Source organism: Gorilla gorilla, chromosome 5 (assembly GCF_029281585.2).
Source record: "Gorilla gorilla gorilla isolate KB3781 chromosome 5, NHGRI_mGorGor1-v2.1_pri, whole genome shotgun sequence".
In the NCBI taxonomy this organism is placed as follows: Eukaryota; Metazoa; Chordata; class Mammalia; order Primates; family Hominidae; genus Gorilla; species Gorilla gorilla.
In genome coordinates, this window is record NC_073229.2 from 8,087,806 (window position 1) to 8,231,984 (window position 144,179).

The following is a 144,179-nucleotide window of genomic DNA, read 5'->3' on the forward strand; positions in this document are numbered from 1 at the left end:
TGCTATCTGTACAAACATGGAAATATCTGCCCAACTATCTGTATAAACATGGAAATATACGCACCGCTATCTGAATAAACATGGAAATATCCACACCGCTATCTGAATGAACATGGAAATATCTACACCGCTATCTGTATGAACATGGAAATATCTACACCGCTATCTGTACGAACATGCAAATATCTACACAGCTATCTGTATATCAATGGAAATAACTACACTGCTATCTCTATAAACATGGAAATAACTACACTGCTATCTGTATAAACATGGAAATATCTACACCGCCACCTGTATGAACATGGAAATATCTACACTGCCATCCATACGAACATGGAAATATCTACACCGCCATCTGTATGAACATGTAAATATCTACACCGCCCTCTGTATGAACATGGAAATATCTACACGGCTAACTGTATGAACATGGAAATATCTGCACCGCCATCTGTACGAACATGGAAATATCTACACCGCCATTTGTATGTACATGGAAATATCTACACCGCCATCTCTATGAACATGGAAATATCTACACCGCCATCTGTATGAACATGGAAATATCTTCACTCCCATCTGTATGAACATTGATATATCTACACCGGCATCTGGATGAACATGGAAGTATCTACACCGCTATCTGTATGAACATGCAAATATCTGCCCAACTTTCTTTATAAACATGGAAATATCCGCCCCACTATCTGTATAAACACGGAAATATCTACACCGCTGTCTGTATGAACATGGAAATATTTACACCGCTATCTGTATGAACATGCAAATATCTACACAGCTATCTGAATATCAATGGAAATATCTACACTGCTATCTCTATAAACATGGGAATAACTACACTGCTATCAGTATAAACATGGAAATATGTACACCGCCACCTGTATGAACATGGAAATATCTACACTGCCATTCGTACGAACATGGAAATATCTACACCGCCATCTGTAAGAACATGTAAATATCTACATCACCATCTGTATGAACATGGAAATATCTACACCGCTAACTGTATGAACATTGAAATATCTACACCGCTATTGGTATGAACATGGAAATATCTACACCGCTATCTGTATGAGCATGGAAATATCTACACCGCTCTCTGAATATACATGGAAATATCTACACTGATTTCTCTATAAATATGGAAATAACTACAGCGCTATCTCAATAAACTTAGAAATATCTACACCACCATCTGTATGAACATGGAAATATCTACACCGCCACCTGTACAAACATGGACATATCTACAACGCCATCTGTATTAAGATGGAAATATCTACACCGCTATCTGTATAAACATGGAAATATCTGCCCAACTATCTGTATAAACATGGAAATATACGCACCGCTATCTGAATAAACATGGAAATATCCGCACCGCTATCTGTATAAACATGGAAATATCTACACTGCTATCTGCATAAACATGGAAATATCCACACCGCTATCTGTGTAAACATGGAAATGTCTACACCGCCATCTGTGTAAACATGGAAATATCTACACCGCCATCTGTGTAAACATGAAAATATCTACACCGCCATCCCTATAAACATGGAAATATCTACACCGTCCTCTGTATGAACATGGAAATATCTGCACCGCCATCTCTTTAAACGTGGAAATATCTACACCGCTATCTGTATGAACATGTAAATGTCTACACTGCTCTCTGTATAAAATTGAAATTATCTACACCACTATCTCTATAAACATGGAAATAACTACATTGCTACCTCTATAAATATGGAAATATCTACACTGCCATCTCTGTGAACATGGAAATATCTACACCGCCATCTCTATGAACATGGAAATATCCACACCACAATCTGTATGAACATGGAAATATCTACACTGCCATCTGTATGAACATGGAAATATCTACCCCGCTATCTGTATGAACATGGAAATATCTATACCGCTATCTGTATGAACATGCAAATATATACACAGCTATCTGTTTATCAATGGAAGTATCTGCACTGCTATCTCTATAAACATGGAAATAACTACACTGCTATCTGTATAAACATGGAAATATCTACACCGCCACCTGTATGAACATGGAAATACCTACACTGCCACCCGTACGAACATGGAAATATCTACACCGCCATCTGTATGAATATGTAAATATCTACAATGCCATCTGTATGAACATGGAAATACCTACACCGCTGACTGTATGAACCTGGAAATATCTACAACGCTAACTGCATGAACATGGAAATATCTACACCGCTATCTGTATGAACATGGAAATATCTACACCGCTATCTGTATGAACATGGAAATATCTACACCGCTATCTGTATGAACATGGAAATATCTACACCGCTATCTGTATGAACATGCAAATATCTACACAGCTATCTGTATATCAGTGGAAATATCTACCCTGCTATCTCTATAAACATGGAAATAACTACACTGGTATCTGTATAAACAAGGAAATATCTACACCGCCACCTGTATGAACATGGAAATATCTACACTGCCATCCATACGAACATGGAAATACCTACACCGCCATCTGTAAGAACATGTAAATATCTACACCGCCCTCTGTATGAACATGGAAATATCTACACCGCGAACTGTATGAACATGGAAATATCTGCACCGCCATCTGTACGAATATGGACATATCTACACCGCCGTCTGTATTAAGATGGAAATATCTACACTGCTATCTGTAGAAACATGGAAATATCTGCACCACTATCTGTATAAACATGGAAATATCCGCACCGCTATCTGTATGAACATGGAAATATCTACACCGCTATCTGCATAAAAATGGAAATATCCACACCGCTATCTGTGTAAACATGGAAATGTCTACACCGCTATCTGTGTAAACATGGAAATATCTACACCGCCATCTGTGTAAACATGAAAATATCTACACCGCTATCTGTATAAACATGGAAATATCTTCACCGCTATCTCTATAAACATGGAAATATCTACAACGCTGTCTCTATAAACTTGGAAATAACTACACCACTATCTCTATAAACATGGAAATATCTAAACCGCCCTCTCTATAAACATGGAAATATCTACACCACCATCTGTATAAACATGGAAATATCTATACCGCTATCTGCATAAAAATGGAAATATCTACACCGCCATCTCTATGAACGTGGAAATATCTACATCGCCATCTGTACGAACATGGAAATATCTACACCGCTATCTGTATGAACATGGAAATATCTACACCGCTATGTGTATGAACATGAAAATATCTACACAGATATCTGTATATCAATGGAAATATCTACACTGCTATCTCTATAAACATGGAAATAACTACATTGCTATCTGTATAAACATGGAAATATCTACACCGCCATCTCTATGAACATGGAAATATCTACACTGCCATTCGTATGAACACGGAAATATCTACACTGCCATCTCTATGAACATGGAAATATCTACACCGCCATTTGTATGAACATGGAAATATCTACACCGCCATCTGTATGAACATGGAAATACCTTCACCGCCATCAGTATGAACAGGGATATATCTACACCGGCATCTGGATGAACATGGAAATAACTACACCGCTATCTGCATGAACGTGAAAATATCTACACTACTGTCTGCATATACATGGAAATATCTACACAGATTTCTCTATAAATATGGAAATAACTACAGCGCTATCTCTATAAACTTCGAAATATCTAAACCGCCATCTGTATGAACATGGAAATATCTACACCGCCATCTGTATGAACATGGACATACCTACACCGCCATCTGTAATAAGATGGAAATATCTACACCGCTATCTGTATAAACATGGAAATATCTGCACCACTATCTGTATAAACATGGAAATATACGCACCGCTATCTGTATAAACATGGAATTATTTACACCGCTATCTGCATAAACATGGAAATATCCACACCGCTATCTTTGTAAACATGGAATTGTCTACACCGCTATCTGTGTAAACATGGAAATATCTACTCCGCCATCTGTGTAAACATGAAAATATCTACACCGCCATCTCTATAAACATGGAAATATCTACACCGCCATCTGTATGAACATGGAAATATCTACACCGCCATCTCTTTAAACGTGGAAATATCTACACCGCTATCTGTATAAACATGGAAATATCTTCACCGCTATCTGTATAAACATGGAAATATCTATACCGCCATCTCTATAAACATGGAAATATTTACAGCACCATCTGTATAAACATGGAAATATCTATACCGCTATCTGCATAAACATGGAAATATCTACACCGCCATCTCTATGAACATGGAAATATCTACACCGCCATCTGTATGAACATGGAAATATCTACACCGCCATCTGTATGAACATGTAAATATCTACACAGCCATCTGTATGAACATGGAAATATCTACACCGATAACTGTATGAGCATGGAAATATCTACACCACTATCTGTATGAACATGGAAATATCTACACCGTTATCTGTAGGAACATGGAAATATCTACACCTCTATCTGTATGAACATGGAAATATCTACACCGCTATCTGTATGAACATGGAAATATGTACACCGCTATCTGTATGAACTTGCAAATATCTACACAGCTATCTGTATATCAATGGAAATATCCACACTGGTATCTCTATAAACATGGAAATAACTACACTGCTATCTGTATAAACATGGAAATATCTACACCGCCATCTCTATGAACATGGAAATATCTACACCGCCATTTGTATGAACCTGGAAATATCTACACCGCCATCTCTGTGAACATGGAAATATCTACACTGCCATGTGTATGAACATGGAAATACCTACACCGCCATCTCTATGAACATGGAAATATCTTCACCGCCATCTGTATGAACATGGATATATGTACACCGGCATCTGGATGAACGTGGAAATATCTACACCGCTATCTGCATGAACATGGAAATATCTACACAGCTATCTGAATATACATGGAAATATCTACAGAGATTTCTCTATAAATATGGAAATAACTACAGCGCTATCTCTATAAACTTTGAAATATCTAAACCGCCATCTGTATGAACATGAAAATATCTACACCGCCATCTGTACGAACAAGAACATATCTACACCGCCATCTGTATTAAGATGGAAATATCTACACCGCTATCTGAATAAACATGGAAATATCTGCCCAACTATCTGTATAAACATGGAAATATCTACACTGCTATCTGCATAAACATGGAAATATCCACACCGCTATCTGTGTAAACATGGAAATGTCTACACCGCTATCTGTGTAAACATGGAAATATCTACACTGCCATCTGTGTAAACATGAAAATATCTACAACGCCATCCCTATAAACATGGAAATATCTACACCGTCCTCTGTATGAACATGGAAATATCTACACCGCCATCTCTATAAACGTGGAAATATCTACACCACTATCTGTATGAACTTGGAAATATCTACAATGCTCTCTGTACAAAATTGAAATTATCTACACCACTATCTCTATAAACATGGAAATATCTACACTGCTATCTGTTTAAACATGGAAATATCTACACCGCTTTCGGTATAAACATGGAAATATCTTCACCGCTATCTGTATAAACATGGAAATATCTACAACGCTGTCTCTATAAACTTGGAAATAACTACAACACTATCTCTGTAAACATGGAAATATCTAGACCACCATCTCTATAAACATGGAAATATCTACACCACCATCTGTATAAACATGCAAATATCTATACCGCTATCTGCATAAACATGGAAATAACTACACCGCCATATATATGAACATGGAAATATCTACACCGCCATCTGTACGAACATGGAAATACCTATACCGCCATCTCTATGAACATGTAAATATCTACACCGCCATCTGTATGAACATGGAAATATCTACACCGCTAACTGTATGAACATGGAAATATCTACACCGCTATCTGTAGGAACATGGAAATATCTACACCGTTATCTGTATGAACATGGAAATATCTACACCGCTATCTGCATGAACATGGAAATATCTACACCGCTATCTGTATGAACATGGAAATATCTACACCGCTATCTGTATGAACATGCAAATATCTACACAGCTATCTGTATATCAATGGAAATATCTACACTGCTATCTCTATAAACATGGAAATAACTACACTGCTATCTGTATAAACATGGAAATATGTACACCGCCACCTGTATGAACATGGAAATATCTACAGAGCCATCCGTACGAACATGGAAATATCTACACCGCCATCTGTATGAACATGTAAATATCTACACCGCCATCTGTATGAACATGGAAATATCTACACCGCTAAGTGTATGAACATTGAAATATCTACACCGCTATTAGTATGAAGATGGAAATATCTACACCGCTATCTGTATGAACATGGAAATATCCACACCGCTATCTGTATGAACATGGAAATATCTACACCGCTATCTGTATGAACATGGAAATATCTACACCGCTATCTGTATGAACATGGAAATATCTACACCGCTATCTGTATGAACATGCAAATATCTACACATCTATCTGTATATCAATGGAAACATCTACACTGCTATCTCTATAAACATGCAAATAACTACACTGCTATCTGTATAAACATGGAAATATCTACACCGCCATCTCTATGAACATGGAAATACCTACGCCGCCATTTGTATGAACATGGAAATATCTACACCGCCATCTGTATGAACATGGAAATATCTACACCGCTAACTGTATGAACATGGAAATATCTACACCGCTATCTGTATGAACATGGAAATATCTACACCGCTATCTGTACGAACATGCAAATATCTACTCAGCTATCCGTATATCAATGGAAATATCTACACTGCTATCTCTATAAACATGGAAATAACTACACTGCTATCTGTATAAACATGGAAATATCTACACTGTCACCTGTATGAGCATGGAAATATCTACACTGCCATCCATACGAACATGGAAATATCTACACCACCATCTCTATAAACATGGAAATATCTACACCACCATCTGTATAAACATGCAAATATCTATACCGCTATCTGCATAAACATGGAAATAACTACACCACCATATCTATGAACATGGAAATATCTACACCGCCATCTGTACGAACATGGAAATATCTATACCGCTAACTGTATGAACATGGAAATATCTACACCGCTATCTGTAGAAACATGGAAATATCTACACCGTTATCTGTATGAACATGGAAATATCTACACCGCTATCTGCATGAACATGGAAATATCTACACCGCTATCTGTACGAACATGGAAATATCTACACCGCTATCTGTATGAACATGCAAATATCTACACAGCTATCTGTATATCAGTGGAAATATCTACACTGCTATCTCTATAAACATGGAAATAACTACACTGCTATCTGTATAAACATGGAAATATGTACGCCGCCACCTGTATGAACATGGAAATATCTACACTGCCATCCGTACGAACATGGAAATATCTACACCGCCATCTGTATGAACATGTAAATATCTACACCGCCATCTGTATGAACATGGAAATATCTACACCGCTAAGTGTATGAACATTGAAATATCTACACCGCTATGAGTATGAACATGGAAATGTCTACACCGCTATCTGTATGAACATGGAAATATCCACACCGCTATCTGAATGAACATGGAAATATCTACACCGCTATTTTTATGAACATGGAATTATCTACACCGCTATCTGTATGAACATGGAAATATCTACACCGCTATCTGTATGAACATGCAAATATCTACACGTCTATCTGTATATCAATGGAAATATCTACACTGCTATCTCTATAAACATGCAAATAACTACACTGCTATCTGTGTAAACATGGAAATATCTACACCGCCATCTCTGTGAACATGGAAATACCTACGCCGCCATTTGTATGAACATGGAAATATCTACACCGCCATCTGTATGAACATGGAAATATCTACACCGCTAACTGTATGAACATGGAAATATCTACACCGCTATCTGTATGAACATGGAAATATCTACACCGCTATCTGTATGAACATGGAAATATCTACACCGCTATCTGTATGAACATGCAAATATCTACACATCTATCTGTATATCAGTGGAAACATCTACACTGCTATCTCTATAAACATGCAAATAACTACACTGCTATCTGTATAAACATGGAAATATCTACACCGCCACCTCTATGAACATGGAAATACCTACGCCACCATTTGTATGAACATGGAAATATCTACACCGCCATCTGTATGAACATGGAAATATCTACACCGCTAACTGTATGAACATGGAAATATCTACACCGCTATCTGTATGAACATGGAAATATCTACACCGCTATCTGTACGAACATGCAAATATCTACACAGCTATCTGTATATCAATGGAAATATCTACACTGCTATCTCTATAAACATGGAAATAACTACACTGCTATCTGTATAAACATGGAAATATCTACACTGCCACCTGTATGAACATGGAAATATCTACACTGCCATCCATACGAACATGGAAATATCTACACCACCATCTCTATAAACATGGAAATATCTACACCACCATCTGTATAAACATGCAAATATCTATACCGCTATCTGCATAAACATGGAAATAACTACACCACCATATCTATGAACATGGAAATATCTACACCGCCATCTGTACGAACATGGAAATATCTATACCGCCATCTCTATGAACATGTAAATATCTACACCGCCATCTGTATGAACATGGAAAAATCTACACCGCTAACTGTATGAACATGGAAATATCTACACTGCTATCTGTAGAAACATGGAAATATCTACACCGTTATCTGTATGAACATGGAAATATCTACACCGCTATCTGCATGAACATGGAAATATCTACACCGCTATCTGTACGAACATGGAAATATCTACACCGCTATCTGTATGAACATGCAAATATCTACACAGCTATCTGTATATCAATGGAAATATCTACACTGCTATCTCTATAAACATGGAAATAACTACACTGCTATCTGTATAAACATGGAAATATGTACGCCGCCACCTGTATGAACATGGAAATATCTACACTGCCATCCGTACGAACATGGAAATATCTACACCGCCATCTGTATGAACATGTAAATATCTACACCGCCATCTGTATGAACATGGAAATATCTACACCGCTAAGTGCATAAACATTGAAATATCTACACCGCTATTAGTATGAACATGGAAATATCTACACCGCTATCTGTATGAACATGGAAATATCCACACCTCTATCTGAATGAACACGGAAATATCTACACCGCTATCTTTTTGAACATGGAAATATCTACACCGCTATCTGTATGAACATGGAAATATCTACACCGCTATCTGTATGAACATGCAAATATCTACACCGCTATCTGTATATCAATGGAAAAATCTACACTGCTATCTCTATAAACATGCAAATAACTACACTGCTATCTGTGTAAACATGGAAATATCTACACCGCCATCTCTATGAACATGGAAATACCTACGCCGCCATTTGTATGAACATGGAAATATCTACACCGCCATCTGTATGAACATGGAAATATCTACACCGCTAACTGTATGAACATGGAAATATCTACACCGCTATCTGTATGAACATGGAAATATCTACACCGCTATCTGTACGAACATGCAAATATCTACACAGCTATCTGTATATCAATGGAAATAACTACACTACTATCTCTATAAACATGGAAATATCTACACTTCTATCTGTATAAACATGGAAATATCTACACCGCCACCTGTATGAACATGGAAATATCTACACTGCCATCCATACGAATATGGAAATATCTACACCGCCATCTGTATGAACATGAAAATATCTACACCGCCCTCTGTATGAACATGGAAATATCTACACGGCTAACTGTACGAACATGGAAATATCTGCACCGCCATCTGTACGAACATGGAAATATCTACACCGCCATTTGTATGTACATGGAAATATCTACACCGCCATCTCTATGAACATGGAAATATCTACACCGCCATCTGTATGAACATGGAAATATCTTCACTCCCATCTGTATGAACATTGATATATCTACACCGGCATCTGGATGAACATGGAAGTATCTACACCGCTATCTGTATGAACATGCAAATATCTGCCCAACTTTCTTTATAAACATGGAAATATCCGCCCCACTATCTGTATAAACACGGAAATATCTACGCCGCTGTCTGTATGAACATGGAAATATCTACACCGCTATCTGTATGAACATGCAAATATATACACAGCCATCTGTATATCAATGGAAATATCTACACTGCTATCTCTATAAATATGGGAATAACTACACTGCTATCTGTATAAACATGGAAATATGTACACCGCCACCTGTACGAACATGGAAATATCTACACTGCCATTCGTACGAACATGGAAATATCTACACAGCCATCTGTATGAACATGTAAATATCTACACCGCCATCTGTATGAACATGGAAATATCTACACCGCTAACTGTATGAACATTGAAATATCTACACCGCTATTGGTATGAACATGGAAATATCTACACCGCTATCTGTATGAACATGGAAATATCTACACCGCTATCTGAATATACATGGAAATATCTACACAGATTTCTCTATAAATATGGAAATAACTACAGCGATATCTCAATAAACTTCGAAATATCTACACCACCATCTGTATGAACATGGAAATATCTACACCGCCACCTGTACAAACATGGACATATCTACACCGCCATCTGTTTTAAGATGGAAATATCTACACCGCTATCTGAATAAACATGGAAATATCCGCACCGCTATCTGTATAAACATGGAAATATCTACACTGCTATCTGCATAAACATGGAAATATCCACACCGCCATCTGTGTAAACATGGAAATATCTACACCGCCATCTGTGTAAACATGAAAATATCTACACCGCCATCCCTATAAACATGGAAATATCTACACCGTCCTCTGTATGAACATGGAAATATCTGCACCGCCATCTCTATAAACGTGGAAATATCTACACCGCTATCTGTATGAACATGTAAATGTCTACACTGCTCTCTGTATAAAATTGAAATTATCTACACCACTATCTCTATAAACATGGAAATAACTACATTGCTACCTCTATAAATATGGAAATATCTACACTGCCATCTCTGTGAACATGGAAATATCTACACCGCCATCTCTATGAACAAGGAAATATCCACACCGCAATCTGTATGAACATGTAAATATCTACACCGCCAACTGTATGAACATGGAAATATCTACCCCGCTATCTGTATGAACATGGAAATATTTATACCGCTATCTGTATGAACATGCAAATATATACACAGCTATCTGTTTATCAATGGAAGTATCTGCACTGCTATCTCTATAAACATGGAAATAACTACACTGCTATCTGTATAAACATGGAAATATCTACACCGCCACCTGTATGAACATGGAAATACCTACACTGCCACCCGTACGAACATGGAAATATCTACACCGCCATCTGTATGAATATGTAAATATCTACAATGCCATCTGTATGAACATGGAAATACCTACACCGCTGACTGTATGAACATGGAAATATCTACAACGCTAACTGCATGAACATGGAAATATCCACACCGCTATCTGTATGAACATGGAAATAACTACACCGCTATCTGTATGAACATGGAAATATCTACACCGCTATCTGTATGAACATGGAAATATCTACACCGCTATCTGTATGAACATGCAAATATCTACACAGCTATCTGTATATCAGTGGAAATATCTACACTGCTATCTCTATAAACATGGAAATAACTACACTGCTATCTGTATAAACAAGGAAATATCTACACCGCCACCTGTATGAACATGGAAATATCTACACTGCCATCCATACGAACATGGAAATACCTACACCGCCATCTGTAAGAACATGTAAATATCTACACCGCCCTCTGTATGAACATGGAAATATCTACACCGCGAACTGTATGAACATGGAAATATCTACACCGCTATTGGTATGAACATGGAAATATCTACACCGCTATCTGTATGAACATGGAAATATCTACACCGCTATCTGAATATACATGGAAATATCTACACAGATTTCTCTATAAATATGGAAATAACTACAGCGATATCTCAATAAACTTCGAAATATCTACACCACCATCTGTATGAACATGGAAATATCTACACCGCCACCTGTACAAACATGGACATATCTACACCGCCATCTGTTTTAAGATGGAAATATCTACACCGCTATCTGAATAAACATGGAAATATCCGCACCGCTATCTGTATAAACATGGAAATATCTACACTGCTATCTGCATAAACATGGAAATATCCACACCGCCATCTGTGTAAACATGGAAATATCTACACCGCCATCTGTGTAAACATGAAAATATCTACACCGCCATCCCTATAAACATGGAAATATCTACACCGTCCTCTGTATGAACATGGAAATATCTGCACCGCCATCTCTATAAACGTGGAAATATCTACACCGCTATCTGTATGAACATGTAAATGTCTACACTGCTCTCTGTATAAAATTGAAATTATCTACACCACTATCTCTATAAACATGGAAATAACTACATTGCTACCTCTATAAATATGGAAATATCTACACTGCCATCTCTGTGAACATGGAAATATCTACACCGCCATCTCTATGAACAAGGAAATATCCACACCGCAATCTGTATGAACATGTAAATATCTACACCGCCATCTGTATGAACATGGAAATATCTACCCCGCTATCTGTATGAACATGGAAATATTTATACCGCTATCTGTATGAACATGCAAATATATACACAGCTATCTGTTTATCAATGGAAGTATCTGCACTGCTATCTCTATAAACATGGAAATAACTACACTGCTATCTGTATAAACATGGAAATATCTACACCGCCACCTGTATGAACATGGAAATACCTACACTGCCACCCGTACGAACATGGAAATATCTACACCGCCATCTGTATGAATATGTAAATATCTACAATGCCATCTGTATGAACATGGAAATACCTACACCGCTGACTGTATGAACATGGAAATATCTACAACGCTAACTGCATGAACATGGAAATATCCACACCGCTATCTGTATGAACATGGAAATAACTACACCGCTATCTGTATGAACATGGAAATATCTACACCGCTATCTGTATGAACATGGAAATATCTACACCGCTATCTGTATGAACATGCAAATATCTACACAGCTATCTGTATATCAGTGGAAATATCTACACTGCTATCTCTATAAACATGGAAATAACTACACTGCTATCTGTATAAACAAGGAAATATCTACACCGCCACCTGTATGAACATGGAAATATCTACACTGCCATCCATACGAACATGGAAATACCTACACCGCCATCTGTAAGAACATGTAAATATCTACACCGCCCTCTGTATGAACATGGAAATATCTACACCGCGAACTGTATGAACATGGAAATATCTGCACCGCCATCTGTACGAATATGGACATATCTACACCGCTGTCTGTATTAAGATGGAAATATCTACACCGCTATCTGTATAAACATGGAAATATCTGCACCACTATCTGTATAAACATGGAAATATCCGCACCGCCATCTGTACGAATATGGACATATCTACACCGCCGTCTGTATTAAGATGGAAATATCTACACCGCTATCTGCATAAACATGGAAATATCCACACCGCTATCTGGGTAAACATGGAAATGTCTACACCGCTATCTGGGTAAACATGGAAATATCTACACCGCCATCTGTGTAAACATGAAAATATCTACACAGCTATCTGTATAAACATGTAAATATCTTCACCGCTATCTCTATAAACATGGAAATATCTACAACGCTGTCTCTATAAACTTGGAAATAACTACACCACTATCTCTATAAACATGGAAATATCTAGACCGCCATCTCTATAAACATGGAAATATCTACACCACCGTCTGTATAAACATGGAAATATCTATACCGCTATCTGCATAAACATGGAAATATCTACACCGCCATCTCTATGAACGTGGAAATATCTACAACGCCATCTGTACGAACATGGAAATATCTACACCGCTATCTGTATGAACATGGAAATATCTACACCGCTATGCGTATGCACATGAAAATATCTACACAGATATCTGTATATCAATGGAAATATCTACACTGCTATCTCTATAAACATGGAAATAACTACATTGCTATCTGTATAAACATGGAAATATCTACACCGCCATCTCTATGAACATGGAAATATCTACACTGCCATTCGTCTGAACACGGAAATATCTACACTGCCATCTCTATGAACATGGAAATATCTACACCGCCATTTGTATGAACATGGAAATATCTATACCGCCATCTGTATGAACATGGAAATATCTTCACCGCCATCTGTATGAACAGGGATATATCTACACCGGCATCTGGATGAACATGGAAATAACTACACCGCTATCTGCATGAACGTGAAAATATCTACAATACTGTCTGCATATACATGGAAATATCTACACAGATTTCTCTATAAATATGGAAATAACTACAGCGCTATCTCTATAAACTTCGAAATATCTAAACCGCCATCCGTATGAACATGGAAATATCTACACCGCCATCTGTATGAACATGGACATACCTACACCGCCATCTGTAATAAGATGGAAATATCTACACCGCTATCTGTATAAACATGGAAATATCTGCACCACTATCTGTATAAACATGGAAATATACGCACCGCTATCTGCATAAACATGGAATTATTTACACCGCTATCTGCATAAACATGGAAATATCCACACCGCTATCTTTGTAAACATGGAATTGTCTACACCGCTATCTGTGTAAACATGGAAATATCTATATCGCTATCTGCATAAACATGGAAATATCCACACCGCCATCTCTATGAACATGGATATATCTACACCGCCATCTGTATGAACATGGAAATATCTACACCGCCATCTGTATGAAAATGTAAATATCTACACCGCCATCTGTATGAACATTGAAATATCTACACTGCTAACTGTATGAACATGGAAATATCTACACCGCCATCTGTATGAACATGGAAATATCTGCACCGTCATCTGTATGAACATGGAAATATCTACACTGCTATCTATATGAACATGGAAATATCTACACCGATATCTGTACGAACATGGAAATATCTACACCGCTATCTGTATGAACATGGAAATATCTAGACCGCTATCTGTATGAACATGGAAATATCTACACTGCTATCTGTATGAACATGCAAATATCTACACAGCTATCTGTACATCAATGGAAATATCTACACTGCTATCTCTATAAACATGGAAATAACTACACTGCTATCTGCATAAACATGGAAATACCTACAGTGCCATCTCTATGAACATGGAAATATCTACACCGACATTTGTATGAACTCGGAAATATCTACACCGCCATCTCTATGAACATGGAAATACCTACACCGCCATTTGTATGAACATGGAAATATCTACACCGCCATCTGTATGAACATGGAAATAACTTCAAAGCCATCTGTATGAACATGGATATATCTACACCAGCATCTAGATGAACATGGAAATATCTACACCGCTATCTGTATGAACATGGAAATATCTACACCGCTATCTGTATGAACGTGGAAATATCTACAACGCTATCTGAACATGGAAATATCTACACCGCTATCTGTGTAAACATGGAAATAACTACATTGCTATCTGTATAAACATGGAAATATCTATACCCCCATCTCTATGAACATGGAAATATCTACACCACCATTTGTATGAACACGGAAATATCTACACCGAAATCTCTATGAAGTTGGAAATATCTACACCGCCATTTGAATGAACATGGAAATATCTACACCGCCATCTGTATGAACATGGAAATATCTACACCGTTATCTGTATGAACATCGAAATATCTACACCGCTATCAGTATCAACATGGAAATATCTACACCGCTATCTGTACGAACGTGGAAATATCTACACCGCTATCTGTATGAACATGCAAATATCTACAAAGCTATCTGTATATCAATGGAAATATCTACACTGCTATCTCTATAAACATGGAAATAACTACACTGTTATCTGTATAAACATGGAAATATCTACACCGGCACCTGTATGAACATGGAAATAACTACAATGCCATCCGTACGAACATGGAAATATCTACACCGCCATCTGTATGAACCTGTAAATATCTACACCGCCATCTGTATGAACATGGAAATATCTACACCGCTAACTGTATGGACATGGAAATATCCACACCGCTATTGGTATGAACATGGAAATATCTACACCGCTATCTGTATGAACATGGAAATATCTACACCGCTATCTGTATGAACATAGAAATATCTACCCCGGTATTTGTATGAAGATGGAAATATCTACACCGCTATCTGTATGAACATGCAAATATCTACCCAGCTATCTGTATAAAATTGAAATTATCTACACCGCTATCTCTATAAACCTGGAAATAACTACACTGCTATCTGTATAAACATGGAAATATCTACACCGCCATCTCTATGAACATGGAAATATCTACACCGACATCTGTATGAACATGGAAATATCTACACGGCTATCTGTATGAACATGGAAATATCTACACCGCTATCTGTACGAACATGGAAATATCTACACCGGTATCTGTATGAACATGCAAATATCTACACAGCTATCTGTATATCAATGGAAATATCTACAAAGCTGTCTCTATAAACATGGAAATAACTACACTGATATCTGTATAAACATGGAAATATCTACACCGCAACCTGTATGAACATGGAAATATCTACACTGCCATCCGTACGAACATGGAAATATCTACACTGCCATCTGTATGAACATGGAAATATCTACGCCGCCATCTGTATGAACATGGAAATATCTACACCGCTAACTGTATGAACATGGAAATATCTACACCGCAATTGGTATGAACTTGGAAATATCTAGACCGCTATCTGTATGAACATGGACATATCTACACCGCTAACTGTATGAACATGGAAATATCTACACCGCCATCTGTATGAACATGTAAATGTCTACACCGCCATCTGTATGAACATGGAAATATCTACACCGCTATCTCTATGAACATGTAAATATCTACACAGCTATCTGTATATCAATGGAAATATCCACACTGGTATCTCTATAAACATGGAAATAACTACACTGCTATCTGTAGAAACATGGAAATATCTACACGGCCATCTCTATGAACATGGAAATATCTACACCGCCATTAGTATGAACCTGGAAATATCTACACGGCCATCTCTAAGAACATGGAAATATCTACACCGCCATTTGTATGAATATTTAAATACATACACCACCATCTGTATGAACATGGAAATATCTTCACCGCCATCTGTATGAAGATGGATATATGTACACCGGCATCTGGATGAACATGGAAATATCTACACCGCTATCTGCATGAACATGGAAATATCTACACAGCTATCTGCATATACATGAAAATATCTACACAGATTTCTCTATAAATATGGAAATAACTACAGCGCTATCTCTATAAACTTCGAAATATCTACATCGCCATCTGTATGAACATGGAAATATCTACACCGCCATCTGTACGAACATGGGCATATCTACACCTCCATCTGTTTTAAGATGGAAATATCTACACCGATATCTGTATAAACATGGAAATATCTGCACGACTATCTGTATAAACATGGAAATATCTACACCGCTATCTGCATAAACATGGAAATATCCACACCGCTATCTGTGTAAACATAGAAATGTCTACACCGCTATCTGTGTAAACTTGGAAATATCTATACTGCCATCTGTGTAAGCAAGAAAATATCTACAATGCCATCTCTATAAACATGGAAATATCTACACCGCCATCTGTATGAACATGGAAATATCTACACCGCCATCTCTATAAACGTGGAAATATCTACACTGCTATCTGTATGAACTTGGAAATATCTACACTGCTATCTGTATAAAATTGGAATTATCTACCCCACTATGTCTATAAACATGGAAATATCTACCCCGCTATCAGTATAAACATGGAAATATCTACACCGCTATCTGTATGAACATGGAAATATCTACACCGCTCTCTGTATGAACATGGAAATATCTACACCGCTATCTGTACGAACATGGAAATATCTACACCACTATCTGTATGAACTTGCAAATATCTACACAGCAATCTGTATATCAATGGAAATATCTACACAGCTATCTCTATAAACATGGAAATAACTACACTGCTATCTGTATAAACATGGAAATATCTACACTGCCACCTGTATGAACATGGAAATATCCACACCGCTATCTGAATGAACATGGAAATATCTACACCGCTATTTTTATGAACATGGAATTATCTACACCGCTATCTGTATGAACATGGAAATATCTACACCGCTATCTGTATGAACATGCAAATATCTACACGTCTATCTGTATATCAATGGAAATATCTACACTGCTATCTCTATAAACATGCAAATAACTACACTGCTATCTGTGTAAACATGGAAATATCTACACCGCCATCTCTGTGAACATGGAAATACCTACGCCGCCATTTGTATGAACATGGAAATATCTACACCGCCATCTGTATGAACATGGAAATATCTACACCGCTAACTGTATGAACATGGAAATATCTACACCGCTATCTGTATGAACATGGAAATATCTACACCGCTATCTGTATGAACATGGAAATATCTACACCGCTATCTGTATGAACATGCAAATATCTACACATCTATCTGTATATCAGTGGAAACATCTACACTGCTATCTCTATAAACATGCAAATAACTACACTGCTATCTGTATAAACATGGAAATATCTACACCGCCACCTCTATGAACATGGAAATACCTACGCCACCATTTGTATGAACATGGAAATATCTACACCGCCATCTGTATGAACATGGAAATATCTACACCGCTAACTGTATGAACATGGAAATATCTACACCGCTATCTGTATGAACATGGAAATATCTACACCGCTATCTGTACGAACATGCAAATATCTACACAGCTATCTGTATATCAATGGAAATATCTACACTGCTATCTCTATAAACATGGAAATAACTACACTGCTATCTGTATAAACATGGAAATATCTACACTGCCACCTGTATGAACATGGAAATATCTACACTGCCATCCATACGAACATGGAAATATCTACACCACCATCTCTATAAACATGGAAATATCTACACCACCATCTGTATAAACATGCAAATATCTATACCGCTATCTGCATAAACATGGAAATAACTACACCACCATATCTATGAACATGGAAATATCTACACCGCCATCTGTACGAACATGGAAATATCTATACCGCCATCTCTATGAACATGTAAATATCTACACCGCCATCTGTATGAACATGGAAAAATCTACACCGCTAACTGTATGAACATGGAAATATCTACACTGCTATCTGTAGAAACATGGAAATATCTACACCGTTATCTGTATGAACATGGAAATATCTACACCGCTATCTGCATGAACATGGAAATATCTACACCGCTATCTGTACGAACATGGAAATATCTACACCGCTATCTGTATGAACATGCAAATATCTACACAGCTATCTGTATATCAATGGAAATATCTACACTGCTATCTCTATAAACATGGAAATAACTACACTGCTATCTGTATAAACATGGAAATATGTACGCCGCCACCTGTATGAACATGGAAATATCTACACTGCCATCCGTACGAACATGGAAATATCTACACCGCCATCTGTATGAACATGTAAATATCTACACCGCCATCTGTATGAACATGGAAATATCTACACCGCTAAGTGCATAAACATTGAAATATCTACACCGCTATTAGTATGAACATGGAAATATCTACACCGCTATCTGTATGAACATGGAAATATCCACACCTCTATCTGAATGAACACGGAAATATCTACACCGCTATCTTTTTGAACATGGAAATATCTACACCGCTATCTGTATGAACATGGAAATATCTACACCGCTATCTGTATGAACATGCAAATATCTACACCGCTATCTGTATATCAATGGAAAAATCTACACTGCTATCTCTATAAACATGCAAATAACTACACTGCTATCTGTGTAAACATGGAAATATCTACACCGCCATCTCTATGAACATGGAAATACCTACGCCGCCATTTGTATGAACATGGAAATATCTACACCGCCATCTGTATGAACATGGAAATATCTACACCGCTAACTGTATGAACATGGAAATATCTACACCGCTATCTGTATGAACATGGAAATATCTACACCGCTATCTGTACGAACATGCAAATATCTACACAGCTATCTGTATATCAATGGAAATAACTACACTACTATCTCTATAAACATGGAAATATCTACACTTCTATCTGTATAAACATGGAAATATCTACACCGCCACCTGTATGAACATGGAAATATCTACACTGCCATCCATACGAATATGGAAATATCTACACCGCCATCTGTATGAACATGAAAATATCTACACCGCCCTCTGTATGAACATGGAAATATCTACACGGCTAACTGTACGAACATGGAAATATCTGCACCGCCATCTGTACGAACATGGAAATATCTACACCGCCATTTGTATGTACATGGAAATATCTACACCGCCATCTCTATGAACATGGAAATATCTACACCGCCATCTGTATGAACATGGAAATATCTTCACTCCCATCTGTATGAACATTGATATATCTACACCGGCATCTGGATGAACATGGAAGTATCTACACCGCTATCTGTATGAACATGCAAATATCTGCCCAACTTTCTTTATAAACATGGAAATATCCGCCCCACTATCTGTATAAACACGGAAATATCTACGCCGCTGTCTGTATGAACATGGAAATATCTACACCGCTATCTGTATGAACATGCAAATATATACACAGCCATCTGTATATCAATGGAAATATCTACACTGCTATCTCTATAAATATGGGAATAACTACACTGCTATCTGTATAAACATGGAAATATGTACACCGCCACCTGTACGAACATGGAAATATCTACACTGCCATTCGTACGAACATGGAAATATCTACACAGCCATCTGTATGAACATGTAAATATCTACACCGCCATCTGTATGAACATGGAAATATCTACACCGCTAACTGTATGAACATTGAAATATCTACACCGCTATTGGTATGAACATGGAAATATCTACACCGCTATCTGTATGAACATGGAAATATCTACACCGCTATCTGAATATACATGGAAATATCTACACAGATTTCTCTATAAATATGGAAATAACTACAGCGATATCTCAATAAACTTCGAAATATCTACACCACCATCTGTATGAACATGGAAATATCTACACCGCCACCTGTACAAACATGGACATATCTACACCGCCATCTGTTTTAAGATGGAAATATCTACACCGCTATCTGAATAAACATGGAAATATCCGCACCGCTATCTGTATAAACATGGAAATATCTACACTGCTATCTGCATAAACATGGAAATATCCACACCGCCATCTGTGTAAACATGGAAATATCTACACCGCCATCTGTGTAAACATGAAAATATCTACACCGCCATCCCTATAAACATGGAAATATCTACACCGTCCTCTGTATGAACATGGAAATATCTGCACCGCCATCTCTATAAACGTGGAAATATCTACACCGCTATCTGTATGAACATGTAAATGTCTACACTGCTCTCTGTATAAAATTGAAATTATCTACACCACTATCTCTATAAACATGGAAATAACTACATTGCTACCTCTATAAATATGGAAATATCTACACTGCCATCTCTGTGAACATGGAAATATCTACACCGCCATCTCTATGAACAAGGAAATATCCACACCGCAATCTGTATGAACATGTAAATATCTACACCGCCAACTGTATGAACATGGAAATATCTACCCCGCTATCTGTATGAACATGGAAATATTTATACCGCTATCTGTATGAACATGCAAATATATACACAGCTATCTGTTTATCAATGGAAGTATCTGCACTGCTATCTCTATAAACATGGAAATAACTACACTGCTATCTGTATAAACATGGAAATATCTACACCGCCACCTGTATGAACATGGAAATACCTACACTGCCACCCGTACGAACATGGAAATATCTACACCGCCATCTGTATGAATATGTAAATATCTACAATGCCATCTGTATGAACATGGAAATACCTACACCGCTGACTGTATGAACATGGAAATATCTACAACGCTAACTGCATGAACATGGAAATATCCACACCGCTATCTGTATGAACATGGAAATAACTACACCGCTATCTGTATGAACATGGAAATATCTACACCGCTATCTGTATGAACATGGAAATATCTACACCGCTATCTGTATGAACATGCAAATATCTACACAGCTATCTGTATATCAGTGGAAATATCTACACTGCTATCTCTATAAACATGGAAATAACTACACTGCTATCTGTATAAACAAGGAAATATCTACACCGCCACCTGTATGAACATGGAAATATCTACACTGCCATCCATACGAACATGGAAATACCTACACCGCCATCTGTAAGAACATGTAAATATCTACACCGCCCTCTGTATGAACATGGAAATATCTACACCGCGAACTGTATGAACATGGAAATATCTACACCGCTATTGGTATGAACATGGAAATATCTACACCGCTATCTGTATGAACATGGAAATATCTACACCGCTATCTGAATATACATGGAAATATCTACACAGATTTCTCTATAAATATGGAAATAACTACAGCGATATCTCAATAAACTTCGAAATATCTACACCACCATCTGTATGAACATGGAAATATCTACACCGCCACCTGTACAAACATGGACATATCTACACCGCCATCTGTTTTAAGATGGAAATATCTACACCGCTATCTGAATAAACATGGAAATATCCGCACCGCTATCTGTATAAACATGGAAATATCTACACTGCTATCTGCATAAACATGGAAATATCCACACCGCCATCTGTGTAAACATGGAAATATCTACACCGCCATCTGTGTAAACATGAAAATATCTACACCGCCATCCCTATAAACATGGAAATATCTACACCGTCCTCTGTATGAACATGGAAATATCTGCACCGCCATCTCTATAAACGTGGAAATATCTACACCGCTATCTGTATGAACATGTAAATGTCTACACTGCTCTCTGTATAAAATTGAAATTATCTACACCACTATCTCTATAAACATGGAAATAACTACATTGCTACCTCTATAAATATGGAAATATCTACACTGCCATCTCTGTGAACATGGAAATATCTACACCGCCATCTCTATGAACAAGGAAATATCCACACCGCAATCTGTATGAACATGTAAATATCTACACCGCCATCTGTATGAACATGGAAATATCTACCCCGCTATCTGTATGAACATGGAAATATTTATACCGCTATCTGTATGAACATGCAAATATATACACAGCTATCTGTTTATCAATGGAAGTATCTGCACTGCTATCTCTATAAACATGGAAATAACTACACTGCTATCTGTATAAACATGGAAATATCTACACCGCCACCTGTATGAACATGGAAATACCTACACTGCCACCCGTACGAACATGGAAATATCTACACCGCCATCTGTATGAATATGTAAATATCTACAATGCCATCTGTATGAACATGGAAATACCTACACCGCTGACTGTATGAACATGGAAATATCTACAACGCTAACTGCATGAACATGGAAATATCCACACCGCTATCTGTATGAACATGGAAATAACTACACCGCTATCTGTATGAACATGGAAATATCTACACCGCTATCTGTATGAACATGGAAATATCTACACCGCTATCTGTATGAACATGCAAATATCTACACAGCTATCTGTATATCAGTGGAAATATCTACACTGCTATCTCTATAAACATGGAAATAACTACACTGCTATCTGTATAAACAAGGAAATATCTACACCGCCACCTGTATGAACATGGAAATATCTACACTGCCATCCATACGAACATGGAAATACCTACACCGCCATCTGTAAGAACATGTAAATATCTACACCGCCCTCTGTATGAACATGGAAATATCTACACCGCGAACTGTATGAACATGGAAATATCTGCACCGCCATCTGTACGAATATGGACATATCTACACCGCTGTCTGTATTAAGATGGAAATATCTACACCGCTATCTGTATAAACATGGAAATATCTGCACCACTATCTGTATAAACATGGAAATATCCGCACCGCCATCTGTACGAATATGGACATATCTACACCGCCGTCTGTATTAAGATGGAAATATCTACACCGCTATCTGCATAAACATGGAAATATCCACACCGCTATCTGGGTAAACATGGAAATGTCTACACCGCTATCTGGGTAAACATGGAAATATCTACACCGCCATCTGTGTAAACATGAAAATATCTACACAGCTATCTGTATAAACATGTAAATATCTTCACCGCTATCTCTATAAACATGGAAATATCTACAACGCTGTCTCTATAAACTTGGAAATAACTACACCACTATCTCTATAAACATGGAAATATCTAGACCGCCATCTCTATAAACATGGAAATATCTACACCACCGTCTGTATAAACATGGAAATATCTATACCGCTATCTGCATAAACATGGAAATATCTACACCGCCATCTCTATGAACGTGGAAATATCTACAACGCCATCTGTACGAACATGGAAATATCTACACCGCTATCTGTATGAACATGGAAATATCTACACCGCTATGCGTATGCACATGAAAATATCTACACAGATATCTGTATATCAATGGAAATATCTACACTGCTATCTCTATAAACATGGAAATAACTACATTGCTATCTGTATAAACATGGAAATATCTACACCGCCATCTCTATGAACATGGAAATATCTACACTGCCATTCGTCTGAACACGGAAATATCTACACTGCCATCTCTATGAACATGGAAATATCTACACCGCCATTTGTATGAACATGGAAATATCTATACCGCCATCTGTATGAACATGGAAATATCTTCACCGCCATCTGTATGAACAGGGATATATCTACACCGGCATCTGGATGAACATGGAAATAACTACACCGCTATCTGCATGAACGTGAAAATATCTACAATACTGTCTGCATATACATGGAAATATCTACACAGATTTCTCTATAAATATGGAAATAACTACAGCGCTATCTCTATAAACTTCGAAATATCTAAACCGCCATCCGTATGAACATGGAAATATCTACACCGCCATCTGTATGAACATGGACATACCTACACCGCCATCTGTAATAAGATGGAAATATCTACACCGCTATCTGTATAAACATGGAAATATCTGCACCACTATCTGTATAAACATGGAAATATACGCACCGCTATCTGCATAAACATGGAATTATTTACACCGCTATCTGCATAAACATGGAAATATCCACACCGCTATCTTTGTAAACATGGAATTGTCTACACCGCTATCTGTGTAAACATGGAAATATCTACTCCGCCATCTGTGTAAACATGAAAATATCTACACCGCCATCTCTATAAACATGGAAATATCTACACCGCCATCTGTATGAACATGGAAATATCTACACCGCCATCTCTATAAACGTGGAAATATCTACACCGCTATCTGTATGAACTTGGAAATATCTACACTGCTATCTGTATAAAATTGGAATTACCTACACCACTGTCTCTATAAACATGGAAAGATGTACACCGCTATCTGTATAAACTTGGAAATATCGACACCGCTATCTCTATAAACATGGAAATACCTTCACCGCTATCTGTATAAACATGGAAATATCTACATCACTGACTCTATAAACTTGGAAATATCTACACCACTATCTCTATAAACATGGAAATATCCAGACCGCCATGTCTATAAACATGGAAATATCTGCACCACCATCTGTATAAACATGGAAATATCTATACCGCTATGTGCATAAACATGGAAATATCTAAACCGCCATCTCTATGAACATGGAAATATCTACACCGCAATCTGTATGAACATGGAAATATCTACACGGCCATCTGTATGAACATGAGAATATCTACACCGCCATCTGTATGAACATGGAAATATCTACACCGCTATCTGCATGAACATGGAAATATCTACACAGCTATCTGCATATACATGGAAATATCTACACATATTTCTCTATAAATATGGAAATAACTACAGCGCTATCTCTATAAACTACGAAATATCTACACCGCCATCCGTATGAACATGGAAATATCTACACGACCATCTGTACGAACAAGGACATATCTACACCGCCATCTGTATTAAGATGGAAATATCTACACCGCTATCTGTCTAAACATGGAAATATCTGCCTATCTGTATAAACATGGAAATATCCGCACCGCTATCTGCATAAACATGAAATATCCACAACGCTATCTGTGTAAACATGGAAATATATGCACCGCCATCTGTGTAAACATGAAAATATCTACACCGCCATCCCCAATAACTTGGAAATATCTACATCACCATCTGTATAAACATGGAAATATCTATATCGCTATCTGCATAAACATGGAAATATCCACACCGCCATCTCTATGAACATGGATATATCTACACCGCCATCTGTATGAACATGGAAATATCTACACCGCCATCTGTATGAAAATGTAAATATCTACACCGCCATCTGTATGAACATTGAAATATCTACACTGCTAACTGTATGAACATGGAAATATCTACACCGCCATCTGTATGAACATGGAAATATCGGCACCGTCATCTGTATGAACATGGAAATATCTACACTGCTATCTATATGAACATGGAAATATCTACACCGATATCTGTACGAACATGGAAATATCTACACCGCTATCTGTATGAACATGGAAATATCTAGACCGCTATCTGTATGAACATGGAAATATCTACACTGCTATCTGTATGAACATGCAAATATCTACACAGCTATCTGTACATCAATGGAAATATCTACACTGCTATCTCTATAAACATGGAAATAACTACACTGCTATCTGCATAAACATGGAAATACCTACAGTGCCATCTCTATGAACATGGAAATATCTACACCGACATTTGTATGAACTCGGAAATATCTACACCGCCATCTCTATGAACATGGAAATACCTACACCGCCATTTGTATGAACATGGAAATATCTACACCGCCATCTGTATGAACATGGAAATAACTTCAAAGCCATCTGTATGAACATGGATATATCTACACCAGCATCTAGATGAACATGGAAATATCTACACCGCTATCTGTATGAACATGGAAATATCTACACCGCTATCTGTATGAACGTGGAAATATCTACAACGCTATCTGAACATGGAAATATCTACACCGCTATCTGTGTAAACATGGAAATAACTACATTGCTATCTGTATAAACATGGAAATATCTATACCCCCATCTCTATGAACATGGAAATATCTACACCACCATTTGTATGAACACGGAAATATCTACACCGAAATCTCTATGAAGTTGGAAATATCTACACCGCCATTTGAATGAACATGGAAATATCTACACCGCCATCTGTATGAACATGGAAATATCTACACCGTTATCTGTATGAACATCGAAATATCTACACCGCTATCAGTATCAACATGGAAATATCTACACCGCTATCTGTACGAACGTGGAAATATCTACACCGCTATCTGTATGAACATGCAAATATCTACAAAGCTATCTGTATATCAATGGAAATATCTACACTGCTATCTCTATAAACATGGAAATAACTACACTGTTATCTGTATAAACATGGAAATATCTACACCGGCACCTGTATGAACATGGAAATAACTACAATGCCATCCGTACGAACATGGAAATATCTACACCGCCATCTGTATGAACCTGTAAATATCTACACCGCCATCTGTATGAACATGGAAATATCTACACCGCTAACTGTATGGACATGGAAATATCCACACCGCTATTGGTATGAACATGGAAATATCTACACCGCTATCTGTATGAACATGGAAATATCTACACCGCTATCTGTATGAACATAGAAATATCTACCCCGGTATTTGTATGAAGATGGAAATATCTACACCGCTATCTGTATGAACATGCAAATATCTACCCAGCTATCTGTATAAAATTGAAATTATCTACACCGCTATCTCTATAAACCTGGAAATAACTACACTGCTATCTGTATAAACATGGAAATATCTACACCGCCATCTCTATGAACATGGAAATATCTACACCGACATCTGTATGAACATGGAAATATCTACACGGCTATCTGTATGAACATGGAAATATCTACACCGCTATCTGTACGAACATGGAAATATCTACACCGGTATCTGTATGAACATGCAAATATCTACACAGCTATCTGTATATCAATGGAAATATCTACAAAGCTGTCTCTATAAACATGGAAATAACTACACTGATATCTGTATAAACATGGAAATATCTACACCGCAACCTGTATGAACATGGAAATATCTACACTGCCATCCGTACGAACATGGAAATATCTACACTGCCATCTGTATGAACATGGAAATATCTACGCCGCCATCTGTATGAACATGGAAATATCTACACCGCTAACTGTATGAACATGGAAATATCTACACCGCAATTGGTATGAACTTGGAAATATCTAGACCGCTATCTGTATGAACATGGACATATCTACACCGCTAACTGTATGAACATGGAAATATCTACACCGCCATCTGTATGAACATGTAAATGTCTACACCGCCATCTGTATGAACATGGAAATATCTACACCGCTATCTCTATGAACATGTAAATATCTACACAGCTATCTGTATATCAATGGAAATATCCACACTGGTATCTCTATAAACATGGAAATAACTACACTGCTATCTGTAGAAACATGGAAATATCTACACGGCCATCTCTATGAACATGGAAATATCTACACCGCCATTAGTATGAACCTGGAAATATCTACACGGCCATCTCTAAGAACATGGAAATATCTACACCGCCATTTGTATGAATATTTAAATACATACACCACCATCTGTATGAACATGGAAATATCTTCACCGCCATCTGTATGAAGATGGATATATGTACACCGGCATCTGGATGAACATGGAAATATCTACACCGCTATCTGCATGAACATGGAAATATCTACACAGCTATCTGCATATACATGAAAATATCTACACAGATTTCTCTATAAATATGGAAATAACTACAGCGCTATCTCTATAAACTTCGAAATATCTACATCGCCATCTGTATGAACATGGAAATATCTACACCGCCATCTGTACGAACATGGGCATATCTACACCTCCATCTGTTTTAAGATGGAAATATCTACACCGATATCTGTATAAACATGGAAATATCTGCACGACTATCTGTATAAACATGGAAATATCTACACCGCTATCTGCATAAACATGGAAATATCCACACCGCTATCTGTGTAAACATAGAAATGTCTACACCGCTATCTGTGTAAACTTGGAAATATCTATACTGCCATCTGTGTAAGCAAGAAAATATCTACAATGCCATCTCTATAAACATGGAAATATCTACACCGCCATCTGTATGAACATGGAAATATCTACACCGCCATCTCTATAAACGTGGAAATATCTACACTGCTATCTGTATGAACTTGGAAATATCTACACTGCTATCTGTATAAAATTGGAATTATCTACCCCACTATGTCTATAAACATGGAAATATCTACCCCGCTATCAGTATAAACATGGAAATATCTACACCGCTATCTGTATGAACATGGAAATATCTACACCGCTCTCTGTATGAACATGGAAATATCTACACCGCTATCTGTACGAACATGGAAATATCTACACCACTATCTGTATGAACTTGCAAATATCTACACAGCAATCTGTATATCAATGGAAATATCTACACAGCTATCTCTATAAACATGGAAATAACTACACTGCTATCTGTATAAACATGGAAATATCTACACTGCCACCTGTATGAACATGGAAATATCTACACTGCCATCCGTACGAACATGGAAATATCTACAACGCCGTCTGTATGAACATGTAAATATCTACAACGCCATCTGTATGAACATGGAAATATCTACACCGCTAACTGCATGAACATGGAAATATCTACACCGCTATCGGTAAGAACATGGAAATATCTACATCGCTATCTGTATTAACATGGAAATATCTACAACACTATCTGTATGAACATGGAAATATCTACACCGCTATCTGTATGAACATGGAAATATCTACACCGCCATCTGTATGAACATGTAAATATCTACACCGCCATCTGTATGAACATGGAAATATCTACACCACTAACTGTATGAACATGGAAATATCTACACCGCTATCTGTATGAACATGGAAATATCAACACCGCTATCTGAATGAACATGGAAATATCTACACCGCTATCTGTATGAACATGCAAATATCTACACAGCTATCTGTATATCAATGGAAAAATCTACACTGCTATCTCAATAAACATGGAAATAACTACACTGCTATCTGTATAAATATGGAAATATCTACACCGCCATCTCTATGAACATGGAAATATCTACACCGCCATTTGTATGAACATGGAAATATCTACACCGCCATCTCTATGAACATGGAAATATCTACACCGCCATTTTTATGAACATGGAAATATCTACACCGCCATCTCTGTGAACATGGAATTATCTTCACCGCCATCTGTATGAACATGGTTATATGTACACCGGCATCTGGATGAACATGGAAATATCTACACCGCTATCTGCATGAACATGGAAATATCTACACAGCTATCTGCATATACATGGAAATATCTACCCAGATTTCTCTATAAATATGGAAATAACTAAACTGCTATCTCTATAAACTTCGAAATATCTACACCGCCATCTGTATGAACATGGAAATATCTACACTGCCATCTGTAAAAACATGGACATATATACACCGCCATCTGTATTAAGATGGAAATATCTACACCGCTATCTGTATAAACATGGAAATATCTGCCCAACTATCTGTATAAACATGGAAATATCCGCACCGCTATCTGTATAAACATGGAAATATCTACACTGCTATCTGCATGAACATGGAAATATCTACACAGCTATCTGCATATACATGGAAATATCTACACAGATTTCTCAATAAATATGGAAATAACTACAGCGCTATCTCTATAAACTTCGAAATATCTACACCGCCATCTGTATGAACATGGAAATATCTACACCGCCATCTGTACGAACATGGACATATCTACACCTCCATCTGTTTTAAGATGGAAATATCTACACCGATATCTGTATAAACACGGAAATATCTGCACGACTATCTGTATAAACATGGAAATAACCGCACCGCTATCTGTATAAACATGGAAATATCTACACCGCTATCTGCATAAACGTGGAAATATCCACACCGCTATCTGTGTAAACATAGAAATGTCTACACCGCTATCTGTGTAAAAATGGAAATATCTACACTGCCGTCTGTGTAAGCATGAAAATATCTACACCGCCATCTCTATAAACATGGAAATATCTACACCGCCATCTGTATGAACATGGAAATATCTACACCGCCATCTCTATAAACGTGGAAATATCTACACTGCTATCTGTATGAACTTGGAAATATCTACACTGCTATCTGTATGAACTTGGAAATATCTACACTGCTATCCGTATAAAATTGGAATTATCTACCCCACTATGTCTATAAACATGGAAATATCTACCCCGCTATCTGTATAAACATGGAAATATCTACACCACTATCTGTATAAACATGGAAATAACTTCACCGCTATCTGTATAAACATGGAAATATCTACAATGCTGTCTCTATAAGCTTTGAAATAACTACACCACTATCTCTATAAACATGGAAATATCCAGACCGCCATCTGTATGAACATGGAAATATTTACACCACCATCTGTATAAACATGGAAATATCTATACCGCTATCTGCATAAACATGGAAATATCTACACCACCATCTCTATGAACATGGAAATATCTACACCGCCATCTGTAAGAACTTGGAAATATTTACACCGCCATCTGTATGAACATGTAAATATCTAAACCGCCAACTGTATGAACATGGAAATATCTACACCGCTAACTGTATGAACATGGAAATACCTACACCGCTATCTGTATGAACATGGAAATATCTACACCGCTATCTGTATGAACATGGAAATATCTACACCGCTCTCTGAACATGGAAATATCTACACCGCTATCTGAACGAACATGGAAATATCTACACCGCTACCTGTATGAACCTGCAAATATCTACACAGCTATCTGTATATCAATGGAAATATCTACACAGCTATCTCTATAAACATGGAAATAACTACACTGCTATCTGTATAAACATGGAAATATCTACACCGCCACCTGTATGAACATGGAAATATCTACACTGCCATCCGTACGAACATGGAAATATCTACACCGCCATCTGTATGAACATATAAATATCTACACAGCCATCTGTATGAACATGGAAATATCTCCACCGCTAACTGCATGAACATGGAAATATCTACACCGCTATCGGTAGGAACATGGAAATATCTACATCGCTATCTGTATTAACATGGAAATATCTACAACACTATCTGTATGAACATGGAAATATCTACACCGCTATCTGTATGAACATGGAAATATCTACACCGCCATCTGTATGAACATGTAAATATCTACACCGCCATCTGTATGAACATGGAAATATCTACACCACTAACTGTATGAACATGGAGATATCTACACCGCTATCTGTATGAACATGGAAATATCTACACCGCTATCTGTATGAACATGGAAATATCTACACCGCTATCTGTATGAACATGGAAATAACTACACCGCTATCGAATGAACATGGAAATATCTACACCGCTATCTGTATGAAAATGCAAATATCTACACAGCTATCTGTATATCAATGGAAAAATCTACACTGCTATCTCAATAAACATGGAAATAACTACACTGCTATCTGTATAAATATGGAAATACCTACACCGCCATCTCTATGAACATGGAAATATCTACACCGCCATTTGTATGAACATGAAAATATCTACACCGCCATCTCTATGAACATGGAAATATCTACACCGCCATTTTTATGAACATGGAAATATCTACACCGCCATCTCTGTGAACATGAAAATATCTTCACCGCCATCTGTATGAACATGGATATATGTACACCGGCATCTGGATGAACTTGGAAATATCTACACCGCTATCTGCATGAACATGGAAATATCTACACAGCTATCTGAATATACATGGAAATATCTACACAGATTTCTCTATAAATATGGAAATAACTAAAGCGCTATCTCTATAAACTTCGAAAAATCAACACCGCCATCTGTATGAACATGGAAATATCTACACTGCCATCTGTACAAACATGGACATATCTACACCGCCATCTGTATTAAGATGGAAATATCTATACCGCTATCTGTATAAACATGGAAATATCTGCCCAACTATCTGTATAAACATGGAAATGTCTGCACCGCTATCTGCATGAACATGGAAATATCTACACCGCTATCTGTATATCAATGGAAATATCTACACTGCTTTCTCTATAAACATGGAAATAACTACACTGCTATCTGTATCAACATGGAAATATCTACACCGCCATCTGTATGAACATGTAAATATCTACACCGCCATCTGTATGAACATGGCAATATCTACACAACTAACTGTATGAACATGGAAATATCTACACCGCTATCTGTATGAACATGGAAATATCTACACCGCTATCTGTATGAACATGGAAATACCTACACCGCTATCTGTATGAACATGGAAATATCTACACCGCTATCGAATGAACATGGAAATATCTACACCGCTATCTGTATGAAAATGCAAATATCTACACAGCTATCTGTATATCAATGGAAATATCTACACTGCTATCTCAATAAACATGGAAATAACTACACTGCTATCTGTATAAATATGGAAATATCTACACCGCCATCTCTATGAACATGGAAATATCTACACCGCCATTTGTATGAACATGGAAATATCTACACCGCCATCTCTATGAACATGGAAATATCTACACCGCCATTTTTATGAACATAGAAATATCTACACCGCCATCTCTATGAACATGAAAATATCTACACCGCCATCTCTGTGAACATGAAAATATCTTCACCGCCATCTGTATGAACATGGATATATGTACACCGGCATCTGGATGAACATGGAAATATCTACACCGCTATCTGCATGAACATGGAAATATCTACACAGCTATCTGAATATACATGGAAATATCTACACAGATTTCTCTATAAATATGGAAATAACTAAAGCGCTATCTCTATAAACTTCGAAATATCAACACCGCCATCTGTATGAACATGGAAATATCTACACTGCCATCTGTACAAACATGGACATATCTACACCGCCATCTGTATTAAGATGGAAATATCTACACCGCTATCTGTATAAACATGGAAATATCTGCCCAACTATCTGTATAAACATGGAAATGTCTGCACCGCTATCTGCATGAACATGGAACTATCTACACCGCTATCTGTATATCAATGGAAATATCTACACTGCTTTCTCTATAAACATGGAAATAACTACACTGCTATCTGTATCAACATGGAAATATCTACACCGCCATCTCTATGAACATGGAAATATCTACACAGCCATCTGAATGAAGATGGAAATATCTTCACCGCCATCTGTATGAACATGGATGTATCTACACCGGCATCTGGATGAACATGGAAATAACTACACCGCTATCTGCATGAACATGGAAATATCTACACAGCTATCTGCATGTACATGGAAATATCTACACAGATTTCTATATAAATATAGAAATAACTACAGCGCTATCTCTATAAACTTCGAAATATCTACACCACCATCTGTATGAACATGGAAATATCTACACCACCATCTGTATAAACATGGAAATATCTATACCGCCATCTGCATAAACATGGAAAAATCTACACCACCATCTGTATAAAAATGGAAATATCTATACCGCTATCTGCATAAACATGGAAATATCTACACCGCCATCTCTATGAACATGGAAATATCTACAGCGCCATCTGTAAGAACTTGGAAATATTTACACCGCCATCTGTATGAACATGTAAATATCTAAACCGTCATAGGTATGAACATGGAAATATCTACACCGCTAACTGTATGAACATGGAAATACCTACACCGCTATCTGAAGGAACATGGAAATATCTACACCGCTATCTCTATGAACATGGAAATATCTACACCGCTCTCTGTATGAACATGGAAATATCTACACCGCTATCTGTATGAACATGGAAATGTCTACACCGCTATCTGTATGAACATGCAAATATCTACACAGCTATCTGTATATCAATGGAAATATCTTCACTGCTATCTCTGTAAACATGGAAATAACTACACTGCTATCTGTATAAACATGGAAATATCGACACCGCCACCTGTATGAACATGGAATTATCTACACTGCCATCCGTACGAACATGGAAATATCTACACCGCTATCTGTATGAACATGTAAATATCTACACCGCCATCTGTATGAACATGGAAATATCTACACCGCTAACTGTATGAACATGGAAATATCTACACCGCTATCTGTATGAAAATGGAAATATCTACACTGCTATCTGTATGAAGATGGAAATATCTACACCGCTATCTGCATGAACATGGAAATATCTACACCGCTATCTGTATATCAATGGAAATATCTACACTGCTATCTCTATAAACATGGAAATAACTACACTGCTATCTGTATCAACATGGAAATATCTACACCGCCATCTCTATGAACATGGAAATATCTACACAGCCATCTGTATGAACATGGAAATATCTTCACCGCCATCTGTATGAACATGGATGTATCTACACCGGCATCTGGATGAACATGGAAATAACTACACAGCTATCTGCATGAACATGGAAATATCTACACCGCTATCTGCATATACATGGAAATATCTACACAGATTTCTATATAAATATAGAAATAACTACAGCGCTATCTCTATACACTTCGAAATATCTACACCGCCATCTGTATGAACATGGAAATATCTACACCACCATCTGTATAAACATGGAAATATCTATTCCGCCATCTGCATAAACATGGAAATATCTACACCACCATCTGTATAAAAATGGAAATATCTATACCGCTATCTGCATGAACATGGAAATATCTACACCGCCATCTGTATTAAGATGGAAATATCTACACCGCTATCTGTATAAACATGGAAATATCTGCACCAGTATCTGTATTAACATGGAAATATCCGCACCGCTTTCTGTATAAAGATGGAAATATCTACACCGCTATCTACATAAACATGGAAATATCCACACCGCTATCAGTGTAAACATGGAAATGTCAACACCGCTATCTGTGTAAACATGGAAATATCTACACCGCCATCTGTGTAAACATGAAAATATCTACACTGCCATCTCTATAAACATGGAAATATCTACACCGCCATCTGTATGAACATGGAAATATCTACACCGCCATCTCAATAAACGTGGAAATATCTGCACCGCTATCTGTATGAACTTGGAAATATCTACACTGCTATCTGTATAAAATTGGAATTATCTACACCACTATCTCTATCAAAATGGAAATATCTACACCGCTATCTGCATAAACATGGAAATATCTACACCGCTATCTGTATAAACATGGAAATATCTTCACCGCTATCTCTATAAACATGGAAATATCTACAATGCAGTCTCTATAAACATGGAAATATCTGCAACGCTGTGTGTATAAACTTCGAAATAACTGCACTACTATCTCTATAAACATGGAAATACCAAGACCGCCATCTCTGTAAACATGGAAATGTCTACACCACCGTCTGTATAAACATGGAAATATCTATACCGCTATCTGCATAAACAAGGAAATATCTACACCGCCATCTCTATGAACATGGAAATATCTACACCACAGTCTGTATAAACATGGAAATATCTATACCGCCATCTGTATGAACATGGAAATATCTACACCGCTATCTGTATGAACATGGAAATAACTACACCGCTATCTGTATGAACATGGAAATATCTACACCGCTTACTGTATGAACATGGAAATATCTGTACCGCTATCTGTATGAAGATGTAAATATCTACACAGCTATCTGTATGAACATGGAAATATCTACACCGCTATCTGTATGAACATGTAAATATCTACACAGCTATCTGTATATCAATGGAAATATCCACACTGGTATCTCTATAAACATGGAAATAACTACACTGCTATCTGTATAAACATGGAAATATCTACACCGCCATCTGTATGAACATGGAAATATCTACACCGCCATCTCTATGAACATGGAAATATCTACACCGCCATTTGTATGAACATGGAAATACCTACACCACCATCTGTATGAAAATGGAAATATCTTCACTGCCATCTGTATGAACATGGATATATGTAAACCAGCATCTGGATGAACATGGAAATATCTACACCGTAATCTGCATGAAAATGGAAATATCTACACAGCTATCTGAATATACATGGAAATATCTACACAGATTTCTCTATAAATATGGAAATAACTACAGCGCTATCTCTTTAAACTTCGAAATCTCTACACCGCCTTCTGTATGAACATGGAAATATCTACACCGCCATCTGTACGATCATGGACATATCTACACCGCCATCTGTATTAAGATGGAAATATCTACACCGCTATCTGTATAAACATGGAAATATCTGCCCAACTCTCTGTATAAACATGGAAATATCCGCACCGGTATCTGAATAAACATGGAAATATCCACACCGCTATCTGTATAAACATGGAAATATATACACTGCTATCTGCATAAACATGGAAATATCCACACCGCTATCTGTGTAAACATGGAAATGTCTACACCGCTATCTGTGTAAACATGGAAATATCTACACCGCCATTTGTGTAAACATGGAAATATCTACACCGCCATTTGTGTAAACATGAAAATATCTACACCGCCATCCCATTAAACATGGAAATATCTACACCGTCCTCTGTATGAACATGGAAATATCTACACCGCCATCTCTATAAACGTGGAAATATCTACACCGCTATCTGTATGAACTTGGAAATATCTACACTGCTCTCTGTATGAAATTGAAATTATCTACAACACTATCTCTATAAACATGGAAATATCTACACTGCTATCTGTATAAACATGGAGATATCTACACCGCTATCTGTATAAACATGGAAATATCTTCACCGCTATCTGTGTAAACATGGAAATATCTACAACGCTGTCTCTATAAACTTGGAAATAACTACACCACTATCTCTGTAAAGATGGAAATATCTAGACCACCATCTCTATAAACATGGAAATATCTACACCACCATCTGTATAAACATGGAAATATCTATACCGCTATGTGCATAAACATGGAAATATCTACACCGCCATCTCTATGAACATGCAAATATCTACACCGCCATCTGTGCAAACATGCAAATATCTATACTGCCATCTGTATGAACATGTAAATATCTACACCGCCATCTGTATGAACATGGAAATATCTACACCGCTATCTGTAGGAACATGGAAATATCTACACCGCCATCTGTATTAAGATGGAAATATCTACACTGCTATCTGTACAAACATGGAAATATCTGCCCAACTATCTGTATAAACATGGAAATATACGCACCGCTATCTGAATAAACATGGAAATATCCACACCGCTATCTGAATGAACATGGAAATATCTACACCGCTATCTTTATGAACATGGAAATATCTACACCGCTATCTGTATGAACATGGAAATATCTACACCGCTATCTGTATGAACATGCAAATATCTACACAGCTATCTGTATATCAATGGAAATAACTACACTGCTATCTCTATAAACATGGAAATAACTACACTGCTATCTGTATAAACATGGAAATATCTACACCGCCACCTGTATGAACATGGAAATATCTACACTGCCATCCATACGAACATGGAAATATCTACACCGCCATCTGTATGAACATGTAAATATCTACACCGCCCTCTGTATGAACATGGAAATATCTACACGGCTAACTGTATGAACATGGAAATATCTGCACCGCCATCTGTACGAACATGGAAATATCTACACCGCCATTTGTATGTACATGGAAATATCTACACCGCCATCTCTATGAACATGGAAATATCTACACCGCCATCTGTATGAACATGGAAATATCTTCACTCCCATCTGTATGAACATTGATATATCTACACCGGCATCTGGATGAACATGGAAGTATCTACACCGCTATCTGTATGAACATGCAAATATCTGCCCAACTTTCTCTATAAACATGGAAATATCCGCCCCACTATCTGTATAAACACGGAAATATCTACACCGCTGTCTGTATGAACATGGAAATATTTACACCGCTATCTGTATGAACATGCAAATATCTACACAGCTATCTGAATATCAATGGAAATATCTACACTGCTATCTCTATAAACATGGGAATAACTACACTGCTATCAGTATAAACATGGAAATATGTACACCGCCACCTGTATGAACATGGAAATATCTACACTGCCATTCGTACGAACATGGAAATATCTACACCGCCATCTGTATGAACATGTAAATATCTACATCGCCATCTGTATGAACATGGAAATATCTACACCGCTAACTGTATGAACATTGAAATACCTACACCGCTATTGGTATGAACATGGAAATATCTACACCGCTATCTGTATGAGCATGGAAATATCTACACCGCTCTCTGCATATACATGGAAATATCTACACTGATTTCTCTATAAATATGGAAATAACTACAGCGCTATCTCAATAAACTTAGAAATATCTACACCACCATCTGTATGAACATGGAAATATCTACACCGCCACCTGTACAAACATGGACATATCTACAACGCCATCTGTATTAAGATGGAAATATCTACACCGCTATCTGTATAAACATGGAAATATCTGCCCAACTATCTGTATAAACATGGAAATATACGCACCGCTATCTGAATAAACATGGAAATATCCGCACCGCTATCTGTATAAACATGGAAATATCTACACTGCTATCTGCATAAACATGGAAATATCCACACCGCTATCTGTGTAAACATGGAAATGTCTACACCGCCATCTGTGTAAACATGGAAATATCTACACCGCCATCTGTGTAAACATGAAAATATCTACACCGCCATCCCTATAAACATGGAAATATCTACACCGTCCTCTGTATGAACATGGAAATATCTGCACCGCCATCTCTTTAAACGTGGAAATATCTACACCGCTATCTGTATGAACATGTAAATGTCTACACTGCTCTCTGTATAAAATTGAAATTATCTACACCACTATCTCTATAAACATGGAAATAACTACATTGCTACCTCTATAAATATGGAAATATCTACACTGCCATCTCTGTGAACATGGAAATATCTACACCGCCATCTCTATGAACATGGAAATATCCACACCACAATCTGTATGAACATGGAAATATCTACACTGCCATCTGTATGAACATGGAAATATCTACCCCGCTATCTGTATGAACATGGAAATATCTATACCGCTATCTGTATGAACATGCAAATATATACACAGCTATCTGTTTATCAATGGAAGTATCTGCACTGCTATCTCTATAAACATGGAAATAACTACACTGCTATCTGTATAAACATGGAAATATCTACACCGCCACCTGTATGAACATGGAAATACCTACACTGCCACCCGTACGAACATGGAAATATCTACACCGCCATCTGTATGAATATGTAAATATCTACAATGCCATCTGTATGAACATGGAAATACCTACACCGCTGACTGTATGAACCTGGAAATATCTACAACGCTAACTGCATGAACATGGAAATATCTACACCGCTATCTGTATGAACATGGGAATATCTACACCGCTATCTGTATGAACATGGAAATATCTACACCGCTATCTGTATGAACATGGAAATATCTACACCGCTATCTGTATGAACATGCAAATATCTACACAGCTATCTGTATATCAGTGGAAATATCTACCCTGCTATCTCTATAAACATGGAAATAACTACACTGGTATCTGTATAAACAAGGAAATATCTACACCGCCACCTGTATGAACATGGGAATATCTACACTGCCATCCATACGAACATGGAAATACCTACACCGCCATCTGTAAGAACATGTAAATATCTACACCGCCCTCTGTATGAACATGGAAATATCTACAACGCGAACTGTATGAACATGGAAATATCTGCACCGCCATCTGTACGAATATGGACATATCTACACCGCCGTCTGTATTAAGATGGAAATATCTACACTGCTATCTGTAGAAACATGGAAATATCTGCACCACTATCTGTATAAACATGGAAATATCCGCACCGCTATCTGTATGAACATGGAAATATCTACACCGCTATCTGCATAAACATGGAAATATCCACACCGCTATCTGTGTAAACATGGAAATGTCTACACCGCCATCTGTGTAAACATGGAAATATCTACACCGCCATCTGTGTAAACATGAAAATATCTACACCGCTATCTGTATAAACATGGAAATATCTTCACCGCTATCTCTATAAACATGGAAATATCTACAACGCTGTCTCTATAAACTTGGAAATAACTACACCACTATCTCTATAAACATGGAAATATCTAAACCGCCCTCTCTATAAACATGGAAATATCTACACCACCATCTGTATAAACATGGAAATATCTATACCGCTATCTGCATAAAAATGGAAATATCTACACCGCCATCTCTATGAACGTGGAAATATCTACATCGCCATCTGTACGAACATGGAAATATCTACACCGCTATCTGTATGAACATGGAAATATCTACACCGCTATGTGTATGAACATGAAAATATCTACACAGATATCTGTATATCAATGGAAATATCTACACTGCTATCTCTATAAACATGGAAATAACTACCTTGCTATCTGTATAAACATGGAAATATCTACACCGCCATCTCTATGAACATGGAAATATCTACACTGCCATTCGTATGAACACGGAAATATCTACACTGCCATCTCTATGAACATGGAAATATCTACACCGCCATTTGTATGAACATGGAAATATCTACACCGCCATCTGTATGAACATGGAAATACCTTCACCGCCATCTGTATGAACAGGGATATATCTACACCGGCATCTGGATGAACATGGAAATAACTACACCGCTATCTGCATGAACGTGAAAATATCTACACTACTGTCTGCATATACATGGAAATATCTACACAGATTTCTCTATAAATATGGAAATAACTACAGCGCTATCTCTATAAACTTCGAAATATCTAAACCGCCATCTGTATGAACATGGAAATATCTACACCGCCATCTGTATGAACATGGACATACCTACACCGCCATCTGTAATAAGATGGAAATATCTACACCACTATCTGTATAAACATGGAAATATCTGCACCACTATCTGTATAAAAATGGAAATATACGCACCGCTATCTGTATAAACATGGAATTATTTACACCGCTATCTGCATAAACATGGAAATATCCACACCGCTATCTTTGTAAACATGGAATTGTCTACACCGCTATCTGTGTAAACATGGAAATATCTACTCCGCCATCTGTGTAAACATGAAAATATCTACACCGCCATCTCTATAAACATGGAAATATCTACACCGCCATCTGTATGAACATGGAAATATCTACACCGCCATCTCTTTAAACGTGGAAATATCTACACCGCTATCTGTATAAACATGGAAATATCTTCACCGCTATCTGTATAAACATGGAAATATCTATACCGCCATCTCTATAAACATGGAAATATTTACAGCACCATCTGTATAAACATGGAAATATCTATACCGCTATCTGCATAAACATGGAAATATCTACACCGCCATCTCTATGAACATGGAAATATCTACACCGCCATCTGTATGAACATGGAAATATCTACACCGCCATCTGTATGAACATGTAAATATCTACACAGCCATCTGTATGAACATGGAAATATCTACACCGATAACTGTATGAGCATGGAAATATCTACACCACTATCTGTATGAACATGGAAATATCTACACCGTTATCTGTAGGAACATGGAAATATCTACACCTCTATCTGTATGAACATGGAAATATCTACACCGCTATCTGTATGAACATGGAAATATGTACACCGCTATCTGTATGAACTTGCAAATATCTACACAGCTATCTGTATATCAATGGAAATATCCACACTGGTATCTCTATAAACATGGAAATAAGTACACTGCTATCTGTATAAACATGGAAATATCTACACCGCCATCTCTATGAACATGGAAATATCTACACCGCCATTTGTATGAACCTGGAAATATCTACACCGCCATCTCTGTGAACATGGAAATATCTACACCGCCATGTGTATGAACATGGAAATACCTACACCGCCATCTCTATGAACATGGAAATATCTTCACCGCCATCTGTATGAACATGGATATATGTACACCGGCATCTGGATGAACATGGAAATATCTACACCGCTATCTGCATGAACATGGAAATATCTACACAGCTATCTGAATATACATGGAAATATCTACAGAGATTTCTCTATAAATATGGAAATAACTACAGCGCTATCTCTATAAACTTTGAAATATCTAAACCGCCATCTGTATGAACATGAAAATATCTACACCGCCATCTGTACGAACAAGAACATATCTACACCGCCATCTGTATTAAGATGGAAATATCTACACCGCTATCTGTATAAACATGGAAATATCTGCCCAACTATCTGTATAAACATGGAAATATCTACACTGCTATCTGCATAAACATGGAAATATCCACACCGCTATCTGTGTAAACATGGAAATGTCTACACCGCTATCTGTGTAAACATGGAAATATCTACACTGCCATCTGTGTAAACATGAAAATATCTACAACGCCATCCCTATAAACATGGAAATATCTACACCGTCCTCTGTATGAACATGGAAATATCTACACCGCCATCTCTATAAACGTGGAAATATCTACACCACTATCTGTATGTACTTGGAAATATCTACAATGCTCTCTGTACAAAATTGAAATTATCTACACCACTATCTCTATAAACATGGAAATATCTACACTGCTATCTGTTTAAACATGGAAATATCTACACCGCTTTCGGTATAAACATGGAAATATCTTCACCGCTATCTGTATAAACATGGAAATATCTACAACGCTGTCTCTATAAACTTGGAAATAACTACAACACTATCTCTGTAAACATGGAAATATCTAGACCACCATCTCTATAAACATGGAAATATCTACACCACCATCTGTATAAACATGCAAATATCTATACCGCTATCTGCATAAACATGGAAATAACTACACCGCCATATATATGAACATGGAAATATCTACACCGCCATCTGTACGAACATGGAAATACCTATACCGCCATCTCTATGAACATGTAAATATCTACACCGCCATCTGTATGAACATGGAAATATCTACACCGCTAACTGTATGAACATGGAAATATCTACACCGCTATCTGTAGGAACATGGAAATATCTACACCGTTATCTGTATGAACATGGAAATATCTACACCGCTATCTGCATGAACATGGAAATATCTACACCGCTATCTGTATGAACATGGAAATATCTACACCGCTATCTGTATGAACATGCAAATATCTACACAGCTATCTGTATATCAATGGAAATATCTACACTGCTATCTCTATAAACATGGAAATAACTACACTGCTATCTGTATAAACATGGAAATATGTACACCGCCACCTGTATGAACATGGAAATATCTACAGAGCCATCCGTACGAACATGGAAATATCTACACCGCCATCTGTATGAACATGTAAATATCTACACCGCCATCTGTATGAACATGGAAATATCTACACCGCTAAGTGTATGAACATTGAAATATCTACACCGCTATTAGTATGAAGATGGAAATATCTACACCGCTATCTGTATGAACATGGAAATATCCACACCGCTATCTGTATGAACATGGAAATATCTACACCGCTATCGGTATGAACATGGAAATATCTACACCGATATCTGTATGAACATGGAAATATCTACACCGCTATCTGTATGAACATGCAAATATCTACACATCTATCTGTATATCAATGGAAACATCTACACTGCTATCTCTATAAACATGCAAATAACTACACTGCTATCTGTATAAACTTGGAAATATCTACACCGCCATCTCTATGAACATGGAAATACCTACGCCGCCATTTGTATGAACATGGAAATATCTACACCGCCATCTGTATGAACATGGAAATATCTACACCGCTAACTGTATGAACATGGAAATATCTACACCGCTATCTGTATGAACATGGAAATATCTACACCGCTATCTGTACGAACATGCAAATATCTACTCAGCTATCCGTATATCAATGGAAATATCTACACTGCTATCTCTATAAACATGGAAATAACTACACTGCTATCTGTATAAACATGGAAATATCTACACTGTCACCTGTATGAACATGGAAATATCTACACTGCCATCCATACGAACATGGAAATATCTACACCACCATCTCTATAAACATGGAAATATCTACACCACCATCTGTATAAACATGCAAATATCTATACCGCTATCTGCATAAACATGGAAATAACTACACCACCATATCTATGAACATGGAAATATCTACACCGCCATCTGTACGAACATGGAAATATCTATACCGCCATCTCTATGAACATGTAAATATCTACACCGCCATCTGTATGAACATGGAAATATCTACACCGCTAACTGTATGAACATGGAAATATCTACACCGCTATCTGTAGAAACATGGAAATATCTACACCGTTATCTGTATGAACATGGAAATATCTACACCGCTATCTGCATGAACATGGAAATATCTACACCGCTATCTGTACGAACATGGAAATATCTACACCGCTATCTGTATGAACATGCAAATATCTACACAGCTATCTGTATATCAGTGGAAATATCTACACTGCTATCTCTATAAACATGGAAATAACTACACTGCTATCTGTATAAACATGGAAATATGTACGCCGCCACCTGTATGAACATGGAAATATCTACACCGCCATCCGTACGAACATGGAAATATCTACACCGCCATCTGTATGAACATGTAATTATCTACACCGCCATCTGTATGAACATGGAAATATCTACACCGCTAAGTGTATGAACATTGAAATATCTACACCGCTATGAGTATGAACATGGAAATATCTACACCGCCATCTGTATGAACATGGAAATATCTACACCGCTATCTGTATGAACATGCAAATATCTACACATCTATCTGTATATCAGTGGAAACATCTACACTGCTATCTCTATAAACATGCAAATAACTACACTGCTATCTGTGTAAACATGGAAATATCTACACCGCCATCTCTGTGAACATGGAAATACCTACGCCGCCATTTGTATCAACATGGAAATATCTACACCGCCATCTGTATGAACATGGAAATATCTACACCGCTAACTGTATGAACATGGAAATATCTACACCGCTATCTGTATGAACATGGAAATATCTACACCGCTATCTGTATGAACATGGAAATATCTACACCGCTATCTGTATGAACATGCAAATATCTACACATCTATCTGTATATCAGTGGAAACATCTACACTGCTATCTCTATAAACATGCAAATAACTACACTGCTATCTGTATAAACATGGAAATATCTACACCGCCATCTCTATGAACATGGAAATACCTACGCCACCATTTGTATGAACATGGAAATATCTACACCGCCATCTGTATGAACATGGAAATATCTACACCGCTAACTGTATGAACATGGAAATATCTACACCGCTATCTGTATGAACATGGAAATATCTACACCGCTATCTGTACGAACATGCAAATATCTACACAGCTATCTGTATATCAATGGAAATATCTACACTGCTATCTCTATAAACATGGAAATAACTACACTGCTATCTGTATAAACATGGAAATAACTACACTGCCACCTGTATGAACATGGAAATATCTACACTGCCATCCATACGAACATGGAAATATCTACACCACCATCTCTATAAACATGGAAATATCTACACCACCATCTGTATAAACATGCAAATATCTATACTGCTATCTGCATAAACATGGAAATAACTACACCACCATATCTATGAACATGGAAATATCTACACCGCCATCTGTACGAACATGGAAATATCTATACCGCCATCTCTATGAACATGTAAATATCTACACCGCCATCTGTATGAACATGGAAAAATCTACACCGCTAACTGTATGAACATGGAAATATCTACACCGCTATCTGTAGAAACATGGAAATATCTACACCGTTATCTGTATGAACATGGAAATATCTACACCGCTATCTGCATGAACATGGAAATATCTACACCGCTATCTGCACGAACATGGAAATATCTACACCGCTATCTGTATGAACATGCAAATATCTACACAGCTATCTGTATATCAGTGGAAATATCTACACTGCTATCTCTATAAACATGGAAATAACTACACTGCTATCTGTATAAACATGGAAATATGTACGCCGCCACCTGTATGAACATGGAAATATCTACACTGCCATCCGTACGAACATGGAAATATCTACACCGCCATCTGTATGAACATGTAAATATCTACACCGCCATCTGTATGAACATGGAAATATCTACACCGCTAAGTGTATAAACATTGAAATATCTACACCGCTATTAGTATGAACATGGAAATATCTACACCGCTATCTGTATGAACATGGAAATATCCACACCTCTATCTGAATGAACACGGAAATATCTACACCGCTATCTTTTTGAACATGGAAATATCTACACCGCTATCTGTATGAACATGGAAATATCTACACCGCTATCTGTATGAACATGCAAATATCTACACCGCTATCTGTATATCAATGGAAAAATCTACACTGCTATCTCTATAAACATGCAAATAACTACACTGCTATCTGTGTAAACATGGAAATATCTACACCGCCATCTCTATGAACATGGAAATACCTACGCCGCCATTTGTATGAACATGGAAATATCTACACCGCCATCTGTATGAACATGGAAATATCTACACCGCTAACTGTATGAACATGGAAATATCTACACCGCTATCTGTATGAACATGGAAATATCTACACCGCTATCTGTACGAACATGCAAATATCTACACAGCTATCTGTATATCAATGGAAATAACTACACTACTATCTCTATAAACATGGAAATATCTACACTTCTATCTGTATAAACATGGAAATATCTACACCGCCACCTGTATGAACATGGAAATATCTACACTGCCATCCATACGAATAAGGAAATATCTACACCGCCATCTGTATGAACATGAAAATATCTACACCGCCCTCTGTATGAACATGGAAATATCTACACGGCTAACTGTACGAACATGGAAATATCTGCACCGCCATCTGTACGAACATGGAAATATCTACACCGCCATTTGTATGTACATGGAAATATCTACACCGCCATCTCTATGAACATGGAAATATCTACACCGCCATCTGTATGAACATGGAAATATCTTCACTCCCATCTGTATGAACATTGATATATCTACACCGGCATCTGGATGAACATGGAAGTATCTACACCGCTATCTGTATGAACATGCAAATATCTGCCCAACTTTCTTTATAAACATGGAAATATCCGCCCCACTATCTGTATAAACACGGAAATATCTACACCGCTGTCTGTATGAACATGGAAATATCTACACCGCTATCTGTATGAACATGCAAATATATACACAGCCATCTGTATATCAATGGAAATATCTACACTGCTATCTCTATAAACATGGGAATAACTACACTGCTATCTGTATAAACATGGAAATATGTACACCGCCACCTGTACGAACATGGAAATATCTACACTGCCATTCGTACGAACATGGAAATATCTACACAGCCATCTGTATGAACATGTAAATATCTACACCGCCATCTGTATGAACATGGAAATATCTACACCGCTAACTGTATGAACATTGAAATATCTACACCGCTATTGGTATGAACATGGAAATATCTACACCGCTATCTGTATGAACATGGAAATATCTACACCGCTATCTGAATATACATGGAAATATCTACACAGATTTCTCTATAAATATGGAAATAACTACAGCGATATCTCAATAAACTTCGAAATATCTACACCACCATCTGTATGAACATGGAAATATCTACACCGCCACCTGTACAAACATGGACATATCTACACCGCCATCTGTTTTAAGATGGAAATATCTACACCGCTATCTGAATAAACATGGAAATATCCGCACCGCTATCTGTATAAACATGGAAATATCTGCACCACTATCTGTATAAACATGGAAATATCCGCACCGCCATCTGTACGAATATGGACATATCTACACCGCCGTCTGTATTAAGATGGAAATATCTACACCGCTATCTGCATAAACATGGAAATATCCACACCGCTATCTGTGTAAACATGAAAATATCTACACAGCTATCTGTATAAACATGTAAATATCTTCACCGCTATCTCTATAAACATGGAAATATCTACAACGCTGTCTCTATAAACTTGGAAATAACTACACCACTATCTCTATAAACATGGAAATATCTAGACCGCCATCTCTATAAACATGGAAATATCTACACCACCGTCTGTATAAACATGGAAATATCTATACCGCTATCTGCATAAACATGGAAATATCTACACCGCCATCTCTATGAACGTGGAAATATCTACAACGCCATCTGTACGAACATGGAAATATCTACACCGCTATCTGTATGAACATGGAAATATCTACACCGCTATGTGTATGCACATGAAAATATCTACACAGATATCTGTATATCAATGGAAATATCTACACTGCTATCTCTATAAACATGGAAATAACTACATTGCTATCTGTATAAACATGGAAATATATACACCGCCATCTCTATGAACATGGAAATATCTACACTGCCATTCGTATGAACACGGAAATAGCTACACTGCCATCTCTATGAACATGGAAATATCTACACCGCCATTTGTATGAACATGGAAATATCTATACCGCCATCTGTATGAACATGGAAATATCTTCACCGCCATCTGTATGAACAGGGATATATCTACACCGGCATCTGGATGAACATGGAAATAACTACACCGCTATCTGCATGAACGTGAAAATATCTACACTACTGTCTGCATATACATGGAAATATCTACACAGATTTCTCTATAAATATGGAAATAACTACAGCGCTATCTCTATAAACTTCGAAATATCTAAACCGCCATCCGTATGAACATGGAAATATCTACACCGCCATCTGTATGAACATGGACATACCTACACCGCCATCTGTAATAAGATGGAAATATCTACACCGCTATCTGTATAAACATGGAAATATCTGCACCACTATCTGTATAAACATGGAAATATACGCACCGCTATCTGCATAAACATGGAATTATTTACACCGCTATCTGCATAAACATGGAAATATCCACACCGCTATCTTTGTAAACATGGAATTGTCTACACCGCTATCTGTGTAAACATGGAAATATCTACTCCGCCATCTGTGTAAACATGAAAATATCTACACCGCCATCTCTATAAAAATGGAAATATCTACACCGCCATCTGTATGAACATGGAAATATCTACACCGCCATCTCTATAAACGTGGAAATATCTACACCGCTATCTGTATGAACTTGGAAATATCTACACTGCTATCTGTATAAAATTGGAATTACCTACACCACTGTCTCTATAAACATGGAAAGATGTACACCGCTATCTGTATAAACTTGGAAATATCGACACCGCTATCTCTATAAACATGGAAATACCTTCACCGCTATCTGTATAAACATGGAAATATCTACAACACTGACTCTATAAACTTGGAAATATCTACACCACTATCTCTATAAACATGGAAATATCCAGACCGCCATGTCTATAAACATGGAAATATCTGCACCACCATCTGTATAAACATGGAAATATCTATACCGCTATGTGCATAAACATGGAAATATCTAAACCGCCATCTCTATGAACATGGAAATATCTACACCGCAATCTGTATGAACATGGAAATATCTACACGGCCATCTGTATGAACATGAGAATATCTACACCGCCATCTGTATGAACATGGAAATATCTACACCGCTATCTGCATGAACATGGAAATATCTACACAGCTATCTGCATATACATGGAAATATCTACACATATTTCTCTATAAATATGGAAATAACTACAGCGCTATCTCTATAAACTTCGAAATATCTACACCGCCATCCGTATGAACATGGAAATATCTACACCACCATCTGTACGAACAAGGACATATCTACACCGCCATCTGTATTAAGATGGAAATATCTACACCGCTATCTGTCTAAACATGGAAATATCTGCCTATCTGTATAAACATGGAAATATCCGCACCGCTATCTGCATAAACATGAAATATCCACAACGCTATCTGTGTAAACATGGAAATATATGCACCAACATCTGTGTAAACATGAAAATATCTACACCGCCATCCCCAATAACTTGGAAATATCTACATCACCATCTGTATAAACATGGAAATATCTATATCGCTATCTGCATAAACATGGAAATATCCACACCGCCATCTATATGAACATGGATATATCTACACCGCCATCTGTATGAACATGGAAATATCTACACCGCCATCTGTATGAAAATGTAAATATCTACACCGCCATCTGTATGAACATTGAAATATCTACACTGCTAACTGTATGAACATGGAAATATCTACACCGCCATCTGTATGAACATGGAAATATCTGCACCGTCATCTGTATGAACATGGAAATATCTACACTGCTATCTATATGAACATGGAAATATCTACACCGATATCTGTACGAACATGGAAATATCTACACCGCTATCTGTATGAACATGGAAATATCTAGACCGCTATCTGTATGAACATGGAAATATCTACACTGCTATCTGTATGAACATGCAAATATCTACACAGCTATCTGTACATCAATGGAAATATCTACACTGCTATCTCTATAAACATGGAAATAACTACACTGCTATCTGCATAAACATGGAAATACCTACAGTGCCATCTCTATGAACATGGAAATATCTACACCGACATTTGTATGAACTCGGAAATATCTACACCGCCATCTCTATGAACATGGAAATACCTACACCGCCATTTGTATGAACATGGAAATATCTACACCGCCATCTGTATGAACATGGAAATATCTTCAAAGCCATCTGTATGAACATGGATATATCTACACCAGCATCTAGATGAACATGGAAATATCTACACCGCTATCTGTATGAACATGGAAATATCTACACCGCTATCTGTATGAACGTGGAAATATCTACAACGCTATCTGAACATGGAAATATCTACACCGCTATCTGTATAAACATGGAAATAACTACATTGCTATCTGTATAAACATGGAAATATCTATACCCCCATCTCTATGAACATGGAAATATCTACACCACCATTTGTATGAACACGGAAATATCTACACCGAAATCTCTATGAAGTTGGAAATATCTACACCGCCATTTGAATGAACATGGAAATATCTACACCGCCATCTGTATGAACATGGAAATATCTACACCGTTATCTGTATGAACATCGAAATATCTACACCGCTATCCGTATCAACATGGAAATATCTACACCGCTATCTGTACGAACGTGGAAATATCTACACCGCTATCTGTATGAACATGCAAATATCTACAAAGCTATCTGTATATCAATGGAAATATCTACACTGCTATCTCTATAAACATGGAAATAACTACACTGTTATCTGTATAAACATGGAAATATCTACACCGGCACCTGTATGAACATGGAAATAACTACAATGCCATCCGTACGAACATGGAAATATCTACACCGCCATCTGTATGAACCTGTAAATATCTACACCGCCATCTGTATGAACATGGAAATATCTACACCGCTAACTGTATGGACATGGAAATATCCACACCGCTATTGGTATGAACATGGAAATATCTACACCGCTATCTGTATGAACATGGAAATATCTACACCGCTATCTGTATGAACATAGAAATATCTACCCCGGTATTTGTATGAAGATGGAAATATCTACACCGCTATCTGTATGAACATGCAAATATCTACCCAGCTATCTGTATAAAATTGAAATTATCTACACCGCTATCTCTATAAACCTGGAAATAACTACACTGCTATCTGTATAAACATGGAAATATCTACACCGCCATCTCTATGAACATGGAAATATCTACACCGACATCTGTATGAACATGGAAATATCTACACCGCTATCTGTATGAACATGGAAATATCTACACCGCTATCTGTACGAACATGGAAATATCTACACCAGTATCTGTATGAACATGCAAATATCTACACAGCTATCTGTATATCAATGGAAATATCTACAAAGCTGTCTCTATAAACATGGAAATAACTACACTGATATCTGTATAAACATGGAAATATCTACACCGCAACCTGTATGAACATGGAAATATCTACACTGCCATCCGTACGAACATGGAAATATCTACACTGCCATCTGTATGAACATGTAAAGACGCCGCCATCTGTATGAACATGGAAATATCTACACCGCTAACTGTATGAACATGGAAATATCTACACCGCAATTGGTATGAACTTGGAAATATCTAGACCGCTATCTGTATGAACATGGACATATCTACACCGCTAACTGTATGAACATGTAAATATCTACACCGCCATCTGTATGAACATGTAAATGTCTACACCGCCATCTGTATGAACATGGAAATATCTACACCGCTATCTCTATGAACATGTAAATATCTACACAGCTATCTGTATATCAATGGAAATATCCACACTGGTATCTCTATAAACATGGAAATAACTACACTGCTATCTGTAGAAACATGGAAATATCTACACGGCCATCTCTATGAACATGGAAATATCTACACCGCCATTAGTATGAACCTGGAAATATCTACACGGCCATCTCTAAGAACATGGAAATATCTACACCGCCATTTGTATGAATATTTAAATACATACACCACCATCTGTATGAACATGGAAATATCTTCACCGCCATCTGTATGAAGATGGATATATGTACACCGGCATCTGGATGAACATGGAAATATCTACACCGCTATCTGCATGAACATGGAAATATCTACACAGCTATCTGCATATACATGAAAATATATACAGAGATTTCTCTATAAATATGGAAATAACTACAGCGCTATCTCTATAAACTTCGAAATATCTACATCGCCATCTGTATGAACATGGAAATATCTACACCGCCATCTGTACGAACATGGGCATATCTACACCTCCATCTGTTTTAAGATGGAAATATCTACACCGATATCTGTATAAACATGGAAATATCTGCACGACTATCTGTATAAACATGGAAATATCTACACCGCTATCTGCATAAACATGGAAATATCCACACCGCTATCTGTGTAAACATAGAAATGTCTACACCGCTATCTGTGTAAACTTGGAAATATCTATACTGCCATCTGTGTAAGCAAGAAAATATCTACAATGCCATCTCTATAAACATGGAAATATCTACACCGCCATCTGTATGAACATGGAAATATCTACACCGCCATCTCTATAAACGTGGAAATATCTACACTGCTATCTGTATGAACTTGGAAATATCTACACTGCTATCTGTATAAAATTGGAATTATCTACCCCACTATGTCTATAAACATGGAAATATCTACCCCGCTATCAGTATAAACATGGAAATATCTACACCGCTATCTGTATGAACATGGAAATATCTACACCGCTCTCTGTATGAACATGGAAATATCTACACCGCTATCTGTACGAACATGGAAATATCTACACCACTATCTGTATGAACTTGCAAATATCTACACAGCAATCTGTATATCAATGGAAATATCTACACAGCTATCTCTATAAACATGGAAATAACTACACTGCTATCTGTATAAACATGGAAATATCTACACCGCCACCTGTATGAACATGGAAATATCTACACTGCCATCCGTACGAACATGGAAATATCTACAACGCCGTCTGTATGAACATGTAAATATCTACAACGCCATCTGTATGAACATGGAAATATCTACACCGCTAACTGCATGAACATGGAAATATCTACACCGCTATCGGTAAGAACATGGAAATATCTACATCGCTCTCTGTATTAACATGGAAATATCTACAACACTATCTGTATGAACATGGAAATATCTACACCGCTATCTGTATGAACATGGAAATATCTACACCGCCATCTGTATGAACATGTAAATATCTACACCGCCATCTGTATGAACATGGAAATATCTACACCACTAACTGTATGAACATGGAAATATCTACACCGCTATCTGTATGAACATGGAAATATCAACACCGCTATCTGAATGAACATGGAAATATCTACACCGCTATCTGTATGAACATGCAAATATCTACACAGCTATCTGTATATCAATGGAAAAATCTACACTGCTATCTCAATAAACATGGAAATAACTACACTGCTATCTGTATAAATATGGAAATATCTACACTGCCATCTCTATGAACATGGAAATATCTACACCGCCATTTGTATGAACATGGAAATATCTACACCGCCATCTCTATGAACATGGAAATATCTACACCGCCATTTTTATGAACATGGAAATATCTACACCGCCATCTCTGTGAACATGGAATTATCTTCACCGCCATCTGTATGAACATGGTTATATGTACACCGGCATCTGGAGGAACATGGAAATATCTACACCGCTATCTGTACGAACATGGAAATATCTACACCACTATCTGTATGAACTTGCAAATATCTACACAGCAATCTGTATATCAATGGAAATATCTACACAGCTATCTCTATAAACATGGAAATAACTACACTGCTATCTGTATAAACATGGAAATATCTACACCGCCACCTGTATGAACATGGAAATATCTACACTGCCATCCGTACGAACATGGAAATATCTACAACGCCGTCTGTATGAACATGTAAATATCTACAACGCCATCTGTATGAACATGGAAATATCTACACCGCTAACTGCATGAACATGGAAATATCTACACCGCTATCGGTAAGAACATGGAAATATCTACATCGCTATCTGTATTAACATGGAAATATCTACAACACTATCTGTATGAACATGGAAATATCTACACCGCTATCTGTATGAACATGGAAATATATACACCGCCATCTGTATGAACATGTAAATATCTACACCGCCATCTGTATGAACATGGAAATATCTACACCACTAACTGTATGAACATGGAAATATCTACACCGCTATCTGTATGAACATGGAAATATCAACACCGCTATCTGAATGAACATGGAAATATCTACACCGCTATCTGTATGAACATGCAAATATCTACACAGCTATCTGTATATCAATGGAAAAATCTACACTGCTATCTCAATAAACATGGAAATAACTACACTGCTATCTGTATAAATATGGAAATATCTACACCGCCATCTCTATGAACATGGAAATATCTACACCGCCATTTGTATGAACATGGAAATATCTACACCGCCATCTCTATGAACATGGAAATATCTACACCGCCATTTTTATGAACATGGAAATATCTACACCGCCATCTCTGTGAACATGGAATTATCTTCACCGCCATCTGTATGAACATGGTTATATGTACACCGGCATCTGGATGAACATGGAAATATCTACACCGCTATCTGCATGAACATGGAAATATCTACACAGCTATCTGCATATACATGGAAATATCTACCCAGATTTCTCTATAAATATGGAAATAACTAAACCGCTATCTCTATAAACTTCGAAATATCTACACCGCCATCTGTATGAACATGGAAATATCTACACTGCCATCTGTACAAACATGGACATATATACACCGCCATCTGTATTAAGATGGAAATATCTACACCGCTATCTGTATAAACATGGAAATATCTGCCCAACTATCTGTATAAACATGGAAATATCCGCACCGCTATCTGTATAAACATGGAAATATCTACACTGCTATCTGCATGAACATGGAAATATCTACAGAGCTATCTGCATATACATGGAAATATCTACACAGATTTCTCAATAAATATGGAAATAACTACAGCGCTATCTCTATAAACTTCGAAATATCTACACCGCCATCTGTATGAACATGGAAATATCTACACCGCCATCTGTACGAACATGGACATATCTACACCTCCATCTGTTTTAAGATGGAAATATCTACACCGATATCTGTATAAACACGGAAATATCTGCACGACTATCTGTATAAACATGGAAATAACCGCACCGCTATCTGTATAAACATGGAAATATCTACACCGCTATCTGCATAAACGTGGAAATATCCACACCGCTATCTGTGTAAACATAGAAATGTCTACACCGCTATCTGTGTAAAAATGGAAATATCTACACTGCCGTCTGTGTAAGCATGAAAATATCTACACCGCCATCTCTATAAACATGGAAATATCTACACCGCCATCTGTATGAACATGGAAATATCTACACCGCCATCTCTATAAACGTGGAAATATCTACACTGCTATCTGTATGAACTTGGAAATATCTACACTGCTATCTGTATGAACTTGGAAATATCTACACTGCTATCCATATAAAATTGGAATTATCTACCCCACTATGTCTATAAACATGGAAATATCTACCCCGCTATCTGTATAAACATGGAAATATCTACACCACTATCTGTATAAACATGGAAATAACTTCACCGCTATCTGTATAAACATGGAAATATCTACAATGCTGTCTCTATAAGCTTTGAAATAACTACACCACTATCTCTATAAACATGGAAATATCCAGACCGCCATCTGTATAAACATGGAAATATCTACACCACCATCTGTATAAACATGGAAATATCTATACCGCTATCTGCATAAACATGGAAATATCTACACCACCATCTCTATGAACATGGAAATATCTACACCGCCATCTGTAAGAACTTGGAAATATTTACACCGCCATCTGTATGAACATGTAAATATCTAAACCGCCAACTGTATGAACATGGAAATATCTACACCGCTAACTGTATGAACATGGAAATACCTTCACCGCTATCTGTATGAACATGGAAATATCTACACCGCTATCTGTATGAACATGGAAATATCTACACCGCTCTCTGAACATGGAAATATCTACACCGCTATCTGAACGAACATGGAAATATCTACACCGCTACCTGTATGAACCTGCAAATATCTACACAGCTATCTGTATATCAATGGAAATATCTACACAGCTATCTCTATAAACATGGAAATAACTACACTGCTATCTGTATAAACATGGAAATATCTACACCGCCACCTGTATGAACATGGAAATATCTACACTGCCATCCGTACGAACATGGAAATATCTACACCGCCATCTGTATGAACATATAAATATCTACACAGCCATCTGTATGAACATGGAAATATCTCCACCGCTAACTGCATGAACATGGAAATATCTACACCGCTATCGGTAAGAACATGGAAATATCTACATCGCTATCTGTATTAACATGGAAATATCTACAACACTATCTGTATGAACATGGAAATATCTACACCGCTATCTGTATGAACATGGAAATATCTACACCGCCATCTGTATGAACATGTAAATATCTACACCGCCATCTGTATGAACATGGAAATATCTACACCACTAACTGTATGAACATGGAGATATCTACACCGCTATCTGTATGAACATGGAAATATCTACACCGCTATCTGTATGAACATGGAAATATCTACACCGCTATCTGTATGAACATGGAAATAACTACACCGCTATCGAATGAACATGGAAATATCTACACCGCTATCTGTATGAAAATGCAAATATCTACACAGCTATCTGTATATCAATGGAAAAATCTACACTGCTATCTCAATAAACATGGAAATAACTACACTGCTATCTGTATAAATATGGAAATACCTACACCGCCATCTCTATGAACATGGAAATATCTACACCGCCATTTGTATGAACATGGAAATATCTACACCGCCATCTCTATGAACATGGAAATATCTACACCGCCATTTTTATGAACATGGAAATATCTACACCGCCATCTCTGTGAACATGAAAATATCTTCACCGCCATCTGTATGAACATGGATATATGTACACCGGCATCTGGATGAACTTGGAAATATCTACACCGCTATCTGCATGAACATGGAAATATCTACACAGCTATCTGAATATACATGGAAATATCTACACAGATTTCTCTATAAATATGGAAATAACTAAAGCGCTATCTCTATAAACTTCGAAATATCAACACCGCCATCTGTATGAACATGGAAATATCTACACTGCCATCTGTACAAACATGGACATATCTACACCGCCATCTGTATTAAGATGGAAATATCTATACCGCTATCTGTATAAACATGGAAATATCTGCCCAACTATCTGTATAAACATGGAAATGTCTGCACCGCTATCTGCATGAACATGGAAATATCTACACCGCTATCTGTATATCAATGGAAATATCTACACTGCTTTCTCTATAAACATGGAAATAACTACACTGCTATCTGTATCAACATGGAAATATCTACACCGCCATCTGTATGAACATGTAAATATCTACACCGCCATCTGTATGAACATGGCAATATCTACACAACTAACTGTATGAACATGGAAATATCTACACCGCTATCTGTATGAACATGGAAATATCTACACCGCTATCTGTATGAACATGGAAATATCTACACCGCTATCTGTATGAACATGGAAATATCTACACCGCTATCGAATGAACATGGAAATATCTACACCGCTATCTGTATGAAAATGGAAATATCTACACAGCTATCTGTATATCAATGGAAATATCTACACTGCTATCTCAATAAACATGGAAATAACTACACTGCTATCTGTATAAATATGGAAATATCTACACCGCCATCTCTATGAACATGGAAATATCTACACCGCCATTTGTATGAACATGGAAATATCTACACTGCCATCTCTATGAACATGGAAATATCTACACCGCCATTTTTATGAACATAGAAATATCTACACCGCCATCTCTGTGAACATGAAAATATCTACACCGCCATCTCTGTGAACATGAAAATATCTTCACCGCCATCTGTATGAACATGGATATATGTACACCGGCATCTGGATGAACATGGAAATATCTACACCGCTATCTGCATGAACATGGAAATATCTACACAGCTATCTGAATATACATGGAAATATCTACACAGATTTCTCTATAAATATGGAAATAACTAAAGCGCTATCTCTATAAACTTCGAAATATCAACACCGCCATCTGTATGAACATGGAAATATCTACACTGCCATCTGTACAAACATGGACATATCTACACCGCCATCTGTATTAAGATGGAAATATCTATACCGCTATCTGTATAAACATGGAAATATCTGCCCAACTATCTGTATAAACATGGAAATGTCTGCACCGCTATCTGCATGAACATGGAACTATCTACACCGCTATCTGTATATCAATGGAAATATCTACACTGCTTTCTCTATAAACATGGAAATAACTACACTGCTATCTGTATCAACATGGAAATATCTACACCGCCATCTCTATGAACATGGAAATATCTACACAGCCATCTGTATGAAGATGGAAATATCTTCACCGCCATCTGTATGAACATGGATGTATCTACACCGGCATCTGGATGAACATGGAAATAACTACACCGCTATCTGCATGAACATGGAAATATCTACACAGCTATCTGCATGTACATGGAAATATCTACACAGATTTCTATATAAATATAGAAATAACTACAGCGCTATCTCTATAAACTTCGAAATATCTACACCACCATCTGTATGAACATGGAAATATCTACACCACCATCTGTATAAACATGGAAATATCTATACCGCCATCTGCATAAACATGGAAAAATCTACACCACCATCTGTATAAAAATGGAAATATCTATACCGCTATCTGCATAAACATGGAAATATCTACACCGCCATCTCTATGAACATGGAAATATCTACAGCGCCATCTGTAAGAACTTGGAAATATTTACACCGCCATCTGTATGAACATGTAAATATCTAAACCGTCATAGGTATGAACATGGAAATATCTACACCGCTAACTGTATGAACATGGAAATACCTACACCGCTATCTGAAGGAACATGGAAATATCTACACCGCTATCTCTATGAACATGGAAATATCTACACCGCTCTCTGTATGAACATGGAAATATCTACACCGCTATCTGTATGAACATGGAAATGTCTACACCTCTATCTGTATGAACATGCAAATATCTACACAGCTATCTGTATATCAATGGAAATATCTTCACTGCTATCTCTGTAAACATGGAAATAACTACACTGCTATCTGTATAAACATGGAAATATCGACACCGCCACCTGTATGAACATGGAATTATCTACACTGCCATCCGTACGAACATGGAAATATCTACACCGCTATCTGAATGAACATGTAAATATCTACACCGCCATCTGTATGAACATGGAAATATCTACACCGCTAACTGTATGAACATGGAAATATCTACACCGCTATCTGTATGAAAATGGAAATATCTACACTGCTATCTGTATGAAGATGGAAATATCTACACCACTATCTGCATGAACATGGAAATATCTACACCGCTATCTGTATATCAATGGAAATATCTACACTGCTATCTCTATAAACATGGAAATAACTACACTGCTATCTGTATCAACATGGAAATATCTACACCGCCATCTCTATGAACATGGAAATATCTACACAGCCATCTGTATGAACATGGAAATATCTTCACCGCCATCTGTATGAACATGGATGTTTCTACACCGGCATCTGGATGAACATGGAAATAACTACACGGCTATCTGCATGAACATGGAAATATCTACACCGCTATCTGCATATACATGGAAATATCTACACAGATTTCTATATAAATATAGAAATAACTACAGCGCTATCTCTATACACTTCGAAATATCTACACCGCCATCTGTATGAACATGGAAATATCTACACCACCATCTGTATAAAAATGGAAATATCTATACCGCTATCTGCATGAACATGGAAATATCTACACCGCCATCTGTATTAAGATGGAAATATCTACACCGCTATCTGTATAAACATGGAAATATCTGCACCAGTATCTGTATTAACATGGAAATATCCGCACCGCTTTCTGTATAAAGATGGAAATATCTACACCGCTATCTACATAAACATGGAAGTATCCACACCGCTATCAGTGTAAACATGGAAATGTCAACACCGCTATCTGTGTAAACATGGAAATATCTACACCGCCATCTGTGTAAACATGAAAATATCTACACTGCCATCTCTATAAACATGGAAATATCTACACCGCCATCTGTATGAACATGGAAATATCTACACCGCCATCTCAATAAACGTGGAAATATCTGCACCGCTATCTGTATGAACTTGGAAATATCTACACTGCTATCTGTATAAAATTGGAATTATCTACACCACTATCTCTATCAAAATGGAAATATCTACACCGCTATCTGCATAAACATGGAAATATCTACACCGCTATCTGTATAAACATGGAAATATCTTCACCGCTATCTCTATAAACATGGAAATATCTACAATGCAGTCTCTATAAACATGGAAATATCTGCAACGCTGTGTGTATAAACTTCGAAATAACTGCACTACTATCTCTATAAACATGGAAATACCAAGACCGCCATCTCTGTAAACATGGAAATGTCTACACCACCGTCTGTATAAACATGGAAATATCTATACCGCTATCTGCATAAACAAGGAAATATCTACACCGCCATCTCTATGAACATGGAAATATCTACACCACAGTCTGTATAAACATGGAAATATCTATACCGCCATCTGTATGAACATGGAAATATCTACACCGCTATCTGTATGAACATGGAAATAACTACACCGCTATCTGTATGAACATGGAAATATCTACACCGCTTACTGTATGAACATGGAAATATCTGTACCGCTATCTGTATGAAGATGTAAATATCTACACAGCTATCTGTATGAACATTGAAATATCTACACCGCTATCTGTATGAACATGTAAATATCTACACAGCTATCTGTATATCAATGGAAATATCCACACTGGTATCTCTATAAACATGGAAATAACTACACTGCTATCTGTATAAACATGGAAATATCTACACCGCCATCTGTATGAACATGGAAATATCTACACCGCCATCTCTATGAACATGGAAATATCTACACCGCCATTTGTATGAACATGGAAATACCTACACCACCATCTGTATGAACATGGAAATATCTTCACTGCCATCTGTATGAACATGGATATATGTACACCAGCATCTGGATGAACATGGAAATATCTACACCGCTATCTGCAAGAACAAGGAAATATCTACACAGCAATCTGCATATACATGGAAATATCTACACAGATTTTTCTATAAATATGGAAATAACTACAGCGCTATCTCTATAAACTTCGAAATATCTACACCGCCATCTGCATGAACATGGAAATATCTACACCGCCATCTGTACGAACTTGGACATATCTACACCTCCATCTGTTTTAAGATGGAAATATCTACACCGATATCTGTATAAACATGGAAATATCTGCACGACTATCTGTATAAACATCGAAATAACCGCACCGCTATCTGTATAAACATGGAAATATCTACACCGCTATCTGCATAAACATGGAAATATCCACACCGCTATCTGTGTAAACATGGAAATGTCTACACCGCTATCTGTGTAAACATGGAAATATCTACACTGCCATCTGTGTAAGCATGAAAATATCTACACCGCCATCTCTATAAACATGGAAATATCTACACCACCATCTGTATGAACATGGAAATATCTACACCGACATCTCTATAAAGGTGGAAATATCTACACTGCTATCTGTATGAACTTGGAAATATCTACACTGCTATCTGTATAAAATTGGAATTATCTATCCCACTATGTCTATAAACATGGAAATATCTACTCCGTTATCTGTATAAACATGGAAATATCTACACCGCTATCTGTATAAACATGGAAATAACTTCACCGCTGTCTGTATAAACATGGAAATATCTACAATGCTGTCTCTATAATTTTTGAAATAACTACACCACTATCTCTATAAACATGGAAATATCCAGACCGCCATCTGTATAAACATGGAAATATCTACACCGCTAACTGTATGAACATGGAAATATCTACACCGCTATTGGTATGAACATGGAAATATCTACACCGCTATCTGTATGAACATGGAAATATCTACACCGCTATCTGCATAAACATGGAAATATCCACACCGCTATCTGTGTAAACATGGAAATGTCTACACCGCTATCTGTGTAAACATGGAAATATCTACACCGCCATCTGTGTAAACATGAAAATATCTACACAGCTATCTGTATAAACATGTAAATATCTTCACCGCTATCTCTATAAACATGGAAATATCTACAACGCTGTCTCTATAAACTTGGAAATAACTACACCACTATCTCTATAAACATGGAAATATCTAGACCGCCATCTCTATAAACATGGAAATATCTACACCACCGTCTGTATAAACATGGAAATATCTATACCGCTATCTGCATAAACATGGAAATATCTACACCGCCATCTCTATGAACGTGGAAATATCTACAACGCCATCTGTACGAACATGGAAATATCTACACCGCTATCTGTATGAACATGGAAATATCTACACCGCTATGTGTATGCACATGAAAATATCTACACAGATATCTGTATATCAATGGAAATATCTACACTGCTATCTCTATAAACATGGAAATAACTACATTGCTATCTGTATAAACATGGAAATATCTACACCGCCATCTCTATGAACATGGAAATATCTACACTGCCATTCGTATGAACACGGAAATATCTACACTGCCATCTCTATGAACATGGAAATATCTACACCGCCATTTGTATGAACATGGAAATATCTATACCGCCATCTGTATGAACATGGAAATATCTTCACCGCCATCTGTATGAACAGGGATATATCTACACCGGCATCTGGATGAACATGGAAATAAATACACCGCTATCTGCATGAACGTGAAAATATCTACACTACTGTCTGCATATACATGGAAATATCTACACAGATTTCTCTATAAATATGGAAATAACTACAGCGCTATCTCTATAAACTTCGAAATATCTAAACCGCCATCCGTATGAACATGGAAATATCTACACCGCCATCTGTATGAACATGGACATACCTACACCGCCATCTGTAATAAGATGGAAATATCTACACCGCTATCTGTATAAACATGGAAATATCTGCACCACTATCTGTATAAACATGGAAATATACGCACCGCTATCTGCATAAACATGGAATTATTTACACCGCTATCTGCATAAACATGGAAATATCCACACCGCTATCTTTGTAAACATGGACTTGTCTACACCGCTATCTGTGTAAACATGGAAATATCTACTCCGCCATCTGTGTAAACATGAAAATATCTACACCGCCATCTCTATAAACATGGAAATATCTACACCGCCATCTGTATGAACATGGAAATATCTACACCGCCATCTCTATAAAAGTGGAAATATCTACACCGCTATCTGTATGAACTTGGATATATCTACACTGCTATCTGTATAAAATTGGAATTACCTACACCACTGTCTCTATAAACATGGAAAGATGTACACCGCTATCTGTATAAACTTGGAAATATCGACACCGCTATCTCTATAAACATGGAAATACCTTCACCCCTATCTGTATAAACATGGAAATATCTACAACACTGACTCTATAAACTTGGAAATATCTACACCACTATCTCTATAAACATGGAAATATCCAGACCGCCATGTCTATAAACATGGAAATATCTGCACCACCATCTGTATAAACATGGAAATATCTATACCGCTATGTGCATAAACATGGAAATATCTAAACCGCCATCTCTATGAACATGGAAATATCTACACCGCAATCTGTATGAACATGGAAATATCTACACGGCCATCAGTATGAACATGAGAATATCTACACCGCCATCTGTATGAACATGGAAATATCTACACCGCTATCTGCATGAACATGGAAATATCTACACAGCTATCTGCATATACATGGAAATATATACACATATTTCTCTATAAATATGGAAATAACTACAGCGCTATCTCTATAAACTTCGAAATATCTACACCGCCATCCGTATGAACATGGAAATATCTACACCACCATCTGTACGAACAAGGACATATCTACACCGCCATCTGTATTAAGATGGAAATATCTACACCGCTATCTGTCTAAACATGGAAATATCTGCCTATCTGTATAAACATGGAAATATCCGCACCGCTATCTGCATAAACATGAAATATCCACAACGCTATCTGTGTAAACATGGAAATATATGCACCGCCATCTGTGTAAACATGAAAATATCTACACCGCCATCCCCAATAACTTGGAAATATCTACATCACCATCTGTATAAACATGGAAATATCTATATCGCTATCTGCATAAACATGGAAATATCCACACCGCCATCTCTATGAACATGGATATATCTACACCGCCATCTGTATGAACATGGAAATATCTACACCGCTATCTGTATGAAAATGTAAATATCTACACCGCCATCTGTATGAACATTGAAATATCTACACTGCTAACTGTATGAACATGGAAATATCTACACCGCCATCTGTATGAACATGGAAATATCTGCACCGTCATCTGTATGAACATGGAAATATCTACACTGCTATCTATATGAACATGGAAATATCTACACCGATATCTGTACGAACATGGAAATATCTACACCGCTATCTGTATGAACATGGAAATATCTAGACCGCTATCTGTATGAACATGGAAATATCTACACTGCTATCTGTATGAACATGCAAATATCTACACAGCTATCTGTACATCAATGGATATATCTACACTGCTATCTCTATAAACATGGAAATAACTACACTGCTATCTGCATAAACATGGAAATACCTACAGTGCCATCTCTATGAACATGGAAATATCTACACCGACATTTGTATGAACTCGGAAATATCTACACCGCCATCTCTATGAACATGGAAATACCTACACCGCCATTTGTATGAACATGGAAATATCTACACCGCCATCTGTATGAACATGGAAATATCTTCAAAGCCATCTGTATGAACATGGATATATCTACACCAGCATCTAGATGAACATGGAAATATCTACACCGCTATCTGTATGAACATGGAAATATCTACACCGCTATCTGTATGAACTTGGAAATATCTACACTGCCCTCTGTATAAAACTGAAATTATCTACACCACTATCTCTAAAAACATGGAAATATCTACACTGCTATCTGTATAAACATGGAAATATCTACAACGCTATCTGTATAAACATGGAAATACCTTAACCGCTATCTGTATAAACATGGAAATATCTACAACGCTGTCTCTATAAACTTGGAAATAACTACACCGCTATCTGTATGAACATGGAAATATCTACACCGCCATTTGTATGAACATGGAAATATCTACACCGCTAACTGTATGAACATGGAAAGATCTACACCGCTAACTGTATATCAATGGAAATATCTACACTGCTATCTCTATAAACATGGAAATATCTACACTGCTATCTGTATAAACATGGAAAGATCTACACCGCCATCTCTATGAACGTGGAAATATCTACACCGCCATTTGTATGAACATGGAAATATCTACACCACAATCTCTATGAACATGGAAATATCTACACCGCCATTTGTATGAACATGGAAATATCTACACCGCTAACTGTATGAACATGGAAATATCTACACCGCCATCTGTATGAACATGGAAATATCTACACCGCTATCTGTATGAACATGGAAATATCTACACCGCTATGTGTATGAACATGCTAATATCTACACAGCTATCTGTATATCAACGGAAATATCTACACTGCTATCTCTATAAACATGGAAATATCTACACTGCTATCTGTATAAACATGGAAATATCTACACCGCCATTTGTATGAACATGGAAATATCTACACCGCTAATTGTATGAATATGGAAATATCTACACCGCTATCTGAATAAACATGGAAATATCTACACCGCTATCTCTATGAACATGCAAATATCTAAACAGCTATCTGTATATCAATGGAAATATCTACATTGCTATCTCCATAAACATGGTAATAACTACACTGCTATCTGTATAAACATGGAAATATCTACACCGTCATCTCTATGAACATGGAAATATCTACACCGACATTTGTATGAACATGGAAATATCCACACCGCTATCAGTGTAAACATGGAAATGTCTACACCACTATCTGTGTAAACATGGAGATATCTACACCGCCATCTGTGTAAACATGAAAATATCTACACCGCCATCCCTATAAACGTGGAAATATCTACACTGCCATCTGTATGAACATGGAAATATCTACACCGCCATCTCTATAAACGTGGAAATATCTACACCGCTATCTGTATGAACTTGGAAATATCTACACTGCTCTCTGAATAAAACTGAAATTATCTACACCACTATCTCTATAAACATGGAAATATCTACACTGCTATCTGTATAAACATGGAAATATCTACAACGCTATCTGTATAAACATGGAAATATCTTCACCGCTATCTGTATAAACATGGAAATATCTACAACGCTGTCTCTATAAACTTGGAAATAACTACACCACTATCTCTATAAACATGGAAATATCTAGACCGCCATCTCTACAAACATGGAAATATCTACACCACCATCTGTATAAACATGGAAATATCTATACAGCTATCTGCATAAACATGGAAATATCTACACCGCCATCTCTATGAACATGGAAATATCTACACCGCTAACTGTATGAACATGGAAATATCTACACCGCTATCTGTATGAACATGGAAATATCTACACCGTTATCTCTATGAACATGGAAATATCTACACCGCTAACTGTATGAACATGGAAATATCTATACCGCTATCTCTATGAACATGGATATATCTACACCGTTATCAGTATGAACATGGAAATATCTACACCGCTATCTGTATGAACATGGAAATATCTACACAGCTATCTGTACGAACATGGAAATATCTACACCGCTATCTGTATGAACATGCAAATACCTACACAGCTATCTGTATATAAATGGAAATATCCACACTGCTATCTCTATAAACATGGAAATAACTACACTGCTATCTGTATAAACATGGAAATATCTACACCGCCACCTATATGAACATGGAAATATCTACACTGCCATCCGTATGAACATGGAAATATCTACACCGCCATCTGTACGAACATGTAAATATCTACACCGCCATCTGTATGAACATGGAAATATCTACACCGCTAACTGTATGAACATGGAATTATCTACACCGCTATTGCTATGAAAATGGAAATAACTACACCGCTATCTGTATGAACATGGAAATATCTACACCGCCATCTGTATGAACATGGAAATATCTACACCGCCATCTCTATGAACATGTAAATATGTACACCACCATCTGTATGAACATGGAAATATCTACACCGCTAACTGTATGAACATGGAAATATCTACACCGCTATCTGTATGAAAATGGAAATATCTATACCGCTATCTGTATATCAATGGAAATATCTACACTGCTATCTGTATAAACATGGAAATAACTACACTGCTATCTGTATAAACATGGAAAGATCTACACCGCCATCCCTATGAACGTGGAAATATCTACACCGCCATTTGTATGAACATGGAAATATCTACACTGCCATCTCTATGAACATGGAAATATCTACACCGCCATTTGTATGAACATGGAAATATCTACACCGCTAACTGTATGAACATGGAAATATCTACACCGCCATCTATATGAACATGGAAATAACTACACCGCAATCTGTATGAACATGGAAATATCTACACCGCTCTCTGTATGAACATGGAAATATCTACACCGCTATCTGTATGAACATGGAAATATCTACACCGCTATGTGTATGAACATGCTAATATCTACACAGCTATCTGTATATCAATGGAAATATCTACACTGCTATCTCTATAAACATGGAAATATCTACACTGCTATCTGTATAAACATGGAAATATCTACACCGCCATTTGTATGAACATGGAAATATCTACACCGCTAACTGTATGAATATGGAAATATCTACACCGCTATCTGAATAAACATGGAAACATCTACACCGCTATCTCTATGAACATGCAAATATCTACACAGCTATCTGTATATCAACGGAAATATCTACACTGCTATCTCTATAAACATGGTAATAACTACACTACTATCTGTATAAACATGGAAATATCTACACGGTCATCTCTATGAACATGGAAATATCTACACCGACATTTGTATGAACATGGAAATATCCACACCGCTATCTGTGTAAACATGGAAATGTCTACACCGCAATCTGTGTAAACATGGAGATATCTACACCCCCATCTGTGTAAACATGAAAATATCTACACCGCCCTCCCTATAAACGTGGAAATATCTACACTGCCATCTGTATGAATATGGAAATATCTACACCGCCATCTCTATAAACGTGGAAATATCTACACCGCTATGTGTATGTACTTGGAAATATCTACACTGCTCTCTGTATAAAACTGAAATTACCTACACCACTATCTCTAAAAACATGGAAATATCTACACTGCTATCTGCATAAACATGGAAATATCTACACCGCTATCTGTATAAACATGGAAATATCTTCACCGCTATCTGTATAAACATGGAAATATCTACAACGCTGTCTCTATAAACTTGGAAATAACTACACCAATGTCTCTGTAAACCTGGAAATATCTAGACCGTCATCTCTATAAACATGGAAATATCTACACCACCATCTGTATAAACATGGAAATATCTATACCGCTATCTGCATAAACATGGAAATATCTACACCGCCATCTCTATGAACATGTAAATATCTACACCGCCTTCTGTATGAACATGGAAATATCTTCACCGCTAACTGTATGAACATGGAAATATCTACACCGCTATCTGTATGAACATGGAAATATCTACACCGTTATCTGTATGAACATGGAAATATCTACACCGCTATCTGTATGAACATGGAAATATCTACACCGCTATTTATATGAACATGCAAATATCTACACAGCTATCTGTATATCAATGGAAATATCTACAATGCTATCTCTATAAACATGGAAATAACTACACTGCTATCTGTATAAACATGGAAATATCTACACCGCCACCTGTGTGAACATGGAAATATCTACACTGCCATCCTTACGAACATGGAAATATCTACACCGCCATCTGTATGAACATGTAAATATCTGCACCGCTATCTGTATAAACATGGAAATATATACACCGCCATCTCTATGAACATGGAAATATCTACACCGCTAACTGTATGAACATGGAAATATCTACACCGCCATCTCTAAGAACATGGAATTATCTACAACTCCATGTGTATGAACATGGAAATATCTACACCGCCATCTGTATGAACATGGAAATATCTACACCGCCATCTGTATGAACATGGATATATCTACACGGCATCTGGATGAACATGGAAATATCTACACAGCTATCTGCATATACACGGAAATATCTACACAGCTTTCTCTATATACATGGAAAGAACTACACCGCTATCTCTATAAACTTCAAAATATTTACACCACCATCTGTATGAACATGGAAATATCTACACCGCCATCTGTAGGACCATGGAAATAACTACACCACCATCTGTATTAAGATGGAAATATCTACACCGCTATGTGTATAAACATGGAAATATCCACACTGCTATCTGTGTAAACATGGAAATACCTTCAGCGCTATCTGTATAAACATGGAAATAACTACACCGCTATGTCTATAAACATGTAAATATCTACAACGATATCTGTGTAAACATGGAAAGGTCTACACCGCTGTCTGTGTAAACATGGAAATATCTACACCGTTTTCTGTATAAACATGGAAATATCTACACCACCTAATCTATAAACATAGAAATATCTACACCGCCATCTGTATAAACATGGAAATATCCACACGGCCATCTCTATAAACATATTAATATCTACACCGCCATCTGAATGAACGTAGAAATATCAACACCGGAATCTCTATAAAGGTGGAATTACCTACACTGCTATCTATAGGAACATGGAAATATCTACACAGCTATTTGCATATACATGGAAATATCTACACAGCTTTATCCATAAACATTGAAATAAGTACACCGCTATCTCTATAAACTTGGAAATATCTACACCGCCATCTCCATGAACATGGAAATATCTACACCGCCATTTGTATGAACATGGAAATATCTACACCGCCATCTCTATGAACATGGAAACATCTACACCGCCATTTGTATGAACATGGAAATATCTACACCGCCATCTGCATGAACATGGAAATATCTACACCGCCATTTCTATAAACGTGGAAATATCTACACCGCTATCTGTATGAACTTGGAAATATCTACACTGCTCTAGGTACAAATTCAAATTATCTACACCACTATCTCTATAAACATGGAAATATCTACACTGCTATCTGTATAAACATGGAAATATCTACACTGCTATCTGTATAAACATGGAAATATCTTCACCGCTATCTGTATAAACATTGAAATATCTACAACGCTGTCTCTATAAACTTGGAAATAACTACACCACTATCTCTGTAAACATGGAAATATCTAGACCGCCATATCTATAAACATGGAAATATCTACACCAGCATCTGTATAAACATGGAAATATCTATACCGCTATCTGCATAAACATGGAAATATCTACACCGCCATCTCTATGAACATGGAAATATCTACACCGCCATCTGTACGAACATGGAAATATCTACACCGCCATCTGTACGAACATGTAAATATCTGCACCGCCATCTGTATGAACATGGAAATATCTACACCGTTATCTCTATGAACATGGAAATATCTACACCGTTATCTGTATGAAGATGGAAATATCTACACCGCTATCTGTATGAACATGGAAATATCTACACCACTATCTGTACGAACATGGAAATATCTACACCGCTATCTGTATGAACATGCAAATACCTACACAGCTATCTGTATATCAGTGGAAATATCCACACTGCTATCTCTATAAACATGGAAATAACTACACTGCTATCTGTATAAACATGGAAATATCTACACCGCCACATGTAAGAACATGGAAATATCTACACTGCCATCCGTACGAACATGGAAATATCTACACCGCCATCTGTATGAACAAGTAAATATCTACACCGCCATCTGTATGAACATGGAAATATCTACACATCTAACTGTATGAAGATGGAAATATCTACACCGCTATTGGTATGAACATGGAAATAACTACACCGTTATCTGTATGAACATGGAAATATCTACACCGCCATCTGTATGAACATGGAAATATCTACACCGCCATCTGTATGAACATGTAAATATCTACACCGCCATCTGTATGAACATGGAAATATCTACACCGCTAACTGTATGAACATGGAAATATCTACACCGCTATCTGTATGAACATGGAAATATCTACACCGCTATCTGTATATCAATGGAAATATCTACACTGCTATCTCTATAAACATGGAAATAACTACACTGCTATTTGCATAAACATGGAAACTTCCGCACCGCCAGCTGTGTAAACATGGAAATATCTTCACCGCTCTCTGTATAAACATTTAAATAACTACACCGCTATCTCTATGAACATGTAAATATTTACAACGCTATCTGTGTAAAGATGGAAATGTCTACACCGCTATCTGTGTAAACATGGAAATACCTACACCGCTATCTGTGTAAACATGGAAATACTTACACCGCCATCTGTATAAACATGGAAATATCTACACCGCCATCTGTATAAACATGGAAATATCCACACTGCCAACCGTATGAACATGGAAATATCTACACCGCCATATCTATAAAGGTGGAAATATCTACACCGCTGTCTGTATGAACTTGGAAATATTCACACTGCTATTAGTATAAAAATGGAAATATCTACACTGCTATGTCTATAAGAATGGAAATATCTACACCGCTATCTGTATGAACAACGAAATATCAAGACCGCCATTTCTACAAACATGTAAATATCTACACTGCTCTGTGAATAAACATGGAAATAACTACACCGCTATCTGTATAAACATGGAAATATCTACACCGCTATCTCTATATACTTGGAAATAACTACACCACTATCTCCAAAAACTTGGAAATATCTACACCGCCATATCTATAAGCATGGAAATATCTACACCGCCATCTGTAGGAACATGAAAATATCTACACCGCCATCTCTATAAATATGGAAATACCTATACCGCCATCTCTATAAAGATGGAAATATCTAAACCGCTATCTGAATAAACATGGAAATATCTATACCTCCATCGCTATAAACATGGAAATATCTACACCGCCATCTGTACGAACATGGGAATATCTGCACCGCCATCGGTATGAACAAGGAAATATCTACAACGCCATCTGTATTAGGATGGAAATATCTACACCGCTATCTGTATATACATGGAAATATTTACACCGCTATCTCTATAAACTTGGAAATATCTACATCGCTACCTGTATAAACATGGAAATATCTTCACAGCTATCTGTATAAACATGGAAATATCTGCACCGCTATAAGTATAAACATGGAAATATCTACACCGCTATCTGTATAAAGATGGAAATATCCACACCGCTATCTGTGTAAACATGGAAATATCTTCACCGCTATCTGTATAAACATGGAAATAACTACACCGCTATCTATATAAACATGTAAATATCTACAATGCTATATGACTAAACATGGAAATGTCTACACCACCATCTGTATGAACATGGAAATATCTACACCGCCATCTCTAGGAACATGGAAATATCTACACCACCATCTGTATTAAGATGGAAATATCTACACCGCTATGTGTATAAACATGGAAATATCCACACTGCTATCTGTGTAAACATGGAAATATCTTCACCGCTATCTGTATAATCTGGATATAATTACACCACTATCTCTATAAACATGTAAATATCTACAACGATATCTGTGTAAACATGGAAAGGCCTACACCACGGTCTTTGTAAACATGGAAATATCTACACCGATTTCTGTATAAACATGGAAATAACTACACCGACTTCTCTATAAACACAGAAATATCTACAGCGCGATCTGCGTAAACATGGAAATATCCAAACCGCCATCTCTATAAGCATTTTAATATCTACACCACAATCTGAATGAATGTAGAAATATCTACACCGCCATCTCTATAAAGGTGGAATTATCTACACTGCTATCTGTATGAACATGGAAATATCTACACAGCTATCTGCATGTACATGGAAATATCTACACAGCTTTATCTATAAACATGGAAATAACTACACCGCTATCTCTATAAACTTGGAAATATCTACAGCGCCATCGGTATGAACATGGAAATATCTACACCGCCATCTGTAGGAACATGGAAATATCTACACCGAAATCTGTATTAAGATGGAATATCTACACCGCTATCTGTATAATCATGGAAATATCTACACCGCTATCTGTATAAACATGGAGATATCCACACCGCTATCTGTGTAACCATGGAAATATCTACACCGCTGTCTGTATAAACATGGAAATATCTACACCGCCATCTCTATAAACATGGAAATATCAGCACCACCATCTGAATAAACATGGAAATATCTACACCTCCATTTCTATAAACATGGAAATGTCTACAACGCCCTCTGTATGAACACGGAAATATGTACACCGCCATCTCTATAAACGTGGAAATATCTACAACGCTATCTGTATGGACATGGAAATAGCTACACTTCTATCTGTATAAAATTGGAAACCTCTACACCGCTATCTCTATAAAATTGGAAATATCTACACCGCTATCTCTGTAAACATGGAAATATCTGCAACACTATCTGTAAAAACAAGAAAATATCTAGACCTCCATCTCTATAAACATGTAAATATCTACACCGCTATCTGTATAAACATGGAAATATCTACACCGCTATCCGTATAAACATGGAAATATCTACACAGCTATCTCTATAAAGTTGGAAATAACTACAACACTATCTCTGTAAACATGGAAATATCTACACTGCTATCTGTATAAACATGGATATATCTACACCGCTATCTGTATAAACATGGAAATATCTACACCGCCATCTCTATGAACATGGAAATATCTACACCGCCATTTGTATGAACATGGAAATATCTACACCGCCATCTCTAAGAACATGGAATTATCTACACCTCCATGTGTATGAACATGGAAATATCTACACCGCCATCTGTATGAACATGGAAATATATTCACCGCCATCTGTATGTACATGGATATATCTACACGGCATCTGGATGAACATGGAAATATCTACACAGCTATCTGCATATACACGGAAATATCTACACAGCTTTCTCTATAAACATGGAAAGAACTACACCGCTATCTCTATAAACTTCAAAATATTTACACCACCATCTGTATGAACATGGAAATATCTACACTGCCATCTGTAGGACCATGGAAATATCTACACCACCATCTGTATTAAGATGGAAATATCTACACCGCTATGTGTATAAACATGGAAATATCCACACTGCTATCTGTGTAAACATGGAAATACCTTCAGCGCTATCTGTATAAACATGGAAATAACTACACCGCTATCTCTATAAACATGTAAATATCTACAACGATATCTGTGTAAACATGGAAAGGTCTACACCGCTGCCTGTGTAAACATGGAAATATCTACACCGCTTTCTGTATAAACATGGAAATATCTACACCACCTAATCTATAAACATAGAAATATCTACACCGCCATCTGTATAAACATGGAAATATCCACACGGCCATCTCTATAAACATATTAATATCTACACCGCCATCTGAATGAACGTAGAAATATCAACACCGCCATCTCTATAAAGGTGGAATTACCTACACTGCTATCTGTAGGAACATGGAAATATCTACACAGCTATTTGCATATACATGGAAATATCTACACAGCTTTATCCATAAACATGGAAATAAGTACACCGCTATCTCTATAAACTTGGAAATATCTACACCGCCATCTCCATGAACATGGAAATATCTACACCGCCATTTGTATGAACATGGAAATATCTACACCGCCATCTCTATGAACATGGAAGCATCTACACCGCCATTTGTATGAAGATGGAAATATCTACACCGCCATCTGCATGAACATGGAAATATCTACACCGCCATCTCTATAAACGTGGAAATATCTACACCGCTATCTGTATGAACTTGGAAATATCTACACTGCTCTGGGTATAAATTCAAATTATCTACACCACTATCTCTATAAACATGGAAATATCTACACTGCTATCTGTATAAACATGGAAATATCTACACTGCTATCTGTATAAACATGGAAATATCTTCACCGCTATCTGTATAAACATTGAAATATCTACAACGCTGTCTCTATAAACTTGGAAATAACTACACCACTATCTCTGTAAACATGGAAATATCTAGACCGCCGTCTCTATAAACATGGAAATATCTACACCACCATCTGTATAAACATGGAAATATCTATACCGCTATCTGCATAAACATGGAAATATCTACACCGCCATCTCTATGAACATGGAAATATCTACACCGCTAACTGTATGAACATGGAAATAACTACACCGCTATCTGTATGAACATAGAAATATCTACACCGCTATCTGTATAAACATGGAAATATCCACTCCGCTATCTGTATGAACATGCAAATATCTACACAGCTATCTGTATATCAATGGAAATATCTACATTGCTATCTCTATAAAAATGGAAATAACTACACTGCTTTCTGTATAAACATGGAAATATCTACACCGCCATCTCTATGAACATGGAAATATCTACACCGCCATTTGTATGAACATGGAAATATCTACACCGCCATCTCAAAGAACATGGAAATACCTACACCGCCATTTGTATGAACATGGAAATATCTACACCGCCATCTGCATGAACATGGAAATATCTACACCGCCATCCCTATAAACGTGGAAATATCTACACCGCTATCTGTATGAACTTGGAAATATCTACACTGCTCTCGGTATAAATTGAAATTATCTACACCACTATCTCTATAAACATGGAAATATCTACACTGCTATCTGTATAAACATGGAAATATCTACACCGCTATCTGTATAAACATGGAAATATCTTCACCGCTATCTGTATAAACATGGAAATATCTACAACGCTGTCTCTATAAACTTGGAAATAACTACACCACTATCTCTGTAAACATGGAAATATCTACACAGCTATCTGCATGTACATGGAAATATCTACACAGCTTTATCTATAAACATGGAAATAACTACACCGCTATCTCTATAAACTTGGAAATATCTACAGCGCCATCTGTATGAACATGGAAATATCTACAGCGCCATCTGTAGGAACATGGAAATATCTACACCGAAATCTGTATTAAGATGGAATATCTACACCGCTATCTGTATAAACATGGAAATATCTACACTGCTATCTGTAGAAACATGGAGATATCCACATCGCTATCTTTGTAAACATGGAAATATCTACACCGCTGTCTGTATAAACATGGAAATATCTACACCGCCATCTCTATAAACATGGAAATACCTGCACCACCATCTGTATAAACATGGAAATATCTACACCTCCATCTCTATAAACATGGAAATGTCTACAACGCCCTCTGTATGAACAGGGAAATATGTACACCGCCATCTCTATAAACGTGGAAATATCTACACCGCTATCTGTATGGACATGGAAATATCTACACTTCTATCTGTATAAAATTGGAAACATCTACACCGCTATCTCTATAAAATTGGAAATATCTACACCGCTATCTCTGTAAACATGGAAATATCTGCAACGCTATCTGTATAAACAAGAAAATATCTAGACCGCCATCTCTATAAACATGTAAATATCTACACCGCTATCTGTATAAACATGGAAATATCTACACCGCTATCTGTATAAACATGGAAATATCTACACCGCTATCTCTATAAACTTGGAAATAACTACAACACTATCTCTGTAAACATTTAAATATCTAGACCGCCATCTCTAAAAACATAGAAATATGTACACCGTCATCTGTATAAACATGGAAATATCTATACTGCTATCTGTATAAACATGGATATATCTACACCGCTATCTGTATAAACATGGAAATATCTACACCGCCATCTCTATGAACATGGAAATATCTACACCGACATCTGTATGAACATGGAAATATATTCACCGCCATCTGTATGAACATGGATATGTCTACACGGCATCTGGATGAACATGGAAATATATACACAGCTATCTGCATATACACGGAAATCTCTACACAGCTTTCTCTAAAAACATGGAAATAACTACACCGCTATCTCTATAAACTTCAAAATATTTACACCACCATCTGTATGAACATGGAAATATCTACACCGCCATCTGTAGGACCATGGAAATATCTACACCACCATCTGTATTAAGATGGAAATATCTACACCGCTATGTTTATAAACATGGAAATATCCACACTGCTATCTGTGTAAACATGGAAATAACTTCAGCGCTATCTGTATAAACATGGAAATAACTACACCGCTATCTCTATAAACATGTAAATATCTACAACGATATCTGTGTAAACATGGAAAGGTCTACACCGCTGTCTGTGTAAACATGGAAATATCTACACCGCTTTCTGTATAAACATGGAAATATCTACACCACCTAATCTATAAACATAGAAATACCTACACCGCCATCTGTATAAACATGGAAATATCCACACGGCCATCTCTATACACATATTAATATCTACACCGCCATCTGAATGAACGTAGAAATATCAACACCGCCATCTCTATAAAGGTGGAATTATCTACACTGCTATCTGTATGAACATGGAAATATCTACACAGCTATCTGCATGTACATGGAAATATCTACACAGCTTTATCTATAAACATGGAAATAACTACACCGCTATCTCTATAAACTTGGAAATATCTACAGCGCCATCTGTATGAACATGGAAATATCTACAGCGCCATCTGTAGGAACATGGAAATATCTACACCGAAATCTGTATTAAGATGGAATATCTACACCGCTATCTGTATAAACATGGAAATATCTACACCGCTATCTGTAGAAACATGGAGATATCCACACCGCTATCTTTGTAAACATGGAAATATCTACACCGCTGTCTGTATAAACATGGAAATACCTGCACCACCATCTGTATAAACATGGAAATATCTACACCTCCATCTCTATAAACATGGAAATGTCTACAACGCCCTCTGTATGAACAGGGAAATATGTACACCGCCATCTCTATAAACGTGGAAATATCTACACCGCTATCTGTATGGACATGGAAATATCTACACTTCTATCTGTATAAAATTGGAAACATCTACACCGCTATCTCTATAAAATTGGAAATATCTACACCGATATCTCTGTAAACATGGAAATATCTGCAACGCTATCTGTATAAACAAGAAAATATCTAGACCGCCATCTCTATAAACATGTAAATATCTACACCGCTATCTGTATAAACATGGAAATATCTACACCGCTATCCGTATAAACATGGAAATATCTACACCGCTATCTCTATAAACTTGGAAATAACTACAACACTATCTCTGTAAACATTTAAATATCTACACCGCCGTCTCTAAAAACATAGAAATATGTACACCGTCATCTGTATAAACATGGAAATATCTATACTGCTATCTGTATAAACATGGATATATCTACACCGCTATCTGTATAAACATGGAAATATCTACACCGCCATCTGTATGAACATGGAAATATCTACACCGACATCTGTATGAACATGGAAATATCTACACCGCCATCTCTAAGAACATGGAATTATCTACACCTCCATGTGTATGAACAAGGAAATATCTACACCGCCATCTGTATGAACATGGAAATATATTCACCGCCATCTGTATGAACATGGATATGTCTACACGGCATCTGGATGAACATGGAAATATATACACAGCTATCTGCATATACACGGAAATATCTACACAGCTTTCTCTAAAAACATGGAAATAACTACACCGCTATCTCTATAAACTTCAAAATATTTACACCACCATCTGTATGAACATGGAAATATCTACACCGCCATCTGTAGGACCATGGTAATATCTACACCACCATCTGTATTAAGATGGAAATATCTACACCGCTATGTGTATAAACATGGAAATATCCACACTGCTATCTGTGTAAACATGGAAATACCTTCAGCGCTATCTGTATAAACATGGAAATAACTACACCGCCATCTCTATAAACATGTAAATATCTACAACGATATCTGTGTAAACATGGAAAGGTCTACACCGCTGTCTGTGTAAACATGGAAATATCTACACCGCTTTCTGTATAAACATGGAAATATCTAAACCGCCTAATCTATAAACATAGAAATATCTACACCGCCATCTGTATAAACATGGAAATATCCACACGGCCATCTCTATAAACATATTAATATCTACACTGCCATCTGAATGAACGTAGAAATATCAACACCGCCATCTCTATAAAGGTGGAATTATCTACACTGCTATCTGTATGAACATGGAAATATCTACACAGCTATCTGCATATACATGGAAATATCTACACAGCTTTATCCATAAACATGGAAATAAGTACATCGCTATCTCTATAAATTTGGAAATATCTACAGCGACATCTGTATGAACATGGAAATATCTACACCGCCATCTGTATGAACATGGAAATATCTACACCGCCATCTGTATAAACATGGAGATATCCACACTGCTATCTGTGTAAACATGGAAATATCTACACCGCTATCTGCATAAACTTGGAAATATCTACACCGCTGTCTCTATAAACTTGGAAATAACTACAACACTATCTCTGTAAGCATGGAAATATCTAGACTGCCATCTCTATAAACATAGAAATATCTACACCGCCATCAGTATAAACATGGAAATATCTATACCGCTATCTGTATAAACATGGATATATCTACACCGCTATCTGTATAAACATGGAAATATCTACACCGCCATCTCTATGAACATGGAAATATCTACACCGACATCTGTATGAACATGGAAATATATTCACCGCCATCTGTATGAACATGGATATGTCTACACGGCATCTGGATGAACATGGAAATATATACACAGCTATCTGCATATACACGGAAATCTCTACACAGCTTTCTCTAAAAACATGGAAATAACTACACCGCTATCTCTATAAACTTCAAAATATTTACACCACCATCTGTATGAACATGGAAATATCTACACCGCCATCTGTAGGACCATGGAAATATCTACACCACCATCTGTATTAAGATGGAAATATCTACACCGCTATGTGTATAAACATGGAAATATCCACACTGCTATCTGTGTAAACATGGAAATAACTTCAGCGCTATCTGTATAAACATGGAAATAACTACACCGCTATCTCTATAAACATGTAAATATCTACAACGATATCTGTGTAAACATGGAAAGGTCTACACCGCTGTCTGTGTAAACATGGAAATATCTACACCGCTTTCTGTATAAACATGGAAATATCTACACCACCTAATCTATAAACATAGAAATACCTACACCGCCATCTGTATAAACATGGAAATATCCACACGGCCATCTCTATACACATATTAATATCTACACCGCCATCTGAATGAACGTAGAAATATCAACACCGCCATCTCTATAAAGGTGGAATTATCTACACTGCTATCTGTATGAACATGGAAATATCTACACAGCTATCTGCATGTACATGGAAATATCTACACAGCTTTATCTATAAACATGGAAATAACTACACCGCTATCTCTATAAACTTGGAAATATCTACAGCGCCATCTGTATGAACATGGAAATATCTACAGCGCCATCTGTAGGAACATGGAAATATCTACACCGAAATCTGTATTAAGATGGAATATCTACACCGCTATCTGTATAAACATGGAAATATCTACACCGCTATCTGTAGAAACATGGAGATATCCACACCGCTATCTTTGTAAACATGGAAATATCTACACCGCTGTCTGTATAAACATGGAAATACCTGCACCACCATCTGTATAAACATGGAAATATCTACACCTCCATCTCTATAAACATGGAAATGTCTACAACGCCCTCTGTATGAACAGGGAAATATGTACACCGCCATCTCTATAAACGTGGAAATATCTACACCGCTATCTGTATGGACATGGAAATATCTACACTTCTATCTGTATAAAATTGGAAACATCTACACCGCTATCTCTATAAAATTGGAAATATCTACACCGATATCTCTGTAAACATGGAAATATCTGCAACGCTATCTGTATAAACAAGAAAATATCTAGACCGCCATCTCTATAAACATGTAAATATCTACACCGCTATCTGTATAAACATGGAAATATCTACACCGCTATCACTATAAGCTTGGAAATATCTACTCCGCTATCTCTATAAACTTGGAAATCTCTACACCGCTATGTGTATCAACATGAAAATATCTAAACCGCTATATTTGTAAACATGGAAATATCTAAACCGCCCTCTGTATAAACATGGAAATATCTAAACCGCCATCTCTATAAACATGGAAATATCTACACCGCCATCTGTATGAACATGGAAATATCTACACCGCTATCTGTATGAACATGGAACTATCTACACCACTATCTGTATGAATATGCAAATATCTACACAGCTATCTGTATATCAATGGAAATATATATACTGCTATCTCTATAAACATGGCAATAACTACACTGCTATCCGTATAAACATGGAAATATCTACACCGCCATCTCTATTAACATGGAAATATCTACACCGCCATTTGTATGAACATGGAAATATCTACATCGCCATCTGTATGAACATGGAAATATCTTCACCGCTCTCTCTATAAACTTGGAAATAACTACACCACTATCTCTATAAACTTGGAAATATCTAGACCGCCATCTCTATAAACTTGGAAATATCTACACCGCCATCTGTATGAACATGGAAATATCTACACCGCCATCTGTATGAACTTGGAAATATCTACCGCAAAATCTGTATGAACATGGAAATATCTACACCACCATCTGTATTATCATGGAAATATGTACACATACATCTGTATGAACATGCAAATATCTTCACCGCCATCTGTATGAACATGGAAATACCTACACCGCCCTCTGTAGGAACATGGAAATATCTACACCGCCATCTCTATAAACATGGAAATATCTACACTGCCATCTGTATAAACATGGAAATATCTACACCGCTATCTGTATATACATGCAAATATCTGCACCGCTATCTGTATAAAAATGGAAATATCTATACCGCTATCTCTATAAACATGGAAATATCTACACCACTATCTGTATAAACATGGAAATGTCCACACCGCTATCTGTATAGACATGGAAATATCTACACCGCTAACTGTATAAACATTGAAATATCTACACCGCTATCGGTATAAACATCCGTATTTGCTCTTAATTTATACCCGAGGCTGGGAAGTTTCATATGAAAAAAGACCAAGTACATAATTAGTCTATATTTGGTCTGGCAATTGATCTCTGCAATAATGAAACCTCAAAGACAATCAAATCTGAAATCTAAGCTACATATTAAATAGCTTGGTTTTTAGGTAGCACGTTGCTGTGTATGCTGGCTTCATAGAACATGCAAGTAGCAATGGCCATTTTTTAATATTCATTAGCCTTGAAGTTCTCCTAATTTTTAATCACATAGAAATAGAAATCTAATCTCACTACATTTTTTTTTTTAAACAGTGTCTGGCTTCGTTGCCCAGGGTGAAGAGCAGGGCATGATCTTGGCTCACACCTCTGCCTCTCGGACTCAAGCCATCCACCCACCTCAGACTTGGGGTAGCTGGGACCACAGGAATGTGCCACCATATCCAGCTAATATTTTTATTTTTGTACAAATGGGGTTTGTCATCTTTCCCAGGCAGGCCTCAAACTCCAAGACTCAAGCAATCCACCTGCCTTGAATTCCCAAACTACTGGGTTTACAGGTGACAGCCATTACGCCCAGCAACTAAACTTCTAAAAATCAATTTTACATAAAATTATCTAAGCGTGCAAGGAAAGATAAGAAGCCTAAGGAACCAGTGAGTTGAAGAATAAATGCAGTTTAAATCATACATGTAAACAACATGATGTGATGTGGTAGGAATCATCTAACATGCTTTAAAGCATGAGTAAAAGGTCTTTTCTTAGAAAACTGGATCTTAGTTTAGGATATCTTTAGATAAGAGTATGAAAAGTCACATCACATTGATAAGTGAAGTGCTTCCTTTGGCTAATTTTAGGGATAGGACATTTACTTTCATATAATTCATAGGAATCTTAGACTTAAAAATAAAATTTCCCTTCTCAAATCCTTACTTTCATACATTTTTTGCATTTCTTTCACTTTTGTGTTAATGGCCTATGTCTCAACATATTCTATTAAGCCTTCTGGAAACACATACTTTGTTTCCAGCCTCTTCAGAGAACCATCACTCCACTTCCTAGGCTTCTGAAGAAGCAGACCCAAGCTTATAGTTATTACATATTTCTAAATCTAGGTGACCAAGAAAAATTGATACTTTTCCCATCATACCTTTAAGTTAATAATCAGGGGAATGCTGAGAGGTAAAGACCCAAGAGTGTTTGTTGTCTAATTGTGCAGCTGTATAAACAAATCTTAATGCTTGAAAATATTCAAAGGTTATTCTCACGTTGACTGTTGGTAACTATGTGTAACAACATGAAAAGAAAAAAAATCAAAGAATTACGTCTGAGGATAATACACAATCTCTAAGGGTAAGAAGAGCAACAAAAATTCTGCTTCAATTACCACTGAAATAATATATTTATCCTGTAAAATCTATGGTGGCTGGTTGTAAAAATTAGGCATTAGCAAACTGATAAAGACTTTTTAATGAAAACATTATGAAACATAGTTTTTAAAAAGTTAAATACACCCACACCAGTTTTTCACATTCTTTGGGCTGCTTTAATGCTGCCATTAAATAGTTGATTTAGTTGTGACATAGCTCCTATGTTCCATTGAGTCTACCATTCATAAAGATGCAATGTAAGGTAACAAAAGTATAAATTGTGTGTGTGAGGGGGAGAAGTCAAGAGTATTTTTATGTGACAGATGTTAAGTTGTTATCAGTGTAAAATAGTCTGTTACAAATACAGGACTCTGTATGTTAGTTTCACTTACCAGAAAGAAATAAATTACAGCAGATACACACACACACCCCAAAAAAGGGAAAAGAAACAAAGCTTAGCACCACAGAAAACCACCAAACTAGAGAGATGAACAATAAGAAAGGAAGAAGTGAACAAGTAATCTAAAAAACAAGTAATGAAATGGTAGAAGGAAGTCCTAATTTATCAATAATAAACTTGAATAGAAGTGGATTAAACTCTACTTAAAAGATATAAAGTGGATGAATGGATTCAGACAGCAAAAGCCACCTATGTGCTGCCTACATGATACTTACCTCACTATTAAAGACAAATAGACTGAAAGTGAAGAGATGGAAAAATATATTTTATGCAAACAAATGAAAAGCAAGCAGGAGTAGCCACAGTCATGTCATATTTTAAAAGGCTTTAAATAAAAGAACTATATAAAAAAAGAATGTCACTGTATAAAGAAATGATAAAAGGTCCAATTCAATAAGAGGACGTAACATATATGTTACTTAGGTGTAACTATATATGTACCCAACACCAGAACAACCAGATATGTAAAGCAAATATTAGATTTAAAGGTAGAGATAGACTGCAATACAATATTAGTAGGAAATTTCAACACTCCACTTTAAAAATGGACAGATTATATGAAGAGAAAATCAACCAAAAAATGACAGACTCAAACTATACCATAGACCAAATGGACCTAGCAGTTAAAGAAGATCTCACCTGATATGGTTTGGCTGTATATCCCCACCGAAATCTCATCTTGATTATAGCTCCCATAATTCATACATGTTGTGGGAGGGAACCAGTGGGAGATAATTGAATCATGGGGGCGGTTTCCCCCATACTGTTCTTGTGGTAGTGAATACGTCTAACAAGATCTGATGGTTTTATAAGGGGGAACCCTTTCACTTGGTTCTCAATTCTATTTTGTTTGCTACCATGTAAGATGTGCCTTTCGCCTTCCATCATGATTGGGAGACCTCCCCAGCCACGTGGAACTATGAGTCCACTAAACCTCTTTTTCTCTGTAAATTACCCAGTCTCGGGTATGTCTTTATCAGCAGTATGAAAACAGACTAATACATCATCCAACAGCTGCAGAATACAAATTATTCTCAACTGTACACCAAACATTCTCTAGGACCAATCATACATTATGACACATAATAAGTCTTAACAAACTTAAGAAGACAGATATCATATGAAGTATCTTTTCTGATTACAGTGATATAAAGCCAGAAATCAACAACAGGAAAGCCCTTGGAAATTTTATGAAAACATGGAAATTAAATAGCATGCACCCAAGAAATCAATAGGTCTCATTAAGACATTAATAGGAAAATTTCAAAAGTCGCTGAGACAAGTAAGAATGAAAATCCAACATACCCAAACCTATGGAATGTAGCAAAAGCAGTTCTAAGAGGGAAATTTATAGCAATAAAAGCCTACACCAAAAATGAAGAAAGATTTTCAAATCACAAAGCAAAATTATACACTTCAAGTAACTAGAACATCAAAAACAAACTAAACCCAAAATTGGTAGAAGGAAGGAAATAATAAAGCTCACAGCAGATATAAAGGAAACAGACACTAAAAAATATTTCAAAAGATAAATAAGACAAAGTGTAAAGGTAAAACTGACAAACCTTTAGCTAAACTAAGACAAAAGGAGAGAAAATTCAAATAAATAAAAGATGAAAAAGGAGACATTACAACTGATACACCACAGAAATATAAGGGATTGTAAGACATTACTCATAACTATATGCCAACAAATTTGATAATGTAGAATAAAATGAATAAATTTCTGCACACATACAACTACCCAGATTAAATTGTGAGGAAATATAACATCTGAACACATCAATAATGAGTTTGGAAATTAAATCAATAATAAAACATCTTCCATCAAAACAACAACAACAACCAACACCCAGGACCTGATGTCTTCACTGCTGAATTCTACCAAACAGTTAAAGAATAACTACCAATTCTCCACAAACTTTTCCACAAAAGTAATGAGGAAGGAATACTTCCATACTCATCTTATGAGGCTCGCAATATCCTGATTCTAAAACCAGACAAAGACATGCACAAAATGAAAATAACAGGCCAATATTCCTGAAGAACATAGATACAAAAATTCTCAACAAGATACAAGTGAACTGACTTTGACAGCACACTAAAAAGAGTATTCACTATAATCAAGTGGGATTCATCCCAGGGATGAAAGGATGGCTTAACATGCACAAATCAGTAAATATGATACACCACCACAATAGAAAGAAAAACAAAAACCATGTGATCATTTCAACAGATGCAAAAAGAACACTTGACAAAAGTCAACATTCGTTTATGATAAAAACTGTCAAGAAAGTAGGTATAGGAGTGTACCTCAACGCAGTAAAGGCCATATGTGACAAACCCACAGCTAACATCTTATTTATGGTGAATAGTTAAATGCTTTTCCTCTATGATATGGAGGAAGACAAGGATGTCAACTTCTACCACTTCTATTTAGCATAGTACTGGAGGTCAGAGCCAGAGCAATTAGACAAAAGAAATAAATAAGAGGGATCCAAACTGGAAAGAAGGAAGTCAGATTGTTTCTGTTTGTAGAAAATGTGATCTCACATACATATGTATACATCTATATATATGATCATATAGATATATATGATCTCTCTCTCTTTAGGGTTCTTTCTATATATACTTATATAGAGTGAGAACCCTAAAGACTTGACCAAAAACTACTAGAAATCATAAATAAATTCAGTAAAGTTGTAGTATACAAAATCAACACAGAAAATGCAGTGGTGTTTCTATACACTAATAGTGAACTATCTGAAAAAGTCATCAAGAAAGGAATTCCATTTACAATAGCTACCAAGAAATCTGCAGATAAATTTAATCAAGGTCGTGAAAGATCTCTTCAATGAAAACTATAACACACTGATGGAAAAATTTACAACACACAAAAAATGGACACTATATACTCATGGAATGGAAGAATTGATACTATTGAAATGACCATACTAACAAAATGTCCTACAGATTCAATGCAATCCCTATCAAAATAACAATGAAATTCTTCACAGAAATAGAAAAAAATACCCTAAAATTTGTATGAAACCAGAAAAGACCCCAAATAACCAAAGCAATCCTGTGCAAAAATAACAAAGCTGGAGGCACCACACTACCTGACTTCAAAATATACTACAAAGCCATAGTAAGCAAAACAGCATGGCACTGCCATAAAGCAAACACATAGACCAACGGAAGAGAATATACAGCTCAGAAATAAATTCTCATACCTAAAGTCAACTGATTTTCAAAAAAGGAGTCAAGAGCACACACAGGGGTAAAGACAGTGTCTTCATTAAATGGTACTGAGAAGATTGGATATCTATATGTGGGATAATGAAATCAGACCCCTATCTTTTACCTTATACAAAAATCAACTCAAATGCGATTAAAGACCTAAAGGTAAGATTGAAAACTATGAAAAACTACTAGAAGATAACATGTGGGAAATTCTCTATAACTTTGGGTTGTACAAGGATTTTTTAAATGAGACGTCAAAAGCACAGGCAACAAAAGCAAAAATAGATAAATGGGGTTTCATCAAACTAAAATGCTTCTGCACAGCAAAGGAAACTTAACAGAGTGAAAAAACAACTTACAGAATGGGATACAATATTTGCAAACTATACATCTGCTAAGGAGTTAATGCCCAGATTATATAAGAAACTTAAACAACTCAACAGCAAAAACATAAATAACTTATTTAAAAATGGGCAAAACTGGGAGGCTGAGGCAGGTGGATTGCCTGAGGTCAGGAGTTTGAGACCAGCCTGACCAATATGGTGAAATCATTTATCTACTAAAAATACAAAAATTTAGCCAAACATGATGGCGTGTGCCTGTAACCCCAGCTACTCAGCAGGCTGAGGCAGGGGAATTGCTTGAACCAGGGAGATGGAGGTTGCCGTGAGCCCCGATTGCACCACTGTACTCCAGCTTGGGCAACAGAGCAAGACTCCTTCTCAAAAAAAAAAAAAAAGGACAAAATAAACTAAAAGACATGCCACAAGAGAAAATATAGAAATGGTCAAGACGAATATATAATAAAATCATGTTCAACATCACTAACCATCAGGGAAATGCAAATCAAAACCACAATGAGATACCAGTTCACCCATTAGAATGGCTATTACCAAAAAGGTAAAAGACAACAAGAGTTGGCAAGGAAGTGGAGAAAAGGGAACACTTACACACTGTTCATGGGGTTGTAAACTAGTACAACCATTAAGCAAAACTTTATGGAAATTCGCTAAAAAATAAAAAAAAAACAAAACAACAATCATTCGATCACATAACCCAGCAATCCCACTACTGGGTATACATCCATAGGAAATGAAATCATTGTGTTTGAAAAATATCTGCACTCTTATGTTTACTGTAGCACTATTTCTAATAATCAGATATGGAATCAATCTATGTGTCTAAAAACAAACAAGTGAATTATATATATACAATATATATTATGTATATTATATATAATATATATTATGTATATTATATATAATATATATTATGTATATTATATATAATATATATTATGTATATTATATATAATATATATATTACACATAATATATATTATATATATAATATATACTATGTATATTATATAATATATATGATATATAATATACTATGTATATTATATATAATATATATTATGTATATTATATATCATATTTATTATGTATACTATACATAATATGTTATGTATATTATATACATAATATATATTATATATAATATACATAATATGTTATGTATACATAATATGTTATGTATATTATATACATATATGTTATGTATATTAACATAATATGTTATGTTATACATAATATGTTATGTATATGCTATATATAATATGCTATACATAATATGCTATATTATGCTATACATAATATGCTATACATAATATAGCTATACATAATATGCTATACATAATATGCTATACATAATATGCTATACATAATATGCTATACATAATATGCTATACATAATATGTTATGTATATTATATACATAATATATATTATGTATATAATATACATAACATATTATGTATATTATATATAATATATAACGTATAATATATATACATACATATATAATACATATATACATATATAATATACATAACGTATATTATGTATAATATACATAACGTATATTATGTATATTATATATATTACGTATAATATATATTATAATATGTATAATTACATATAATTATAACTATAATTATATATAATTTTATGTGTAATTATAATATACATAAAATTAATTATATATATATATATATGTATATGGACACACACACAATGAACTACTATTCAGCCATAAAAAAAGAATGAAATTCTGCCAGTTGCAACAACATGGATGACCCTGCAGGATACAATGTTAAGTGAAATAAGCCAGACACGGAAAGCAAATACCGCATGATCTCTCTCATATGTGAAATCTTAAAAAAAAAAAGTTAATAGAGAAGTAGAGTAGAATAGTGGTTACCAAACAGTGAGGAAGAAGTGGGGAGGGCAAAATGGAGATAGATTGGTTAACAGTTATGAAATCACAATTATATAGGAAGAATAAGTTGAAGTGTTCTTTGCAAAGCAGGGTGACTATAGTTAAAAGTAAAGTATTGTATATTACAAAGTATCTAGAAGAAAGGATTTTGAAATTTCTTATTAAAAAGACTTGATGAATGCATGAGGTAATTAATACACTAAGTATCCTTATTGGATCATTAGACAACATACATATTCATTGAAACATCAAATTGTATCCTATAAATCTATATAATTACAATGTGAAAATTTTTTAAAAATCAATTAATGAATTAAATAACAATTTTAAAATGTTCTCAATCACCAACACAAAGTTTAGGAGCTTTGTTCTTGACTCAGCCTTAAGACTGAAAACTAATGTGTTAGAAATATTTGTAGATCCTCTCAATTTTGAAAGAATCCTAGCTAAACTACTGAAATATAAAATATATTCTATGTAATATGCTCTTAGGTATATTCTTAGGTGAACTCTGCTTTTAGATGAAGCTTATAAAAATGAAAAACGTATCTGAAATAAAATTTTAAAGTATTTGGAAAATTACACCTTAATCTATTAAAGACAAATTTTCTATACAGTAACCTTTTTATGTGCTTTTGAAATGGGATATACAATTATTTTCCCTGATGTGAAACAAAATATAGAAAGTTGGCATTTTATCTAAGAAGTTAACTTAGGAAGAAAGAGTGAGAGGCAGAGGAATGAGGGAAGAAAGGAAGGCTGATGATGGGATACCTTATCAAGTTGCCTAATGCTGTATTGGAACCTAATAGGCCTTCTAAGGAGTTTTATTACATAATGCAAGACTCCTCAATCTGGGAGGAGGAAAGGGCTTTATTTTTGAGTGGTCACAGGTTGCCCCATGGGCATAAACTCTACCAAGCTTCTAGGTTACACCTACATGAGCATCCCACCTGCTTAAGTGAGAGCAGCCACAAACTGTGGGCCATTCCAGGTAAGTGTCATATCACACCTGCACCAACTAGTCAAAGCCTGGGTCAAAGCCTGTGCAGAACTGATTGCTACAGCAGAGGCTAAAATAAGAAATGGGGCTAAGAGAATGAAAAGCAGTGCCCATATGTATCCAAAAACAGGTTGAAGATATCTTTAGGAAGGAACAGATAATTTTTTTTATTCATACAATAACAGATGCATATGAACTCCTCGAGTAGTCACCCATTCCTGTCAGCCCTTGGGCTTCATAACTAAATCATTCTTCCTTTGTAATCCAGTCCCACATTTTCAGCTATCTCTCTATGTTTATTATCTTAAATATTTCTTTGCTCTATACTCTTCCCCTAGTCTTCAACCAATTTCTTTCTTTATTGTCCCAACCCACAGACTGTTATTTCCACTTCGATGTCCCATAGAAGCTTCAAGGGTTTGAAATACCTAAAAAAACTCATCTTTCTCCCTAAAACTCCCTCTCCTTCTCCCACTTCAAAATTTCAACTAATGGCTCCCCCTGTTATTCCCACCAGAATCCTGAATGATCCGTTTCTCCTCATTCACTCCATACATGTAAATCTCATTAACGTTACTTTCTAGATATTTCATGAATCCTTTCCATTCATTCTGTACTAGAAAGTGTTCCCAGTTTAGACCCTGGTGGTTGTTGGCCTGTTACCGAGGCGCTCTCTCTCTCTCTCTGTGGGTGTGGGTCTGGGTGTGTGTGTCCTGAGAATTTATTTACTTCTGGTTTTTGTTTGTTTTTTAGTATCCAGAATCTACAGGGAACTTAAATCAATTAGAAAAAAAAATAACCCAATTAAAAAATGGGCAAAGGACATGAACAAACACTTCTCAAAAGAACATATACAAATGGCCAACAAATACACGAAAAAAAAATGCTTAGAATCACTAATCATCAGAAAAATGCAAATCAAAACACAATGAGATACCATTTCATACCGGTTGGAATGGCTATTATTAAAAAGTCAAAATACAACAGATGCCAGCAGGGCTGTAGACAAGAGGAAGTGTCTGTATATTTTTAGCTATAGCCCTACTTCAAACGTGTCACCCTTACAGCCAAAAGAGCGGCCTATCTAAAGGACTGTTCTGATCAGCTCACTTACCTGACTGAAACCTTCAGTGACTCCCATGGCCTGCAGGTCAATGCACTAATTCATGACTATAACATCTGAGATATCCTTGATCTGGCTACTGGTCTAGCCCTCTCTGACTCACGCTTTATAAACCATGCATTCTGGAACTTTTTAGTTGTTTCCCACATCAGCATGCTACTTCCCATCCATGTAGATTTGCAGAGACCTCCTCATCTTTTTAATTCCCAGTTCCCACTCTCAACATGGGCCATCTCCTACCCACACTTCAAAACCTAAGCAAAACAACACCTTCCGTGACACCTCCATGCTGAGTCAGATGCCATCCCCTTTGTATTGTAGTTCTTTGCTTGTCTCACTTTGTTCTCTTTAAAATAAACTCCATGAGGACAATGATCACCTGCTATTTGTGTTAATATCTGCACCAAGTGGCATAGTGTCTGGAGTATAGTAGGATCTATTTTCAAGGAACAAAAGATTATATCTATACCAATAGACATGAATTAGCGCTTTTTTTTTAAAGATAAGCTCCCTTTGAACTAAGTCAATGTTTACAAGAAGAGTTATACTCAAAGGTTCACTTTTGCTGCTTACGTTTCATTTATTTCAGGCAATTAATTCATTGTTATTGGTAAATCGATACTTTTTATTGATACTGAAAAGAGAGAAATAAACTAATGACTATCTCTGTTAGAGTAGATTTGTTCATATCTATCAGTAAAATGTTAATTATCTGAAAGTCAGTAATAAAACATAAACTGTGATCTTAAATGTTTTTTAGGGGCTCAAAAATAATTAGAATTCATGTCAGCATATAAAAAAAGATCAGAGTATTTTTAAGATAGGATAAAATTTTATTTTAGTTTCTTAGGGATTTTTGTGACCTTATAGAGTTCAACTAATTATAATTTTAAAAATAGGATTGATAGAGTTTTAGAATTAGAAACAATTTATAGATTATTTTATTTTTCTTTTGAGGAACCAGGTCATCAGAAGATCAAGGAACACCTATAATGTCACTAGATCCTAATTTAATTTAAATTTTAGAATCCAGGTATTCTAACTCCTGTCTTGATACTATTTCTACTTCATTATGTTGCTTCCCAGGGCTTTAAAAAATAAAAGCTGGGAAATTACATTTGCTTTGCATATACAGCACCAATTATCAAATTCAGCATAAAAGCATAACATGTATACATCAAAAAGAAAACATAAAAACTTCATATTAAAAGCATCTCAAAACAATTGAATATAATAGGGAAACCTTATACAAATGCAACACTCCCCCACTAATAAAAAGAAACCAATTGGAGAAAAAAGAAATTCAATATAAACATGTTGGAATATAACCTAATTCATTTTAATCCAATGCTTCAAATTGAAAAAAAATAGCACTAATGTTATTTTCCTTCATCATTACAATCTTGCTTTTCATTACATTATGCTATGTTTTGTATTAAACATAAAATCAATTTTTCACCTTAACACATGCTAGAAATACAGTCACCATGTTGGAAATCAGTAGAAAGTGTCTTTGTTTCTACTTTTTTTTTTCTCTGAAAAAGCTTTGGGAAAAAAAATCATTTACAATGTTTAATTTTAATAACTTAAAGAATGTAATTGATTTTTGTTTGTTTTTGACATGGAGTTTCACTCTTGTCACTCAGGCTGGAGTACAATGGCATGATCTCGGCTCACTGTAACCTCCACCTCCCAGGTTCAAATGATTTTTCTGTCTCAGCCTCCCGAGTAGCTGGGATGACAGGCACTCGCCACCACACCTGGCTAATTTCTGTATTTTTAGTAGAGATGGGGTTTCATCATGTTGGCCAGGCTGGTCTCAAACTCCTGACCTCAGGCGATCCGCCCCCCTTGGCCTCCCAAAGAGCTGGGACTACAGGCGTGAGCCACCGCGCCCAGCCAATTGAATAGTTTTTAACTCAGAGGATAAATGCTTGAGGGGATGGAAAGCCCATTCCTCATGATGTGATTATTTCACACTGCATGCCTGTATCAAAACATCTCATGTACCCCACAAATATATAAACCTCCTATGTACCCACAAAAATTTTATAAAATAATGAAAATATTTTAAAACTAAAAAAAAATTGTTTTTTAATTAAGCAACTTTATTTAAATAAAATCATTCTTCCTCATCCTCAGTCCTGGGATCTACCAGAAAGAATTAGCAACATCTTAAAGATGACAAAGTGTTAAAGATAAGCTGCTATTAAGTAAAAGTGTGAAGTGTGGGGGGGACAAGCTGGATGCCTGAACCATTTTGTTCTATCTTTAGGACAGTGAAAGAGCAAGAAGCAGGGATGGGGTGGGGGACACATATTCTGTTGAGCATTGTCACCACTATATTCACTGAAATTCATCTGCATGCTTGTATGTATACTTTTGATTCGCCTGATACACTGAAAATTATATGAAATTGTTCTCTATTCTTTAGATAATTATAATCTAAGTGCTAATATGAAGCTGAGAATTTATATGAAATATTTATGCCCACAACAAGACATTTCAGCTATTTCCTAGATAATAATCTCACTTCACCCTGCACAAAACAGGCACATGATCATGTCACTCTGACCTGGTTTGAGTCCAAGGAGGCTTTTGTTTTTAAAATAATTTAGGTTAGTAGTTAAAATATGAACTTTGGGCCAGGAGTGGTGGCTCATGCCTATAATCCCAGCACTTCGGGAGGCTGAGGCGTGCGGATGACTTGAAGTCAGGAGTTGGAGACTGGCCTGGCCAACATGCTGAAACCCCATCTCTACTAAAAAAAAAAAATACAAAAATTAGCTGGGTGTGGGGGGGGGGCACCTATAATCCGAGCTACTTGGGAGACTGAGGGGGAGAATTGCTTGAGCCTGGGAAGTGGAGGTTGCAGTGAGCAGAGATAATACCACTACACTCCAAAATAAACAACAAACAAAAAAATTCTAGAGTCACACTGAAAATCTTAACAACCTGCTTCTACTACTCATTTTTTTAATTTTTATTTTGACCTGATTTTAGATTGATAGTAAAATGCACAAATAACACAAAGTGCCCCCTATGTCCCTCACCCTACTTCCACTAATACTAACATTTTCAGAGCCATCCTTATTTTCTCTATAAAAGAGCAGAATTCTCCTTTTAGAGATTTGGAAAGATTATTAAAAGATAAGTTACAAAATACAGTACCTGACACGTATAAAATATTAAATAAATATTAGCCATGCTTAATTATTTTGTTTTAAGTCTATATGAGTCAAGTTTTAGTCGAAATATGGGCTAGAAAAAAAAAACAGAAAGCGGGACTCTGTGATCCGACTTGGGCTTATAGAACAGACTGTACTAGTTTGTTCTCATGCTGCTAATAAAGTCCTACCCAAGACCGGGTAATTTATAAAGGAAAGAGGTTTAATGAACTCACAATTCCACATGGCTGGGGAGGCCTCACAGTCACGGCAGAAGGCAAAAAAGAAGCAAAGGCACATCTTAAATGGTAGCAGAGAAGAAAGCTTGTGTAGGGAAACTCCCATTTTAAAAGCATCAGATCTGGTGAGACTTATTCGCTACCAGGAGAACAGTAGGGGGAACCTGCCCCTATGATTCAATTATCTCCACCTGACTCCATCCTTGACATGCGGGGATAATTACAATCAAGGTGAGATTCGGCCGGAGACACAGCCGAATCATATCAATGACTAATGAGAGTTATGTCCAGAGCCTAATGAAAACCTGTCTGAGGCCACATTCCCTGTAAAGCAGATTTGAGATAGAGATTTGTGTAGAGAACATTTAACTGGGTAAAATCCTAGGAACCAACAACTGTGGCGAAAAAACTGAATTGGATAAAGGGAGTTGAGATGTGAGGCAGTCACAACAAATACCTCAGCTAATCTCAAGGGGGAGCTGAGAAGCTGGGGTGACCCTTCAGAGTTGCCCTAAATTGAGGCAGGAGTATGGAGTTTTAATACCTTTCACTGGCCATTCTTCAGATACGAGTTGTCCCCAAGGATGGACATCAGCTTGACAAGTTATTAATTAGATCTCCTGAGAATAAATTCTAGAGAGAATCAGCTGAGAGGCATGATTTAGCAAATGAGAACCAAGTGAAAGGCGAAAGGGGTTTCCCCTTATAAAACCATCAGATCTCATGAGACTTATTCACTACCACTAGAACAGTGTGGGGAAAACTGCCCCCATGATCCACTTACCTCTCACTGGGTCCCTCCCACAACATGTGAATTATGGGAGCTACAGTGCAAGATGAGATTTCGGTGCAGACACAGCCAAGCCATATCAGACAGTAATAACTTTCAATTAAATATAGCTAGACGTTCTGTCAATGGGTCACAGCAGTCTAGAGAATACATTGAAAAACTCTGGGAACAGCAGATATAGAGGTCAGATCTAGAGATTTTGAACAAAGTTTAGTGCTACAATGCATTGGTGACCACAGACAAAAGGTGTCTGTTGTTGTTATAGTTTGTTTCTGTCTTGTTTTTCATCATGGGAGGACAAAAAGAAAAAATGGGGGCAATGGTGAAGGAGAAATGAAAAAGACCTGCTTTTCTATGGGTGGAAGCGACTAAACGAGAGAATAAATTTGGATTACACAACAAATGCAAATCAAGTTAGAAGCATGAAAGGCATGATTAAGGCCATGCTTCTAATAGATATCAGCCAGCGGAACCAGGATCATGCCACATCAAGAGAGGCTGCAGAGCCATTGCCTTCTCTCCTGTCAATGCTAAATTAATGAAATGGAACTCACAGAAGCACTATGTAATCAAATATTGGTGGGACACAAGCAAATTCTGAAAAAGTTTCATTGATCAATGATAATATCTTTTGGTGTAAGTATCTCCTCAAAACAGTTCAGGAAAAAAAATAAAGCTATAATTTTCCTTTAGAAATATTTAACTTTGTTATACTAGTTTACTTATTTTTTACCTAATACATTCTGATATATTGTTATGTAGGTTAAAGATGCTCGATTCATGCCACTGTGGAAACCACACATAATTTAGGCAATAATGCAAATTCTTTTCAAATTCTTTTATCAGTGTATTCACTTTATTTTTATTTCTAACACAATTCAAAATTACAGGATGCTATCAAAGTGATGCTACAAAACCCCACTAAAATTTTTTAAATTCTTCAAATCACACACTTACACACACACACACACACACACACACACACACACCACATGCATTCCCCGTACAGGCCTTTTTTGTGGGGGGCCTGAGTAAATAATTGCATTTTATTTTCAATTTTTCATTTTGAAATAATTAAAGACTTACCAAAAATGTTGCAAAACTACGTGCCTTTTTGAAGTAAAGTCTTGAAAAAGTTGTTTGGTATATCCTTTATAGTAAAAAAAGAAAACACGAGTATATTCTGTTGACTAAAGGCATGCTGAGATTGTTAGACATGTGATTTCATCAGAGACTCCAATATAGAGCACAGCTGTAACGACATCCTAAGAGTGTTCTAACTGAAATGTGTTGGAAGAAGGTTCTAATTTTTCTCAACCCTTCTCAAGTTGGCACTTAGCAGATTTCCACTCTATAAAAATAACTCCTGCTCTGCAACTAATGTTCACAGATAAGCTCCAAACATATTTACAGCTCCATTTAAGTATAATGTACACACAGTAAAATTCACCCTTTTCAATGTGCAATTTAATGGGTTATGGCAGATGAATATCATCATTTGACCACAATCATGATCAAGATACAGAAAATCTGCATCATCACAAAATGTTTTCTTTTGCTGTTTTGCATTTGATCTTTTCTCCATTCCTGAACACAGGCAACCACTAATCTGCTTCTGTTTCTACAGTTTGCATTTTCTAGAGTATCCTATTAGTGGAATGATACATTGGTGTCTTTCATGTCTAGCTTCTTTCACTGAGCATAATGCTTTTGATATTCATTTATATTGCTGTTGTATCAGTTTGCTCCTTTTTATTGTTGAGTGGTACTCCATCTACAACTGGTTTATCCATTTACAAGTTGATGGACACATCTGCTATGAACTTCAAGGATGAGGCTTGGTACGGATATGTTTTTATTTATTTTGAGTCGCAGTGGAATTATTTGGTTATATGATCAGTACTAAGTTTAACATTAAAAGAAACTGCCAAACTGCTTTCCAAAATGTCTGTACCATTTTGAAGTCCCACTAGCCAGGTGTGAATAGCAATTCTTCACATCATGTGGTATGGTCAGTTCTGCTCGTGTCAGCCACTCCAGTGGGTGTACAGTGGTACCTCAATGTGGTTTTAACTTGCATTTCCCTGATGACGGGTAATGTTAAGTATCTTTTCATTTGTGTATTGGACATCATCTCTTTTTAAATTAAAATATCTGTACAAATATTTGGTCCATTTAGGTCAAAATATTATGTTAAATGAGTTATTTGTGTTTTGTTATTTAGTTTTTTAGTTATGTGTACATTCTAGATGAAAGTTCTTTATCAGACATATTTAAAATTATTCTGTCCCAATCTGTGGTTTGCCTTTTCATTTTTTGATGCTATGTTTTAAATTGCAAAAGTCTTAATTTCATGAAGTCCAACTTACTATTTTTTTCCATTTTCATCCATCCTTTTCTTATCTAAAAAATTTTTAGCTATAGTAAGATTATTAAAAATTTTTCCTATTCAGTAAGCTTTATACTTTTTATATTTACATTATGTATAAAATACATGTTGAGTTAACTTGAGGATATGGTGTGAGGTAATTCTGAAGTTCATATTCTCCATTTAATATCCAATTTTATTAGTACCATCTTTATAAAGACATTGATTTCCTTATTGAATTATTTTGGCAACTTTGGCCATGTAAGGCTGGATATATTTCTAAATTATTTATTCTGTTTCACTGATATATATGTCTTCTTCATGCCAGTAAGTTTACTGTACTGGTTAGTGTAGCTTTACAATATGTCTTGAAATTTGGAAAGTTTTCCAACTTTATTCTTCTTTCTAAAACATGCTCTGGCTATTCTAGGACTTCCATATTTAAAAAAAAAAAATTAGAATCAGCTTTGTAATTTCTCCAAAAAGGCCTATAGGTTTGATTGGGATTGTGCCAAATCTGGAGATCAGTTTCAGAAGAATTATCATCTAATAAGTATGACATGTATATTTACCAATGAACTTGATACATATTTCTACCTATTCAATCTCTCGTATTAGTGATTTAGAAATTTTGGATCAGCATACCTTTTATTAAATTTATTCTGAATTATTTTATTATTTTTGAGGCTATTATAAGTTAAATTGCTTACATAATTTTATTTTCTAATTGGTGTTGATTGTGTATAGAAACACAATTGATTTTATTTATTGATCTTTCATCCTACAACTTTGTTAAATTCACTTCATACCTCTAGCACACTTCTGCAGATGCCTAAGGATTTTCTGTGTATATGTTTACATCATGTGAGAATAGTATTTTTCTTTCTTCCCAACTTGGGTGTCACTTATTTCTTATTTTCTTTTCTTTTCTCTTTATTTCTTTCTTCTTTCTGTCCATTCCTCCTTCCTTCCCTTCTTTCTTTCTCCCTGTTTTAGAATCAGTTTTGTAATTTATCCAAAAGGACCTATAAGGTTTCATGGGAATTCCACTGAATCTAGAGATCAATTTCAGGAGAATTATCATCTCATAAGTATTAAATATTTATCAATGAACTTGGTATATATTTCCACTTATTTAATATTGAATGCAATACTTTAAAGAACTAGGGAGAGAGGACATCATTGCATTTTTCATAATCTTATGTAGAAAGTATTAAGGCTTTCACCATTTTAAGTAAGATGTTTGCTATAGATTTTCTGTAAACACATAATCAGTTTGAAAATGTACTTTTCTATCCTCAGTTTGCTGGGAGTTTTTAATTTAAAAAATGTGTTACATTTTGTAAATTCCTTTTTTGCATCTATTGAGAGTGTCACGTGATTTTTCTTTTTTCTGTCAGCATGGTAGATTTTCAGTTGTTGAAACCAACTTGAGATAAGCCCCACTTGGTTAAAACACATTATTATTTTTAAATATTCCTAGACTCACTTTGCTAATATTGTATTAAGAATGTTGCATCTAAGTTCATAATGGTTATCAGTCTGTCATTTTTGAGTTGTGATATCTGTATTTGTTTCTGATATCGAGAGAATCCACGTAAAACATCTACTTCTGTCATCAGTAATAATCTGACCAGGGATAACACCAACAGTTAGAGAGGAACCTGTCATTACCTGTGGCAGCAGAGATATCAGAGATTCCAAAAAGAAAAGCAAGGTTAAAATTTCAAATATAATCACATGAAATATCAGAAAGCCAGGGGATAGAAATATAGGAGAGCAAAATCTTAGAGGTCAAAACAAGTAGTTAAGTACTGCACATGATAATAAAAAGTAAAGTCTTTTCCTAAGGCAGAGCCTGGCTGCTGCCTAGCTTCTTTGACAATTCTTGGTAGGCTTTCATGGCTTTATAAGGGCTTATACTTTAGGTAAAGTTATAGTCAGGGAAACGGTGGGTGTAGGTTGGCTCTGTAGAAATGAAGCATTACAGGAGCACTGCAGTTAGAAAGAAACTGATACTGATGATACTTCGGTCACACTAATAATACATGCTAATGATAATCATAGCAATCATGGTAATGACAGAAAAAAAATATATATAATATTAACATGCTTCTATTTGCACATATACATATGTGAATAGAAACATTGATTTAAAGACATGAAAGTATAGAAATAGCCTACACCTGATAAAGATATGCTCATACACAATAACAAACATCAGTATAAACAGAGATTTTGATGTATCACAGAATTCTCCAATAGATCACAATTTTGACACTATGGGAAGTGTCATTTTCAGAACTTTTCTTTATCTCCATTATCTCCACTCTCTATTTCCAACATTCCTGGAGACTGAACTCAAGGATCAGTAAATATTCTCAACCTTAACCATAGCAGACTTCATTCATCCCATATATGCTTGTTATTTTTCCCCATTGACAGAAGGCATTGTACCATGAAATATACAACATATCTCTGACACACCTGACGGAAACAAACAATGGGGAAAGATTGACTATTTAATCAATGGTGATGGGAAAACTGGCTAGCCATATGAAGAAAGCTGAAACTGGACCCCTTCCTTACACCTTATAAAATAATTAACTCAAGATGGATTAAAGACTTAAACATAAGATCTAAAACCATAAAAACTCTAGAAGAAAACCTAGCCAATACCATTCAGAACATAGGCATAGGCAAAGACTTCATGACTAAAACACCAAAAGCAGTGGCAACAAAAGCCAAAATTGAGAAACGGGATCTAATTAAACTAAAGATAGCTTCTGCACAGCAAAAGACACTATCATCGGAGTGAACACACAACCTACAGAGTGGGAGAAAATTTTTGCAATCTATCCATCTAACAAAGGGCTAATATCCAGAATCTACAAGGAACTTAAACAAATTTACAAGAAAAAAACAACCCCATCAAAAAGTGGGAAAAGGATATGAACAGACACTTCTCAAAAGAAGACATTTATGCGGCCAATAAACACATGAAAAAAAGCTCATCATAGGCTGGGCGTGGTGGCTCACGCCTGTAATCCCATCACTTTCGGAGGCCAAGGCGAGTGGATCACAAGGTCGGGAGTTTGAGACTTGCCTGGCCACTACGGTGAAACTCTGTCTCTACCAAAAACACACACAAAAAACTTTAGCCAGGCGTGGTGGTATATATCTGTAATCCCAGCTACTCAAGAGGCTAAGGCAGGAGAATTGCTTGAACCCATTAGGTGGAGGTTGCAGTGAGCCGAAATTGTGCCACTGCACTCCACCCTGGGTGACAGAGTGAGGCTGTCTCGAAGAAAAAAAAAAAAAAGCTCATCACCCCTGGTCCAATGAGATACCATCTCGCGCCAGTTAGAATGGCAATCATTAAAAAGTCAGGAAACAACAGGTGCTAGAGAGGATGTGGAGAAATAGGAATGCTTTTACACTGTTGGTGGGAGTGTAAATTAGTTCAACCATTGTGGAAGACAGTGTAGCAATTCCTCAAGGATCCAGAACTAGAAATACCATTTGACCTAACAGTCTCATTACTAGGTACACATCCAAAGGATTATAAATCATTCTACTATAAAGACACATTCACACATATGTTTATTGCAGCACTATTCACAATAGCAAAGACTAGGAACCAACCCAAATGCCCATCAATGATAGACTGGATAAAGAATATGTGGCACATATACACCATGGAATACTATGCAGCTATAAAAAAGGATGGATTAATGTCTTTTGCAGAGACATGGATGAAGCTGGAAACCATCATTCTCAGCAAACTATCACAAGAACAGAAAACCAAACACCACATGTTCTCACTCATAAGTGGGAGTTGAACAAAGAGAACACATAGACACAGGGAGGGGAACATCACACACTGGGGCCTGTCAGTGGGTAGGAAGGAAAGAGGAGGGATAGCATTAGGAGAAATACTTAATGTAGATGACGGGTTGATGGGTGCAGCAAACCACGACAGCACATGTATACCTATTTCACAAAACTGCAAGTTCTGCATATGTATCCCAGAACTTAAAGTGTATGTATGTGTGTATATATATACACACAAATGTAAATGTAAATGTAAATAAATTGAAAATGGTAAAAATAGAAATATGTTTCGTACACAAATAGTGACATAATAAAGCAAGATAGAATGTATGTTTGAGTTAAAAAAAATTGCTTAGAAGACAACTTGAATTCCATTCCAAGGAACTAGTTTTCAAAAGTTTACAACCAGATTTCAGTTTGGCAAAAGGCAACAATGCTGTTTTGAAAATAATTTCTGAAAAGAGCTTCCCCAGCAGTTCCAAATGGCAGTCCTGATACAAGGAAGTAGGAGCAATTTTGTTACCACCAGGAACATTGAATTTATTTTCAGACCTTGAAATTCTGGGAGGCCCTCGAATAATAATCAACTACAATATTTTACTTTACATAGAAATATTGTTTTAATGTTAATATAAAAGCTTGTATATGAACTAAAATTGTCAATCTGCCACTTTTAAGAAAGAAGAATCCATTATGTCCCTAATCTATAGTGAGTTGATATGTTCCATAAGCAGTTCTGGAAGGAGGCTACACTTAGAGCATAAATTGGTATAGATCGCTTTGCTCTCACAGATAGCGACACAATATTTTCTGCTGAATGGGAAAAAGTTTGAAGGCATAAATCAAGATAAAGCAACCATCTGACAAAGAATTACAAAGAGGCCCCATACCTTTTTCTTAGTGAACGCCATGTGACACATTGATTTTCCACTGAAGATAAAAGCCAAAATCATGTGTCATCAATAGAAAGCAAGCAAAACTATTTGGTTCAATATGTTATGGTACTTAACAAAAAAAAACTTGCAGAGAAAAGACAAATCTAAAATGTTCCACATGATTCAAACAAGTCTGGATCAGAAGAGACATTTCAGAGGTCACCGCTAGAGAGTCAAGGATACATTAGAGAGAAATAAACTCCTGCTTTTTTGTTTATCTACTTACATACACAGACACTGTCTGATGAAGATGATTGATATCAGGTATGGTATTTGATGGTATAGTCATTTACAAAATAATTCATCCCTTATGATCTAATGCAATTTTCTTCATATTACACGTGTATATTTAAATACTTCCTTGTGAAGTGGCGGCTAGCCAGGCTGCTGTTAGCATATCCAGTACATTACTGCAAATTCCAAAATGGCAAATCCCACAGTTGAAATTTCAACCTCTCTAGCGTCCCTCGGCTGGAGTGCATAATCACGGCAAAAATCTGCAACATCAGAGGTGGCCGCCACAGACACAAAGTCTATGTTTCTCATTCCATTCTACCAAATCTAGTCAGCAGTCTGGGTGAGGGGGCTTGGCAGTATCTATGAGCAGAAAGCATTCAAATGGCTGGTATATGTGCTTCCGGGGAAACTAAGGGAAAAAAAGAGAGAGGGAGGGAGGGAGGGAACAAGAAAGAAGAAGGAAACTCAAGGAGAGAGGAAGGGAAGGAGGCTGGCAAGAAGGGATGGAGGGAGCAAGGGAGGGAGGAATAAAGGAAGGAAGTTACACCAAGTTTCAAAACTGGCCACGGACTGAGAAGGATTAAGAGACAAACGGAATTGAAAGCACTTATGTTCATACTCGGTATTTTTCTTACCCATTCTTGCAAATTAGTAATTTAAAAATTTTCATTTCCACAAATCCACGTGTTTTCTTGTTCCTCTCTCTCCGCTCTTTTTCCTTCTTTCCTTCCTGCCTTTCTTCTTTCTTTTCAACATAGGTTATATAAATGTGTGAGAGCTATCACTAGTCTACATTAATCATCAGGATTTTCCTGTATATTTCCAATTAAGATGACCCATAATAATATTCTACTGTAATTTTGGAGGGTCCAAGATACTAGATGGCATTTAGTGTTTTGGAAATCATGACAAGTCTAACAGGACTTTAAAAAACCTATCAAGACATCTGATGTGTTTTCTTGCCCATACACTCTTTAATGAGGTCTGCTTGACCCTTTCTTCTTCCCTTCTCTAGTCATGGGTTCTTCACACTGAAAACTAAGCTTTGCATCAGTGTTTGACGAACAGGTGACATAATAAACTGCAGTTATATTTTAAATTCAGCTCAAGATGGTAGATGAGAAATCTAAGATTGTGAAGTGAGATTTAGCATGCTGTTCAGTATGCAACAAATCTGAGTGTTGCTAACACAGGATTCATACCAACAGGCTCCTTCCAAAACCTTTCAATGCAAATTCTAGCAAATGCACACTTGGAAGAAAAATGTTCCATGAAGTTGTATATGTAAATTTATACTTTCAGGATTTATGTATATAATTTCAGGGGAAGTGGGATCAACTTAACATTATTAAACATAGTCCAATGATATTTACAACATAACTTCAGAAACATTTTATTACTAGAAGTATTTTAAAAAGGATGTACCATTTAGGATTTAAGACACACCCCACAAATGAAAAAACAAATTAGATTATAAACAACATTTAAAAAAAATTATGCCATCTCTTTCACTACAAAATCCTCCTGGGGGAAAAATATCTTTTCCTTCATTATTAAAGGATGTTATCAGAGCACAGTGGAATTCTTTCAGATTTAGTCAGAAGGTTCTCTGGAGTTGAGAGATCTATTGCAGAATATTTTCTTTGAAAGTCCATGTCCTTTCCCCAGGCCTACATCATATATAAATAAACATTTCAGAAAAGGGGCCATGTTAGGAAAAAGTGGGTTGAAGATTGTAAGACCTGGTTCCTGGGTGCCAAATAATTCACAAGTTGGAATAAGCTGGGTTTTTGTAACACTTCTCTATGACTGCCATTGATACTGAACTATGCCAAGGAACTAAGTCCTACCAAGGAAAAGCAGGAGGAAAACAGGTGTAAGAAAACATTTCCTGTCAGTGTGTCCAGAGATAGCATGAGTCAACAGCGGCTCCTCATGAAGCCATCGATTCGTAACACTGGAGTATCTAGAATGCATCTGGGTCGAATTATTAAAAAGAAAGTTCTTCTCAAGCTAGTTGTAATGGTAGCTAATTTAAAAAATTAATGTTCTGCGATTCTGATAAAAATCTATGTGGTGAACCAACAATAAAGGCGGCTGAAGATATTGGTATGAAATAGTTATTTTTCCTTATATACCTGGATGTTCATGTAAGAAATTATACTTTTGGAAGGTCTGTCATATTCTCAGTGTATAAGAGTGGAATCATTTTTAGAAGTTATTGTCAGAATTTTGCTTTAATAGTGCAATAAAGTGTGCATTCTCTCTCTCTCATTTTCATTCAACAGCCTCTACAAATTGAGCCTGGCTCAAAGGTCTTTCCCTCTTGGAATATGACTCCTCCCCTGTCCCTCTACATAGGCTATTCTATAACAAATTATTTGGCTGTCTTGATTTTTTCAGAGACCTCATGCTAGTAGTAGAGAGCCAGGAGAAAGTGAGATGTCCTATATAAAAGGCCTGCTAGAAAAAGAAATCAGCACTGAGTTCTAAGGATACTGAACAACTTTTTAAAAAACAAGCAAGCCATATTAAACACATTAGTTACAACCAAATTAGATGAAACAATGAAAATTATCCAAGAAGAAAAAGTACATCACCTGTCTAGGTTTAAAATTGCTTAAGGCTGCCATCCAAGGACCATCTATGATAACAAATACAGTAGTCTGTATTGACACAAAGTTTTAGTGATAGACGTAATTACATTCTTCTGCTGGTGGTGTTCTAGAATAAATGGAATATCTGCTGATCAAATCTGAATGCATCCCATAATATTAGCATGTAGGATCCCAGATCTGCAGGCACTATCTCTTTCTCAGATCTACACTTTGAATATTATGTTAGTTAAAATGAGAAGTATGTTAGAAAATGTCTTTTAGAAAAGAAATATTGGCTGAGTATGGTGGCTCATGCCTGTAATCCCAACACTCTGGGAGGCCAAGGTGAGAAGATCTCTTGAGCTCAAGAATTTGAGACCAGCTTGGGCAACATATCTATAAAAAATTTTAAAAATTAGCCAGTGTGGTGGTGCACACCTATAGGCACAGCTACTTCAGAGGCTGAATCAAGAGGATCACTTGAGCTTGGGAGTTTGAGGTTGCAGTGAACTATGAACATGGCACTGAACTCCAGTCTGGGCAAGAGAGTGAGAACTTATCTTCAAAAAAATAAAAAAGAAGAAAAAAATAGGAAACATTGTGTTCACATATGCTATGGTACTCTTTCTTATATAAACTATTTCTTTGCAGTATTCTAGAGGATTTAAGACAAATTTACCATTTAATAATTTCATATGGTATATTATTGCATTAGTATAGTATGTTATTATATAATTAGTATAAGTGACCAGTGCTGCAACAACCACATTCCAAAAAGTATTGTGATCCTCCAAAATTACAATGTCTAAATGACATTATTCTCCTTCATGAGACCATTATACCTTAATTTTTCAGCACCATGAAAATCTACAAACGCCCTCTAAACTATATTTAGAAAACGTGGGAAAAAAATAGATACAGTTTCAGAAGATACATATATTTTGAAAATTAGCCTTTTTGGAATAAATTATTCTTTATGACATATAAATAAACACATTTTTCAGACTGGCGGGGTAACATTTGCATCAGTCAAAATAATTAGATTACTAAAACCTGTAATCTCATTAGAAAAATGGTTTATTCAGAGAATCATTGGAACTATTAGCCTTCAAGCTGCTATATATTGAATCTGATCAAAATAATTAAGATAATATTATTTCATTTTTCAGTATAATATCTCCTTAGTATTTGTGTTTCTTATTTAATATGTGATTATATTTACTTCTGTGAATAATATGGATGAAGATCATTACAGTGTCAAGATCACTGGGTTCAGAACACAGAAACCTCAAGTCTATTCTTTTTTCTTAAATACCTGTAAGGCTTTAAAGAAGACAGAGTTTCTGGACTCTAATTTCTCTATCTGTAGAATAAATGGGTTAGACCAAATAACTCCCTTCTGCTTATAAATTTTCTAATTATATGACTGAGCTTACACCTGGAAAACAGTCTATCTCCTGTATAAATTAATGATAGAAATGAAAACCACCATGTTTCATGAAATTAACCACATAAATATTAACATCAACTGCTCAGAAGGACTTAAGTGCAAGTATCACAGGAATTCTGAAGCACAGAGAACTAAATATAAGAAATGTAACACTTCGTATTTTCAAAGAAGATTTTAATAATATATGTAAACACAGTAGCCTGTTCATAAGAAAAAAGAAAAGTGACGTCTTAGCATATTCAGGGTTCAACCAAAACTACTACTGGAATGTAAATCAAAGTAATATTCACCTAACTGTCATAATTGGCATGAATAATTTTAAGTAAAACACTTTTGATATTAAATGTGAACAATAAGCCAAAACAGAGAAAATTAATCAATTGATCATTTATTGAAACTGAAATAAAAATATATAATTATTGAAGCCTCTTATATACATAAACCAATCGTTGCTTAAATGAGCTGACATACTAGCTCCATAGTTTTATGTCACTAAGGAACTCTTTTGAACACAATAAAGAAACCAGAATTGAGCACAAAGAATGATGAACTGGGAAGTTCATGGCTTTCTATCTACTAATTAGGAGTACAATCATTCAGTCAAACAGCCACTCAACAAACATTTAGCATACAGCTTCTGGATACCAGGTACTGGTGTAGGTGCTAGAGCAACAAGGAAATATTCCCTGCATTCAGTGAGCTCACAGGCAAGTAAACAAGTAAGTATGAAGACTGCATGACTGATTGGGAGTGGTGGCTCATGCCTGTAATCCCAGCACTTTGGGAGGCCAACGTGGGCAGATCACGAGGTCAAGAGATCGAGACCATCCTGGCCAACATAGTGAAACCCCGTCTCTACTAAAAATACAAAAATTAGCTGGGCACGGTGGTGCATGGCTTTAGTTACTTGGGAGGCTGAGGCAAGAGAATCAATTGAACCTGGAAGGTAAAGGTTGCAGTGAGCTGAGATCACACCACTGCACTCCAGCCTGGTGACAGAGTGAGACTCTGTCTCAAAAAAAAAAAAAAAAAGACTCCATGATAAATGTGTATCTACAAAAGGGCACAAAGGAATGAGTAGCTAATCCCCAAAGGCATATGGAGCAGTCAGTATAAGCTTCAGGAAAAGAAACTGAAGTAAAAAACTAACCTGAATCTGAAAAAAATGAGTAGGTATTTTCCAAGCATGTTTCAGGGGAAAAGTTGCAGGATGCAGAAGTCCTCCCAAGTACAAAAAGAGAATGAACTCTGGACAACTGGCAATTTATGGCACACAGGAATCAGTAAATGTAGGGATGAGAGGCACACAGAAACGTGGGCAAAAACAGGAATTTTGACTTTATTCCATAAATCATGGAAAGCCACCAATGGGTTTTAAGTAATAAAATACTAAGACCGGGTTTGCATTTTAGAAAGATCAATTTGATTTCAGTGAGGAGGTCCAAAAATGAGAGCAGCAAGGCCAGATAGAAGGTCCTACTGCAACTAGCTATGGTTAGAGATGCAGACCAAAACTAAGGTGAAATCATTTAGAAGAAAGAACGTGGATATAAGAGCCATTGGTTTGGCCCCTCCACATCATTTTTTTAAATTTTATTTTCATTTATTTATTTATTTTTTTTTTTTTGAGACAGAGTCTCGCTCTGTCACCAAGGCTGGAGTGCAGTGGCGTGATCTTGGCTCACTGCAAGTTCTGCCTCCCGGGTTCACACTATTCTCCTGCCTCAGCCTCCCGAGTAGCTGGGACTACAGGCACGCGCCACCACGACCAGCTAATTTTTTCTATTTTTTAGTAGAGATGGGGTTTCACCGTGTTAGCCAGGATGGTCTCGATCTCCTGACCTCGTGATCCACCCACCTCGGCCTCCCAATGTGCTGGGATTACAGGCTTGAGCCACCATGCCCAGCTGGCCTCTCCACATCTTTACTGTTATACTGATAACATGGGGATGAAAATAAATATTATTTGTATTTAAACTATTATTGTTATGTGAAAATTAAACAAATAACATACTATGATAACATCTGAGGTTCAAGAAATATTAAGTCCTGAAAATAGGAAAGATGAAAGGAAGGAAACAGGGAGTGGGGAGGAAAGTAGGAGAAAGGAGAGAATATAGGAATGAGAGAGGAGGAAAATAATAAGAAAGAAGTAGAAAGCTAGGTACAGTGGCTCATGACTGTAATCCCAGCGCTTTGGGAGGCCGAGTCAGGCAGATCACAAGGTCAGGAGTTCAAGACCAGCATGGCCAATATGGTGAAACCTTGTCTCCACTAAAAATACAAAAATTAGCTGGGTGTGGTGGCAGGCACCTATAGTCCCAGCTACTCGGGAGGCTGAGGCAGGAGAATCACTTGACCCTGGGAGGCAGAGGTTGCAGTGAGCTGAGATCACACCACTGCACTCCAGCCTGGGTGACAGAGAAAGATGCTGTCTCAAGAAAAAAAAAAAAGAAAGAAAGAAGTAGAAAAAGATATAGTATTTCTTAATCAGCAGAAGCTACTCTTATTTTTCAATACTCTACCTTTCTAATGTGTCACTGACAAGGAAAGGTCTTGAATAATTGACTGAAGTCAGAATAGGTAAGGCACTCTACCTGTGGATACGTGAGAGGCCTTAAAAAGTTCATGGAAAATGTATATTATGAAAAAAACTATGCAAAGGTTTCAATATTGGCAGCAAAATAAACTCATACTAATTTATTATAGCATGTTTGAACAGGATCTAGTTTGAGATAGTAAGAAGGAGTAGACATTAGTTTGAAAAGAGCCCCTAGCAGAGCAATGTAAATTCTGCTAAAATTGAAGCAAGAACAAACATTAGATTATGATGAAGCTTGAGTGAAAGAATGGTGAAATCACTGATGCTTTACAAGAAGCTTGAGGGGACAATGCACCAAAGAAATCAGTAGTTCACAAGCGGACAGCTTTTTTAAAGAAGAAACGAGATGATGTGGAAGATGAAGTCCACAGGGACAGATCATCCATATCAATTTTCAAGGAAAAAAATTAATCTTGTTTGTGCCCTAATTGAAGAGGACTGATAATCAACAGCACAAACAATAGCCAACATCGTAGACATCTTAATTGGTTCAGCTTACACAGTTCTGACTAAAAAATTAAAGTTGAACCAACTTTCCACTGCATGGGTGCCAAAAGTGTTGTGCTCAGATCAGCTGCAGACAAGAGGAGAGCTCTCAATGGAAATTTTAAAGAACTAGGGTCAAGATCCTGAAGGATTTCTTTGAAGAATTGTAACAGAAGATAAAACATGGCTTTCCCAGTGTGATCCTGAGGGCAAAACACAATCAAAGCAATGGCTACCAAAGGTGGAAGTGGTCCAGTCAAAGCAAAAGGGGATCACTCAAGAGCAAAGGTCACGGCAACAGTTTTTTGGGGACATTCCAGGCATTTTGCTTGTTGACTTTGTGGAAGGTCAAAGAACAATAATATCTGCATATCATGAGAGTGTTTTGAATAAGTTAGCCAAAGTTTTAGGGCAAAATACCTGGGAAAGCTTTAGCAGACAGTCCTCTAACACCACAATGTTTCTGCTCATTCCTGTCATCGAGCAAAGGCAATTTTGTGAGAGTCTCAATGGGAAATTGTCAGGCATCCACCTTACAGCTCTGATTTGGCTCCTTCTGACTTCTTTTTGTTTCCCAATCTCAACAAATGTGGAAAGGGCACCCATTTTTCTTAAGTTAATAATGTATAAGAGACTGCATTGACATTGTTAAGTTCCCAGGACCATCAGTTCTTTAGGGATGAAAACCGAAGATCACATTTTCAATGTTTATCTTTTAACTTCATTTTTCCACAAACTTTTTGAAGTTTCTCCATACAAATGTCTCCATACAAATGAGCACTTGCAAAATAAGCAGAGAGTCTCATTCAATGGACAGAAAGTTCTGTGCCATCTAAAAATTATCTTAAGCAAGTTCAATGTGTAGCAACAGACTGTATTGATAAATATCAGTTAAGTTGACTTCTGCAATGACCATGATGGAGTAACAAGAACTAGACTTTCTCTCCCTCCTGAAACAACCAAAAAAATGGCCAAAATGTATGCCACAAAAGTTTGCAAGACCCTGTAAAGTCAGTCTCAAACAAGGTGAGCCTATCAACTGCCCTAATTTATGCCTGGAGAAAGTTTTCCAGCCCACTACTCCAGGAGAAGAGCCCAAGAGGAGCCCATTGTTCTCCCTGAGCTGAGGGGACAGAGCTGAGAGTCCACAGAAACCATGTTGACATGAGCTCTCAGGACAAGGTTTCCGAGAAGAAGGGGCTGCACAGAAAGAGAACTCCAGAGCTCTGCAAAGGGTCCCCCTAAAGTACATAGCTAAGTAATTGTTAGGACAGGCCTAGAGAAAAGTACCTACGGTTGGGGAAACAACACCCAGATAAGATGAAAAGTAACAGTACACATGCTCACCAAGGTCCAGTAATAGTGCTTATTTTATCAGCCAACCCAGAAACACCTCAAGATTCCCAGGGATACCCAGAAGGATCTTGCCTCACTAGTTGGGAGTGATTAGCTCTAAAATGAGAACTGGTCTGATCCCACCTAATGAATTTTTAAAGCAAGACCAAAAAGAGTCAAACTCTTTCCAACTAAACTTAAATACATACCAATACAAAGATCAAGAATATTTATATATACTTCCAGCACTCAATAAGATAAAAGTCACCGTATCTGACATCCAGACACAGTTTAGCAGAGACGCAACAGTAACAACAAAAGACAGAAGAACGTGGCTCATAGTAAGGAGAAAAATCACTGAGTCAGAACTGATCCAGAGTAAATCAAGGTGCCAGAGTTATCAGTTAAGAACATTAAAATGCTTATTGAAACAGTATTCTATATGTTCTAAAATAGAGACATGCAAGATACACTAAAGGAGGCTGGGCGCAGTGGCTCACGCCTGTAATCTCAGCATTTTGCGAGGCCGAGGCAGGTGGATCACGAAGTCAGGAGTTCAGGACCAGCCTGACCAATATGGTGAAATCCCATCTCTACTAAAAATACAAAAATTAGCGGGACATAGTAGCATGCGGCTGTAGTCCCAGCTACATGGTAGGCTGATAGCACATTAGTCATTAAAGAAGAAAAGATAGACACCTCTCAAAATAAAATATAGAGAGAAAATAAATTTTTAAAAAACATGAACAGAGCAATAGTAGACAGTACATTTCAAGTAACTGAATTTACGTGTAATCTCAGTTCCCAAAGGAGAGGAGAGGGAAGATGTGAAAACATTTGGGACTTTGAGTCAGGCAAAGCTTTCTTTGATATGACCCCACAGCATGATTTATATAATAATATATTGATAAGAAGAACTCATCAAATTTAAAAAAAAGAATCTGCTCTTCAAAAGAATCTATTAAGAGACTGAAAAGACAAGCTGCAGGCTGGTAGAAAATATTTGCGACTCATATATCTGATAAAAGGCTTGCATCAAAAATATATTTTAAAAGCTCAAAATTTAATAATGAAAAACAAACAACCCCATTTAAAACTTGGGTGAAAGACTGGAACAGACATTTCAAAGTAGACATTTGTTTGGTAAATAAGCACATATGCTCAACATAATTAATGCTTAGGGCAATGCAAATTAAAACCAAAATGAGACGCCACTATCTATTTTTAAATAGCTAAGATTAGCATGACTGATAATAGCCAAGCACTGGCTTGGATGTGGAGAAGCTGAAACTCTCATACACTGCTGATGGGAATACAAAAAAGTGTAACCTTTGAAAAACAGTTCAAGAGTCCCTTAAAAAGTTAAACATACTTCTGCCGTAAGACTCAGCCATTGCACTCCTGGGTATTTACCCAAGAGAGATAAAAGTAGGTGTTCATATAATGATATCAACACAAATGTTCATAGCACATGTATTCATAATAGCCCAAACTAGAAACAGTCTAAATATCAATCAATACATTAATGAATTAACTTGCTTTATCTGAATTAATTATGGATACATACTATAACATGAATGAATCTCAAAATAATTATACTAAGTGAAACAAGGCAGACTCTAGAGGTAAAACATGCAGAGAAAAAAACATAAAATGTCAGACAAAAAAGTGCATAGTGTAAAATTGTATTTATATACATTTTTTGACTGTATAAATTACTGTCCAGTGACAGAAAGCAGTTTGGTGGTTTTTAAGGGCCAGGAATGAGGGGCCAGAGAAATGTATTATAAAGAGGCATCAGGAAACTGGAGGTGAAGTATATTTCCATCACCTCGATTGTGTGCTGATGGTTTCTAAACTTTCAATATTTTTAGTTTATTATATGCTATACAAAATAAAGCTTGTAATAAAAATCAAAAGATTGAGCCATCCTTATTTTCTCTATAAAAGAGCAGAATTCTCCTTTTAGAGATTTGGAAAGATTATTAAAAGATAAGTTACAAAATACAGTACCTGACACGTATAAAATATTAAATAAATATTAGCCATGCTTAATTATTTTGTTTTAAGTCTATATGAGTCAAGTTTTAGTAGAAATATGGGCTAGAAAAAAAAAAAAAGAAAGCGGGATTCTGTGATCCGACTTGGGCTTATAGAACAGACTGTACTAGTTTGTTCTCATGCTGCTAATAAAGTCCTACCCAAGACCGGGTAATTTATAAAGGAAAGAGGTTTAATGAACTCACAATTCCACATGGCTGGGGAGGCCTCACAGTCACGGCAGAAGGCAAAAAAGAAGCAAAGGCACATCTTAAATGGTAGCAGAGAAGAAAGCTTGTGTAGGAAAACTCCCATTTTAAAAGCATCAGATCTCGTGAGACTTATTCGCTACCAGGAGAACAGTAGGGGGAACCCGCCCCTATGATTCAATTATCTCCACCTGACTCCATCCTTGACATGCGGGGATAATTACAATCAAGGTGAGATTCGGCCGGAGACACAGCCGAATCATATCAATGACTAATGAGAGTTATGTCCAGAACCTAATGAAAACCTGTCTGAGGCCACATTCCCTGTAAAGCAGATTTGAGATAGAGATTTGTGTAGAGAACATTTAACTGGGTAAAATCCTAGGAACCAACAACTGTGGCAAAAAAGCTGAATTGGATAAAGGGAGTTGAGATGTGAGGCAGTCACAACAAATACCTCAGCTAATCTCAAGGGGGAGCTGAGAAGCTGGGGTGACCCTTCAGAGTTGCCCTAAATTGAGGCAGGAGTATGGAGTTTTAATACCTTTCACTGGCCATTCTTCAGATGCGAGTTGTCCCCAAGGATGGACATCAGCTTGACAAGTTATTAATTAGATCTCCTGAGAATAAATTCTGGAGAGAATCAGCTGAGAGGCATGAATTGCCAACACTCCCAATAGCTGGGCAAACTTCAGTTTTGAGGGAGGATTTGGGTCACACACAAAAGTCTCCACAACCAATTATTCATGGGAAATTCTATGTAGGCAGAGCTATTTCATGGCCAGTTAATCAAAACTACATAATCTATTTGGTTAAGCAAAAGAAATTAAAAAGATAAAATAAAATCTATATATTAACACTCAAAAGTTTTTAATGCATTTGCCTTGCATTTCTTGTGTTTTGCCTTCCATTGCAAATGTTTTGCCTTGCATTTGTTTATTTGCTTTTAAGAACCTTTAGAGAACAATAATTACCAATATAATATGGAGTAGCACAGCATAGACGAGGGAAGCTAACTCTCTCCCTTTTCCCAGAACCTGGAACAGCTAAAGATCCTAAGCATTGTCAGCTTTGCTATCTGACATAGTTTGGATGTTTGTCCCCTTCAAATCTCACGTTAAAATGTGATCCCCAATGTTGGAGATAGATGCCTCCTGAATGGCTTGGTGCTGTCCTCTTGGTAATGAATGAGTTCTTATCCTGTGAGTTCATGCGATATCTGGTTGTTTAAAAGAGACTGACACCTCCTCCCTGTCTCTCTTGCTTCCTCTCTCACCATGTGATATGCTGGTATCCCTTCACCTTCCACCATGATTGGAAGGTTCCTGAGGCCCTCCCTGGAAGCAGGTGCCAGTACTATGCTTCATGTACAGCCTTCAGAACAAGGAGCCAAATAAACCTCATTTCTTTATAAATTACCCAGCCTCAGGTATTTCTTTATAACAATGCAAATGGGCTAACAGAGTATCATTCATGGACAGTGAGTGTATTAGTCAATTTTCATGCTGCTGATAAAGACATACCCAAGACTGGGTAATTTATAAAGAAAAAGAGGATTAATGAATTCACATATCTGCACCGCTACCTGTATAAATATGGAAATATCTTCACCGCTACCTGTACAAACATGGAAATATCTACACTGCTACCTGTATAAACATGGAAATATCTACACCGCTATCTGTATAAACATGGAAATAACTACACCGCTATCTCTATAAATATAGAAATATCTACACCGCTGTCTCTATAAACATGGAAATATCTACCACGCTACCTGTAGAAACATGGAAATATCTACACCGCTATCTCTATAAACATGGAAATATCTACACCACTATCTGTATAAACATGGAAACATCCACACCGCTATCTGTATAGACATGAAAATATCTACACCGCTATCTGTATAAACATGGAAATATCGACACCGCTATCGGTATAAACATCCGTACTTGCTCTTAATTTATACCCAAGGCTGGGATGTTTCATATGATAAAAAGACCAAATACAGAATTAGTCTATATTTGGTCTGGCAATTGATCTCTGCAATAATCAAACCTCAAAGACAATCAAACCTGAAATCTAAGCTACATATTAAATAGCTTGGTTTTTAGGTTGCACGTTGCTGTGTATGCTGGCTTCATAGAAAATGCAAGTAGCAATGGCCATTTTTTAATAGTCATTAGCCTTGAAGCTCTCCTAGTTTTGAATCACATAGAAATAGAAATCAAATCTCACTAGATTTTTTTTTTGAAACAGGGTCTGGCTTCTTTGCCCAGGCTGAAGAGCAGGGCATGATCTTGGCTCACACCTCTGCCTCTCGGACTCAAGCCATCCTCCCACCTCAGCCTTGGAGTAGCTGGGACCACAGGCATGTGCCACCATATCCAGCTAATATTTTTATTTTTGTACAAATGGGGTTTGTCATCTTTCCCAGGCAGGCCTCAAACTCCAAGACTCAAGCAATCCACCTGCCTTGAATTCCCAAAGTACTGGGTTTACAGGTGACAGCCACTACGCCCAGCAACTAAACTTCTAAAAATCAATTTTACATAAAATTATCTAAGCGTGCAAGGAAAGATAAGAAGCCTAAGGAACCAGTGAGTTGAAGAATAAATGCAGGTTAAATCATACATGTAAACAACATTATGTGATGTGGTAGGAATCATCTAGCATGCTTTAAAGCATGAGTAAAAAGTCTTTTCTTAGAAAACTGGATCTTAGTTTAGGATATCTTTAGATAAGAGTATGAAAAGTCATATCATATTGATAAGTAAAGTGCTTCCTTTGGCTAATTTTAAGGATAGGACATTTACTTTCATATAATTCATAGGAATCTTAGACTGAAAAATAAAATTTCCCTTCTCAAATCCTTACTTTCATACATTTTTTGCATTTCTTTCACTTCTGTGTTAATGGCCTATGTCTCAACATATTCTATTAAGCCTTCTGGAAACACATACTTTGTTTCCAGCCTCTTCAGAGAACCATCACTCCACTTCCTAGGCTTCTGAAGAAGCAGACCCAAGCTTATAGTTATTACATATTTCTAAATCTAGGTGACCAAGAAAAATTGATACTTTTCCCATCATACCTTTAAGTTAATAATCAGGTGTATGCTGAGAGGTAAAGACCCAAGAGTGTTTGTTGTCTAATTGTGCAGCTGTATAAACAAATCTTAATGCTTGAAAATATTCAAAGGTTATTCTCACGTTGATTGTTGGTAACTATGTGTAACAACATGAAAAGAAAAAAAATCAAAGAATTACGTCTGAGGATAATACACAATCTCTAAGGGTAAGAAGAGCAACAAAAATTCTGCTTCAATTACCACTGAAATAATATATTTATCCTGTAAAATCTATGGTGGCTGGTTGTAAAAATTAGGCATTAGCAAACTGATAAAGACTTTTTAATGAAAACATTATGAAACATAGTTTTTAAAAAGTTAAATACACCCACACCAGTTTTTCACATTCTTTGGCCTGCTTTAATGCTGCCATTAAATAATTGATTTAGTTGTGACATAGATCCTATGTTCCATTGAGTCTACCATTCATAAAGATGCAATGTAACGTAACAAAAATATAAATTGTGTGTGTGTGGGGGGGAGAAGTCAAGAGTATTTTTATGTGACAGAAGTTAAGTTGTTATCAGTGTAAAATAGTCTGTTACAAATAGAGGACTCTGTATGTTAGTTTCACTAACCAGAAAGAAATAAATTACAGCAGATACACACACACACACCAAAAAAGGGAAAAGAAACAAAGCTTAGCACCACAGAAAACCACCAAACTAGAGAGATAAACAATAAGAAAGGAAGAAGTGAACAAGTAATCTAAAAAACAAGTAATGAAATGGTAGAAGGAAGTCCTAATTTATCAATAATAAAATTCAATAGAAGTGGATTAAACTCTACTTAAAAGATATAAAGTGGATGAATGGATTCAGATAGCAAAACCCACCTATATGCTGCCTACATGATACTTACCTCACTATTAAAGATAAATAGACTGAAAGTGAAGAGATGGAAAAATATATTTTATGCAAACAAATGAAAAGCAAGCAGGAGTAGCCACAGTCATGTCATATTTTAAAAGGCTTTAAATAAAAACACTATATAAAAAAAGAATGTCGCTGTATAATGAAATGATAAAAGGCCCAATTCAATAAGAGGACATAACATATATATTACTTAGGTGTAACTATATATGTACCCAACACCAGAACAACCAGATATATAAAGCAAATATTAGATTTAAAGGTAGAGATTGACTGCAATACAATATTAGTAGGAAATTTCAACACTCCACTTTAAAAATGGACAGATTATATGAAGAGAAAATCAACCAAAAAATGACAGACTCAAACTATACCATAGACCAAATGGACCTAGCAGGTAAAGAAGATCTCACCTGATATGGTTTGGCTGTATATCCCCACCCAAATCTCATCTTGATTATAGCTCCCATAATTCATACATGTTGTGGGAGGGAACCAGTGGGAGATAATTGAATCATGGGGGCGGTTTCCCCCATACTGTTCTTGTGGTAGTGAATACGTCTAACAAGATCTGATGGTTTTATAAGGGGGAACCCTTTCACTTGGTTCTCAATTCTATTTTGTTTGCTACCATGTAAGATGTGCCTTTCGCCTTCCATCATGATTGGGAGACCTCCCCAGCCACGTGGAACTATGAGTCCACTAAACCTCTTTTTCTCTGTAAATTACCCAGTCTCGGGTATGTCTTTATCAGCAGTATGAAAACAGACTAATACATCATCCAACAGCTGCAGAATACAAATTATTCTCAACTGTACACCAAACATTCTCTAGGACCAATCATACATTATGACACATAATAAGTCTTAACAAACTTAAGAAGACAGATATCATATGAAGTATCTTTTCTGATTACAGTGATATAAAGCCAGAAATCAACAACAGGAAAGCCCTTGGAAATTTTATGAAGACATGGAAATTAAATAGCATGCACCCAAGAAATCAATAGGTCTCATTAAGACATTAATAGGAAAATTTCAAAAGTCGCTGAGACAAGTAAGAATGAAAATCCAACATACCCAAACCTATGGAACGTAGCAAAAGCAGTTCTAAGAGGGAAATTTATAGCAATAAAAGCCTACACCAAAAATGAAGAAAGATTTTCAAATCACAAAGCAAAATTATACACTTCAAGTAACTAGAACATCAAAAACAAACTAAACCCAAAATTGGTAGAAGGAAGGAAATAATAAAGCTCACAGCAGATATAAAGGAAACAGACACTAAAAAATATTTCAAAAGATAAATAAGACAAAGTGTAAAGGTAAAACTGACAAACCTTTAGCTAAACTAAGACAAAAGGAGAGAAAATTCAAATAAATAAAAGATGAAAAAGGAGACATTACAACTGATACACCACAGAAATATAAGGGATTGTAAGACATTACTCATAACTATATGCCAACAAATTTGATAATGTAGAATAAAATGAATAAATTTCTGCACACATACAACTACCCAGATTAAATTGTGAGGAAATATAACATCTGAACACATCAATAATGAGTTTGGAAATTGAATCAATAATAAAACATCTTCCATCAAAACAACAACAACAACAACCAACACCCAGGACCTGATGTCTTCACTGCTGAATTCTACCAAACAGTTAAAGAATAACTACCAATTCTCCACAAACTTTTCCACAAAAGTAATGAGGAAGGAATACTTCCATACTCATCTTATGAGGCTCGCAATATCCTGATTCTAAAACCAGACAAAGACATGCACAAAATGAAAATAACAGGCCAATATTCCTGGAGAACATAGATACAAAAATTCTCAACAAGATACAAGTGAACTGACTTTGACAGCACACTAAAAAGAGTATTCACTATAATCAAGTGGGATTCATCCCAGGGATGAAAGGATGGCTTAACATGCACAAATCAGTAAATATGATACACCACCACAATAGAAAGAAAAACAAAAACCATGTGATCATTTCAACAGATGCAAAAAGAACACTTGACAAAAGTCAACATTCGTTTATGATAAAAACTGTCAAGAAAGTAGGTATAGGAGTGTACCTCAACGCAGTAAAGGCCATATGTGACAAACCCACAGCTAACATCTTATTTATGGTGAATAGTTAAATGCTTTTCCTCTATGATATGGAGGAAGACAAGGATGTCAACTTCTACCACTTCTATTTAGCATAGTACTGGAGGTCAGAGCCAGAGCAATTAGACAAAAGAAATAAATAAGAGGGATCCAAACTGGAAAGAAGGAAGTCAGATTGTTTCTGTTTGTAGAAAATGTGATCTCACATACCTATGTATACATCTATATATATGATCATATAGATATATATGATCTCTCTCTCTTTAGGGTTCTTTCTATATATACTTATATAGAGTGAGAACCCTAAAGACTTGACCAAAAACTACTAGAAATCATAAATAAATTCAGTAAAGTTGTAGTATACAAAATCAACACAGAAAATTCAGTGGTGTTTCTATACACTAATAGTGAACTATCTGAAAAAGTCATCAAGAAAGGAATTCCATTTACAATAGCTACCAAGAAATCTGCAGATAAATTTAATCAAGGTCATGAAAGATCTCTTCAATGAAAACTATAACACACTGATGGAAAAATTTACGATACACAAAAAATGGACACTATATACTCATGGAATGGAAGAATTGATACTACTGAAATGACCATACTAACAAAATGTCCTACAGATTCAATGCAATCCCTATCAAAATAACAATGAAATTCTTCACAGAAATAGAAAAAAGTACCCTAAAATTTGTATGAAACCAGAAAAGACCCCAAATAACCAAAGCAATCCTGTGCAAAAATAACAAAGCTGGAGGCACCACACTACCTGACTTCAAAATATACTACAAAGCCATAGTAAGCAAAACAGCATGGCACTGCCATAAAGCAAACACATAGACCAATGGAAGAGAATATACAGCTCAGAAATAAATTCTCATACCTAAAGTCAACTGATTTTCAAAAAAGGAGTCAAGAGCACACACAGGGGTAAAGACAGTGTCTTCATTAAATGGTACTGAGAAGATTGGATATTTATATGTGGGATAATGAAATCAGACCCCTATCTTTTACCTTATACAAAATCAACTCAAATGCGATTAAAGACCTAAAGGTAAGATTGAAAACTATGAAAAACTACTAGAAGATAACATGTGGGAAATTCTCTATAACTTTGGGTTGTACAAGGATTTTTTAAATGAGACGTCAAAAGCACAGGCAACAAAAGCAAAAATAGATAAATGGGGTTTCATCAAACTAAAATGCTTTTGCACAGCAAAGGAAACTTAACAGAGTGAAAAAACAACTTACAGAATGGGATACAATATTTGCAAACTATACATCTGCTAAGGAGTTAATGCCCAGATTATATAAGAAACTTAAGCAACTCAACAGCAAAAACATAAAAAACTTATTTTAAAATGGGCAAAACTGGGAGGCTGAGGCAGGTGGATTGCCTGAGGTCAGGAGTTTGAGACCAGCCTGACCAATATGGTGAAATCATTTATCTACTAAAAATACAAAAATTTAGCCAAACATGATGGCGTGTGCCTGTAACCCCAGCTACTCAGCAGGCTGAGGCAGGGGAATTGCTTGAAAGAGGGAGATGGAGGTTGCCGTGAGCCCCGATTGCACCACTGTACTCCAGCTTGGGCAACAGAGCAAGACTCCTTCTCAAAAAAAAAAAAAAAAAGGACAAAATAAACTAAAAGACATGCCACAAGAGAAAATATAGAAATGGTCAAGACGAATATATAATAAAATCATGTTCAACATCACTAACCATCAGGGAAATGCAAATCAAAACCACAATGAGATACCAGTTCACCCATTAGAATGGCTATTACCAAAAAGGTAAAAGATAACAAGAGTTGGCAAGGAAGTGGAGAAAAGGGAACACTTACACACTGTTGATGAAGTTGTAAACTAGTACAACCATTAAGCAAAACTTTATGGAAGTTCGCTAAAAAATAAAAAAAAAACAAAAAAACAATTATTCGATCACATAACCCAGCAATCCCACTACTGGGTATATATCCACAGGAAATGAAATCATTGTGTTTGAAAAATATCTGCACTCTTATGTTTACTGTAGCACTATTTCTAATAATCAGATATGGAATCAACCTATGTGTCTAAAAACAAAGAAGTGAATTATATATATATAATATATATTATGTATATTATACATAATATATACTATGTATATTATATATAATATATATCATGTATATTATGTATAATATATATCGTGTATATTATACATAATATATATCATGTATAATATATATAATATATATTATGTATAATATATATCATATACGTTATGTATATTATATATAATATACGTTATGTATATTATATATAATATACGTTATGTATATTATATATAATATACGTTATGTATATTATATATTACATATAATATATATTATTATTATATATATAATTATATATAATTATAATTATAATTATATATAATTTTATGTGTAATTGTAATTATACATAAAATTATAATTATATATAATTTTATGTGTAATTATAATTATACATATTATTATATATAATATATATATATATGGACACATACACAATGAAATACTATTCAGCAATAAAAAAAGAATGAAATTCTGCCAGTTGCAACAACATGGATGACCCTGTAGGATACAATGTTAGGTGAAATAAGCCAGACACAGAAAGCAAATACCGCATGATCTCTCTCATATGTGGAATCTTAAAAAAAAATGTTAATAGAGAAATAGAGTAGAATAGTGGTTACCAAACAGTGAGGAAGAAGTGGGGAGGGCAAAATGGAGATAGATTGGTTAACAGTTATGAAATCACAATTATATAGGAGGAATAAGTTGAAGTGTTCTTTGCAAAGCAGGGTGACTATAGTTAAACGTAAAGTATTGTATATTACAAAGTATCTAGAAGAAAGGATTTTGAAATTTCTTATGAAAAAGAAATGATAAATGCATGAGGTAATTAATACACTAACTATCCTTATTGGATCATTAGACAACATACATATTCATTGAAACATCAAATTGTATCCTATAAATCTATATGATTACAATGTGAAAATTTTTTAAAAATAAATTAATGAATTAAATAACAATTTTAAAATGTTCTCAATCACCAATGCAAAGTTTAGGAGCTTTGTTCTTGATTCAGCCTTAAGACTGAAAACTAATGTGTTAGAAATATTTGTAGATCCTCTCAATTTTGAAAGAATCCTAGCTAAACTACTGAAATATAAAATATATTCTATGTAATATGCTCTTAGGTATATTCTTAGGTGAACTCTGCTTTTAGATGAAGCTTATAAAAATGAAAAACGTATCTGAAATAAAATTTTAAAGTATTTGGAAAATTACACCTTAATCTATTAAAGACAAATTTTCTATACAGTAACCTTTTTATGTGCTTTTGAAATGGGATATACAATTATTTTCCCTGATGTGAAACAAAATATAGAAAGTTGGCATTTTATCTAAGAAGTTAACTTAGGAAGAAAGAGTGAGAGGCAGAGGAATGAGGGAAGAAAGGAAGGCTGATGATGGGATACCTTGTCAAGTTGCCTAATGCTGTATTGGAACCTAATAGGCCTTCTAAGGAGTTTTATTACATAATGCAAGACTCCTCAATCTGGGAGGAGGAAAGGGCTTTATTTTTGAGTGGTCACAGGTTGCCCCATGGGCATAAACTCTACCAAGCTTCTAGGTTACACCTACATGAGCATCCCACCTGCTTAAGTGAGAGCAGCCACAAACTGTGGGCCATTCCAGGTAAGTGTCATATCACACCTGCACCAACTAGTCAAAGCCTGGGTCAAAGCCTGTGCAGAACTGATTGCTACAGCAGAGGCTAAAATAAGAAATGGGGCTAAGAGAATGAAAAGCAGTGCCCATATGTATCCAAAAACAGGTTGAAGATATCTTTAGGAAGGAACAGATAATTTTTTTTATTCATACAATAACAGATGCATATGAACTCCTCGAGTAGTCACCCATTCCTGTCAGCCCTTGGGCTTCATAACTAAATCACTCTTCCTTTGTAATCCAGTCCCACATTTTCAGCTATCTCTCTATGTTTATTATCTTAAATATTTCTTTGCTCTATACTCTTCCCCTAGTCTTCAACCAATTTCTTTCTTTATTGTCCCAACCCACAGACTGTTATTTCCACTTCGATGTCCCATAGAAGCTTCAAGGGTTTGAAATACCTAAAAAAAACTCATCTTTCTCCCTAAAACTGCCTCTCCTTCTCCCACTTCAAAATTTCAACTAATGGCTCCCCCTGTTATCCCTACCAGAATCCTGAATGATCCCTGTTTCTCCTCATTCACTCCATACATGTAAATCTCATTAACGTTACTTTCTAGATATTTCATGAATCCTTTCCATTCATTCTGTACTAGAAAGTGTTCCCAGTTTAGACCCTGGTGGTTGGTGGCCTCTTACCTAAGCGCTCTCTCTCTCTCTCTCTCTGTGGGTGTGGGTGTGGGTGTGTGTGTCCTGAGAATTTATTTACTTCTGGTTTTTGTTTGTTTTTTAGTATCCAGAATCTACAGGGAACTTAAATCAATTAGAAAAAAAAATAACCCAATTAAAAAATGGGCAAAGGACATGAACAAACTCATCTCAAAGAGCACATACAAATGGCCAACAAATACAAAAAAAAAAGGTTAGAATCACTAATCATCAGAAAATTGCAAATCAAAACACAATGAGATACCATTTCATACCGGTTGGAATGGCTATTATTAAAAAGTCAAAATACAACAGATGCCAGCAGGGCTGTAGACAAGAGGAAGTGTCTGTATATTTTTAGCTATAGCCCTACTTCAAACGTGTCCCCCTTACAGCCAAAAGAGCAGCCTATCTAAAGGACTGTTCTGATCAGCTCACTTACCTGACTGAAACGTTCAGTGACTCCCATGGCCTGCAGGTCAATGCACTAATTCATGACTATAACATGTGAGATATCCTTGATCTGGCTACTGGTCTAGCCCTCTCTGACTCACGCTTTATAAACCATGCATTCTGGAACTTTTTAGTTGTTTCCCACATCAGCATGCTACTTCCCATCCATGTAGATTTGCAGAGACCTCCTCATCTTTTTAATTCCCAGTTCCCACTCTCAACATGGGCCATCTCCTACCCACACTTCAAAACCTAAGCAAAACAACACCTTCCGTGACACCTCCATGCTGAGTCAGATGCCATCCCCTTTGTATTGTAGTTCTTTGCTTGTGTGCCTTTGTCTCACTTTGTTCTCTTTAAAATAAACTCCATGAGGACAATGATCACCTGCTATTTGTGTTAATATCTGCACCAAGTGGCATAGTGTCTGGAGTATAGTAGGATCTATTTTCAAGGAACAAAAGATTATATCTATACCAATAGACATGAATTAGCGCTTTTTTTTTTAAAGATAAGCTCCCTTTGAACTAAGTCAATGTTTACAAGAAGAGTTATACTAAAAGGTTCACTTTTGCTGCTTACGTTTCATTTATTTCAGGCAATTAATTCATTGTTATTGGTAAATCGATACTTTTTACTGATACTGAAAAGAGAGAAATAAACTAATGACTATCTCTGTTAGAGTAGATTTGTTCATATCTATCAGTAAAATGTTAATTATCTGAAAGTCAATAATAAAACATAAACTGTGATCTTAAATATTTTTTAGGGGCTCAAAAATAATTAGAATTCATGTCAGCATATAAAAAAGATCAGAGTATTTTTAAGATATGATAAAATTTTATTTTAGTTTCTTAATAGGGATTTTTGTGACCTTACAGAGTTCAACTAATTACAATTTTAAAAATAGGATTGATAGAGTTTTAGAATTAGAAACCATTTATAGATTATTTTATTTTTCTTTTGAGGAATCAGGTCATCAGAAGATCAAGGAACACCTATAATGTCACTAGATCCTAATTTAATTTAAATTTTAGAATCCAGGTATTCTAACTCTTGTCTTGATACTATTTCTACTTTATTATGTTGCTTCCCAGGGCTTTAAAAAATAAAAGCTGGGAAATTACATTTGCTTTGCACATACAGCACCAATTATCAAATTCAGCATAAAAGCATAACATGTATACATCAAAAAGAAAACATAAAAACTTCATATTAAAAGCATCTCAAAACAATTGAATATAATAGGGAAACCTTATACAAATGCAACACTCCCCCATTAATAAAAAGAAACCAATTGGAGAAAAAAGAAATTCAATATAAACATGTTGGAATATAACCTAATTCATTTTAATCCAATGCTTCAAATTGAAAAAAATTAGCACTAGTGTTATTTTCCTTTATCATTACAATCTTGCTTTTCATTACATTATGCTATGTTTTGTATTAAACATAAAATCAATTTTTCACCTTAACACATGCTAGAAATACAGAGTCACCATGCTGGAAATCAGTAGAAAGTGTCTTTGTGTCTACTTTTTTTTTCTTTGTAAAAGCTTTGGGAAAAAATATCATTTACAATGTTTAATTTTAATAACTTAAAGAATGTAATTGATTTTTGTTTGTTTTTGACATGGAGTTTCACTCTTGTCACTCAGGCTGGAGTACAATGGCATGATCTCGGCTCACTGTAACCTCCACCTCCCAGGTTCAAATGATTCTCCTGTCTCAGCCTCCCGAGTAGCTGGGATGACAGGCACTCGCCACCACACCTGGCTAATTTTTGTATTTTTAGTAGAGATGGGGTTTCATCATGTTGGCCAGGCTGGTCTCAAACTCCTGACCTCAGGCGATCCGCCCACCTCGGCCTCCCAAAGAGCTGGGACTACAGGCGTGAGCCACCGCGCCCAGCCAATTGAATAGTTTTTAACTCAGAGGATAAATGCTTGAGGGGATGGAAACCCCATTCCTCATGATGTGATTATTTCACACTGCATGCCTGTATTAAAACATCTCATGTACCCCACAAATATATAAACCTCCTTTGTACCCACAAACATTTTATAAAATAATGAAAATATTTTAAAACTAAAAAAATTGTTTTTTAATTAAGCAACCTTATTTAAATAAAATCATTCTTCCTCATCCTCAGTCCTGGGATCTACCAGAAAGAATTAGCAACATCTTAAAGATGACAAAGTGTTAAAGATAAGCTGCTATTAAGTAAAAGTGTGAAGTGTGGAGGGGACAAGCTGGATGCCTGAACCATTTTGTTCTATCTTTAGGACAGTGAAAGAGCAAGATGCAGGGTTGGGGTGGGGGACACTTATTCTGTTGAGCATTGTCACCACTATATTCACTGAAATTCATCTGCATGCTTGTATGTATACTGTTGATTCACCTGATACACTGAAAATTATATGAAATTGTTCTCTATTCTTTAGATAATTATAATCTAAGTGCTAATATGAAGCTTAGAATTTATATGAAATAATTATGCCCACAACAAGACATTTCAGCTAATTCCTAGATAATAATCTCACTTCACCCTGCACAAAACAGGCACATGATCATGTCACTCTGACCTGGTTTGAGTCCAAGGAGACTTTTGTTTTTAAAATAATTTAGGTTAGTAGTTAAAATATGAACTTTGGGCCAGGAGTGGTGGCTCATGCCTATAATCCCAGCACTTCAGGAGGCTGAGGCGGGCGGATGACTTGAAGTCAGGAGTTGGAGACTGGCCTGGCCAACATGCTGAAACCCCATCTCTACTAAAAAAAAAAATACAAAAATTAGCTGGGTGTGGTGGCAGGCACCTATAATCCCAGCTACTTGGGAGACTGAGGCAGGAGAATTGCTTGAGCCTGGGAAGTGGAGGTTGCAGTGAGCAGAGATCTTACCACTACACTCCAAAACAAACAACAAACAAAAAAATTCTAGAGTCACACTGAAAATCTTAACAACCTGCTTCTACTTCTCATTTTTTTTTATTTTGACCTGATTTTAGACTGATGGTAAAATGCACAAATAACACAAAGTGCCCCCTATGTCCCTCACCCTGCTTCCCCTACTACTAACATTTTCAGAGCCATCCTTATTTTCTCTATAAAAAAGCATAATTCTCCTTTTAGAGATTTGGAAAGATTATTAAAAGATAAGTTACAAAATACAGTACCTGACACGTATAAAATATTAAATAAATATTAGCCATGCTTAATTATTTTGTTTTGAGTCTTTATGAGTCAAGTTTTAGTAGAAATATGGGCTAGAAAAAAAAAGAAACAGAAAGCGGGACTCTGTGATCCGACTTGGGCTTATAGAACAGACTGTACTAGTTTGTTCTCATGCTGCTAATAAAGTCCTACCCAAGACCGGGTAATTTATAAAGGAAAGAGGTTTAATGAACTCACAATTCCACATGGCTGGGGAGGCCTCACAGTCACGGCAGAAGGCAAAAAAGAAGCAAAGGCACATCTTAAATGGTAGCAGAGAAGAAAGCTTGTGTAGGGAAACTCCCATTTGAAAACCATCAGATCTCGTGAGACTTATTCGCTACCAGGAGAACAGTAGGGGGAACCCGCCCCTATGATTCAATTATCTCCACCTGACTCCATCCTTGACATGCGGGGATAATTACAATCAAGGTGAGATTCGGGCAGAGACACAGCCGAATCATATCAATGACTAATGAGAGTTATGTCCAGAACCTAATGAAAACCTGTCTGAGGCCACATTCCCTGTAAAGCAGATTTGAGATAGAGATTTGTGTAGAGAACATTTAACTGGGTAAAATCCTAGGAACCAACAACTGTGGCGAAAAAGCTGAATTGGATAAAGGGAGTTGAGATGTGACGCAGTCGCAACAAATACCTCAGCTAATCTCAAGGGGGAGCTGAGAAGCTGGGGTGACCCTTCAGAGTTGCCCTAAATTGAGGCAGGAGTATGGAGTTTTAATACCGTTCACTGGCCATTCTTCAGATACGAGTTGTCCCCAAGGATGGACATCAGCTTGACAAGTTATTAATTAGATCTCCTGAGAATAAATTCTAGAGAGAATCAGCTGAGAGGCATGATTTGCCAACACTCCCAATAGCTGGGCAAACTTCAGTTTTGAGGGAGGATTTGGGTCACACACAAAAGTCTCCACAAATAATTATTCATGGGAAATTCTATGTAGGCAGAGCTATTTCATGGCCAGTTAATCAAAACTACATAATCTATTTGGTTAAGCAAAAGAAATTAAAAAGATAAAATAAAATATATATATTTACACTCAAAAGTTTTTAATGCATTTGCCTTGCATTTCGTATGTTTTGCCTTGCATATCATATGTTTTGCCTTGCATTTGTTTATTTGCTTTTAAGAACCTTTAGAGAACAATAATTACTAATATAATATGCAGTAGCACAGCATAAACGAGGGAAGCTAACTCTCTCCCTTTTCCCAGGACCTGGAACAGCTAAAGATCCTAAGCATTGTCAGCTTTGGTATCTGACATAGTTTGGATGTTTGTCCCCTTCAAATCTCACGTTAAAATGTGATCCCCAATGTTGGAGACAGATGCCTCCTGAATGGCTTGGTGCTGTCCTCTTGGTAATGAATGAGTTCTTACCCTGTGAGTTCATGCGATATCTGGTTGTTTAAAAGAGACTGACACCTCCTCCCTGTCTCTCTTGCTTCCTCTCTCACCATGTGATATGCTGGTTTCCCTTCACCTTCCACCATGCTTGGAAGGTTCCTGAGGCCCTCCCTGGAAGCAGGTGCCAGTACTATGCTACACGTACAGCCTTCAGAACAAGGAGCCAAATAAACCTCATTTCTTTATAAACCACCCAGCCTCAGGTATTTCTTTATAACAATGCAAATGGGCTAACAGAGAATCATTCATGGACAGTGAGTGTATAGGTCAATTTTCATGCTGCTGATAAAGACATACCCAAGACTGGGTAATTTATAAAGAAGAAGAGGTTTAATGAATTCCCATATCTGCACCGCTACCTGTATAAATATGGAAATGTCTTCACCGCTACCTGTACAAACATGGAAATATCAACACCGCAATCTCTATAAAAATGGAAATATCTACACAGACATCTGTATAAACATGGAAAAATATATACCGCCATCTCTATAAACATGGAAATATCTAAACCGCCATCTGAAGGAATATGGAAATATCTACACCGCTATCTCTATAAAGGTTGAAATATCAACACCGCCATCTGTATAAACATGGAAATATCTACACAGCTATCTGTATAAAGATGGAAATATCTACACCACCATCTCTATAAACGTGGAAATATCTACACCGCCATACGTATGAACATGGAAATATCTACACCGCTATCTGTATGAACATGGAAATATCTACACCGCCATATCTAGGAACATGGAAATATCTACACCGCCATCTGTATGAACATGGAAATATCTACACTACTATCTGTATGAACATGGAAATATCTACACCGCTATCTGTATCAACATGGAAATATCTACACCGCTATCACTATAAACATGGAAATATCTACACCGCTATCTGTATCAACACGGAAATATCTACACCGCCATCTCTATAAACATGGAAATATCTACACTGCAATCTGCATAAACATGGAAGTATCTACAACGCTATCTGTATATACATGGAAATATTTACACCGCTATCCATATAAACATGGAAATATGTACACCGTTATCTGTATAAATGTGGAAATAACAACACCGCTCTGTCTACAAACATGGAAATATCTACACCGCTATCTGCATAAACATGGAAATATCTACACCACCATCTCTATGAACATGGAAATATCTACACAGCCATCTGTACGAACACGGAAATATCTACACCGCAATCTGTATGAACATGTAAATATCTACACCGCCATCTGTATGAACATGGAAATATCTACCCCGCTATCTGTATGAACATGGAAATATCTATACCGCTATCTGTATGAACATGCAAATATATACACAGCTATCTGTTAATCAATGGAAATATCTGCACTGCTATCTCTATAAACATGGAAATAACTACACTGCTATCTGTATAAACATGGAAATATCTACACCGCCACCTGTATGAACATGGAAATACCTACACTGCCACCCGTACGAACATGGAAATATCTACACCGCCATCTGTATGAATATGTAAATATCTACAATGCCATCTGTATGAACATGGAAATACCAACACCGCTGACTGTATGAACATGGAAATATCTACAACGCTAACTGCATGAACATGGAAATATCTACACCGCTATCTGTATGAACATGGAAATAACTACACCGCTATCTGTATGAACATGGAAATATCTACACCGCTATCTGTATGAACATGGAAATATCTACACCGCTATCTGTATGAACATGCAAATATCTACACAGCTATCTGTATATCAGTGGAAATATCTACACTGCTATCTCTATAAACATGGAAATAACTACACTGCTATCTGTATAAACAAGGAAATATCTACACCGCCACCTGTATGAACATGGAAATATCTACACTGCCATCCATACGAACATGGAAATACCTACACCGCCATCTATAAGAACATGTAAATATCTACACAGCCCTGTGTATGAACATGGAAATACCTACACCGCGAACTGTATGAACATGGAAATATCTGCACCGCCATCTGTACGAATATGGACATATCTACACCGCCGTCTGTATTAAGATGGAAATATCTACACCGCTATCTGTATAAACATGGAAATATCTGCACCACTATCTGTATAAACATGGAAATATCCGCACCGCTATCTGTATGAACATGGAAATATCTACACCGCTATCTGCATAAACATGGAAATATCCACACCGCTATCTGTGTAATCATGGAAATGACTACACCGCTATCTGTGTAAACATGGAAATATCTACACCGCCATCTGTGTAAACATGAAAAAATCTACACCGCTATCTCTATAAACATGGAAATATCTTCACCGCTATCTCTATAAACATGGAAATATCTACAACGCTGTCTCTATAAACTTGGAAATAACTACACCACTATCTCTATAAACATGGAAATATCTAGACCGCCATCTCTATAAACATGGAAATATCTACACCACCATCTGTATAAACATGGAAATATCTATACAGCTATCTGCATAAACATGGAAATATCTACACCGCCATCTCTATGAACCTGGAAATATCTACATCGCCATCTGTACGAACATGGAAATATCTACACCGCCATCTGTATGAACATGGAAATATCTACACCGCTATGTGTATGCACATGAAAATATCTACACAGTTATCTGTATATCAATGGAAATATCTACACTGCTATCTCTATAATCATGGAAATAACTACATTGCTATCTGTATAAACATGGAAATATCTAAACCGCCATCTCTATGAACATGGAAATATCTACACTGCCATTCCTATGAACACGGAAATATCTACACTGCCATCTCTATGAACATGGAAATATCTACACCGCCATTTGTATGAACATGGAAATATCTACACCGCCATCTGTATGAACATGGAAATATCTTCACCGCCATCTGTATGAACAGGGATATATCTACACCGGCATCTGGATGAACATGGAAATAACTACACCGCTATCTGCATGAACGTGAAAATATCTACACTACTGTCTGCATATACATGGAAATATCTACACAGATTTCTCTATAAATATGGAAATAACTACAGCGCTATCTCTATAAACTTCGAAATATCTAAACCGCCATCTGTATGAACATGGAAATATCTACACCGCCATCTGTAATAAGATGGAAATATCTACACCGCTATCTGTATAAACATGGAAATATCTGCACCACTATCTGTATAAACATGGAAATATACGCACCGCTATCTGTATAAACATGGAATTATTTACACCGATATCTGCATAAACATGGAAATATCCACACCGCTATCTTTGTAAACATGGAAATGTCTACACCGCTATCTGTGTAAACATGGAAATATCTACTCCGCCATCTGAGTAAACATGAAAATATCTACACCGCCATCTCTGTAAACATGGAAATATCTACACCGCCATCTGTATGAACATGGAAATATCTACACCGCCATCTCTATAAACGTGGAAATATCTACACCGCTATCTGTATGAACTTGGAAATATCTACACTGCTATCTGTATAAAATTGGAATTATCTACACCACTGTCTCTATAAACATGGAAAGATGTACACCGCTATCTGTATAAACATGGAAATATCGACACCGCTATCTCTATAAACATGGAAATATCTTCACCGCTATCTGTATAAACATGGAAATATCTACAACACTGACTCTATGAACTTGGAAATAACTACACCACTATCTCTATAAACATGGAAATATCCAGACCGCCATGTTTATAAACATGGAAATATCTGCACCACCATCTGTATAAACATGGAAATATCTATACCGCAATCTGCATAAACATGGATATATCTACACCGCCATCTCTATGAACATGGAAATATCTACACCGCCATCTGTACGAACATGGAAATATCTACACGGCCATCTGTATGAACATGAGAATATCTACACCGCCATCTGTATGAATATGGAAATATCTACAACGCTAACTGTACAAACATGGAAATATCTGCACCGCGATCTGTATGAACATGGAAATATCTACACCGTTATCTGTATGAACATGGAAATATCTACACGGCTATCTGTATGAACATGGAAATATCTACAACGCTATCTGTATGAACATGCAAATATCTTCAACGCTATCTGTATGAACATGCAAATATCTTCACAGCTATCTATATATCAATGGAAATATCTAAACTTCTATCTCTATAAACATGGAAATAACTACACTGCTATCTGTATAAAAATGGAAATATCTACACCGCCATCTCTATGAACATGGAAATATCTACACCGCCATTTGTATGAACATGGAAATATCTACACCGCCATCTCTATGAACATGGAAATATCTACACCGCCATTTGTATGAACATGGAAATATCTACACCGCCATCTGTATGAACATGGAAATACCTTCACCACCATCTGTATGAACATGGATATATCTACAACGGCATCTGGATGAACATGGAAATATCTACACCGCTATCTGCATGAACATGGAAATATCTACACAGCTATCTGCATATACATGGAAATATCTACACAGATTTCTCTATAAATATGGAAACAACTACAGAGCTATCTCTATAAACTTCGAAATATCTACACCGCCATCTGTATTAAGATGGAAATATCTACACCGCTATCGGTATAAACATGGAAATATCTGCCCAACTATCTGTATAAGCATGGAAATATCCGCACTGCTATCTGTATAAACATGGAAATATCTACACCGCTATCTGCATAAACATGGAAATATCCACATTGCTATCTGTGTAAACATGGAAATGTCTACACCGCTATCTGTGTAAACATGGAAATATCTACACCGCCATCTGTGTAAACATGAAAATATCTACACCGCCATCTCTATAAACATGGAAATATCTACACCGACATCTGTATGAACATGGAAATATCTACACCGCCATCTCCGTAAACGTGGAAATATCTACACCGCTATCTGTATGAACTTGGAAATATCTACAATGCTATCTGTATAAAATTGGAATTATCTACATCACTATCTCTATAAACATGGAAATATCTACACCGCTATCTGTATAAACATGGAAATATCTTCACCGCTATCTGTATAAACATGGAAATATCTACAACGCTGTCTCTATAAACTTGGAAATAACTACACCACTATCTCTTTAAACATGGAAATACCTAGACCCCCATCTCTATAAACATGGAAATATCTACACCACCATCTGTATAAACATGGAAATATCTATACCGCTATCTGCATAAAGTTGGAAATATCTACAACGCCATCTCTATGAACCTGGAAATATCTACACCGCCATCTGTACGAACATGGAAATATCTGCACCGTCATCTGAATGAACATGTAAATATCTACACCGCCATCTGTATGAACATGGAAATATCTACACCGCCATCTGTATGAACATGGAAATATCTACACCGCTATCTGTATGAACATGGAAATATCTACACCGTTATCTGTTTGAATATGGAAATATGTACACCGCTATCTGTACGAACATAGAAATATCTACACAGGTATCTGTATATCAATGGAAATATCTACACTGCTATCTCTATAAACATGGAAATAACTACACTGCTATCTGTATAAACATGGAAATATCTACACCGCCATCTCTATGAACATGGAAATATCTACACCGCCATTTGTATGTACATGGAAATATCTACACCGCCTTCTGTATGAACATGGAAATATCTACACCGCCATTTGTATGAACATGGAAATATCTACAACACCATCTGTATGAACATGGAAATACCTTCACCCCCATCTGTATGAACATGGATATATCTACACCGGCATCTGGATGAACATGGAAATATCTACACCGCTATCTGCATGAACATGGAAATATCTACACAGCTATCTGCATATACATGGAAATATCTACACAGATTTCTCTATAAATATGGAAATAACTACAGAGCAATCACTATAAACTTCGTAATATGTACACCGCCATCTGTATGAACATGGAAATATCTACACCACCATCTGTACGAACACGGATATATCTACACCGCCATCTGTAAAAAGATGGAAATATCTACACCGCTATCTGTATAAACATGGAAATATGTGCACCACTATCTGTATAAACATGGAAATATCCGCACCGCTATCTGTATAAACATGGAAATATCCACACCGCTATCTGCATAAACATGGAAATATCCACACCGCTATCTGTGTAAACAAGGAAATGTCTACACCGCGATCTGTGTAAACATGGAAATATTTACACCACCATCTGTGTAAACATGAAAATATATACACCGCCATCTCTATAAACATGGAAATATCTACACCGCCATCTGTATGAACATGGAAATATCTACACCGCTATCTCTATAAACGTGGAAATATCTAAACCGCTATCTGTATGAACTTGGAAATATCTACACTGCTATCTGTATAAAATAGGAATTATCGACACCACTATCTCTATAAACATGGAAATACCTACAACGCTATCTGTATAAACATGGAAATATCTACACCGCTATCTGTATAAACATGGAAATATCTTCATCGCTATCTCTATAAACATGGAAATAACTACAACGCTGTCTCTATAAACTTGGAAATAACTACACCACTATCTCTATAAACATGGAAATATCTAGACCGCCATCTCTATAAACATGGAAATATCTACACCAACATCTGTATAAACATGGAAATATCTATACCGCTATCTGCATAAAAATGGAAATATCTACACCGCCATCTCTATGAACATGGAAATATCTACAACGCCATCTGTACGAACATGGAAATATCTACAGTGCCATCTGTATGAACATGTAAATATCTACACTGCCATCTGTATGAACACGGAAATCTCTACACCGCTAAGTGTACGAACATGGAAATATCTGCATCGCTATCTGTATGAACATGGAAATATCTACACCGTTATCTGTATGAACATGGAAATATCTACACCGCTCTCTGTATGAACATGGAAATATCTACACCGCTATGTGTATGAACAAGGAAATCTCTTCACAGCTATCTGTATATCAATGGAAATATCTACACTGCTATCTCTATAAACATGGAAATAACTACACTGTTATCTGTGTAAACATGGAAATATCTACACCCCCATCTCTATGAACATGGAAATATCTACACCGCCATTTGTATGAACTTGGAAATATCTACACCGCCATCTCTATGAACATGGAAATATCTTCACCGCCATTTGTATGAACATGGAAATATCAACACCGCCATCTGTATGAACATGGAAATATCTTCACCGCCATCTGTATGAAAATGGATATAACTACACCGGCATCTGGATGAACATGGAAATAACTACACAGCTATCTGCATGAACATGGAAATATCTACATAGCTATCTGCATGTACATGGAAATATCTACACAGATTTCTCTATAAATATGGAAATAACTACAGCGCTGTCTCTATAAACTTCGAAATATCTACACCGCCATCTGTATGAAAATGGAAATATGTGCAATGCCATCTGTACGAACATGGACATATCTACACCGCCATCTGTATTAAGATGGAAATATCTACACCGCTATCTGTATAAACACGGAAATATCTGCCCAACTATCTGTATGAACATGGAAATATCCGTACCACTATCTGTATAAACATGGATATATCTACACCGCTATCTGTATGAACATGGAAATATCTACAATGCTATCTGTATGATCATGCAAATATCTACACAGCTATCTGTATATCAATGGAAATATATACACTGCTATCTCTATAAACATGGAAATAACTACACTGCTATCTGTATAAACATGGAAATATCTACACCGTCACCTGTATGAACATGGAAATATCTACACTGCCATCTGTATGAACATGGAAATATCTACACCGCCCTCTGCATGAACATGGAAATATCTACAACGCTAACTGTAAGAACATGGAAATACCTACATCGCTATCTGTATGAACATGGAAATATCTACACCGCTATCTGTATGAACATGGAAATATCTTCACCGCCATTTGTATGAACATGGAAATATCTACACCACCATCTGTATGAACATGGAAATATCTTCACCGCCATCTGTATGAACATGGATACATCTACACCGGCATCTGGATGAACATGGAGATAACTACACCGCTATCAGCATGAACATGGAAATATCTACACCGCTATCTCTATAAACATGGAAATATCTGCACCACTATCTGTATAAACATGAAAATATCCGCACTGCTATCTGTATAAACATGGAAATATCTACACCGCTATCTGCATAAACATGGAAATATCCACACCGCTATCTGTGTAAACATGGAAATGCCTACACCGCTATCTGTGTAAACATGGAAATATCTACACCGCCATCTGTGTAAACATGAAAATATCTACACCGCCATCTCAATAAACATGGAAATATCTACACCGCCATCTGTAAGAACATGGAAATATCTACACCGCCATCTCTATAAACGTGGAAATATCTACACCGCTATCTGTATGAACTTGGAAATATCTACACTGCTATCTGTATAAAATTGGAATTATCTACAAAACTGTCTCTATAAACATGGAAATATCTACACCGCTATCTGTATAAACATGGAAATATCTACACCGCTATCTGTATGAACATGCAAATATCTACACAGCTATATGTATATCAATGGAAATATCTACACTGCTATCTCTACAAACAAGGAAATAACTACACTGCTATCTGTATAAACATGGAAATATCTCCACCGTCATCTCTATGAACATGGAAATATCTACACCGCCATTTGTATGTACATGGAAATATCTACACCGCCATCTCTATGAACATGGAAATATCTACACCGCTATCTGTATGAACATGGAAATATCTTCACCGCTATCTGTATGAACATGCAAATATCTACAGAGCTACCTGTATATCAATGGAAGTATCTACACTGCTATCTCTATAAACATGGAAATATCTACACCGCTATCTATATAAACACGGAAATATCTACACCGCTGTGTTTATAAACATGGAAATATCTTCACCTCTATCTGTATAAACATGGAAATATCTACAATGCTGTCTCTATAAACTTGGAAATAACTACACCACTATCTCTATAAACATGGAAATAACTAGACTGCCATCTCTAGAAACATGGAAATATCTACCCCACCATCTGTTTAAACATGGAAATAACTATAAAGCTATCTCCATAAACATGGAAATATCTACACCGCCATCTCTATGAACATGGAAATATCTACACCACCATCTGTACGAACATGGAAATATCTACACCGCCATCTGTATGAACATGTAAATATCTACACCGCCATCTGTATGAACATGGAAATATCTACACCGCTATCTGTATGAAAATGGAAATACCTATACCGCTATCTGAATGAACATGCAAATATCTACACAGCTATCTGTATGAACATGCAAATATCTACACAGCTATCTGTATAAACACGGAAATATATACACCTCCAGCTGTATGAAGACGGAAATATCTACACTGCCATCCATACGCACATGGAAATATCTGCACCGCCATCTGTATGAAAATATAAATATCTACACCGCCCTCTGTATGAACATGGAAATATCTACACCGCTAACTGTATGAACATGGAAATATCTACACCGGTATCTGTATGAACATGCAAATATCTACACAGCTATCTGTATATCAATGGAAATATCTACACTGCTATCTCTATAAACATGGAAATAACTACACTGCTATCTGTATAAACATGGAAATATCTACACCGCCACCTGTATGAACATGGAAATATCTACACTGCCATCCATACGAACATGGAAATATCTACACCGCCATCTGTATGAACATGTAAATACACCGCCCTCTGTATGAACATGGAAATATCTGCACCGCTAACTGTATGAACATGGAAATATCTGCACGACCATCTGTGCGAACATGGACATATCTACACCGCCATCTGTATTAAGATGGAAATATCTACACCGCTATCTCTATAAACATGGAAATATCTGCACCACTATCTGTATAAACATGAAAATATCCGCACCGCTATCTGTATAAACATGGAAATATCTACACCGCTATCTGCATAAACATGGAAATATCCACACCGCTATCTGTGTAAACATGGAAATTTGTACACCGCTTTCTGTGTAAACATGGAAATATCTACACCGCCATCTGTGTAAACATGTAAATATCTACACCGCCCACTGTATGAACATGGAAATATCTACACTGCTAACTGTATGAACATGGAAATATCTACACCGGTATCTGTAGGAACATGCAAATATCTACACAGCTATCTGTATATCAATGGAAATATCTACACTCCTATCTCTATAAACGTGGAAATAACTACACTGCTAATTGTATAAACATGGAAATATCTACACCGCCACCTGTATGAACATGGAAATATCTACACTGCCATCCATACGAACATGGAAATATCTACACCGCCATCTGTATGAACATGTAAATATCTACACAGCCCTCTGTATGAACATGGAAATATCTACACCGCTAACTGTATGAACTTGGAAATATCTGCACCACCATCTGTACGAACATGGACATATCTACACCGCCATCTGTATTAAGATGGAAACATCTACACCGCTATCTCTGTAA